The sequence below is a fragment of the Pinus tabuliformis genome, chromosome 3_1, assembly GCF_031772625.1.
Source record: "Pinus tabuliformis cultivar Carrire ecotype Pingquan chromosome 3_1, CPIR1, whole genome shotgun sequence".
In the NCBI taxonomy this organism is placed as follows: Eukaryota; Viridiplantae; Streptophyta; class Pinopsida; order Pinales; family Pinaceae; genus Pinus; species Pinus tabuliformis.
The window spans coordinates 584,664,538-584,808,716 of record NC_142301.1 but is presented as its reverse complement, the minus strand read 5'-3'; positions in this window follow the sequence as shown (position 1 = coordinate 584,808,716).

Below are 144,179 nucleotides of genomic sequence, written 5' to 3'. Positions count from 1 at the left end.
GAAGAATAAGAGCTCAGTCAAAATTATAAATATGAATGGGGAGTTAAAGAAGTGTCTGTGGGTGAACTAATAGTAATAAAGAATTTTCACCAATTCCAAAGAACAATGGTGTATCCTCATGTGTGATGATAGGACATGTGTGAGGTAATGTATGTATATACTATGTGTAAGCTAAGGAGAACTATTGCAGGTATGAGCAAAAAAAAGTTGGAAAAAAATGCATAGAGAGTGTGTATAGCTATGATTTGGGAGCACATGCAATATCTATAAGAGAACTTTAGTGAATGGAATGTGTGTAGAGAAGATGAGTGTAATATTTGGGCTAGAAAATACTGGTGCAAAATAGAGAGCTATGTTGTGAAACATGATAGAACAATACCATTGAACTAGAAAGAGACAATTGTTGCTAAGAAAGAAAATAAAGGAAGGACATCTTAATTCATGGTTGTCGTATGCGTAATAATTGAAGAAATTAATTCTAGTTCCAGTCTAAAAATGTGATGAAATAGAGATATTTGAGGTAAAATACATTGGGTCAATATATTTGAAGGGCATTGGTGTCTCGTACAAGGACGTGCTTGCAAATTTGGGGGGATTTTTGTCTCCTTTAAGTTGTTTCTTACAAAAATGAGGGGATTAGTGTCTAAAGTTTGTGCTTGCAAAGCCAAGGGGATTGGTATCTCCTATAGGTTGGTTCCTACAAATATTTTAACATTATGTTGGTTCCTACTTCCGTTAAATAATTAAATGTAGCTCTATTGTTTTCTCTCGAATGGTTTCCGCACATATCCTATGTTCAATGCTCTTACGTGAATGTTATTATTATTTTGTGATTGAATTTTTTAAATAGTGTAAAAGTGTAACATATTGGTAGACCCCCATCCTATGTAGAATTGTTAATCCAACAATTAGTATGAGAGTGCATTCCTTTAGGAAAAGTTTAACTTTTGCAAGGTAGATCTTGAGGGAATTAATGACAAGTTAATGGATCATTTGAAAATAGATCTCATACATTTGATGGGACCAATTAGAAATTTTTGAAGGTAATAATGAGCTCCTATTTAATGTATCTTGGTCTTGACATTTGGGTGTTTTTTGAATACGGATACAAAACTCCAACAACTCTTCTAGTAGTTCCAGATGGAAGAAGGGCCTTTACAAAAAAATCAAAGGAAAAAAATGCAATTCTATGTGGCCTTGTTTCATATAAATTCATTAGGCTAATATATTATAAATATACCAAGGATATGTGGGATAAGATCTAGAGAAACTACGAAGTAGATGATAAGGTAAAGAAATCTAAACTTCAAATAGACAACATGAAGTTTGAAAGCCTAAAGATGAACGAAGATGAAATTATTGTAGGATTCTTTCTTAGAGTTGATGAAGTTGTAAACACCATTAAAGTGTTGGAAATAATACTGAGAGGGGGGGTGAATAAGTATTATATAATCAATAAAACTTTTCATTTCCATACTTAGATACATATACGCTACTTCAATTAAGTGAACCCGCTTGTATACGTTACTGTGTCTAAAGCAACTAGCGTATATCCAGAATATTTATGATTCAGTTAATCCATTAAATGTGAGTTTTTAGTTAGGCATCAGATCTTCATTAACCATATGAACAGTAAGCAAGTGCAGTAAATAGAATAGATCATCACACACAAGAAGCACACATGAACACCATGATATAAGGTGGAAACCCAATGTGGGTGAAAACCACCTGCTGCAAGTCGTCTCTATCTTTCCTTAATAAGAAACTTCAGTTTACAATCTTTTGTACTGGTGCAGCCTTATACCAGTATGTAGGCTACAACCTGCAGAAGGCTACAACCTTCTCTCATTTTCCAGACTCTCCTGGAAGGGAGCTCCAACCCCCTTTTCTCTTGTACTAGCTAAGATACTAGTACGTAGGCGCCGGCCTGTAATCTTTTCTCCTCCAGGTACCGCGTTTCATACATTTTCAGACTGGATACTCCTGAAGCACAACACTACAATCTGAAGACCACAATTCGTCCAATTTTCATACTGGACCCATAAAGATCATTGAAGCACAAAAACAATCATCAATCTTTGAATCACTGAAACACTGAAACCCAGTCAACAACTCAGTCACCAGAACACAGAGCAGACAACAGAACTCTGCAATAACAATCAGACCCAACTGCAACTTCAAAAATCAAACTTCAAAAGGTATACGCTACTACAATGAATCAAACCCGCGTACATACACACTTTTTCAAAGGCCAACCTGCGTACAGATCTAAAAATATTTTCTTATAACTTTGCAGCTGTATCAGACATCATTCATACTCAGAACATAACATGCGTCAGTATGCAGATCTAGAATAAGCATAATCAACCATATAAAGATAGTTCATTTCAAACCATTTGATCCCGATCTATCCTTAGATCTTGTCTTCCATCAACCGGTGAGATCCCTTCTTAGCTCAGATCAAGCAATGCATCATCAACCCAGAACCTGCATACTAGATCTCTTTCTTTATCAGATATTCAGGATTTTTTCAATACACTTGCCTAATGATCTTCTTCTCCTTTTATAGCCTTAGGCCCTTCACAATACCACAGTCCAAAACCATAGTAACACAATACCACCAACTCAATACTAGGGATCAACACGTCTGTCGAGATACCATGGTCCAAAACCATAGGTTCAAATTCCAAGGACTAATTGCCATGGACCAAAGGTAAGTTTTCCAACATATACGCGCTTTTCTTTGCATGAAAGTGCATGTATACGCATACGCACTTTTATAAAGTCCAACATGCTTTTATATGCGACTTGATCTTAATGAACCTGCGTATATGAATTTTCTCTTCATTCTTGTAGTCTGAACTGAGATTTGTCATCAAAAAGAGTTGCCATCAAGGACAACACCTGTACCATGGCGTCACACTTGTGCCATAATTCCAATAATCTCCCCCTTTGGACTTGATGGCAACCCCAAGATCCTCAAAGTCATTCTCCCCCTTTGTCATCAAGGGCAAAGGGCTGTGCTCCCCCTGAGTACATGGTGATATCTCTACTCTGCTGAGCTGAACATGCTCCCCCTGATTGTAGGCAAGATCTGCAAAAAGATGTTCTTCAAAAGAACCATGGCTTATACATTATAAAAGACTTTCCTATCACCAAAAGACTCAATACATACATCCATTGCCCACTCAAGTGGGGATCATCCACCCAACTAAGTGGGGATACATCAGAAATTTACATATGACAACCAATTACATTACATCAATCATCCCAGGCATAGTGGGGAAACCAAAATAGGCCGTTACATGACCTTGACACAATAAAAGGGACACCACAAAAGAGATACATGACATAGAGACGAAATATCTAGACCAAGACTTATGAAAGTCATTAGCAGCATCTGTTAATCACCATTTAGATCAGCAACCAAGATTTCCTTCTGTGCTCCTTCTGCCTCTGCTCTACCTGAAACCAACAACAGTTGTGAACTAGAACCAAAAGCTTCTAAGGTAATGCCAACAATGCATTATTAGAAGTTCATCTGCTCCCCCTGAAGCTGTGCCTGATGGTCTCTGACAGACCCATCTCAGATTCTCTCCAACCAGAGTCTGCCCTTGCTCCATATACGCTACTGCACCTGCATAAATTGGTGTATGTACGCAGATATCCCTTATCCAACTTGCATACACCAACTTTTCTTTAGAACAGACAAGCTTCAACAACAGGATGAAGCATCAATGACTCCCAGCTTTTGTCTGAGATATTCAAAAGTCTCCCTGGGCAGTGGTTTGGTGAGAATATCAGCAACTTGTTCCTTAGAAGGAACATACTCCAACTTGGCCTTTTGTTCAAGCACTTGTTCCCGGAGAAAGTGATACTTGATTGGTCTTTGAATGCATGACTGGATTCTTTGAAATGCTAATTGCACGTGTATTATCACATAAGATAGAGATAGGTGGAGTGAAAGTGATTTGAAAATCCTGCAAGGTTTTCATCATCCAAAGAAGTTGTGTGCAACAAGATGCCGCAGCCACATATTCTGCTTCAGCTGTAGATAAAGAAATCAAACTCTTCTTCTTGCTGAACCAAGATACTAATCTGGAACCCATGAAGAATGCACCGCCACTTGTGCTCTTCCTGTCATCCACGCTTTCAGCCCAATCTGCATCTGTGTAAGCATGAAGAGTGAGATCTGTATCTCTCCATAAGCCATAGTTTTGAGTCGCTTGAAGATACTTGAAGATTCTTTTGACTGCCTGAAGATGAGTTTCCTTTGGTTTGGCTTGAAACCTTCCAACTATTCCCACTGCATGCATAATACCTGGTCGGGTACCTGTCAAATAAAGCAAACTCCCAATCATGGATCTATAGGTTGGTTGATGCACTGCTGCTGATTCATCATTTGCACTGAGGCTGCATCCTGTAACCATGGGGGTACATACTGGTTTCGAATCTTCCATGCCATACTTCTTCAAGATCTGCTTGAGGTACTTGGTTTGAGACAAGAAAATACCTCCTTCATTTTGTTGGATTTGCAATCCAAGAAAGTATGTCAATTCTCCAAGTAATGACATTTCGAATTATTTCTGCATCACCAAGGCAAAGCTTTGACTCATAGCCTCTTCATTGCTGCCAAAGATAATATCATCTACATACACAACAAGTATTAGCAATTTGTTATTTTCAATTTTTATATAGAGATTGCTATCTGCTGATCCTTTTGAAAAACCTTGTTGATGAAGGTATTTATCCAACCGATAGTACCAAGCCCTTGGAGCTTGTTTAAGCCCATAGAGAGCCTTTTTAAGTCTACAGACAAGATTTGGATCATTTCCAAGGATAAAGCCATCTGGTTGTTCAATGTACACTTCTTCTAAGTCTCCATTCAAAAAGGCTGACTTCACGTCCATTTGAAATACTTTGAATTTTTGAAAGCTAGAGAGGGCAAGGAACATTCGGATGGCCTCAAGTCTAGCAATCGGAGCGAAAGTTTCTTCAAAGTCTATTCCTTCTTGTTGAGCATATCCCTTACAAACCAGTCTTGCCTTGTTTCTAACTACTTCTCCATTTTCATTTAATTTATTTTTGAAGATCCATTTTGTCCCTATGACATTCTTATCTTTTGGTCTAGGAACCAACTCCCAAGTGTTGTTCTTTTCGATCTGCTCAAGTTCTTCATCCATAGCCTTGACCCAACATTCATCTTTGCATGCTTCTTTTACATTTTGTGGTTCAGTGGAGGAGAGCAATGCCAAATAGCTTGAGGCTTATGCTATTGTTCTTCTTGTTTGTACACCTGCCTCTTTCTGTCCCAAAATCTGAGATTCTGGATGATTCTTTTGAACATACCTGGATGGAGACTTCTCTTCTATCCTTATCTATTCCTCTAGTGCCTCTTGAGGTTCTTCTTCTTCATCATCAGTCTAATTTGGAGGGTAGTCTTCATCTTCTTCGATATCTTCATGATTTACTTGCCTAGGAATGTATCCTTTTTCATCAATCACTACATCAATGCTGTCAACTATTCTTCCAAGTCTTTTATTGTAACACTTATATGCTTTGCTGTAAGGAGAGTAACCAAGGAGAATGCCTTCATCTGCTCTGGGTTCAAGTTTGCCAAGTTGTTCATCAGTATTCTTAATATAGCATTTGCTCCCAAAAATTTTGAAATGCTTTACCGAAGGAGTCCCACCATACCAGAGCTCATGAGGAGTTTGAGTGCTATTCACTCGGACATTTGTTTCATTGAGAATAACAACCACAACATATGCAGCTTCACCCCAGAAAGTTGCGGGAGTTTCAGACTCATCAAGCATAGCACGAGCCATTTGTTGGACTGTTCTGTTCATCCTTTCCACCACTCCATTTTGCTGAGGAGTTCTAGCTGTAGAGAATTCTCTTCTTATCCCATGTTCTTCACAGAAATCGAAAAATTCATTTGAGGTAAACTCCCCACCTCTGTCGGACCTGAGGCACTTAATTTTGTAACCTGACTCATTTTCAACCAAGGCTTTGAAGGATTTGAATTTTTCGAATGCTTCGTCTTTGTGCTTCATAAGTCCCAACCAAACAAACCTGGACAAATCGTCAATGAATAATATCAAGTATTCTTCTCCTCGAGGTGTCCTTTTCCTAAATGGACCACATACATCTGTATGGACTAGCTCAAGAGGCATGCTAGCCAATCCTTCCTTCTCCGGAAAGTTAGTTCTGGTTTGCTTTACAAACTGACATGATTTGCATATGGTGTTGTATGGAATTTTGATATCTGGAAGACCACGAACTGCCTAGTATTTGCAAGCTTTCCTTATTTATGAAAAACTTAGATGTCCCAACCTCCGGTGCCATAACCAGTGTTCCTCATTCTTGCTCAAATAGCATTGTTGTTGTCCTTCTTCAAATATGTATAGATTATTTGGAGTCCTTCTACCTTTGATCACTGTTTCACCTGTATCAAGATCACGAACGCGAAATTCATTTGATCTAAATATTACCTCGGTTCCTTGATCGCACATCTGACTGACACTCAGAAGATTATGCTTCAAACCATCAACATACAAAACATTTCCAGCTTTGACCTTTTCTTTCAACTGAGCAACGCCTTTTCCTTTTATAGCTGCAGAGATATCGTTTCCAAAAGAAACCTTCTTTCCCTTTTCTAATGCAGTATATGATTCAAGTTTTTCTTTGTCCCTTGTCATATGCTTCGAACATCCGCTGTCGATGTACCATAGACTTTCCTGTCCTTCTGCATAAAAAGCTATCCCACATCTTTCTGGTTGCGGTTCCTTCATTCTCCATGTTCTGGCACTTGAGGTTTGTTCCTTCTGTGTTGTCTTCCAAAACCTGCTCCTGCATTCAGAGTCTTCATGACCAAAGTTATTACAAATAGAACATTCAACTTCATTTTCAAGGACCGAAAAGTTGTTATAAGTCCTTTTCGTGGTCCCAGTCATATTCCTTTGTTTTTGAGCTTCTCTAGTCATGATTGTCTTATAGGCAACACATTGAGCTGCTTTGTGACCAAATTTATGGCAAGAGAAACATTTGCCATTGAAGAAACTCCTGTGATTATCAAATCTATCATCCAACCGATTGTAGTTTCTATTGACATCCATTCTTGAGGTAAATTGGGAAGATTTTACCTGTGGCTGATTGTAGCTTTTGTTTGTCCTTAAGGTAGCTTGTCCTCGATTTTCTTGATAGTATTTATTCATTCTTGAGGTAAACTGTCCCTGATTCACCTGATGACTTCTATTAGGCCTTTGCTCGCTCCTCCTTGCTGCATCAAGATAACTTTTGGAGGTAGAAGCTTGAGATGTTTCTCCATTATATCCCAGACCTGTCTTGATCAGTGGAGAACGTTGCACATTGATAATCTCATCCAAGGTTTCAGATCCTTTAACAAATTTAAGATTAATAGCTTTTGTTTTCTCAATCTCCTTTCTAAGACAAACAATTTCACATTCCAATTTTTCATGTTTTTCCCTTTCAGCCAGTTGGCATTGTAGAGAATCAATAATTGCACTTTTCTCTTCTAAGCACACTTTGAGATTAGTCATCTCTTCACAAAAACCTTCTACATCTATAACATTCATGTAGTCATCATCTTCAAAAGCCATTAAAAGTTTATATTCATTACCTCGTTCACCTTCGTCACTATTTGAAAGACCATCACTATCTTCATGAGTGTAATAGCTTTTCTTGTTTGCATTCTATTTCTTGTTCCATCTAACAGGTTCCTTTCCCTTGTCAATCTTATCCTTATGAGGAAATTTGGCAGCATAGTGACCTACTCTTCCACAAGCAAAACATTTGAAAGTTAACTTACCTCTGAATCTTCCAGTACCTCGTTGAAGATTTTTGACAAAATTTGATTCTTCTTCTTCTTCGTGCCCTGATTCATAGTATTCTCCTTTGAAGGCAGCTTCTCTCCTGTCTGATGGACCTCCTTTTCTCATTTCATAAGCAGTTAAAATTCCATGTAGTTGAGACATGGTGAGAGTTCGTAGATTCTCCTTGTCTTCTATAGCGGACACTTTAGATTCAAACATGGGGGACAAGGATCTTAGGACTTTTTCAACCACAATAGTCTCTTTTATTTCTTCACCCAAGTTTTTCATGCAATTAACAATCTCATCTACCCTAAGGAAATATTTAGCCACACTTTCATCATTATACATTCTGAGATTCTCATACCGAATCTTGAGAGTTTGAAGTTTAGCACGCTTTACCTGTTCATCTCCTTCATAGCTTAAGACAATCTTGTCCCATATTTCTTTTACGGATTTATATTGCATAACCTTCACGAATTCTGATTGGGATAAGCATCCCAACAGAGTATTGACTGCTTTAGCATTTGTTTCATATTTCTTCTTCTCGGCTAAATCTATAGGAGTAGCTGAAGGAAAAGTGTAGCCTGTCTCTATGATATCCCAAACTTCTGTACCAAGTGATTGAAGATAGGCAGTAACTCTTACCTTCCAATAATTGAAGTTTGTCCCATCAAAAATCGGTGGCCGGATTGATGCTTCCCTCTCATAGTTGCTCATGATGAACGATCTTCCTTCAAGCGATCAAGCTTCTCTGAAGGACCTGCTCTGATACGAATTGTTGGAAATAATACTAAGAGGGGGGGTGAATCAGTATTATCTAATCAATAAAACTTTTCATTTCCATACTTAGATACATATACGCTACTTCAATTAAGTGAACCCGTGTGTATACGCTACTGTGTCTAAAGCAACTAGCGTATATCCAGAATATTTATGATTCAGTTAATCCATTAAATGTGAGTTTTTAGTTAGGCATCAGATCTTCATTAACCATATGAACAGTAAGCAAGTGCAGTAAATAGAATAGATCATCACACACAAGAAGCACACATGAACACCATGATATAAGGTGGAAACCCAATGTGGGTGAAAACCACCTGCTGCAAGTCGTCTCTATCTTTCCTTAATAAGAAACTTCAGTTTACAATCTTTTGTACTGGTACAACCTTATACCAGTACGCAAGCTACAACCTGCAGAAGGCTACAACCTTCTCTCGTTTTCCAGACTCTCCTGGAAGGGAGCTCCAACCCCCTTTGCTCTTGTACTAGCTAAGATACTAGTACGTAGGCGTTGGCCTGCAATCTTTTCTCCTCCAGGTACCGCGTTTCATACATTTTCAGACTGGATACTCCTGAAGCACAACACTACAATTTGAAGACCACGATTCATCCAATTTTCATACTGGACCCATAAAGATCATTGAAGCACAAAAACAATCATCAATCTTTGAATCACTGAAACACTGAAACCCAGTCAACAACTCAGTCACCAGAACACAGAGCAGACAACAGAACTCTGCAATAACAATCAGACCCAACTGCAACTTCAAAAATCAAACTTCAAAAGGTATACGCTACTACAATGAATCAAACCCGCGTACATACGCACTTTTTCAAAGGCCAACCTGCGTACAGATCTAAAAATATTTTCTTATAACTTTGCAGCTGTATCGGACATCATTCATACTCAGAACATAACATGCGTCAGTATGCAGATCTAGAATAAGCATAATCAACCATATAAAGATAGTTCATTTCAAACCATTTGATCCCGATCTATCCTTAGATCTTGTCTTCCATCAACCGGTGAGATCCCTTCTTAGCTCAGATCAAGCAATGCATCATCAACCCAGAACCTGCATACTAGATCTCTTTCTTCATCAGATATTCAAGACTTTTTCAATACACTTGCCTAATGATCTTCTTCTCCTTTTATAGCCTTAGGCCCTTCACAATACCACGGTCCAAAACCATAGTAACACAATACCATCAACTCAATACTAGGGATCAACACGTCTGTCGAGATACCATGGTCCAAAACCATAGGTTCAAATTCCAAGGACTAACTGCCATGGACCAAAGGTAAGTTTTCCAACATATACGCGCTTTTCTTTGCATGAAAGTGCGTGTATACGCATACGCACTTTTATAAAGTCCAACATGCGTGTATACGCGACTTGATCTTAATGAACCTGCGTATATGAATTTTCTCTTCATTCTTGTAGTCTGAACTGAGATCTGTCATCAAAGAGAGTTGCCATCAAGGACAACACCTATACCATAGCGTCACACCTGTGCCATAATGCCAACATAAAGGTCTTAATTAAAAGTTTATGAAGTAGTTTTTGTTGATAAAGTGTTAAGATCTCTTTTCATGAGATTCAATGACAAGTTCTTAGCCATTGAGGAGATGAAGGAACTAGACACCTTAAATATGGAAGAACTCCATGGATTTCTCACAACATATGAAATGAGGATTGGAAAAAGAGAGGTCAGGACCAAAGGAGCTTCCTTCAAAGTCTCAAATAAAATAATAAAATATTTCTGCAACCATTAGTCAGATCCAAAGGTAGCTCAATTCGTGAGGAAGCTAAAAAGCAGATCTAGAAAGTATAAAGGTATGTTACCTCCTAAATTTTTTGATAGTGGTATAATTGGCCATTTTTCTTCTTAGTGTCCCATCCTAAAGTAAAAGCTCATGAACATGAAAGAGAGTATAAGAATAGAATTATAATTAATAAATATAATAAGGGAAAGTCTCATAATGATAAATTCTTCTACTCCAAAGAAGATGAGTCCTCATTAGAAGAGAGCAATGGATAGACATATGATGAAGAGCTAGAAAAATGCCTAATAATGTCCATAGAAACTAAATATAACTCAAATCTCATTGAAGAAGTTTAAGGCTAAGATGATCTTGAAGGAAAGTTGACTTGTGCTCTAGGCGAACTGAGGAAGGATAGAAGAAATAACAGAAGGTCAAAGGAAAAAATCTCAAAAGCAGAAAAAGAGAATAATTGTTCTAATGAAGAATCAATTAATATCCAAAAGGTTTAATTAGAAGAAGAAAAAAAACTAAATAAAACCCAATAAATCGGCTAAGGGACATGCAAAATACTTGTGAAATATTAGAAGATGATAATGCATATTTGAGAAAGGACTTATCTAAGTGTTGTTGTTACGGTAGCACCCTGAAAATTTGAGGATGATAATGCATATTTGAGAAAGGACTTATCTAAGTGTTGTTGTTATGAAAACACCCCGAAAATTTTTCCTACACTTGAATTTTGGAGCCTACCTTGGATCTTGCAATTGGTCGTTCCATAGTCACTTATTTCTTGGTTGATGCTTTGTTCAGTCTTTGAGCTCTCTTCTTGAATTGTAAGTGTCGAAGTCACCTGCTCACACATGCTCAGTGCTTAACAAGTTCATGAGCATAATATTTTATGCAAGTTTGAAAAATCATGACACAATCCATCAAGACAGTTTATGTTTGATGATCAACCTATGTAAATAGTCAGTGCATGCTTTCATTAACAATTTCTCACTTTTTACTACGATTGTAATTCTATTTCGGTAAGTTTTTCAAACTATCGCGTTTGTGCACCTTTTCTATCGCGAGTATCACTTCCATGTTTTCGACTGTCTCTTTAACTTACTTTCACCATAATTAGTGTCATTTTCATCTTATCTTTTCTTTGGAATGTGTCTCTTTCACCATCATTTGAATATCACAAGTGTTGCTCACACTTTTATTTTCATATAGTAAGTGTCGTCTTTTGGCATCGAAAGTGTTTCTTATCATGTAATGACGAGTTTTGGCTTTCTTGAAAGGGTAATTTAGTGTTGATGAGTCCTTCTAGTCATGTAGATATGTTTTACACTCATTCCCAAAGATTTATGCACTGTCGCATAAGTGTCGTCACTTTCGTCGCAAAGTGTACCTTTTGTGTTGCACTTGGAGGGGTATATTGTATCACTGTCACATTCAGGTGTTCATGTTGTTCTTGTTTTATGAGTGATAAATGTAATGTCTTCAACTGTTTAAGTGTGTGATCATGATCTAGTTTTTTCTTTGTTTTCCTGAGCTTCACTGATCCCACACTTAGCCTTATACGAAAAAATTCACTCCTGAGCAACTTGACTTCACTCAACCTTCCCAAAATGTGCACTGCATAGTCTCAACCCTCAAGCCCTAACCTTGCCTCTTGGAACTACAGACTGTACAACCAGAAAGCCCAACCTTGATCCTTGAGCTCCATAATTGTCCAATTTCTCCCTCCTAATCAGCCACAACTGCACACTTTGTAGTGTTGAGCGTTAAGCTTCTAGCCTAACACCTTGAGTTGCACAACTGTGCAATTCATGATACTGTTCTACCTCTAGAAATGTACAATAGGAAAATTCAAGCCTTAAGCTTGAAGCTTGAGCCTCTGAACCCCTACACTGCACAATCTCCTAGCTTGTCCTCCTGCCAAAACTGTGCATTGGGAAACTCTAAGCTTGAAGCCTCAACGTTGAGCTCTTGATCCCCTCATCTGTGCAATAACCTAACTTAGCCTCTCAGAACTACAAATTGGGAAACTTCAAGGCTCAAGCCTCAACATTGACCTCCTAAGTCCCTCAATTGTGCAATCCCTTAAGTTTTTACTTTCAGAATTGTACATTAGAAAACTTCAAGGCTCAAGCCTCAAGATTTTCCTTCTAAGTCCATCAATTGCATAGTCCCTTAAGTTTTTCCTTCCAGAACTACACATTAGGCAACCTCAAGTCTCAAGCCCCAGTCTTGAGTTTTTTAACCCCTCAATTGTGCAATCCTTTAACCTTGGCCTTCTTGAACTACACATTATGTAGTCTCAAGCCTTAGTCCTAGACCTTGACCTCTGGAACTATGAAATCCCTAAGTCAAGCACTCAATCAACCACCCTATTCTAGACCAAACAAATGATTTCATGAAACATGTTATATTAGGAGTTTTCCGACTGATCTTGGCTTGTCATGAGTGGTTTTTAGCTATAGGTACTCTATCTTATCATGACATGATTATTATGGAATAAAAGGAGAAGGATACCATGCTAGAAGACACTTATGGAGCTGAAGAGATAACATGATCATCATGCGAGAAGATGAAGGGACACTAGAGTACAATAGAAGGCCAAAGTTTAGGACTACATGAAGACTCCATACTGATTCACAACCCTTTGGAGGGTGGATATGAAGAACAAAGCATATCTCTCATGTAGATGAAGTAATGGATACATCTCTTATTGAAGACAAATCAATAAGAGGAACAATTTGGCACTACTACCTTATCATGAAGTCCATATTATCATTGTCAAGTTGTGACTTATGCAAGTGTCACCACAATGTCATGTGTGTTCATGTGTCTTTCCACATCTCTTGTGGATTTAATGATGGGAATATCAAAAGAAAAGGACAAAATGTAATGCAAAGTGGAAGTCCAATATTCATCCATAAAATGTGAAAAGTTATGAAGGAGTCAAAGAGTCATAGAAAAGTCAAACGGTCATGAGGGTAGTCAAAGAGTCAAAAGGGAGGTGAATGGCACCCAATTTGTTATATATACACCCTCATAGCTCATGCAAAGGAATTTTCACTTTGGCTCCTCCTACCAGGCATTAGAGAGGAAAATATTTCTTTTGGAGGAGCAAGTGGTTTCTCTAACACTCCATTATTGGGGCCAGTGGTGTTCACGCTCTTGATGTAACCTGGAAATTTTCCTTACTCCAAAAGCTCGTTGAGCCAACACACTTTCATGCCTATGCCAGAAATATTGTAAGACTATTATTTGAATGTTTGTGATGTATGTTGTTTTCATCTATACTAAGGAAATTGAACTATTTCAAAGGCTTTGGCACTTATCATGTTGAATGTGTGTTGTATTTGTTTTAACAATCGTTGCTTCCAAGTGAACTATTTCACTAGTTGTCCATTGATTCATTTATATGTCATTATCTTGTGTCTTTTCTATATCAGTACTATGACTCGTCTTTAAAAGGATCACTTTCTCTTCCTCTTGAATATAAGAACCTTAATACATTCCGCATTTCAACAACGAAAAGGCATATTCAATTGCTAATCTAAAAGCACCTGCACATTGCTCTCTTGTGCTGAAATTTGTAGGCAAGGAAAATCTATAATAATATATGGCAGTCAGGCCTTAGTTTACGAAGGGCTCCCAAACCAAATGGTGGGAAGTCTAATTGGGAATTTTCATTGGGGAGACCCCCTTGGTTGAAGGATTTCCAACACCATCAAAAAATGGTGCTAGAAGGATAGCGAGATGACAAGTTTTGCATGCTGAGTTTGTTTTGAATCTCTTATCTTAAATGGCTCATCACCAAATCATAATCATAAAATATTTCGCTAACCTATCCTTTGGTAAAATTTTCATCTCTATAGAACAAATTTATGACATGTTGCAATTTAAGTTTGATAGTGAGGGTGGTATATCCATTAATGAGCATGCATTTATTTTTCTTGAGTTTTGTGAATACTATGAAATTAATTGTGAAGATGTGGGTTGTGTTCTTTTCTACCTCACACTTGAAGGTCAAGTTAGCCAATGGTGTCATACCCTACCACCTGCTTCCATTCATTATTTTTAACACCTCATCAAGGAGCTTCATTTAACATTTGATAGCTATGATTATTGAGATGTTCTTAAAAGAATTAATAAACTAAGAATGAAGCCTAATGAATCAATTGAGGATTTCTCTGATTGATTCCTTCACCTTTGTTATGAATTTCCTGAGTAATATACATATCACGATTTCTTGAAATAAAAGTTTGAGTGTTTGGTTCATATCTCTTTACATCATGAATATAAAACCCATGATATTTATGCTTCCCCAACGTTTGTAAATCATGAGACACCTCTAATTTTATAGCAGGAACCTACTATTCCTTTTGTTCCTTGTCCTCCTCCTTTTTTAGTTCCGATGTGGGTGCCTTCTTGAGATGATGCCAATGTTTCAGAATTTGAAAATAAAATGCTTGATATCTCTCTTCAACCTTCATCCACTTTTGATGATCCAGATCTGATGGAGGAAACCTAAGAATGGTTTAGGGAGCCTAGGGTTAAGACTAATTCTTTCATTCCTCAAGTTGATATTAGCACTCCTAACCTCAATCATGAATATTGTTCCATTGAAATTGTTACTTCTTCAAAGAACATCTATTATCCTCTAGCATCTAGATGCCATGAATCTTTGTACCACGACATGCTTGATCAATCTTCTCCACCAACTAGTTCTTCACACTCTTGATTTTTAGGTTGTCGGTTCAAATTGTGATTAGGCATAAGGTAGTCACATTACACAGGTAGAGGAGCAAGAAAATGAAGAGACTCTTGATATTTATTCTCTATTTCAAATTCCCCCATGTCAAGATGATACTCTTCCATTCTTGGCTAATTTTTAATCTACTAATATCGGTACTGAATCAAATGAAATCTGTTTGCTTAATCAATTTGAAATCTTGAAAAATAATGATCCTAACAATGATGATTCTATTGATGTATGTGATTATGAATGCCCAAGAACACTAATTGATATTTTAGTGTCTCACCCATAATCTAATCCATCCAAATAAGATGTTGTTATCGAAACTTCTACTTCATCTCACTATCCCTTGTGTTCTACCATATGCGAGACATCTACCTGCGATGAAGATACCCCATGCTTTTCAAGTTCTTCATTGGATGAGTTATCTTCTCAATTGACACAAGGTAGTAAGGTTATCCATGATGAAAAAGAAAAAAATCAAATCATTTAGTATTCTTTCCATCCCTCATCATCTCTTTTTTTGCATGAAGACAACTCTTCAAATCAAATTGCTCATGAAATTTTTCCGATTTATATATCTCTAGATGTGCAATTAGAAGAAAATTTTGACTTGAGTAATATAACTATTGAAGTTGTAAAATTTGATCAAATCATCAAAAAGATGGTTTCCCATCTGGTTAGTAGTGGTCTTATTGAAGTCATCGGAATTAGATATCCTCACAACATGCATGATCCGATTCAATCTCCAAAATACGATTCTACAACCCTTGGAAGTTTCGAGACTTGTCAGGAATTTGAGGCACTTCAAGTTCTACTGATGGTTATGTATGGATCTCACGACTCTGGTAAGATCCCTAAACTGAGTTAGATCTCATTTACTTCACAATTTTTTTCTCTTTGCATGTTTTCTCTCTATATAAATTCCTTCTTGAAAGATATTTGGTACTGTGGATATAGTCTTTTGAACTTTTAGTATTTTCTTTATGATCAAATTCGAGATTATATTTTAGTTGGTTCATCCCCGTGGAAGGCTATTGTACTGAACTCGGCTTCAGAGTGTGTATCTAGCATGGAAACATGGAACTGCAAAGTTGATCATTGCAAAGACTATCTTTGGATGAAGGAATCATGTCTATGAGATTCAATTCAGAATAGTTAGCTCTTGGTTTTTCTTGTGAATGTTATACTATTAATCTTTTTCTTCATCGCACTTAAAATTCTCTTGAGTGCTAATGAATGCATGATTTATCTAGTGACTCAAATTCTTATTCACTAATCGTATCTTGACTTGTTTCATGTGTTTTCTATACTTCCATTTGTTTTCACTTATTTCAATGATTATGATTCTAGTGCAGTGTGTAACCAGTTTTAGGAAAATGGTTTATTTTTTTTTTCTCAGCAATACTAACTAATTTATATTAATATGTACAGGTAAACTTTACATCCAAAAAGTCTATCTGCCCAGGGCCAACAGTGGCTCCATGGGTGACTCCATCCTTTTCAAACATTTGCCTCGCAGGGCGACATATCCAGGCTAGATCAGCTTTCAAAACTCCATGATGATTCAGAGATGCAACAAAATTGCCCATGCAGGGGCAAACCTTAAAAGACAAACTACCCAGAAAGACTTTAGACTCCAAGAGCATTACACAGAATAGACAAAAAACATGCATAATCTTCAGGCAGATACCAGCCATATAACGCCATCCCAAGAAGACTGTAGTGACCAATACCACTACCCAGAACAAGTAGGAACCAAACCAAAATGTGAGACAAGAACCAAAAATCCATCAAGGCCTCGTACCCGGTTTGTGCGAAGGAGTCCCAAGCGGAGGAGAAACACTGTGCACTAGTCCTCTGGTTCTTCTTCCGGAATGTTGCACCATCCTTGTCCCTCTGAGACTCCCTCCCACATCGCCATGGGGTTCTGTGAGGGGGCTAGCTTCTCATCTTCACACGCGCGGGAGGGGCCTGGCTGAGGCGCCCTTTCTGGGACGTTCTCTGAATTCGAAGGTTCCCCCATTGGGCGCTTCCCCTTGTTGATCTCGGAGCGAATCTCAGCAGGTGCCTGTGGCGGTTCGTCCTCATTCTCCTCAGGAATTTTGGTGAAGAGCACTGAAATATGTGCATTGATTCCTGCATTGTCCCTGGAGCTACCCAATGTGAAAATAACTGAACCAAACGCTGGGAGCATGGGTGCTCCCTCATTAGAGCCACCAGCTTCCATAAACTGACTTGAAGGAATTGGGGTGGCTCCTGCCCTCCTGTAACAGTAGCATCAGCAGCAGTGATGGTGGGCATCCGCTGCAGGGGGACGAGAGGATTCCCTACGCCCCGAACCTCTTCTACAGGGCATTCTCTCTCGCAGCCGCGCCATGGGATCCTCAAATTCCTCTCTCTGTTCCAAAGCAAAGGTGGGCGAGCTGTTGTTGCGCTCCCTCCCTGGAGCTTGCCGACCCCCAATTGAATCGAACCTGAGCTCAATTGGGCCAAGACCAAAACCAGAAAAAACATGCAAGGTGCAGACCTCGTCCGAGCTCTTATCCACCAAGTCACAGCACCTACACTCTGCGTTCTGAGATTCTTCCTCGACATACTGAACTTCGCTCCCCAACATTCCCACATACTTAACCTCACTGTCATTCCCTCGTAACTTGCCCGCATTGAATGCGCTCGACTGTATTACCATCGCCATCAGCTTCCCCATTAAGGCATCCCTTATGCCTCCCCCGTCTTGCAGTCTCGGCGGCGAGGGTCATTGAAGGCGCCAGCTCTTCACGTGGCAGCCCGTGCTGGGCATGTGGCTTGCCATCAGCCTTTTTAATGACACCCGCATCCGGGACTACTGCCTCTTCTTGGATTAGGCTTAGACATTCCTGGAGCTGTTGTCTGTTAGGAATGATGTCTGTGCCTCCAAATTGAAGGGGGGGATCAGTCTCAGCTCCAATGTTGGCTAGGAGGTCCGCGATTTTGTTGCCTTCCCTTTTTGTGTGCGCGAAGGAGATGGCTCTAAAATTGCTGAGCTTTTGTGCTATGTCACTTAACCTTGCTTCTAGCCTCCAACTGGGAGATACTTTCCTTGCCTGTGATCCATTCTGAATGCGAATGGCCATGTTGATGAGAATCTGGGAGTCACCCTCTACGATTAGGAAAATGGTTTATTACATTCAACATGCAGGGAAGATGATTCTATCATTAAAATAATTTGTGAAGATGCTCAAACTAATCTATATTTTTTTTTTCTATTAACCGAGAATCTCATGCCAGGAACGGTCCATCTAACCATAATATTAATTGTCATTTGATTTACCATTATCCCACATGTATATCCTATTATAGTTGCTTCACATTGATTAATCTGTATCATTTATCTTCGTATTCGGATACTTTTCAAGTAGTTGAGAAACTTTAGCCTTTGTTGATGGTGATGTCAAGCCCTCACTATCTTAAAAAACATTCTAAATATGGTCAAACTCATTTTACCTTGCAATATTATCATCTTGATCCTGGGCTTTTAAATAAAAATTCATCTCTTCAAGGATCTCAGAATTCTCAAGAGGATTGTCTTAAATTTCACGATCCAATCACTAAATGGTTGGAGTAATATTACTTGAAAAGCTCCTTCACTAATAACAAGTTTCGATCTTTTGTCATTCTTGCTAAGGTGAGAAGTATAGATGAAGATGCATTCAAAAAAGGCTTACGAGGTTTGTTTAATTATGGTTTTCATCGAAAATGTAAGAATGAGAGATGGTTAAAAGTAGTGGCTATGACGTATATTTTTTCTGACAAGAAAGACCTTTAATTTGTTGTGCAAGATATTCAAGTGCTCGTATTTCCTATTGCACATTGTCCAATATATATTTTAATCACTTTTATCTTTATGTATGTAGGTCACGAGAAGTTACAGTGACTACATTGGAAATTTAATTACACTTGGCCTTGACCTTCTAGCTTGTTAGGTTATGAGTATGTCTAGATTCATAATAGTCTCTCTTTGAAAACTCATCCTACACTCACTCTTTGTTTTTCCTTAATTTTCTCTTGCATCCCATTTTCGATTCAACCTCCATTTTCTTTGTTCTTTTGATTTTGTTTTCCTTTTGTGTCTTATCTCTTCTTTCATTTTGTTTAATAAGAATTCACAAGAAGGATGTTCCCTTCGACTCGAAAGACAATGTGGAAAAATAGAAGAGGGTCTTGTGACACTGCGAAATTTGGCTAACCTTTAGTCCTTATTCTTCATATTGGTACATACGTTTTGGTTGATGATGTTTTGATGGAATTTATGATCTTTGCATAAGGAGAGCTTTGTGTGAAACCATGATAACCACATCTATTTTAAGATCCTTGTTTCTATGCTTAGTTATTTATTTTTTGGTGTTTTCCATGCTGATCCAATCAAGTAGAGAAGAAAACGGGGAGAATTTAAACGAGCAAACCAATATCAAAGGTTTTATATATGCTTCTCTGAAGGAACAAAATCTTCTTCTCTCAATAAGTTGGGATCCCTCTTCCGTCCCATGAAATGAATAAGCATCGGTGTACAATCCTATATAAATAGATAAATAAAAGGTCAAAGAAGAGAAAGAATTCTTGCACAGGGAGATGAAGCAAGCGACTCCGCCGGGGTACTTTCTAGGATCACTAGCAGCAGGGCAATGTTTATGTTCTTGAAGTAACTTTTCCAGGGTATTGTTCAGACCTGTTGGAAACATAGCAACACCAGAGATGAAAAACTATACTCTAAAAATATAAATCTCACTAATAAAATTACCCTCCTCCCGATTCAAAACATTGCGATATAGATATCTTTATGATTGTGTTCAACCAAGAAACGATGAAGGGGACTATCTTTATACACGGGGTTAGTGGGGAAACCAAAATAATTTGAATAATGAATCAATACTTCCAAAGAAACTAGACCCTGCACAAAATAATTAACCAAGGCAGTGAAGCTGGAGTTCTACTAGTGTGTCGCAAAGTGTTATTAATGTGACAACACCATCCAAAATGTTTCCTACACTTGAATTTTGGATCCTACTGTGGATCTTGCAATCAAATTTTCCATACTCACTTCTAGGCTGGTTAATGCTTTCTTAATTCTTTGAGCTCTCTTCTTGAATTGTAAGTGTCAAAGTCACTTGCTCACACATGCTCAGTTCGCAACAAGTTCATGAGAGAATTAATTTACGTAAAATTTAAAAACAATAGCACAGTCCATGAAGACAGATCCTATGTGATGATCAACCTATGTCAATATTCAATGTGCACTTTCATTAACAATCTCTCACTTTTGATTGCAATTGTACTTCTATTTCATTGATTTTTTCAAACTATTTATTTTGTGCACCTTCACTCTCACGAGTGTTACTTTCATGTTTTTTACTATGTCTATCGATTTCTTTCACCTTAATTAGCATCTATTTCATGTTATGCTTTTGCTGGCATGTGTTTCTTTCACTGTCGTTCACATATCGGCAGTTTCGTTCACACTTTTCTTTTCATATAGAAAATGTCATCTTTTGGCATGGGAAGTGTTTCTTAGCATGTAAAGTGGAGTTCTCGCTTGTTTCAAAGGGAAAATTTTGTGTTTATGAATCCTTCTAGTCATGTAGAGATGTTTTACACTCATTCCTAATGATTTATGCACTTTCGCACAAGTGTCATCACTTTCATTGCAAAGTGTACCTTTTGTGTCACACTTGGAGGGGTATGTTGGATCACCATCACCTTGAGGGAATCATGTTTTTCTTGTTTTATGAGTGATAAATGTTGTTTCATCGAATGTTTAAGTGTGTGATCATGATTTAGTTTTCTCTTTGTTCACCTGAGCTTCACTGATCCCACACTTAGCCTTACCCAGAAAATCTCACTTTGGGGAAACTTGACTTCATTTAGTGTTCTTGAACTATGCACTTGGAACTAAAAACTACACAGTCATAGTGCCCAACCTTGACCCTTGAGCTATAGAGTTGTGCAATTTATGCCCCCTAATCTACCACAACTTCACACTGTGTAGTGTCGATCCTCAAGCTTCCAACCTGACACCCTGATTTGCACAACTATGTAATCCATGAGATTTTTCTCCCTTTAGAACTATGCATTGGGAAAATTCAAGCCTCAAGTCTCAAGCTTGAGCTGTTGAACCCATCAACTGTAAAATCACCCAGCTTTTTCTCCTCTTAGAACTGCGCATGGGAAACTCCAAGCCTTAATCCTCAACCTTAAGCTCTTGAGCCCCTCAACTGCACAGTCACCTAGCCTAGTCACTTAGAACTACACAATGGAAAATTTCAAGGACCAATCCTCAAGATTAACCTCCCGAGTCCCTCAACTATTCAGTCCCTTAATTATATCCTTCTAGAACTACGCATTGGGAATCCTCGAGCCTCAACCCCAACCTTGAGTTCTTGAACCTCACAATTATGCAATATTTTCACCCTCGCCATCCTGAACGGCACATTGCGTAGCCTTAAGATTCGGTACCAAACCTTGAACTCTGGAATAATGCAATCCCTGAGTCAATCACTCAATCAGTCACCCTATTCTAGCCCTAACAAATGATTTCATGAAACATGTTAGGTTAGGAGTTTTCAGAATGATGTCAACTTATCATGAGTGGTTTTCAGTTATAGGTAATCTATCTTATCATGACATGATGCTGATGGAAGAAACAAAGAAGGAGACCATGCTGGAAGACACCTATGGAGTTGAAGGGATAAGATGATAACTAGGTATGAAGATGAAGGAACACTAGAGTATAACAGAAGATCAAAGGTCAGGACCACATGAAGACTCCATACAGATTCACAACCCTTTGGAGGGTGTATATGAAGAACATCGCATATATCTCATGAATACGAAGTATTGGATACATCTCTTATTGAATATAAAGCAACAAGAGGAGAAACTTGGCACTACTTCATTATGACGAAGTCCATATTATCATTGTCAAGTTGTGACTTATGCAAGTATCACCATAATGTCATGTGTGTCCATGTGTCTTGCAACATATCTTGTGGATGTAATGATGTAAATATCAAAAGAAAAGGATAAAATGTAATCTAAAGTGGAAGTCCAAGATTCATTCATGTAATGTGAAAAGTCATGAAGGAGTCAAAGAGTCAAAGAGAAGTCAAATGTTCATGAGGGTAGTCCAAGAGTCACAAGGGAGTTGAATGGTCACCCCATTTGTTCTATATTCACCCTTATAGCTTATCCATAGGATTTTCCACCTTGGCTCCCACTACTAGGAATTAGAGAGGAAAATGGTTCTTTTAGAGGATCAAGTGCTTATTCTAACGCTACACTATTAGGGCTAGTGCTCTTTACTATTTTGATGTATCTTGGAACTTTTTCTTAATTGAAAATCTCATTCAGCCAACATGCTTTCATGTGCATTTCATAGATATTTTAATACTATTGTTTGAATGTTTGTGATGTATGTTGTTTTCATCTATACTAAGGAAATTGAAATAATTCATTGGTTTAGGTACTTATCTTGTTGAAGGTGCCTTATATATGTTTTAACAATCATTGCTTCTAAGTGAAATATTTTTTGAGTTTTCCAATGACTCGTTTATATGTCATGTCTGTGTGTATTTTATAGATAAGTATTATTACTTGTCCTTAAATGGATCACTTTTCTGTCCCCCTTTGTTAGAAGAACATTGATAACTTTCGTAGCTGAAAAACGACAAGGCATATTCACTTGCTAATCAGAGAGTACCTATACATTTCTCTCTTGTGCTAAACTTTGTAGCCAAGGAATATCTATAAGAATATATGGCAGTCTGGCCTTAGCTTTGGAAGGGATCTCACACCAAGTACGAAGTGTAATTGGGACTTTTCATCTGGGAAAACCCCCTTAGTTGACAAAGTTCCATCACCATCAACACTAGGACACATGAAAAGAGAGATCCACATTCAAACAAAGAAGCAATAATTCTCTTGAAGGAACAACTTGAATAGGCAAAGAGAAGAGAAGATATCCTTTCAAATCAAATGAAATAGTGGGAAAGAGATTGTGAGAGGCTTGAAGAAAATGTATTTTCTCTAAGAATATCTAAATAAATCTAGAGCTTAGTTGGATGTAAACATACTGCTTCTAAAAGGATTGGAAACCCTTGATAATGTCCTTAGTAATTAGAGATCACTAACAGTCAACACGACTTGGTTATAAGGAGCACCATGAAATATTGAAAGGAGATCCCATTAGCTATGCAAATGTGCTAAAAGGAAGGTCAAGTGAGGTAAATTGAGGCACTGAAAAAAGCAAGAAATAGAAAATAAATGATCCCAATAGCTCCACAAATGATACTAAAGCTAAATCAAAGAATTAATAAGAAAGACATATAGGATTTAGCAGAACCTCTCCTCCATGAAGGTCATACACTTTTAGGCACCCAAATATCTTTTATGGCTATTGTTTCCCATGTCAGAGTTTTGGTCATACGGCAATAAATTGTAGAGCCTATATGTACCAGAAATGAAAATGTTAGATTTGGTAAATTATTAATGTCTAGATCTCAAAACTCCTATATTGGAAAGAGCAATGAATTATCTCCTCTCTTAAATGAAATTGAATGTTATAATTGCAATAATATTTGGCACAAGAAAAGTGATGTAGAAGAAGATTCATAAACCCCCCAACAAACAATTTCCCAAGATGTTTGAACAATAAGTGGTGCAAAAAGAAACAAAAAAAATATGAAGAATCTAAATTTGCATGATATTCTCACAATCAAGAAGGAAAATGGTATATTGACAATGGTGCTCAAAGCACATGATAGGGGATAGTAAATTCCTTTCATTAAGGAAGGAAAAAGAAAGAAGTTTCATGTTTTGCAATAATGCACCAACCAAGGTAAAAGATAAAGGGATTGCTAGCCTTAATGGAAAAAAAAGCCTCAAAATGTTTTGTATGATGATTGTCTGAAGCATAGTCTACTAAGTGTAAGTTGAATCTGTGACCAAGGATATGATGTCAAATTTCAGTTGAAGGGATGTGAAATAAGGAAAGAAGAATCTGGGAAAGTGATAGGCAGAGTAATGAGAACTCCTATCAATGTATATGTTTTTGATGGAGCCAAAGAAAAACACTATATGAGAAAAGTGGATGAAATATGGTTATGGCATAGAATAATGGGACATATCAATTTTGAAAACTTGGTAAAAATCAACAAGACAAAAGCAATGAGGGGCATGCCATGGATATCAAATCTAGATGATTCCATATGCAAACCATGTTAGTTTGGGATGTAAATAAGGGCCCACTTCCGGACAAAAGAATATTCATCATCTATACCACTAGAGCTAGTTCATATAACTCTATGCGGCCCTATAAGAACCTAAAACCTAATAGGAAAAAGGTACTTCATATTTCTTTTTGATGATTATACATGAGAAACACAAATTATGCCATTTAAGGAAAAGTTATAAGCCCTTAGTAAGCTTGAAGTATTAAAAGATCAACTTGAAAACCATATGGGTTTGAAGATCAAATTATTGAGATTTGATAGTGGGGGAAGTTTACCTCAAATGAATTTGATTAAATCTGTGAAGAGCATGGAATTAGAAGAAAATATTGAATAGTCAAAAACTCCTCAATGAAATGGAGTAGTAGAAAGGAAGAATAGATCAATACAAGACATGGCAAGAGCTATGTTGGTTGAAGAAACGATCCCAAACATATTTTTGGGAGAATCAACTCAAAAAATTGTTTACATATTAAATAGAGATAAACATATAGTAAATAGAGATAAGACCCCCTATGAGCTATGGAGAGGTAGATAGCTTCAATGAAGCATCTAAGAGTCTTTGGAAGAAAGGTCTAAATCAAGAGTAATGAATATAATCTGGTAAAATTTAACTCTCTATATTATGAAGAAGTGTTTCTTGGCTACTCATATAGAAGAAAAGGCTACAAGTGCTACAACAAAAGAATAAGAAATATAGTGGAATGTATCAATGTAAGGGTAGATGAAACATTTCCAAAAATCACAAATCCATGAAGAATTAGATTAAATAACAAGAATAGATCTAGAAAAGGATAAAAAGTAGGAGGAAGATGATGAATAAGAAGACATGGAATCTTAGCAACTGAAAACTTATCCAAGTATATGCAAAAATTTCATCTTGAAAATCAATTACTTGGTAACAAAGAATCAGGAGTTCAATCTAGAAGGAAATTAATTAGCACCTATAGACATTCAAATCTATCATTACTCTCCAAAATAGAACCCAAATATTTTGACTGAGTTAGAGAAGATAAGCATTGGGTCAAGGCTACTAATAATGAACAAGATTTGATAGAGGAAAATGACACATGGAAACTTGTTCCTAAACCAAAAGAAAAAAATGTAATTGGCACCAAGTGGGTCTTTAGAAACAAGTTGAATGAAGAGGGACAAATAGAGGGACAAATAGAGAGGAATAAATATGGACTAGTAAATAAAGGGTATGCACGAGTATAAGGAATTAATTTTGAAGAAACATTTTCTCTTGTAGCTAGAATGGAAGCAATAAGAATGTTTTTAGCATTTTCATGCTTTGTAAAATCAAAGTGTATGAAATGGATATCAAGTCTGCATTTGAGAATGGTGATATAGAAAAGATGTACATTGAATATCTAGAGGGTTTTCAACTATATTAATATTCAGATCAGGTATGTAAACTAAAGAAATAACTCTATGGATTAAAGCAAGCTCCAAGAGCCTAGTATTCAAGGCTTGATAAATATCTACATTATCAAGGATTCAAAAGGGGCACAAATACAATAATATTTGGTTTATAATTGATAATGATAATTTATTAATCATTGTTGTATATGTGGATCAAATCGGTCAACCATTTTAAATGGACATGCAAAAGGAGCTTGTGATGTCCATGCTGGGAGAATTTTCATTCTTAATTAGATTACAGGTTGCTAAATTGGACAACGTGTTTTTATCTCTAAAACCAAATACTTAAAGGAAGTATTGAAGAAATTTTCTCTGGAATATTATGCACCTGTTAGCACACCTATGGTCACAAAGCACAAGTTGAGAAGGTATGATAAATCCCCTGATGCAAATATGACTTTGTATAGGTTAATGATTGGAAATATCCTATACATCACAACCTCAATGCCTGATATAAAGAATATGTAGGATTGGTTGCCATATTTCAGTCTACCCTGAAGGAAAGCCATGTGAATGTAGTGAAAATAATCTTTATATATGTGAAGGGAAATACTGATTATGACCTATGGTATTCAAGTAGCAAGGAATTCCATCTAAAACATACACATGTAAATTCAGTAAGAAATTTTGATGAAAGGAAGAGAATAAGTGGTACAAGTTTATTTTCAGGTAACTACTTAGCATCATGGTTGTGTAAGAAGCATACCTCTATCTCATTGTTTATAGTTGAAGCTGAGTACATAAAAACAATGGCCTATTGTGCTAAAGTCCCATGGATGATTTTTCTTTTGAAAGATATCAAGGTAGAATGTACCGACCCTATTCCAATCATGTGTGATAATATAATTGCAATTAACATTTACAAGAATCCTATCATGCATTCAAAGACAAAGCATATTCCTGTTAAATATCATTTTCTTAGAGATTAAGTAGTTGATCAAATTGTTAGGTTAAAATATATTGCCATTAAAGAACAAATTGAAGATATATTGACCAAATCTCTTCCCAGGGAGCCATTTGAATATCTAAGACAAAGGTTGGGAGTAATCTCTCTCTCACCTCATTAGCCTATGAAGTATGGGGTATGGAAACTCTTCGACATGTATCAATATTTTAGAAAGTGAGGTGTAGTAGAATAATGATGAAAGCGAAAGTTTTGAGAATCTCCATAATTTTTATGATTATCATTGGTTCACTTGGCACACATAATTGGTGGCATCAAGCCTTGAAAAATTAGTATCAATACCCACATAAATACATTGTGTACGTACTTAGGCATTGGTATTAGACCATTCATTGGGGTTATAAAAATTTGGAGCTACAATTTTGTTATGATCATGATTAGGGAGAGTTGATGGTAAGGAGAAGCATTAGTTCAAGCAGAGTTCAAATGAACAATAATGCATGATCAATAGGTATCATAAATTCACATGTGGCATTGGTATCAATGATTAATTTATATTGAAAGTTGCAGACACAATCCTTTCACATTGATGTTAAAGGGGTACAACTAAGTTTCCCGACCATTGGATCTATGAGCGACGTACACAAGGGGATATAAATAATTGGAGTAGAGTTTAGACACTAGTATGGGTCTAATATTGATGTAGAGAATTTAGACATTGGTTGTGAAATTGGTTCAATCTAGGTGGAGATATAATTGATTAAGAGCCATAGGAGAGATAAACTATTGGTGTGGTGAAAATAATTGGTTTAGAGCCACAACAAATATTGGCTACCATAACAATGAAAATAATTGGTTTGGAGTCATGGGAGAGACAAGCTACTAGTATTCTATCTATCCATTGATGCAGAGTCTAGAAATTGTCTTTGAAATAAGTTGGTTTAGAGAAAACTTGGTTTAGAGTTTAAATCATTGGTATATTGAAAGGTGGTGCTCAAAGTGTACAAGGGTGCCAAGGGTTTCCAATGCTCCAATGGTATGGGTTTCCATTAATGAAAAAGTGGGATATTTTTGAGTGTGTGTTATCATTGATGTCAAAGGTAGCTAGAGAGTAGTCATTCCAAGAATACGAAACTAAATATCAAGAAAGAAGCTAAAGAGGAATCATGCAGGAATCATATCACAAACAAGAATTAAAGGTAGCATAGAGTAGGCTTACTAGGAATCACATGTACATCAAGCCAAGAAGGCTGAGAAGGAAAAGAAGGTAAGAAATCCAAGAAGGAGAGAAACCTAGAAAGGCTAAGAAGGTTGAGAAGGTGAGAAGGATGAGAAGGTGAGAAGGATAAGAAGGTGAGATGATTGAGAAAGGAGATATGGCCACCACCCAGAAATTTCTCCTAGTCATAGAGATCTAACAAGCTAGGTCCAAAGGGCCGAGAGACAATTGGCTTGTTTCATATCAACTTCATCACATACCAGAAGTATATCAATGATACAAATTTTAAGAGTCACCAAAACCCTCTAATATCTGATATCCCGAGGTGATGTGAAGGGCCATGTGGCAATGATGACATCGAGCACCAGGTCGCAAGAATTGTTGACATGGTAGAATCACTGAGTGACACATGGTAGGAAAGAATGAAATTTTTTACTAGCCAACTAAACAATGGGTAGATGACATGTGGTAGGCAGACATAAACATCTAAACGCATGGCAAGCTCAAACTAGATGTAGCAGATGAATTAAAAGATGCCATGGAATATGATGTTGACACTATGTGTCCCATATCAATCAATAGGCCATTAGGACATTGTAGTGTTAAATTGGAATGATCGTAGAGCAATTTTAGGTGTGAAGTCCCGAGTTAATGCTAAATTAATCAGTAATTATAGATGGCCAAGATATTTGTTAGTTAAAGTTATATCTATTACCCACATGAGTGCAATTTGATGTATTAAAGTTGAGGCTGGTATATGTTCTGATGTGAAAGGTATGAAATGGAAGAGATGGGTTGAAAAGAGGAACATGTGGTAGGTCATGAATTGGTCCATATTGTATTGACGTGGAAGTCGCTGAGGCCTCAGGATTTATTATACGGTACTATATTAGTGAAGGTTTCCTATTTATTTTGATTTGAAAAAAATAGCTATCAAACAAGGATTCGTTCCAAAAACAATGACTTTGAAGGAAAACAACCAATATGGCCCTTACCAAGTAGTCAATATATTAGGATCTTGAAATATATGTGTAAGAGTTGTCCTGTGTGAGTAGTCCCTATCTGATGGGGAAGTTTCTATCAAGTAGAGATCTAACATGGCTAATGTGATGATCCCATCAGTTGATGAGTACTGTTATTGAGATGGTTAGGAAAAAGAGTACTAGAGTAATAAGCAAGGTCACAATTCCAATAGTCAAGGTTTCACTATGGGTTCAATTACAAGGCATGGTCCCATAGTGCTGAAGGACAAAGCACCCAGGTAAGATAATGCGTTGAGACATACCCAAAGGAGAATAAAGCTCGTTCCATATTATAAATGTTAATCACGAGTTAAATAAGTGTGTGTGGGTGAACTAAGAGTAACAGAGCGTTTGCACCAATCCAAAAGAACAAAGGTATATGGTCATGTGTGATGAGAGGAAATGAGTGAGGTAATATGTGTGTAAACTTTGTGTGAGTTGAGGAAGACTATCATATATGTAAGCTATAAATATTAGAAACACAGAGTGCAAAGAGTGTACATAGGCGTGATTTCAGAGCATGTGTAATATTTGTGAGAGCTATTTAGTGAATAGAGTGTGTGTAAATAAGATAAGTGTGAGACCTAGGCCAATAGAGAATTTGTAAAACAAAGAGATTTGTTTTGCAACATGATAAAAGACTACCATTGAAACATCAAGAGAACATTGCTACTGAAAAAGGAAAGAAATGAAGGAGATATGAATTAAATATTTATTTCTATGCAAGAATTGAAGAAAGTGCCTCTAGATATAGTCTGAAAATATGATGAAAAAAATATATACGAGGTAAAAGACATTGGATGAAATTTTCCAAAGGGGATTGGTGTCTCTTGCAAGTTGTTACATATTAATCTGAGGGAATTTGTGTCTCTACAAGTTGGTGCTTGCAAATCTGAGGGGATTGGTCTCTCCAACGAGTTAGTGCTTACAAATATAAGGTGATTATTGTCTTGTATGATTTGATGGTTCCAAAGATGAGGGGATTGGTGCCTCCTATAGGTTGGTTCCTACATATATTGTAAAGGTAGGTTACTTTCTACTTCAATCAAATAATTAAAATAAGTTTTGTGGTTTTCACTCATGTGGGTTTCCATGTATATCATGTGTTCAATGCTATTATGTGACTGGTGTATTATTTTGTGATTGAATGTTTTAAATAATGTAAAATTGTATTATAATAATTCACCCCGTTCTTTGTATAATTAATACAAAAATTATTTCATCTAAATTAAGAGTGACTAGTTGGTGCTATAACACTTGCAAAGCGTGAGTGCCTAAATTTCCAGGGAGAAATTGTCCGTATAGGTGAAGATTTTTGGAAAATTTTCTTTGCTTATTATTAGATTTGATCCTAAATTAAATTTTGGTATTTTTTATGATTTATAATGAAAGATATAACCTGAATAGAGTCTTTGAATTCGATAATTTTGAGTCATTTTCATTTTTCTATGATTCCCCCACGTTCATAGTCTGTCCCACTTGAAAACCGAGAAGGTAACGAAATTTCATAGGGACAGAAAGTGACCAAACATGCACTCATAGGAAATTTATTCATGGGCTTACTTACATGGTCACTTCTACTGTCACTAGTCACTCGCCACGTCCCTTGTAGGGTGCACAAAAAATCCCTCTAGGGTATAAAACAAGTTTTTTTCACAAATGTTTCTATGGATAGTTTATTATGAACCCTAAGGATAATTTTCCATGGGAATATACCATATAAAAATCTATAATTTATGTAAATTTTAATTATTCTTTCCATTCCATAAAAAATAAAATGAAAATTTTCATTTTATGATCATCCTTTTTTTCGTGTTATAGGGTTCTTTTAAGAGTTGCATTGGAGTGCTAGTTGTGCATTTTGGACTTTGAATTTGTATTTTGAGTGATTGTTAGTTTATTTTAATTGAATTTATTATTTATTATTATAAATTGAGAAAAATAAACTTCTTGTTCTCTCCCTTAGATAATCTTCATCAAGGAGAAAAAAATGCATTTCCACATTTCCTTGTTTCAATATTTCTTTACATTTGAAAAGAGTCATAACATCACTTGGTCCATTCCATACCCTTGAGTAATAAACAAACGTTAAAATGAATTTTATTAATTTAAAATTAATTACACCCTTTTATTTATGGAAAACCAACATAGTTGAAGATACAGGGCCTTGGAATAGGATTGGAGAGTCAACTCTTGAATGCTAACAAATTGAAACTAGATGTACTAGTGAGTGTATATCCAATACCATGTTAGACACTTATATGAAAATTCATATAGCACATGAGTTAAGCATAAGGTCACATTAGAGAATCGTGGAGTGACATCCTCAGTCCATTTGTTTTCTAATGTTGAGTGGATTGTACATGTATGGGGATCTGTTAAGGGCATGGTTCTCTGTGATGTAGGTTTAAACCCCGTACATAAATTACCTCCATACGAATTCTAAAACACAAAAAAATAAACAATGCGAGAGCATAACACATAAAACACATATACATAGAGATTTTCCCACTGGATCCAAAAACTGGGACTACCAGCTTGATTTTTCATTATGTTCCTTTCAATGTTATAATACATATTTATACATGCTAAAGCATCCAATACCATGGACCGAAAAACCATCGCATCCAAAAAAACATGTACAAAAATCATGCATAAAACCATAGGTGGGTCTGCCCAACCTAACGTAGGGTCTAAAACCAAAATTTTCCATGGCGCTGCCTTGGACCCCATAAAGTGGGGTTACGGGTACACCTCAAACCCCTTGTGACCTGCCCCCGATACATAATCGGTGGAATGAAGGGGGGATCCGGCCCCCCCTCTAACCCCCTGGTTAACTGCGTGGGCTAGTCATGGAAAGAATATAACACAACCCAACATTCTCCAACTTGTTGTTTCCTTTCCACAGGGGGCCACAAGAGAGCTTAGTCATTTTTCCATCCCTGAAACACCCATTGTCTCTCTACACCAAGAGAACTTCTCAAAGCTCACAGATTTTGTCAATGCATCTGCATTATTCTTCAAAGTGTCCACCTTTACTAGCAACACCTTTTTGCCTTCTATCATATCCCTCACAAAGTGATACTGAACATCAATGTGATTTGTCTTTGAATGATATGCAGGGTTCTTTGCCAAGAAAATTTCACTTTGGCTGTCATAGTCTATCCTTATAGCTTCCTATACTAACCCCATACTTGAACACAATCTCTGCAACCAAACTCCTTCCTTGCTTGCATGAGTGGCTGCCATGTATTATGCCTCTATAGTTGACAGTGCCACTACAGATTGTTTCTTACTCATCCAACTGATTGCACCTCCAAATAGGTTAAATACATACCCACTTATAGATCTTCTTTGATCCAAATCTCTAGCCCAGTCTGCATCAACAAAGCCATGAATATCCAACACTCTATCCAATCCTGGTCTTCCTTGGTAGCACAAACCATAATCACTAGTGCCACGCAAATACTTGAAAACTTGCTTCATTACTATCCAGTGCTCCTTCCCTGGTTTTGACATAAACTTGCTCAATACTCCCACTGCATGTGCAATGTCTGGTCTAGTACAGACCATTACATGCATCAGGCTATCGACTGCACTTGCATATGGAACACGGGACATGTCCTCTTCCTCTTCTTGTGTTATGAAACTAGCTCACAGAAAGATAGAAAAGATAGATAAACGCCTTAGAATTCAACCTCTTCGAGGGGGAAACCTACTTTACATTACATAAATGAACAATTCTTCGATGATTCAAATGACAAAACCTCCTTTCTATATATAGGAGTCTAAGGAGTACAATATAACCTAGCCGACCTAACAATAATAATATAAAGCCACAAAAATAACAATATAGTTATTCTATGGGGCACAGTAATAACAATATGGGGACAATAGGGGCACAACAATATTAATAAGGGATATAACTACAATAGTAATGGGGTAATCTCTAGTATTATAGGGACCCAACATGCCCCTCTCCTTCAAAAAAGTGTTGTCCTCAACGCTTGAGTAGTTTTGGATGCTTCTGTATAAAATTCTCACCCTCCCATGTGGAATCTTCACCAGATAAGTTCCCACTTGATAAGATACTCCGAAATTGATCGATTCCATAGTTGTTGAGTTCTTGTTTCTATGATTGCTTCTGGTTCCAATATAATTTTTCCTTCCTCATCAAGTTCTGGCAATATTGTTTGAACTGGGAGCTTGTCACCTATAACCTTCTTTAAACATGAAACATGGAAAACTGAGTGCAATCGAGAAGCTGCAGGAAGCTCCAATTGTATGCCATAGTACCAATCTTTTGCAACACCTTGTATGGACCATAATACTTTGGTGATAATTTATTATCCTTTTTAGCTTGCTTGAGGGACATTTTTTTATATGGTTGTAGCCATAGGAATAACCAATCACCTACATCAAAACTTCTTTCACTGTGATGTTGATCTTATTTTTGTTTCATTCTATTCTGTGCCAACACGAGGTTATCCTTTAAGAGTTGGAGGACTTGTTGTTGATGTTCGATGTGATGTTCCATTTCTTGAACCTTAGAATTTTCTCTTAAATATGATGTGATGGATGGTGGCTGATATCCATAAAGTTCCATAAATGGGGTCATTTTTGTTGCTATATGGAAGGGTGTGTTATACCACCATTCAGCCAGAGGCAACCATTTGACCCATTGTGTCTGTTTATCAGATACAAAGCAACGAAGATATCCTTCCAAACATTTGTTTACTATCTCAGTTTGCCCATCAGATTGAGGATGATAAGCTGAGCTATGAGCTAACTAAGTACCAAGACAAGAAAATAATTCTATCCAAAAATTTCCAGTGAAAATGGGATCTCTGTCACTTACAATAATCTTTGGGTTTCCATGTAGCTTTTGAATTGTTTCCATAAATGCAGTAGAAACTGTACTGGCTTTAAATGGATGTGATAATGCACAAAAGTGTGCATACTGGGTAAGTCTGTCAACTACCACCATGATGACACTCTTTCCCTCAGACTTGGGTAAACCTTGGAATGGATAAAGGTTGTAATAGACCCAATGTCTTAATTGTTTCAACTTTATTTTTTTGGCAAACCAAACATTCTGCCACAAACTTTTGAATATCTGATTTAAGGCCATCCCAAAAAAATTCCTTCTTAACCCTGTGGTAAGTTTTTAAAAATCCTGAGTGCCCTCCTAAGGGAGAAGTGTGCATTTCCCTAAGAATCTTTTGTTTTAGTTCGTAATTCTTACAGAGGTATAAGCGATCTTTGTACCATAACGAATCATTTTTCCAGCTAAATGTATCAGACGTACTGGAATCTTGTGGTAACTTTTGAATAAGTGCCCACACTTCTTCGTCATTCTTCCATTCCTCCCTTGCTGCGTTTATCCAATCTGGTTGGATAATAGAAATGGCTCACAACAATGCTTCCACATCCTCATCCTTTCTTGAGAGTGCATCTGCCACCACATTTTGTTTCCCTTTTTTGGAGATGATTTCAAAGTCATAACCCAACATCTTTGTGACCCACTTTTGTTGCTGTACTGAGGATAATCTTTGTTCTAAGAAGTATTTAAGGCTATCATGATCCGTTTTTACCTTGAAGTGTCTTCCCATTAGGTAGGGTTGCCATTTCTTAAGTGCATGGAGTATTGCCAACATTTCCTTCTCATAAATAGCTTTGTGTAAAAACTTTCCCTTGATTGGACGATTTTCAAAAGAAATGGGTCTTTCATCTTGCATTAAAAAAACACCAATTCCATTTCCTGAAGCATCACATTCCACAATAAAGGTTTTTGTGAAGTCTTGTGTAGCTAAGACCGGTGCTTGGCACATTGCCTCTTTAAGATGTTCGAAGGCCTTTGTTGCTTCTGGAGTCCATGAAAATGCATCTTTCTTCAATAATGTTGTTAGAGGTGCTGCTATTCTCCCATAATTCTTAACAAACTTGTGATAATACCCTGTCAACCCAAGAAATCCTCGCAGATGCTTTATGGATGTGGGGGTTTTCCATTCCTTAATGGCTTTAATTTTGCTAGGGTCTACCTTAACTCCTTCATGAGATACAATATGACCCAGATATTCCACCTCTTGTACTCCAAAGAAACATTTGGATCTTTTTGCATATAATTGTTTCTCCTCCAATAGTTGTAGCACCCTGTCAACATGTTCAACATGATCCTTCCAAGACTTGCTGTAGATTAGTATATCATCAAAAAATACTAACACAAATTTTCTAAGGAATGGTTTGAAAACGGAATTCATCAAACCTTGAAATGTTGAAGGTGCATTAGTAAGGCCAAAAGGCAGGACCAAAAATTCATAATGACCCTCATGAGTTCTAAATGCTTTTTTTGGAATGTCTTCAGTCTTCATTCTGATTTGATGATATCCTGAACGAAGATCCAACTTGTTGAAGTAAATTGATCCATGCAATTCATCCAGTAATTCATCAATGACAGGAATGGGAAACTTATCTTTAATAGTGAGCTTGTTGAGCTCCCTATAATCTGGACACATGCGCCATGATCCATCCTTCTTGTGCACCAATACTACTGGAGTAGAGAAAGATCTTTGACTTGGTTGAATTATACCAACCTCTAGCATTTATGCAACCATACATTCAATTTCACTCTTTCGGGCATAAGGATATCTATACGGCCTGATGTTTGGAGGAACACTTCCAGGAATCAGATGAATAGCATGATCATGATCACGAATAGGTGGGAGACCTTTGGGAGTCTCAAATACCTTGGAATGATTGTCCAAGACTTTTTGGAGATCTGGAGAAATAGATGGTTCTAATGTGGAAACATCTAGCAAACATAATTGTGCAATTACACCTCTTTGTTCCTTTTTTAGAAGCTTTGTCATACCATTAGAGCTGATTATCTTTCTCGGTTTCCCTGCAATACCCCTTGATTCCACTTCCTTTCCTTCCATAGAAACTTTCATAAAAATTTCTTGAAAATTAAAAGCTATTGTACCCAAGGATTGTAGCCATTGGACTCCTAGTACAACATCAGCACCTCCCATTGGAATGGAAAGCATTGGGCTAGTCAATACATATTCTCCCATGGATAGCTTGATATTATGGAACTTTCAAGAGAAATTTATTGTTCCTCCATTTGAAACCCTCACTTGACACTCTGGTGCTGGATATAAGAAGCAATTCAATTCTTTTGCTACCTTACAATGAATAAAATTGTGGGTACTTCTTGTATCAATCAACACTATTACCTTTTTCTTATTGATTTGTCCTTCTATCTTGATGGTTTGAGGAGTGGTAGTTCCTACCAATGCATTACAAGATATGGTCGGATTCATTTCTTTTTATCTAGGCTTTGTTCTTGGAGTATATCCTCTTCTTTTGACCTTTCTTGCTCCTTTTCCTCTTCCTCTTCACAATCTATGTAGAATAATTTCTTCTCAGCACACTTATGACCTTTAGTGTATTTGCTATCACAACTGTAACAAAGCCATTTTGCTCTTTTTTCTTCCAATTGTTGTGGTGTCAACCTTATAGGTTGTGGAAGACTAGGGGAAACAAAAATTCCATCTTTATAGTTGTGAGTGGTATGCTTCTTGGTTGCCATAATTTTGCTTTCCATTGTTCTTGCTAACCTAAATGCATTCTCTAATGAATCAGGTTCCCAAAGGCGAACATCATGTTGGATATTATCCTTTAAAGTCCCTATGAACACATCAATCCTATGCTCCTTTGGAATATTTTTTACCCTTATGTTCAATTTTTGAAACTCCTCAATGTGCTGCATTATTGAACCCTTTTGTTTGAGACTTATCAATTGGCTAAAAAAAGTGTTGCTTTTTGTATCAGCATAATGTGTTGTCAATTATTCCATAAAAATTGCTCAAGTGATAATTTGTTTACGAGAGAAAAGCCATTGATACCATACAAACTGATTTGGTTCCAAATATAAAGTTGCAATACGTACCTTTTGTGTGTTTTGCACATTATTGAGATCGAAAAATTGCTCCATCTATAATATCCATGTTGCGGGATCCTTGCCATCAAACTTCCTCATATTGATTTTTGGAATATGGTGGGTCTTCGATCCCATATTAGAGTCTATGAAATCATGATTAACATTTCTTTTGTTTGCATCATAAGTTTCCTTTACTACCTTTTCACCATTAGTAAGTATTTCTTGTAGAAAATTTGTCAAATCTGTCTTCAAATTGCCATGTTTGTCTTCAAGTCTGCCATGTCTCTCTTCAAATCTATCTTCAAATATATCTTCAAATCATCCATCTTAGCTTCCATGCCCTTTATCTTAGATTCCACACCATTTATCTTAGCTTCTGCTAGCTTTTGTGAGAGTGACATTTGTTGCACTTGGTCTTGTAATTTTGATATATCATGTAGCATTTCTTCCTCTTCTTCATGAGTCATGCTAGAGCCTTTAGGTTTCTTACTAGGTGTTTGCATTTTCTTTCCTCGGGGCATCAGTTACCATTAATAATGCTCTACTATGCCCTTTGAATTCCTTCAAAATAAATTTTCAAACCAAGCTTAAGCAAAAATTTAAAAAAATCTACACACCTTTTTTCACTCTGTAGGAGCTTGATATTGCCTCTGATGTATCTCTGTACTTTTCAATCATCCAGTTCTAAAATTGTGACCTACAGTAGCCCTCTGTGTCCTATTTCCAATGCCACCAGTCTGATCCAAATTGGATTCTCCAAGGAAGAGTTATGTGAAATCTCCCACAGTGACTTGATTATAGACTAGTTCAGTAGAGTGAAATTGTACGACGTGCCACGATTCACTATTTCTACCTTTGGCTTTGAAAAATATCTTCAAGAAACTACAGTCTGTCTTCTTTCTGTACCTTCTTACAAAATTTAAATCCGATGCTCAGAGAGAAAGTTATGATGATTTTCCCCAGGTCACCTGCTTGGAATGTAATTCAGGAGTCTACAAAAGGACCAACTTCCTTAGATCATATCTTTGCAAATATAGCATGAAAAGCTCTTAAATTCGGACCCGAGGTTGATTGTGATGTCTTTTCAAATTCTTTTTTTTTATCTTCTGAAACGTCACAGAAAGAAAGTTATAGCGAAAATGACACGATGACCTATTTGGAGCAGAGAAACCCTAGAATCCAAAGCTCTGATACCAAATGTTATGAAACCAGCTAACAAAAAGATAGAAAAGATAGATCAACGCCTTAGAATTTAGCCTCTTCGAGGGGGAAATCTCCTTTAAATTACATAAATGAACAATTATTCAATGATTCAAATGACAGAACCTCCTTTCTATATATAGGAGTCTAAGGAGTACAATATAACCCAGCCAACCTAACAATAATAATATAAAGCCACAAAAATAACAAGATAGGGATTCTATGGGGCATAGTAATAACAATATGGAGACAATAGGGGCACAACAATATTAATAAGGGATACAAATACAATAGTAATGGGGTAATCACTAGTATTATAGGGACCCAACATCATGTGTCTTGGGACACTGTTCAACAGATAACCTCACACCTACAGGAATAGGAACCTTCACCGATTTACTATCTTGCATATTAAACCTCTACAATATTGTATCAACATACTTCCTCTGGTTTAACCAATCTCCCTCTATGCCGATCTCTTTTAATTTCCATGCCCAAAATATAGTTTAAAACATCATGATCTTTCATGTCGAATTTGGAGGACAATTGGGTCTTCAAATCCTGGATAACTTCTTTGTCATTTCTAGTCAACAACATATCATCCACATACAAGACTAGATAAATAACACGGTTAACAATTAATCTAAAATACACACAATGATCTACTTTTCTTCTGGTGAAGCCAAGTCCCTGTATAAATGTATCAAATTTCTGATACCACATCCTTGGTGACTGTTTTAACCCATACAGAGACTTCTTTAACTTACACACCAGTTCTTTCTTACCCTTCACCGCAAAGCCTTCAGGTTGCTTCATGTAGATCTCCTCTTCCAGATACCAGTGAAGAAATGTTGTCTTCACATCCATCTATTCTACCTCAAAATCAAAAGCAACAACAACAGATAAAAGTAATCTAATAGAAGTTACCTTGGCAACAGAAGAAAAATATCACCAAAATCAATTCCCGACACCTGGGAATAACTTTTTGCTACCAACCGAGCTTTTTATTTCTCCACTTTTCCTTCTGCATTTGTCTTCCTTTTGAACACCCATTTGCTGCCAATGGGTTTCCTTCCAGTCGGCAACTCCACCAGATCCCAAGCCTCATTTTTGTTCAAAGATGCCATTTCATCAACCATGGCCTCTTTCTAGAGTTTTCCATCCTCTGAATCCACTCCTTCCTTCACAGTTCTGGAATCATCATCATAACAGACAAAGAAAAATTTGAACAGAAAGCAGATGGATTATACCTTCCTGGCTACCTTCTTTCTCAAACTGATCTTCTCACACCCGGAGTTTGTGGCTCTTCATATTCTGATTCCTCCTCTGCTGTAGAGTCTGATTCTTCCTCATTAAGCTCAAACTCTATCTTCTCAGGTTCCTTTGGTTGGACTTCATTTTTAATAACATATTTTACCTCTCTGAACACCACATCTTGGTTGTACACAACCTTTCGTGTGACTGGGTTCCAAAGCTTATAACCCTTTAAACCATCCTTATACCCAATAAAGATGCACTTTTCAGATTTACTATCCAACTTGGTTCATTTCTCCTTTGGAACATGTACATATGCATCACATCCAAATACCCTCAGATGTGAAAGAGAGGGTTTCTTACTAGTCCATACCTCTTGTGGAGTCTTATCCTCCAATGCTGATGAAGGTGACCTGTTGACCAAGTAACATGTAGTATCCACTGCCTCTGCCCAGAATTCCTGTCCTAACCTGGCACCAGAGAGAATGCTTCTTCCCCTTTCCATCAACATCTTATTCATTCTTTCTGCAACTCCATTTTGCTGAGGTGTATATGGAGTAGTCTTTTGTCGTACTATACCAAACTTCTTATAGAATTCTTCAAATTCTTTGCTACAAAACTCTCCACCATTATCTGTCCTTAGCACCTTTATCTTCCTGTCTGTCTAATTTTCCACGAGAGCCTTAAATTCTTTAATCCTGTCAAAGGCTTCAAATTTCTTCTTAAGGAAATATATCCATGTTTTCCTTGAGAAGTCATCTATAAATGATACATAGTACACAAACTTACCCAGTGATGGAACCTTCATAGGTCCAAACACATCATTATGCACAAGTTCTAATATTTGTTTCGCCCTCTTACTACTAGAGGGGAAACTCACCCGATTCTGCTTCCCATATACACAATTTTCATAGAAATCAAAATCCAGAGAACTATTACTCATACCTTCTACCATACCTTTACCATGAAGTATTCGAAGGCCCTTCTCTCCAATATGTCTAAGCCTTTGATGCCACAACATGGTCTTCTCTCCAAAGACCACTAGATTTTCTGCTCCACTTTCAGGAACCACAGACTGTTTCAGCCATCAATAACAGTGCTACCTTGCAGCTTGTACAGAGTTCCAATTCGAACTCCCCGCATCAATACCAATGCTCTTCGAACCATTTGGAAGGTATCCTTCTTGAACATTGTTATTACACTTGCATCATCTAGCTTGCTTACAGAAATGAAATTTCTAGCCAATGCAGGAATATGCAGAACACCTAGAAGTGTTCTAACCCTTCCACCTTGCAACTTCAACTTTACTCTTCTGCAACCAATGATTCTAGCCTTCCTATCATTCCCTAAGAAGACATCACCACCATCATATTTCTCATACTCACAGAACCACTCTCTATGGGGAGTGAAGTGAAAGGATGCACTTGAGTCAATCAACCATGCCTCATGATCTACATGTGTACTTGAAGAACCCAAGTACACATTCCCACCTTCATCTGAGGTGGTTTTTACCTCTGCAGAAGGAGCATCATCAGATCCCTTTCCTTTATCAAGAGCTTTAGATTTACAGTCCCTTTTGTAGTGTGCTTCCTTTATGCATTTCCAACACACCACCTTTACAGGTTTTCCTGGAGATTTAGATCTCCCTCTAGATTTAGATCTCCCACTCGATGACTTATTTTTGTTTCTGTTCTGGGACCGTCCTCGTATAGAAAAGGCATCACCATTCTGGCTCTCCATATTTTTCCATCTCATCTCCTCTGTCAGCAAGGATGAGACTATTTCATCAAACTGCAAGGCAGTTGTGTTGCTACCTATTGCAATAACTAGACTATCCCACGAATCTGGTAGAGAACACAACAAATTGATGCACTTATCTTCATCTGAAATTTTAATATCAACAGATGCTAACTGACTTACCACAGTATTAAATGCGTTTAGATGCTCTGTCACCGAGTCTCCATCTTTCATCCTCAGGTTATACAACTTTTTCTACAGGAACAATTTATTCACTAGAGACTTAGATTGGTACAAAGTCCCTAACTTGTCCCACAAAGCCTTCGTCATAGCTTCCCCTGATACATTCAACAATACTGAATCTGAGACACACAATCATATTGTGCTCTTTTCCTTCCGATCCAACTTCTTCCATTCTTCATCGGACACTCCTGTTGGTTTAGTACCTGGATCTACCATGACCCATTGATCTATATCCACCAACAGATCCTCCATCTTGAGTTTCCACAAATCAAAACTTTGACCATTAAATTTCTCAATCTCTATCTTTCCATTGCTCACCATCTTCTTTCACCACCAGAATCGATCTCGGAGATCTCCCACTGAACAGGGTCTACCACAGGCCCAAGTGAAACCCCTGCATCAACAAAGGCATCCCCTTGAAGCCAAAACTACTCTGATACCAAATGTAGGTTTTAACCCCGTACAAAAATTACCTGCATACAAATTCTAAAACACAGAAAAATAAACAATGTGAGATCATAACACATAAAACACATATACACAGAGATTTTCCCACTGGATCCCAAAATCGGGACTACCTGCTTGATTTTTCATTATGTTCCTTTCAATGTTATAATACATATTTATACATGCTGAAGCATCCAATACCATGGACCGAAAAACCATCGCATCCAAAAAAACATGTGCGAAAATCATGCACAAAACCATAGGTGGGTCTGTCCAACCTAACATAGGGTCCAAAACCAAAATTTTTCAGGGCTACAGGTACACCTCAAACCCCTTGTCACCCCCCCCCCTGCTAGACAATCGGCACAATGAAGGGGGGATCCGTCCCCCCTCTAACCCCCCGGTTAACTACGTGGGCTAGTCGCGAAAAGAATATAACACAACCCAACATGTGAAACATTCTCCATTAAGTTTTTGGATTATTTTCTCTACCCATGCATGTTGTCCTGACTCATTATCATTCCCTAAATTGTTTGAAAGTTAAGAGGTAACCTTAGTGGCAATTCTATAGGTTATAAAACCTATGTGACAATGGGTAGGAAGCCCCCAAAATAGCTAAGGAAAACATTAAAAACCATATTAGTACTAGTGGGGGTCGGATCTGTATGGTACGTTTGGGGCCACTTGTGTTGGTCAAGGATAGTATTAGGAGGTTATGTAACTATTTCTCATACCTCCACTAATGAGTGACTTTGGGATTTAATCATCTCAAGGTTAGTTCTTAGGAGGTCCTCTTTATCTTTGGTTTGCTTGTTGATTAACAAAGATTTACTAGGGGTGTACTTTATGGTTGTCAACGTCTAGTTAGTGGAATGAAACAATTATTTTCATTGGTTAAAACATACATTTTACTATGTCTAAACAACCTCTTAACTAATCCTATAAACCCTTTATTCATTAGGCAGATATAATATTCAATGATTATTTTTCATACTTTTGAGATCCTCATAAGATGTCTAGAATTAGCGAGTCATCGAATAGGGGAGGAGCTACCTCCATAGATTCATTTGTGATATGAGGAGTCACAATGAACAACTCTTTGCCTCCATTTAGTGGGATAGGTACAACCCCATTCATTCCTAAAATCTATTCCATTCCATCTAGCAAATCCAACTAGATACACCTTTTACCATGAATACACCTAATGTTAAAATTCCCATTGCATCATCACAAGTTCCCACATCTAAATTGGTTTCACGTTGGGGGGGGGGGGGAATTCCTACTTTTATTGCGGGAAGTGGGTTTTCACATGCTTCCAAAATTACTATAGTTAGTTTGAGAATACCAAATGTTAGTTTCCCCTATGCCTTGAATTTAAACCCTAGGTATGGTACTTTGTCAAGTGCTTTTATTACCGATGGGGGTAATCATGTCCACAGCGACATTCATATGGCTTGATCAGTGATGGCATAACAAAACAACACTCCCTTTGCACGTAGTACTCATCATATGCCATGAATTTGTTTTGTTAATGCAAAGCTAGAGACTCCTTTGTGCGGGAAATATTGTACGTTTCCTTCCCATGGAAATTATGGTGTCCATGTAATGGGAATATTGATAATATTGAATTGGTTGTGGGATTACCATTTTGTTCAATTTCCATCCTAAATTTTCTAAATGCTCATGAAAATTATTTACGAGTAAAAAATTAATTGTTCCTGCTCTCTATTTTGGTGGAAGTCTAGATCCTAGTAATTAGAAGTCTTAAAGGAATAAAGAGAGGAAGAATAAAAGAGAAAATGATAAGCCATTGGTCACTGCAAATCATACTGAAGATGATTTTCTAGACACAACAATTCTTATGATGGTTGAAGATCCAACCACTGTCAGTCATGCTAGGGTTTCAAAATCATTGCGAAAAAATCCAATGCAAGTCATTCTAAGGGAATTAATATTACCAAGATCCCTATATGGGAAATATAAAAGCCTAAGTTCCTAAGTAAATCTTGCGAGGGACATTGCCTTACTCATACATATCCTAGAAAGAGCAGGGTCCATGTTTAAAGGATCTTCTACTCTTGACACCACTTTGGCTTCTCAATAGCTTAGTCTTCTATTGAGTGATGAAGTGATTGATTCAATGCAGTATTTGGGAGGTCCCATTCCTATTTTTGGTAGTTATGCATAAGCCAACCATGTTTTGCTCACTACCATTTTAGAATCTTCTAGAAAAGAGGGAACCCCACTTTCCTTGAGCATGCTCCCTCTAAGTTCTAGGCATGTTTCCCTTGATTAGAATAGTATTTTCAAGCTTGACCTATCTTATTCTATAAAATTCCAAATAAGGGTTGGAGTTAATTAAAAAAAAAACAATGTACAGTAGGTGAAGGAACGTACACAAACATTTTGTCTTCCTTGGATTTGAAAGTTCTAACACTCCCTCCCACCCTCTTAGATTATCTTGGCTATGGGAGGAATTACCTATTCGTTTTGAGCCATCTTCCAAGTTCTATTATGAAGGTGGAATCACACAAAATCATTTTTTCCAAGTCTAGGAGTTTAAATTCTGATACCACCATCAAGTTCAGATCATCAAGAACTTTTTGATGATATAAATTTGATCTCAATCTGATTCCAATATTGAAAGTTATTCATGTTAGAAATTTACCCATAGGAAGGGTCGACATCAATCTATGGATCTCCATGTGGAACCATATGGTCCTTACCTGGCCCATGTCGCACCACTTTGACTGCTCACCTATCCACTAGCCACCTACCCTATGCATGTCATGTTAGGTTATAAAACCACTGAGAAAAAATAACTAGTATCGATGAGACCCCTACAATGGCGAGTTTCAATTTGGGGATACAAGCTCTACAACTGATATCAATTGTCCATTGAAGTTGTCTAGTATGGCTCTATTCCCAACCACACACCCCCTTCTTTTTAAACATTAATGATGAGGTGGATCCCCTTAATCATTCTCGACCATTGATATCAATTGGTAAGGAATTTTCCCATTTAACATGCATGAGGTTTAACACCCACACTATGGAAAGAATGGTGATATCACTCTCCATGTGGACCTATATGGCCCTTACCTAGCCCATGTGGCACCTCTTTGACTGCTCACCTATCCACCAATCACCTACCCTATGCATGTCATGTTAGGTTATAAAACCACTCTAAAAAAATAACTAGTATTGATGAAACCCCCACAATGGTGAGTTTCAATTTGGGGAGAGAAGCCCTGTAATTGATATCAAATGTCCATTGAGATTTTCCAGTTTGGCTCTATTCCCAACCACATGCCCCTTTATTTTTAAACATTGATGATTAGGAGGATCCCCTTAATCATTCTCGACCATTGATATTGATTGGGAAGGGATTTTCCCATTTAACATGCATGAGGTTTAACACCCACATTATGGACAGAAAGGTGATATCACTATCCATGTGGACTCATATGATCCTTACTAGCCCATGTGGCACCACTTTGACTGCTCACATATCCACCATTCACCTACCCTATAAATGTCATGTTGGGTTATAAAACCACTCTGAAAAAATAACTAGTATCAATGAAACTCCCACAATGGTGAGTTTCAATTTGGGGACAGAAGCCTTGCAATTGATATCAAATGTCCATTGAAGTTGTCTAGTTTGGCTCTATTCCTAACCACACCCCCCTTATTTTTAAACATTGATTATGAGGTGGATCCCCTTAATCATTATCGACCGTTGATATCGATTGGGAAGGGATTTTCCCATTTAACATGCATGAGGCTTAACACCCACACTATTGTTATAGCTCCAAATCTCACTTTTATGGTTTGTGATGCTGTACTCATGGCCTAGGGCAACCCCTCCTTCCAAACCTGGTCCTAAAATTAAAAAATAGTTTTTTATCCCTTATACGCGACATTGCCTTGAGTTAAACACGTGTATACGTGGGTATGTGTATAGCCAACCCGTGTGTATGTATTAAAACACTTAAAAAAATATAACACTCCTTATTTTCGGGAAGAGAACGCGGGTTTTACCTGTTGATCACCTGTTAGTGCCCATGGCCCAACTGTTCCCAACCAACTCCTAACTAAAATACTACTTTGGAGATGGTATAAAAAGACCTCAAAGGGAAGGCCTAAGGGAGGAGAGAAGAGAGAGAAAGGTTATTATGCTGAGATTTTTCCTTGACCAGGTCTGAAGTCCCTTGTGCCTTCTACACTTCCCCCATTTTGTACAAGAAACCTTTGTTTCCTTGTGTGTTGATGTTCATCCACTATTTATGACATCATGGAGAGAGTCATGGAAGGAGTTTGTTAGAGGCTTGAGGCTGGAACGGATCCGGAAGGAAGCTTTGCTTGGAGCCTGCTGAAGGTGACTCAGGTGAAAATATTCCTTTTTATGTACTTTATTTGTCTATAATAAAAGAAACACATGTCTTGGTTCCCGAAATGAATCTTCTTTATGTTAATGATATTCATGTTTGAGTTCATATGTAAATGGTCGTTTGGATTTCATAACTAACTACCTTTCTTTATAACATGAAGATGGTTTCTTTATAAGTTTTGTCCATGTACTGTTGTGTTCTTTGAATTGGTTGTTTTGTAGGACAAAAGAGAAGAAGGGAACTCCAAGAAGGGTTGGATCCTAAGGGCCTACTCAAACGTAGGACCAAAGGTACGTACCCTTATCATAGAATTTTCTTACAATAGCATAATGGCTGTATGGATGCATGTTTCTTTGAATAGATAACTTTCAGTCTGCTAGGGTTTCAACCCAAAAAACCCTAGGGGAGAAATTCCCTCTATCAGAATTGGCGACTCCACTAGGGACAACACTCTTGTTGTTCGTAGTTTGGGTGTTTTTCAAGCCAATCAGGGCTCAGATGCCTTGTCTGCTTACTATCATTGTCTGGTCTGTTCTTGAACTTTAAGCTTTGCCAGTTTCCTCAATTTGTTTTTTTATTTTTCTTGAAGCTTTTCATATACGCTGTTTTTATTAGATACAGAGGCGTATATACGCTTGTTTCCTTGAGTGAACCCGCGTATATGCAGGTTTCCTCAGATACAGTCGCGTATACATGCAATCTGTACTTCAATACAGTCGCGTATATATTGCAATTTTCAAGGTTTATAAATCTTTTTAGTCTCTGAAGGTTTGTCTGGTGGTTTGAGTCAGTCTGAAACATTCATTTTCCAGTATCAGTTATTTGTTTTACAGCGAGCATCTCGTTCCGAATTCTCTCTGATTATAAGGAGTATTGGTCTTGTTTTTTGTTGATTGCAAGCGTCATCATTTTTTGCTGAAGCACGCAAGATTTCTTGCTAGGAATCTTGGCTGCTCTGTTTCATCAGGGTGGGAAGATTGAATTCAATCTTTGTGTTAATCTTGCTTTTGGTGACTTTTTGTTTGCTTGACAAAACTGCTTTTTGTGACCATCCACTTCTTTGTTTCATGAAAGTTGTTGATTAACACTTTCTTGGAATTTGTCTTTTTGATCTTTTGGTTTTCGGTGCCAAAGCTTTCATTGCTGCTTTTGATTGTTAAGAGCGATTTCAAACACATTTATTTTTGTTGAGTTTTCATCCATTGCGTGGTGTTGATTCGCAAAAGTGTTTAATTGCCTATTCTTCAATCACAAGTTTCAGTGTTGTTGAGAGCATTTTTTGAAAAGACTCTTTTGTTTGTTTCTTTGAAGAAAATCTTTTGAAAATCTTAGTTTTTCTTTCTTGAACTTGTTTTTCATTTGGTTTCCTTTTAATGAAGTGAAAGTGCTTTATGTTTGTCTTAGAACTTGTTTTTAGTGTTTAGACGAAATGAATGGTAGCATCTCATATTCCATCTAGACATTGTAAGTGGCAAGACAAAGATTGATAAGCAAGCAACTTTCATTTTTGTTTTTAGAGTAGTTTTAAATCTTGCATCCACATATAGTTGTTGCATTAGGATAGATTTGCATCCCCTTTTTAGGCATATATAGCTTTGTTAGCTTTTGTGAGTGTGAAGTGTGAATTAACGAAAAGAAAAGAAAAATTTGTTTTATTAGAAGTACCTCTGAACCCTATAGAAATTGCTCTTCATCGAAAAACGAAAAAGTGCATGTGCATGTAGTTAAGTTTTTATTAATTTCTTTTGTGTCAAAAAACACCACTAGTTTCACTTCCGTTACCTTGTGACTTAAAGAACAACCTAATAAAATCAAGCGTAACTAAAATTCACTAGAACTTTTTGTTTTAGTCAGTTACACCAACAAGATTAGGATTTTAGGGCCTCGGATTAGGCGAGTGGAGAGTCAACTCTCCAAGGCCATATAAACATCAAACGTAGGAGTCTGAATAACGAGAGAAAATCCAATAGCATTAGGAAGACCAGGAAAGCTCCGGATCTGGGAGTTAAGCACGAGGGTCTGTGAAGACAGGGAAGAGAGATACCCACTCTCCGACTTGTCCGAACTTACCTCACGACTGTTCCGCCTAGCTTCTGCGACAAGTTGGAATCCATAGTTGCTATTCCTAGGGAACTACACAGGTGGCTGTGGAGGGGAATCCCGTGGCACCTGAGGTTGACGTTGCATCACTCTCGATAGTACTACTAGAGGGCACCCTTGCGAAGCTTGGGGGCTTGCACCGGCGTAGGATGTTGTTAGGAGGTCAGCGTAACGTCCTCTGATACCTTCGCTGATAGGACTGGGCCCTCACCATCCCAGACTATCTTCGGAAGGCCCCTGAATTCACTTTCTTGTATTTTGGTGTCCGGTCTTAATCACCCGGAGCGGAAATACTTAGAAGTTGTTTGACTAGCTGTATCTTTAGGGACTTTATAGTGTGTGCTCTGTGCTCCTAGTTGGCCTAGCTTTCAATTTTTTGAGTCTTTAGTTAAATCATAACAAAAAATTTAAAGTGGCTGACCGATCTCCTAGACGGTCTCGAAGACTTCGTGGTCTTTCGCCACCAAGTTTAGAGCCTTCTCCTAGAAGGCGCAGAGGCAATACTACCGGTGGGTTCCATCCCACGCCGGTTGATGCATCGGGGATTGATCTCCTCTCGGGGGCATTAGCGGCCAAGTAAGGCCTGGCACTTCTGAACAAGAGAGGGACACTCCAGTCCTTTCTCAAGTTCTCTTTCAAGTGGAGAATAACATAGAGGTAGAAGAACTTTCAGAGTCGTTAGCGGCTCCAAATTCTCCACTACCATCTGTCATCCAGACGTACTGCAATACGTTGGGACTCCGACGCATAGACCGTCAAGTCCAGGTTACTCTACGCACTTACCATCGATGACCACTACTAAAAGCATGGCGTCTACAAGTGCTACGACTATGCAAACCCCAACATCGGTTCAAGGGGGAGGAACCATTTCCATCTCCTCTACTTCCTTGTTTGGATCTTTTGCTAGCACATCTTTAGTTGGGTCTACCTCCATTCCATCCACGAGTGGAAATGCCCAAACCAATGCTTTTGGTACTGGATTCTTCCCATTTAGCACCCACTCATAGGGTATTCCATCGGTTCCGTTTAGTGCCGCTACGTCCATGATGGGTGGATCAGCTTCATTCCAGGGTTTTCCTTTCAGAAGTGGTCATATACCACATTCCAACCTGATGATAGGATCCATGCCTTTTTCTTCTGTAGGACAAAGCAGCAATCCTTTCCAAGGTTGGAATAACCCTGGGGTTAGTAGCGCGGGAACTGGGAATCCGTTTATCGGCCAACAAGGGAATAGGCCGTACTCCATGGTTAGTTCGTTTCAAAGTATTCCTCCCCTTGCTTCGGCTTGGAATTCGTATCAGGGGTTATCAACTCCTTACCATCCTTTAGGAGGAAACTTTGCTGGTTATGGAGGCTATACGGCCGGAGTTGGTCAAACTCCAAATTTTGCTGGATCACAAGGCTTGCCTTTTGGTTCAGCCGGTTCTACTGGTTACTTCGAGTAGCCTAGTGCCTCCCAAATTCCAGGACAATCTTTTCAGAAATTTGGGAGTTCTGCCCAGTCTGGGTGGAATCCCCAAGGTCCTCCTAGCCTTTCGTCTCTAGCAACATTAAACTTGCTAGATCTCACTAAGTTAACAAATTACCCAATCAAGTACAATCTGGCTTGGCCTCCGGTCCCAACCAAACTCCCTTCGGACATTCCAAAATTCGAAGGGAAGAGTGGTGAGGACCTAGGCATCGGACATTCCAAAATTCGAAGGGAAGAGTGGTGAGGACCCAGGCAACCATGTAACCACATTCCATTTGTGGTGCTAATCTAACTCCCTTATCGATGAATCGATTAGGTTGAGACTCTTTCAGCACACCTTGACTGGTAATGCAACCAAATGGTATATAGAGTTGCCAGGGGGCAGCTTTACATCGTTCGCTGACTTAGCCAACACTTTCTTAAATCATTTCCAGTTGCCTGTCCGCTATGATGCCGGAACTAAACTTCTGGCCACCTTTCGTTAGGATAAGGCAACCCACATTTCTGACTATATTCAGGAATGGAGACGGAGAAAGAGGCTCATTAAAGCCGAAATCCCTCCGAAGTACCGTCTCGAGTGGTTTTTGAAGTCTTTACAACCCGAGAGCTCCAAGGATGTCTCCATGTCTGGGGTCTATTCTGAGGGGCAAGCCATTTTTAGGGCCCAACAATTAGAATTGATCTACTCTTAGTCTGGGATCCTACAAAAATACTTGCCAGATGCTCCTGGATCTAAGGTTGACGTAGCTAAGTCGAAGCCAGGTCCGCATGCAGATGGTATCGCTGGGTCAGTAGACACAACTACCGTGAACTTGTTGAATCAATTGCAGCAGTTGTCCTTGCAAACTGCTTCTAACAACCAAGTCACATCGTCTAATCCCCCCGCTTCCCAAACTTCTTCAATAAATGCCGTCCAATCTGATAACCCCAAAGGAAATCAAAATTCCAATGGGAAAAAGAAAGGACGAGGTAAGAAAGAACCAGGATGGGAAGCCTGATGCAAATAAATACGGCAACAACGCTGGTGGTGGTAGAAATGAGTCGAGAAAGAAAGTCAAGTTTCCATGAAAATTGTGCAGTGGAGACCATCTAACTCATCTCTGCCCTAAGATTGAAGACGCTCAGCGCTTGTTAGGATAGCAAGGGACTTCTAGTTCTCAAGCTGTGTTAACCAACCCGTTTCCCCAAGGGCAACAACTTTTTGCTGGCGCGAATTCAAACCTTGGAACCTCCACTGGGGGCAACCAGGAAGGGGAAAAATCGTCAAATTTTTTCATGATGGGTTCTAACTTCCATGTGGCTACTCAGTCACGTGATTATGGTGAAGCCGAAACTTCCAAGGACAAGACTGTTCCCGGAAGTACTGACCTTCATATTGAGCAACCCCCTGTCGAGACTATACCACGGATACCGAAAGGTTCCGCTAAACGCGCGACGATTAATCCTAATGCGAGGGCCACCCAGAATTACTCCATTGTGGAGGATCTGGCTCAGAGTCCGTGCGCCATGTCCGCTTTAGAGGTTCTCCAGCCATGTCCGGCTCAGAGAAGTGCTTTACTCTCCGTGATTGGAGCAATTGATCCAGCTAACTCTTTAGTGCTCACTTTTGACATGTTAAATGTCAAAAAGCGACTCCCTCATCATATTGCTTTCCAAATAAAGTCTACATACCGAAAAATCAATATTTTTCGCACCGTGATAGATGAAGGAGCTTCCACATGCGTCATGTCGATGTCATGCTGGAAGGCTATTGGATCACCTTTGGCTGTTCCTTCACCCACCATCTTCACTGCATTTGATGGTCATTCTCATAAGCCGCATGGGATTATCCCGACATTTCCTATATGTGTTGGGGGAAAGGTCGTTAATATTGAAGTAGAGGTCATAGACGCTAACCTAGACTATAATCTCCTATTAGGAAGGAACTGGGTATACGAGATGGATGTCGTTGTTTCGACTCTGTTTCGTGTCATTTGCTTTCCTCATGAGGGGAAAATCGTTAAGGTTGATCAATTGGACTATTGTCCAGTCGATCCTCAAGCAAGCTCTGACTCTACTGTCCCTTTAGTGGATAACCCTCACCCGCCGACTGAGAATTTAGGAGTAGGGATGTATTCCTCATTGATGGGTACATTTGATCTTCCCTCTCCTTTCGCTAAAATCAATGCTATTTCATCATCTAAGGAGTCTCCTCGAGAAGAGTTCTTTTGAACTCGTTATTTTTCAGACCCTTAGACCTTGCCTTCACCTACGACCACATTAGTTGAAGGAAAAGTAAATGGAATGGAATTCCCTATATCTGCAGCTAAGCTTAGATATCAGTCTATCGTAGACTCTGCAGACAACCATTCTACTCCTTTTTCCGAAGAGGAGTTAGATGGTCATGTGGCCCCGGCTTGGAGCCTTGATTCTACCTCTGCCTTGGACTGCTTAGATTCGGTTTTACCTTCTAAAGAAGCAATCCTCGAAGTAATGATGGGTATAGATCGACATTGGGAAGACTTACACCATCGTTCATACTTTCTTCCTCCATTGCAAGAAGTAGAATCTAGATTCTCTGAGCTCCTCACTAGTGATGTCTGTACAATATCCAACCCTTTGGCTCCAGCACACATTCATGCCAAAGGTAATATGTCGGTAATTTCAAAAACGGTATCTATAAACATCTCTAGGGACCCTAGCGTCATCAAGAATATCTTCATCGGAATTGAGTGTTCCCCTGAAGAAATTCAAATCTACACCGACCTTTTCAAGGAATATCGTGATGTATTTTCTTGGCCTTATGAAGAAATGCCTGGCATTGATCCTTCTATAGTTCAACATGAGATCAAGACGTATGAAAACGCGAAACCAGTTTGTCAAAGGCTTCGACCGGTTAACCCTAGGAAAGCAGCAGCTATCAAAGCTGAGGTTGAGAAGCTGCTAAGGGCGGGTTTTATATACCCTATTCCTCTTACTGATTGGGTTTCTAATCCAGTCCCTGTGGACAAAAAGCAAGGAACAATCCGCGTATGCATCGATTTTAGGGACCTAAACAAGGCTTGTTCGAAAGATAATTACCCCACGCCATTCATTGATCAGATTATTGACGAGTGTGCGGGTAATGAAATTTTTTCCTTCATGGATGATTTTTTAGGTTATAATCAAATTTCTATCCGTCCTGAAGATCAACATAAGACAGCTTTTATATGTCCCTGGGGTACCTTTGCATATAGAAAGATGCCTTTTGGTCTTAAAAATGCTGGAGCCACTTTTCAGCGGGCCATGTCATATGCTTTCCACGACATCAAACATGTCATCGAGGCATACTTGGATGATCTCGCTGCTCGTTCTCGAAAAAGAACTGATCATCCTAGTCATCCTCGATTGGTTTTTGTACGATGTCGTTTTTATAAAATCCGGTTGAATCCCAACAAGTGCATTTTTGCGGTTACGTCTAGTTGGTTGTTAGGGTTCATCGTGTCCAATGAAGGGATTCGGGTTGATCCCTTCAAGGTTGAGGAAATAGTTCAGTTGCCTCCCCCGTCCTCAATTCGACAACTTCAAAGTCTTCAAGGGAAGGCTAATTTCTTAAGACGGTTTATAGCAAACTATGCCGAGATCACTAAAGGGTTTATGCGTTTGCTACGGAAAGGAGTTCCATTTGTGTGGGATGAAATTGTGCAGCGGTCATTTGATGCTTTGAAAAAGGCATTAGTCTCTGCCCCGCTTTTGAGTCCACCGGATTATGGTAGAGACTTCCTTTTATGTCTAGCTGCAGCAGAATCAACCATTGGTATGGTTCTCGTTCAGGAAGACGATGCTCTCACCGAGCACGTGATTTATTATTTGAGCCGAGGCTTAATAGGTCTTGAACTTCACTATTCTCCGGTTGAGAAGTTGGCCTTGGCAACTATTCACGCTGTCCAGAGGCTCCGTCATTATATCTTGATACGCAAAACTTTTTTCTTAGGGGCGGTCAATCCATTTCAATTTGTCCTCAGTAGGCGAGTGATTGGGGGCAAATATAATAGATGGATAGTCATTTTGCAAGAATTTGATCTCGAGTTCTTGTCTGCCAAGTCTAAGAAATCCATGGTTTTCGCGGAGCTAATTTCTGAGCTTCCTTGTGGAGAGGATATAGTTTATGAGGAAAGTTTTCCCGACGAACATTTATTCCTCATCTCTTCACTCGACCCTTGGTATGGAGATATCATTGTCTATCTCCAGACTTCGAAGTTTCCCTCTACTTTCTCCAAGGATGAACATCGAAAATTACATCACCTGGCTAAAAACTATGTTATCATTGGTGACACATTATACCGTCGAGGGGTTGATTCCATCCTTCGGCGCTGTTTAACCTTAGAGGAAGCAGAGTCTGTGCTCAATGACTGCCACAGTGGAGCTTATGGTGGCCATCTATCAGGGCTTGCTACAACCCAACGCATCTTACGTGACGGCTATTTTTGGCCTTCACTCTTTAAGGACTATGTGGAAGCGGTCAAACGCTGTCACCCATGTCAAATTTTTACTCGGAAGATGCGCGCGCATCCAGCTCCTCTTTTTCCTGTTGTCACCGTCGGTCCCTTTACTAAGTGGGGTATTGATTTTACAACTTGTAATCCGCCTTCAGCGGCGAATCAAAAGTACATTATCGTGGCTGTAGACTACTTTATGAAGTGGGCTGAGACCATGCCTACTTATAAGAACGATAGTGACACGGCAGCTTTGTTTCTTTTCAATCAGGTTATCTCAAGATTCGGTATCCCAAGAGAGATTGTCACTAACCATGGCAGTCATTTCCAGAATCAACTGATGTTTGAATTGGCTCTTAAATTAGGTTTCCGCCAGGAGAATTCATCCCCTTATTATCCTCAGGCCAATGGACAGGTCGAGGCAGTCAATAAAACTCTTAAGAAGATACTCCAACGGACAATCGATAAAAATCGGTCCAATTGGCACATTATGTTGTATTCGGCTCTTTGGGCATACCGAACCTCCGTCAAAATGGCTACTAGTTTTACTCCTTTTCAGTTGGTTTATGGGATGGAATCTATCTTTTCGGTTGAATGTGAAATTCCATCTCTTAAGTTGGCTGTTGAGCTTCTTCCTGAGACTTCGAGTCTCGAAGAGCACCTAGTTCACTTGGAACATCTCGATGAGCAGTGTTGAGATGCCGCCACGATGAATGAGGCCCATAAGAAAAGGGTTAAACCCCAGTATGATAAGTCTGTCCGTCCTTGAGTCTTTTCTGAAGGTGACCTTGTCTTGGTCTATGACCAAGATAAAGATGCCTTGGGGGCAGGCAAATTTAAGCCTATGTGGTACGGTCCTTTCATTATTAAACGAGTGTTAGAAAAAGGGTCATATGAGTTAATCGACTTTGAGGGAAACAAGCCGGCGGAGCCCCGAAACGGGCTCTACCTAAAGAAGTACTTTGCTTAGTTTTGGCCAGGCAATGGCTTCTTTGTACTTTATGCATATTTGTACATATTTCGTCGAGAGTTTTCTGATATCAGCACTTTTTGGTCTGCTGTGGCAGGTGTTGATGGATGATTCGGTCTATTTTGGGTTCGCTAATGGTGCTAGTCAGCACACTCGGAATCTTGCTTCCGCAGCTTGGGTACTCTATTATCCAACTTGTCAATTGATGGCATCAAGAGGCATGTGCATTGGTCCTGCTTCAAACAATATGGCCGAGTATACTGCTGTTATTAATTTATTATCCGAGGCAATCTCTCATGGGATTGACTCGTTGGTAGTATATCTTGATTCTCAATTGATAGTGTCTCAATTAAGTAACATTTATCGGGTACGGGATCCATCTTTATATCGCTAGTATTTAAGGGTGAGGTTGTTGCAAAGATCATTTATTTATATTAATTATTTGCACATTCCAAGATCTCATAACTGGTTAGCTGATTCTATCGCTAATCAGGCATTAGACTAGCACATCAATCATTCATCATAATAAAATCAAGCATCAAAAAGTCAAACTGTATATATATATATATATATATATATATCGTAAAACGTCTCGAGTGTACATATGTGTGTCCAAAAAATATACAAAATTGGGACTCAAATGCCCATAATCATGTCCGGCATATCTAATGCCTCGGCTCAGGATGAGCATCTAAGTATGTCACTATAGCATTGGCCACACGCCGAAAAATGCTAACCCAGTCACGTGGCATGCCAACCACATGATGCTGCATATCCTCAGGAAGGTCCTCTATGACGGCCATCGATACTCGACAGCTCAATCTCGCCAAGTTTCGTTGGACGTTGTTTAGAGTTTGTTCTGTATCAGCAGCTGCCTCTTCGGCTCCTCGGCCACACCGTCCATGCGGCGGGAATCCATCTGGTCGTACAGGCCCAATGTCTGGAACATGATCATCATATCAGTCATTTGAATCTCATCAAAAAAAAATATTTTTCAAAATTCATTATTATATTTCAAAAATCCAAAAAAATCATAAAAATCAAAAAATCTTACCAATCTCGCCCCATGCTGCATTTGGTGGTAACACTAGATCAGGATCTCCTCGGAAATCCAGCCTAGCATAGGGGTAGTCATCCACGGCGATGATCTGCTGATCCCACCAGGTGAAGAAGTCATCGTCAAAGGCAGTCCTTGGGACCTCCCCACCCCCAGACGTTTCATCAGATCAGCCCACCGGCCCATTCGTGGATCACGTGGGGTGCTGATGGAAACTGCTAGCCTGGGGTGGAGTGCGGGAACCTTCTTGAAAAAGAAAGTACACAAGATGCTCCCATATCCAAAGTTTTTAGTCTGTCCCCTCCTGATAGAAGTGAGCTGGCTCTTCATGTTGGTCAGGGAAAATTTTAAGAACCCCCCCTAAATTTATAAGTATAATAAATGGGCGAATCTCCATGGTATATAGGAAAAATGGAAGGCGATTTTATCAATAATATAATATGTATATATAATTTTTTGGCGAATCTCTCACCAGACATGGCGAATATTTTACTCAATCATAAAATCTTGTAAGATCTTGGTATTACCATGGGTTATCATAAACCTGGAGCTTAAAAATTACTATTAGTAATTTATAAAAATTAATAAAATTAATAGTTGATTTTTATTTTATTTTTTATTTTAACCAAGCTAAAATGTTTAACATACATTAAATTACGACATCCATTTTTACTCTGGATCCCCCGAGAGGGATCAAATATTTTTTCACTCTATGCTAGTATGCATATCACAATATTTGATACCTCTCGGGGGTTAGTAGATCGAGAGTAAAGATGGATCTATGCTGGTTTAATTCCCCCATTTAAATAGGCTACATTCCAGGTGAATACCATGGGTCAATACCATGTGCCATTTTGGTGAATACCATGGGTCAATACCATGTGCCATTTTTATTTTTATTAATACTAATATTAGGGTTAATAATGTTTTTTTGCATGGTATTAATAACAATCTAGTCCATGGTATTTGTCCCATAGTATTTTGCCCATAGGTTTCACCTAAATATAACGCATTTTTTGAGTGTTCGTAAATATAAGGTGACTTATGGAGTAAATATAAAAAAATGTTTTATTTGTTTACCATACCTCTCGTTTATTTATATTTTTTATTAATTTACCATACCTCTTTTACAAATATGGTATTTGGCCCATAGGATTCACTTAAATAAAACCTCTTTCTTGAGCCTTCATAAATAGAACGAGGGTTATGGACTAAATATAAGAATAGGTTTTATTTATTTACCATACGTCTAGTTTATTTATATTTTTATTTATTTACCATACCTTTTGAGTAAGTATGAAAAGAGGTTTTATTTATTTACCATACCTCCACTTTACTTATATTTTTATTTCTTTACACCCTTGCATGTACATAAGGTGACTTATGGAGTAAATATAAAAAATGTTTTATTTATTTACCATACTTCTCATTTATTTATATTTTTATTAATTTACCATACCTCTTTTATAAATATGGTATTTGGCCCATAGGATTCACTTAAATAAAACCTATTCTTGAAAATGGGTGAATGGATTCACTTAAATAAAACCTATTCTTGAAAATGGGCGAATGGAAGGTTGTAGCTCCTAATTTCAAGGGCTAAATTTACCTTTTTTACCCTCTCCCTTAAAATAAGGTGGGCTATTTGAGGTGATTTGTAAAAATTTACTATGATACAAAATATTCGCCCACTAAAAATTTAAAACTCCTTAATTTCGCCAAAGGGCGAACATTCGCCCCTAAAATTTTCTCTGCCAGAAGAGGAGTACACCAGTTGAACACAGTAGTGAGACAGTCAATTGCCACGCTCATGTTTTGTCGTGACGCCTGATGCAGAGAGGATGATCCGTTCACCCGAGCCATGGTAAACAGGATTATCCTAAGTGATAAACTCGCCACATGTGTGATGGAAATCTAGCTCCGTGTCCTGCCCCGGGACTGTACTACCTCTCCCCTTCGGGAAAGGCCCGTGATAAAATAGATATCCTCCACTTCTACCCTGAGCGGCATCTGATCGATCATAAAAGCTTCCTCATCGACATCCCAATAATCAATGAGCATCTCAAGCAGACGCGTGTTCGCTTTCATATTTGGCAATTTGAAAAATTTAAGCAAACCGCATCCCCGTAGGGAATCTAATGCTTCTAGACTATTCATAACTTCATTATCTACCGCTGCGTGCTCTCTTTCATGCCACGTGACAGGCATCCTGAGAAAAAATCGATTTAAGACCGTTAGTTTTTGTTTAAAAATGGTTCGCGGCGTATACGCGGGTCCCTATGCACACAATTGCGTATAGGGCCCGCGTGTACGCGGGTTCAATATTACCAACCCACGTATACGCCGTGAAGAAATTCTGGACAAAAGTTCAACAGTGAAACATCAATAAAAAATCTTAAAACCAGTCATAATCAATTGCAAGCTAAGTATAAGAGTTACCTGGAGGTTTTTGATGAATTTGAACGGTTGAATCTGGCTATGGGAAGTTTTCTCCTTTTGCTCCAAATCCTTTGCTCTCAAACTCAAATGGTAAAAATGGTAAGTCCAAAATGCTTTTTATAAGTTTTGAAAATGCAAAATTTTTTCAAAATTTTATTTTGTTTGGCCTCATGTGACTTTTAACTTGGGAGCTTGGAATGTCGAGATTGGTCTATTTTTCAGGACATTTTGGATGATTTTCAGTTCCGAGACGGTTCCATGACTGCTGACCCATCATGGTAGGTATCTTATTCTCACTGGCATATAGGTTAGGGGCACCATTTTTCCGTTGCATTATGCATACTAGCCTCCATTTGACCAATACATCTGCCATAGGGTCGATCCCATCGGGTTATGGTTCGTAAGCCATCTTCACTCGCCATTTCTTTAAATCATGACACGATGGTAGAGCCATCCTTTACATGGGCATCCTAGTTAGCACCTCACTGACATTTGTTGCTCATGCTGCTCCGATTTGAGTAGGCTCGGGAGTCCTCTGTAGTCCCGCCATGACTTATGCGTTGAAGACTCATTCCTCTTAGCTTCTCCGCTTTGTTCTAGCCTTATACCCTAGAGGCTCCTTTGTGTTGAGTTGTACTACTGCATTGCATCTTGACCACTTGCACCTTTTGGCCTAGAGCCGGCTTCACTTGGACTCGTGTTTAAGCCAACTTTTGACCATGACGTCTGCAAAATCAACCTTGCATACCTTTGACTTCTGCAGCTTGACACACCTTGACCCATGGAAGGAACATACCTTTGAGTGTCACTGACCAGTTTTCACCTCCCTGCATTGAGCATAGGAACGTTCCTTTCCCAGGAACTAGATCATCTATTTCATCGACACTCATTCTTTCCACTGTACCATAGCATTCTTTTATTCTTTTTCCGGCTTAACAGAAAAAGACAAAAAAAAAATATTCCAAAAAGAGCGGGAACGGCACATTATTTCCATTTATTGTTGGCAGCAAGAGTCAGTCGTGTCGCACTTGAACAAAGCACTCAAAACAAAGTCTCCTCTGTATGGGTGGGATTTAGTTTGACTTAGGTACGCCATAACCTTGTTATTGAGTCAGTTCTCCCCCGATTGGTTATCTCTTCCAATCATATGGAGGGTTCGTTCGTGCCTCCTGCATGGCGAACTTATATAGAGTCATCATATGCTGCCACATAGTCACATTGAGTTGTGCTTTTGTTCAAGGGAAGTTAGCCTGAGTTGGCCTCTCTGCGTCTCTTGACTCATTTTTCAGTCGGCCATCCCTGGTTATCAGTTTCATGTCTAACGTCACATCAGTAATATTGGTCCCTTACTCGTGCCGGTTTGAGAAGATCCCCATTGACTTCTTGCTGGCGGGTCTTGTCCTTATCGAGGGCGACACCTTGCTCTGAGGACAGGCCTAGAGCTACACCCTGGCCCTATTTTCATTATTGATAGGTTACCTTGTGCTCAGCATCGATCAGTATCATGGGTCTTTTACTGAGTGGTTTCCCTTGTGTTCGACATCAGCTTACATTATCACACATTGGGATTCATGCAGTACCTTGGTTTCCATTTGACCCTATTGGTGGATACCTCACCTCTGTGTCAACTTTCATTATTGGTTGGTTCAGAGGGTTTCTGTCGTGCGCTAGCCACATCTTGTGTACGCCGGAAACGTACTTTGGTTGGGTTACTACATCTTTTTAGTCCGATTCCTTCCACATTATTGGCCTATGGGTTACACTCGCGCTAGATTGATGAAGGATGCCTTAATGCCTTCCTTCTAGCAGATCTTTCCCTATTGACTCCAACTCATTGCTCTGGGGCAAAGATCTAGAGTTCATTTGGCAGTACCTTGGGGTTTGCATTCATTAGGGGTAGATCCTTTGCTATCGACAGTGGGAAACCATCATTGTCTCCTGATCGATAGATTCTTACAGGTGTTCGACTCCAGCTCATCTATTCACACTTGTTAGATTGTACTGGGTACCTTGACACTCATTATCATTATCGGTGAGTAGTCTCGCATTTGTTAACGGTATACACCAATGACCGGTAATCAATTGATTTCTCACATGGTCGACTTCAGATCATTTATTCCCATGTTGTAGAAATGTACCATGGCGGTCGGTGAAGACCTCAAGTTGTATCAGCATTCATTGGTTCACTTGACAGTTGCTCCTGTTGCTACTAGTTGATACCACTCCACTTTATATGTCGCAGTCAGTCATGGTGACATTCTATATGCTGGCGCCTGAGTTTGCAGTATAGTACCATCATATTCCATCATGTTCAGTTGGTACCTTTTGGGGATCAGTCTATGATATCAGTGGTCCGTTGCATCTTTCAGCATCATTGACAGTCTTATATGTGATATTCAGACATGTACTTGTTCATTATGATCAGATGATCCATTATGTATCTTTCAGTCATTTATACTAGTATACTTAGTGGATCTGCTTGTACTTGATATGCGGACATGCTTTACTTTTTCTGAGCATGGGTATGCCTGCCTCAGACAATGTTTCTTTCTGATCTCCTTTGGTGGCTTGGCAGGCTGAATTCTGGTGAAGTCCTCCTTGGTTTTTGACAGACTTCCTTTCCATGTACTCACATAATATATTTCGGCCACCATGTACCCCTTCTGACCTCATATATTAGGGGGCATCTGTTATAGCTCCAAATCTCACTTTTATGGTTTGTGATGCTATACTCATGGCCTAGGGCAACCCCTCCTTCCAGACCTGGTCCTAAAATTTAAAAACAGTGTTTTATCCCTTATACGCGACATTGCCCTGAGTTAAACACGTGTATACGCAGGTATGTGTATAGCCAACCCGCGTGTATGTATTAAAACACTTAAAAAAATATAACACTCCTTATTTTCGGGTGGAGATCGCGGGTTTTACTTGCTGATCACCTGTTAGTGCCCGTGGCCCAACTATTCCCAACCAACTCCTAACTAAAAACTACTTTGGAGATGGTATAAAAATACCTCAAAGGGAAGGCCTAAGGGAGGAGAGAAGAGAGAGAAAGGTTATTATGCTGATATTTTTCCTTGACCAGGTCTGAAGTCCCCTGTGCCTTCTGCACTTCCCCCATTTTGTACAGGAAACCTTTGTTTCCTTGTGTGTTGATGTTCATCCACTATTTATGACATCATGGAGAGAGTCATGGAAGGAGTTTGTTAGAGGCTTGAGGCTGGAACGGATCCAGAAGGAAGCTTTGCTTGGAGCCTGCTGAAGGTGACTCAGGTGAAAATATTCCTTTTTATGTACTTTATTTGTCTATAATAAAAGAAACACATGTCTTGGTTCCCGGAATGAATTTTCTTTATGTTAATGATATTCATGTTTGAGTTCATATGTAAATGGTCGTTTGGATTTCATAACTAACTACCTTTGTTTATAACATGAAGATGGTTTCTTTATAAGTTTTGTCCATGTACTGTTGTGTTCTTTGAATTGGTTGTTTTATAGGACAAAAGAGAAGAAGGGAACTCCAAGAAGGGTTTGGATCCTAAGGGCCTTCTCAAACGTAGGACCAAAGGTACGTACCCTTATCATAGAATTTTCTTGCAATAGCATATTGGTTGTATGGATGCATGTTTCTTTGAATAGATAACTTTCAGTCCGCTAGGGTTTCAACCCAAAAAGCCCTAGGGGAGCAATTCCCTCTATCAACTATGGATAGAAAGGTGATATAACTCTCTATAATTATTGCCCAACTAGAATTATTTCTCCCCTGTTGAAAATATTTGTATCCTAATTTGTGTTAGGGTTTAAACCACTGGGACAATACAACTTACCATTTCATCACCACATCATTGTTACGTCACTAGCCATGTTAGAACAAGGGTTCCATGTGGCACCTATGTGTCCTCCACCTAGCCTTGGTGCGTAGCCACATCATTACACGGGGACAACAACCCCTTTTCATGCCTCCCACTTTAGGTTAATAAGTTACAAAAACTAGCAAAACAGGCAGTGAGTAGTGAGTGGTGGTAAGCTCCCACAGTGAATCCATGACTGGATCGGTTGGTGTATGATTGGTGCACCTAAAATTTTTGACTTGGATTGGATCATTATATTATTTATCATCCATCATGATGCATTTGGAGTGAAAAATGTTGAGGAATCAACTCACGGGACCATTTTTATCGGTGGGACACAGTTTGGAGAAACAGGCTATGAAACCTTCTGGGAGCGTTTTGAGGCATCAAATGACGTTTTTTGGGGGTAAAAATATGTCACATTAGCGTTGCACAATTTTATGCTATTCTACACATAGATATATTTCCAACAACATAAGAAGCACATCAATCAAAGTCCGTATGAAAAGGTTATGCCACTCAGAAGTTGACGTTCCTGTTTTCATGCCTATAATTCGGGAGGATTTTGCGTCAGCCCCCATTATTCATGGAAAAGGGGTTATCCACATGTTTTTGATGTAAAAGACTCTAGAAGAGTCTATTTTGTAACTCTAGTTAAGATTTTATGTAGTCAAACTTAACCACTAGTAGGCTATTATGTTGTGTTATAACCGAGCCACTAGGAGGAAGGGGCATTCCATTATTTTGAGAGCATTTTGTTCCATAGCTGAGCAAGGATAGGAAAAAGAGATAGGAGGTAGAGCATACACAAGGTATCTATGCACTGTAGCAACCATGGGCCACAAGCATTAGTTATTTGTACCTGCAAACATATTTCCAAATAGAGGAAGAGAGCAAAGCGACCTCACCTTCGAGCTAGGTTTTATCCCTAAAGGGTTTCCCACATATCATATATTGTGTCTTGTGTTTGTGTGTGAGCTTATTTTTTCATTCTCTACTTTTCTGCATAATTTTGATTTGCATGCATGCACTAATTATAGTAAAATATAAAAATATAGAAATTAAATAAAACTATAATAGTGTAGAATTTAGTATCTTAATATATTATTCTTAGATCTATTGTGACGAACTATACGGTGAAATATCAATGGAAGTTTACAGATCATTTTGTATCAGAGCATTTTTCTTTGGGTGTTTTATGGAGATATCAGGGATCTAGATTGGTGGAGCCAAAAGTTGTAAAACCCTAATCATGGTCGACAAATCTATAAACTAACCTATGATCCTACCGAGGTGAGGTTTATGCAGCTAGAAGAACAAGTCACAGATATCAACCACAATGTAAACTTCCTCATGGTAGCTTTGAAAAACAAGATGGGGATATTAAGAGAAGATGGGTGTTAACACCAAAAAATTGTACACATATTTGTACAATCCATAAGACACCTAAAGTCATCAAACATAATGCACAGGTGAATATTTTCCAACCGATGACATTATGAAGTTAAAAAAAATTATTTTTTCCTAAGGTCCAAAGTATATGCAACTAAAAAATTGAAGTCTACGTGGATTTTTCTTCAATAGTTGCATGATGCATGGTATTTCCTTAGAAAGTTGCGTGGTCGAGAAAATGGTCGACTCAATAGTTCGGGACCACTTCCCACACTTGGAAGATGATTCCATGATATCATATCAGTCAAGGAAAACCGAATTCAAGTCACCCTAAAGATATGCAGCCCTCAATGGAATCATCTTGTCCTACTCATAAGTCATTATCATTCATGAACCAAGAGAGGAAAGATGGATTCAAATATTCAATATAAACAGGTCATGGGAAAACCAAAACATGAGATAATTTTATGATGTCCAAATTGCTATCGGAGCAACCCTACATTTCATTGTTGAAGAAAAATAAGCAAGAGCGTTAATATGTTGTCCATATTTCTTGTAAGAAATCCACCATTGAGAGAGTCTTCATACTCTTTTGAGAGAGAGGAGAAGCTTGCAAAGGGATAAGGAAAGGATCCTCTTTGCTAAGGATTTTTGAGCACCATATCTCAAATAATTCTCTTCAAGTATTTATTATTCATCTATTTTATTCATCTTCTACCACCAACAGTCAATAAAGGGAGCCCTCTTTCCATTATTTTTTTGACTTGTTTGCTTCATTAAGCATTATTTGTGTACTTATCTATTTGGTTTAGTTTATGTCTAGATATTCATTGTTTTCACTATTTGGAGTGTTTTTTTTTTCTTTTTTATCTCATTCTATTCACTAGCAGCACCAACTCTATCTATATCCCTTTGCAGGGAACAACCAACTGCTAAGGAGGTTTCTTTTGGTACACCATTGCTATAGACACACTGTAGTAGAAATGTTGACCATATTGTTGTCTTTTATTTAATCTAATCAGTTGTGTTTGCAGGACCTTCTCTCTACATAATCAACTTAAAAGGCATTCCATTAGGGGAATTTTGAGGTCTAAGATGGGTCTCCTAAGGAAATTATAAAATAGTAGTGGAAATAATAAAATAAAATTAAAAACTATTTTTTCAACTCTTATTTTCAGCTTATCGCCTTATGGGTTTACTCACATTTCTAGCGGAAACACTCGTTGGAAGAAACATTTGATTCCTCATCCAAGGCGTACCCATGTTTCATACTTTTTATGGACGCTACTACATGAAGAACGTGATTGCAATCACACTTTTTCATGTATTTATCATTTTTTATGTGGAAGGGTCCATTGAAAGTATGCAACATGGGTACTCTTTGGATGAAGAATTAAATTTTTCATCCAACAAGTAATCTTGCTTGAAATTTTAGTAAAGCCTTATGGAGATAAGTTAAAAGTACAAGTTGAAAAAACTAGTTTTCTTATTTTTTAATATTTTTACCTTTTTACTCTAAAAATGATGAGTCATCCCCCATGGTTGACATCATCATCTTGAATCTTATTGGTTCTTATAAAGTTTATTTTTGTTGTATATTTTTCTTTGGAGGCCCATTTTAGACCTCAAAAGTCCCCTAATGAATACCTATGTGGAATTTTTGTAGGACCTTTTGTACCTGTTTTTGGCCAAGAAAACTTGTTTGTTTACAGTTTGTGGTCGACCATGCATCTTCTTCTCAGACAGACATGTGCACCACAATTTTTTTTCTAACATACACATTATCTCTTATGTGCACAGTGAAAAAACCCATGCAGTTTCCAAAAAGCGGAAACCACAATTTTTTTCTAACATACACGTTATCTCTTATGTGCACAGTGAAAAAACCCATGCAGTTTCCAAAAAGCGGAAAATGGCTTGCAATTTCACTTTTTTCAAGTGATTAACAGCCTTTAGGGAATTTCCTTCACCTCTGCAATTTTTTTACAATCATTTTATATTGCTTAGTTTCTTTAATAATCACAATTATTAGAGTAATTATATTATCTGTACTTTTTTGTTCACAATTCACCTAGCTTAACTAGTAAAAGAGTAAGTGTGCCATCATCCACATATATTGTTACTAACCAAAGAATTCATTTCTTTCATTTTGTGGGACTAGGAGGAAGTTTTATTACAAAAAGTAAGTAATATATTCTTTCCTTGCATCTATTAGACGACCCTAGGTTTGCATATGGAAACTTTCTTAAAGGACTTGAATTTCCATCTCCTTGTTTTGAAATTCACATAGTGTAATAGGAAAAAGAGTAAGCATCCCATTATCCGCATATGCTTTCTTTTTCATGCAAGGAACAACTAAAATCTAGTGTCGTTAGGATTATATTGAAACGGATCACCGAATATCCACATCTTCTCACACTTTACATGCTCACTTGATCACTTTCACATAATTACAGTTCACACACTAAGATTCTAAAAGCTTCATATATATAAGGCATCGACATTCCAGAGCTTTTGATTCTTAGTTTATTTTATCTTACATCTCACACACTAAAGAAAAATAGATTCTTAAAAGAAACCATAACTTGAACCAACTAAATTCCCCACAAGGGCCACCAAAGAATTTATAGTTCAGGTTAGGACCATTGGGGGAAGGCACCCATAAGTCGTCGTGGTCATGTTACATCTTTGAGACATAGAAATTTACTTTTTAGGGAGCTTGAAACCACTCAATGATCCCATGGAAAATAATACCAAACCATGGAAGAGACCCGATTTATAGGGACTTCAGATTAGGTCTAGTCCGTGCGGTACTCTTTGGGGCTACCTGACCCATCTAGTGCTCAGTACTGGTAACTAACTACAAATCAGCTAAAGAATCGAATGCTCACGTGGGATGAAGGTACTTTAGTGGCCAAAATCTAGGGCATCCATCCTTATAGGTGGAGGTGTGAGAAGCACTAAAACCTCATCCATTACGTTGGTCAATTCTTCAGATGCTGGAAAGAATTGCCTTTTCTTTCGGGTGGTTTCCCCAGTACCCCTCATAAGATATCTTCAAAAGGTCCAATTACTTAGAGAGTATGAAGGATTATTAGGTCTGCATAGAAATTTTTATCATACACAATGAATGAAAACCATTCTTTGTTTGGTTGATTTTTGTTGGTTGCTAATTTTCCTACCTTTTACCCACCTTTTTATCCCTTTCCTCGCTTCATGTCCTTGTTGGTCGATTTTTATTCTAAACAACAAAGGTATACTTATTGTCACATCTTTATGAATTATTCATTGATGAAGCATAGTTCAACTTATCGACCAACACAATTGTTATATTGATATTCTATTGTATCTTGAGAATCACTATGTATTTCTAGGTAGACAACTACCATAATATTAGGAATTTTCAGTTGTTAAATGAAATGTATAAGTAGTGTTACAGGGTTGGGAAAGCCATCGCTAAGATATACATGAGAATTCTGAGTTGCAACAACAAACCTTTGTAATGTTATTTTGATTAATGAAATTTTTTATCTTTTGAGCATTCATAGTTCTTGATCTTTTTGTAGCCCTAATCAGGGAGTTGGGCCTGCTCTCCTAGCCAAGCTCTATTGGATTAGCTGTGTGCATAGGTTTATTTCTGTTGTGTAATTTTCTTGTTGTGTAATGATTTATCTGTGTGTTGTTGTGAGACTTAACTTGTTGTTACCTTGATTTATGTTACCGTTATTACTTGCTATTACACATTGTTATGTTTATGATTGAATGTTCAATGCTAGGTAGGGAAATTGTGGCCCGTACATACCTTGCATGATAGCCTTGAAATAACTAGTCAAGCCCTGGGTTGACAACTAATGTGGAATTGGGTGAATTGTATGCTTCATAGTTGAACAACAACATTTTGGCGTCGTTTCCGGGGAGGCTATCGAAGGCGTGAAAGTATGACCAGTATTAACCATACGACCACTCTCTCATCCCAGGGAGGGAATTTTTTTCACCCTGCTCCAGGTCCTAAGCATTAGATTTTTTTGTTTATTTCATAGGAACCTCTTTCTCCCCCTTGGAAGGGAATTTTCTTCACCCTATTTTAGGTCTTGAGCTTAGATTTTGTGGTTGTTTTATTTTCCTTCTTTTTCTTTCTTTTTAGCGACCACTCTCTCATCCCGGGGAGGAAAGTTTTCACCCTACTTCAGCTCCTGAGATTTCGATTTACTTGAATTTTTTCCTTTTATTTTATGATTGCATGAACATATATACAAATAAAAGGGGTAGATGAAGACCCCCAAAAAGAGTAAGAAGAAATCTAGGCAGAATTACGTACATCAAAGAAATCGTTTCAAAAGCTAAGTTAGGAGCATCGTTGTGACTTGCTATTAGGGTGAAATCTCATACGAGATCTGGAGGGTAGTTAGTTTCACAACCAGAACCTCCCCAATAACAGAATCACATTCTGGGGAAGAAGAAGTAGCAAACAGAGGATCAGAGGAACTGAACATTGTAAATTTAGAAGAAGAAGACTTGAGGAATTTTCTGCACCATTTGATCGGGGAAGTTCTGTCAAACAACCTCAACCACACATTATAGAACAACCAGAACTTATTGAGATTCCAAGTGAATATTGGAAGATATTCATGGCTCGTACAATTTCTTCGCTCAAGTTCCCAGTTTAATATATTAGGGGTCATGCGCCTATGAAGTGTATTCCTTTGACAACATTACCTAACTTCCATGGTCTTTCTTTTGAAGATCTAGACACATTCCTGTTTGAATTCGATGTTGTCTATTGGGGGTATGACTATATTTATAATGCCCAAAAATTGAATATATTCCCCGCCACTTTGAAGGGAATAGGTTTGAGATGGTTCATGAGTTTAGGGGGAAGATATATTACTACATGAGATGATATGAAGACAATTTTCCTTGAAAAATATGAAGACTATTGCAAATCCCAAGATGTTAAGGAAGAAATAATTAAGATTATCTAGAAAGAGGATGAGAACATGGAGGAATTTTTGGAACATTTTTTTGGGAGAATTTGGTATCTACGGATAAATACTAATTCCCTAGATTAGTAGCCATATCTGGAACAATAGTTTAAAGCACTTTAACCTTTTTATATAAACAATAGATAAGACAAAGAGAATGAGAGGACCTACTTGTAATATCGCTTTCCTCTTTTCTCCTTTGTATCGGTCCTCTCACTCCTTCCCATACTCAACATGCTTGAGAAGTACCTATAAACATCAACAAAAGACAAAGAAACAATCAAACAAAAAGATCTATTGATTACAAGTAAATGGAATCATATACATTCACACATATAAGCATCATATATCATCATAAGCATATGGAAAAATGTTGAAATACTTTATTGAATAGAAGAAGGAATTATAACCATTGTGTCTAATTCAAAGTCTTTCCTCCAGCTTGGATCGCATCCACATCACATCAAAAGCATGAAAAACTTGTAGCATTACAATACTTGCTTCAAAGCCAATTCTTATAACAACATTATCTCCTTACAATTCAACATAATCCAGCCCCTTAAACACTTATATGAGTGCTCAATTTATAGGAATATGGAGGAGGTTTTTTCATCAACGAGGGTATTGAATGGCCTTCCAAACTTAGAGTTAGTTTCCATGGAGGAAGGGATGAGAGGATAGGATGTTAATGGATCCTCAGCCTATGTAATTTCGATCTCATAGGAGGGTATAAGAGGTGGGAACCTTCTAGAACGATCTAGAACCAAGGAATAGTCCAAGAACCCTATGAAAATTTCACTCAATCTCCCCCAGCATAGGTCAAAGAGGGCCTAAGTGCTCTGCAGAGCACCCTTGCATGGGCCTAAGTGATTTGCAGAGCACCCTTCCATGGACCTACCTGCACTGGTCCTTCAAGGAGTCATTTCAAGATGTCTTCAGGCCATGAAACTATCTGGGAAGGAGGTATTCAATAGGTTGACTTGTTTAAGGCATGTAGAAATTGAAATTAGGGTCGGATGAGCCCTAAGACACTGATCTCAATGATGGGAGTGATGTGCCCAAATGGATATGTAATAATTGCCCCCGAAAGCATGAAGTGGAAAATAATAATGTTGAGTGATATGCTTTATGATGTGATGAGGAGGTTCCAAAGTGGATGGTGACCTACATCAATTACAATACATAATATCATGATATTTTTATTTTTTCTCGTGAATTACTAAGGGTAGGCATACCCGTGCTCAACATATAAAATTTCATTACAAGTACATAGACAGTCATCTACAGATATAGACCCATGATCGGAGTGACCATCAATGTAAAGCCATTGTACGGATGATTTGGTACATTTCCTAAAATCGCAGTCGAGATTGATGAAAATAGATCCAGGATCTTCTATCTCGTTCAATCGTTCTCTCAAATACAAGTCTAACCATGTGAATATGCGATTTGAAGTCGAACATGGGAAGACCTTGTCTGATTACCAGCCAATGATGTAAGCCCTTAATAGACGCGAGAGATATCATCGATAATGATAATGATCCTCAAAATACTATAGTACATTCTACATGGTGTGAATAGATGTTTTGATTTCGAACACCATACAAAGTCTTTCGGTCGAAGGCCATTAATGTCAACCTATTTCCAGAAGTGAGAAACCTTCGATTGATGTATACAAGCCTCAAGGTACTGGAAGGGTGTTTCTAAGCCAACTTCTAGGATAATGTGCTGATGTCAACAAGAAGAGACTCATCGCAAGAGGGCCTTGAGGTATCCCACATCAATGACACAAAATGAGTGTAATGATTTTGGAGATAGAATGTGACTGACGACGCAAGATTCAGGAATGGGGGTCATGAAAATGAAGGTTTATGAGTATTGGAAAGGATGAATTTTAACTGAATGACTTCTATTGAATATATCAACGACACTGAATGAATTGGCAGAATTGACCAAAAACCAAGGTAATCGATGGTGTGATAGACCATAGGTATGATAACCATCAAGCAGATAACCCAACCCAAATATTTTGAATGAATTGGTAGCATTGACCTAAAACAAAAGTGATGTATGGTGTGATAGACCATAGGTATGATAACCATCATGCAGATAACCCAACCCAAATAGTCACGAAGATGAAGTGAAAGTGTCATGTTCAAGAGCGAGCTGCTACCATAAAGTGATTTACCCCTTTTTCCCATTTTCCCTAGTCATTGCTGACCAGTACCTCTTTATTTTTTATCAGCTTGACAAGGATAACATATGCTTGTTGTATACTTCCACCCTTCGAGTGAATCCATCACTATGTGATGTTTTAACGAGTCTAGCGAAGTTGAAACTCGGTCTTGTCTAGATGGACAAGTTTGTCGCTATTTCATGTTTTAACGAGTTTAACGACAAAGACAACTCGATCCTTTTCATGTTTAGAGAGTTTGAAAAGGGAAAAAAAGAAAGCTCCACAAGTTCTTTTTTGTAGATTTGTCTCTCATAAATAATCTATCTCAGCCCAAAAAAGGGTTAAACTTATACTGAGTAGATGTCATTTCCAAACAGTTAATGAGCTAAAAAGGACAAGCGCTCGATAATCTTTTCATATTTAGAGAGTCTGAAAAGAGCTTAAAGAGGACTCCATTTTGAGGAATGAGTGGCGTCTAGGATAGCAACTGGTTCCGATGATGTTGGAACTTCTCAAAACATGTTGATTTATGTGAAGAGGCTGGCTAATAAGACCACTCATTGCAAATGCTCCTCAAAAAGGGTAAAAAAAACCAAGTGAAGGTGTATGATCAGCCAAGAAGATAGTGACGATGGAAGGAGAAAAACCAAGGCTCATCTGGCCGAAGAGGCTGATAGAATGGCAATCACAAGGATTAAAATGGAAATGGGTTCATTTTTAGAAAAGCTTGAACCATAGGGAACTATGCTTGGATTTAGTTTCATGTTTACACAAGCTTGAAATGAAAAACTATGTTTGGATTCAATTTCATTTTTAAACAAGCTTAAAATGAAGAACTATGCTTGAATTAAGTTTCATTTTTACATAAGCTTGAAACAAAGAACTATGATTGAGATTGGTTTACATGCCCCCAACATGTTGAAAGTGAGAGTCTTTTGTAACCAGATGGAAGTCCTGCGGTGAAGCAAGACGGTTATCCAACACCTTTTTGGCTTCATCCAGATAGGAGAAAGGTGAATGGGGTGATTCCCTTCACATAACCTCTAGGGAAACTTAACTTTACCACTAGGTGCATGGCCCACAAGCTTCATTGCATTCACCTAAGTAGACTACTCGTGGCTATCAGGTGGATGGAATGAAGGTTCATTTACGAAATCAAGTGAAAGACTCGACTAGGATTTTATGAGATCTAATCAAAGACTTGAATTGGAACTTTGCTCCAAGGGACTTCGTTTCCTTTTTTAATGAGCTTGACACAAGACAAGAAACTCTACTTAGATTCTTTGTTTCATTTTTTAACGAGCTTGACACAAGACAAGGAACTATGCTCATACTCCTTGTTTCATTTTTTAACGAGATCGACACATGACAAGGAACTATGCTCATACCCTTTGTTTCATTTTTTAACGAGGTTGACACAAGACAAGGAACCATTCTCATATCCTTGGTTTCATTTTTAACGAGATTGACACAAGACAAGGAACTATCCTCATGGGAGCTGTTTCAATTTTTAATAAGGTTGACACTGTAAAAGAACTATCCTCATATCCCTTGTTTCATTTTTTAATGAGGTTAACACAAGACAAGGAACTATCCTCATATCCTTAGTTTCATTTTTTAACAAGGTTGACACAAGACAAGAAACTATCCTCATATCATTGGTTTCATTTTTTTAATGAGGTTGACACAAGACAAGGAAGTATCATCATGGGTGTTGTTTCATTTTTTAATGAGGTTGACACAGTTGTTATAGACATTTTTGTGCCTTACAACTCTAAGCATGAAATGTCCATAAACCAAGGGCTCCTAAGTCCCTAAAAGTGTTGTTCTAACTCCTAAAGGAACAAGGTCAACAAATTACAGCTTCTCCCAGAAGTTCTCCACCAGAAACTGCTCAGAATAAGTCAAATCAGGATCATTTCAGCTGCTCCACTAGCCAAGTGCCTTGCATAGCACCTAAGTCCACTAGCTAGGTGCATTGCAACGCACCTAAATGCACTACTAGGGTGCGTTGAGTGGGAAATGACAAGTGGTAGAGTCATTCCACGAGGTGGAGAGACAATGGAAGCTTCCAAAATCTTCTCCAATGACACTTGCCTCACTGAATTCGACCAAAGATGAGTAAGAGGCTTTCAGTCTCCAAGTGGAAGCAAGAACTGACAGAGAGAAGCCACTAATCAATTCATGAGCTGACTCATCCTCCTTGCATACATCTATATATGGATCCCTCATCCCAGAGATCCAGAGGCTGGAATTTTGCACATTGTAAGGAATTGCTGTTGGTTTTGAGATACATATCAGAGAATTGGGTGATCTATGCTTTGTTGGGGTTGAAGAAGGGAGTTATTTGCTGGGAGGTTGATGTTGGGTCAGGGATCATGGGTTGTAACTCCTCTTGGATCTTCTTGTATATCAATAAAACTATTTGAGTTTCTTCTCCATGCTTGTGTTTCATTGATGCTTGTTACATTTGTATGGTTAACTTAAATCTGATCCTAAGTTATTTATGAATATAAACCCATGTCTTTGTATAGTTTCCTTTTTCTGTGATCTTACAGGTACTTGGTGAAGCTGGGCAAGTGAGAGAGCAGATAGCTGGAAGCTGTCAAAGAGGAGAGAGATTGGATCAAAGGACTAGCGCAAGACACAGGTTGGTTCATCCTATTCCTCTTTGTTTATAGTTCATAAAGAAGAATACAAAAGTAGTTTTCTCTGTTTGTTTCTAAGGTAGCTGTCACACCTTAGTGGGATAGAGTAGATCTAAATGGAAACTTTTCCCGATAACAAAATGGCGACTCCGCTGGGGATCGTGTCTAGTTAGTTTGTTTGTGTTTCTCTTGTTGTTTGTTTCATAAACTTAGAAGTAGCAATCGAACTGCATTTGCCATTAACAAATGCAAAGTAGACATCTGCTGCTTCAATCCATTCACTGGATTTGTTTATGATTTGAACAGATGATTCATAAACTAACTGATTGCCCTTGTGATAGCTCTTAGAACCCCCCTTCGATCTACCTCTGATTGTGTATTACTGATTTCTTTTACTCGGCCAAAAACCATAGATTAAACTGCAAACCGTGACCCAGAACCCAGATAGAAGTCTCGTTTCTTCCCCAGCGCAGGCTCTGTGAAGAGGTTCTGCATTTCAATGCACTTCCCGAGAGGGCTACCTGCGCTGCAATGCAGTTTCTCTGTGTAACAGGTGCGCTGATCAGCCTAGCCTTGTGCAGCTGAGGTTCTTTGCTTCATTTTTTCAGTTTTGTCTCTGATTTTTGCAGCCTGTGATCAGTATTTCACTGTTTCAAACCCCTTTTCCTTACTGATATTCCACCTCAGTTGTACAAAAGAAACTGTTGATGTTTTTATGTGTTTGTTGCGTCGTTTACAGTTTTCCATTGCGAAAGTAGAATAGTCGTACTATCGTCCTTTGATTTAGATCTGTCGCAAGTGTCGATTTTGATCATAGGAGAAAGTTTATTTGCTGTTGATAGTCGATTATGCTTTTAATTTTGCCTTTGGCTTGAATTTATGACTTTCTAATGTCGAAACGAGTATTTATTTCAAAATCATAAAGTGTCGTAATCATCTCTACCTTTTGATTTCGAAAAGAAGCTTGTTTGTGTTTGTCACTTGAAAGAAAATTCAGATTTTTACAACAACTTTCCTTTTAGGCATCAATATTAAGAAAGTGAAAAACAAAACACATGCATGTGCATTTGCATATTGGCAATCTGTTTGGCTTGATTTAGGAAAGTGCATTTACAGTGTGCTCTTTGCTCTTTGCGAAAAGATTGTGTCTTTCTTTTCCCTTACTAGCTAGGATTTTCATTGCTGAAAAGAGATAAAAGTTTGTTTATCATCTTTAGATTGCATTTTAGGAATTACATCTACATCTTGTGGTGATCCCAAAAGGCAAACTTCATAAGAAAGATCAACTTAAAATAAACTCAATGAACTTAACAATGCTTTGGAACTTAACGCACAACATTTAGAGGTCTAGGCTAGAGACGTATTCCGGCGTCGTAAAGCCTGGTAACTGTTGTCCTCACTGATGGTTGGGTGATTCCTCCACTTTGAGACGGTAAGTGCCAGTACGGACTTGTGCTCCCACGTACCGTCGAGTATATATTGGGAGACCCCTATAGGCTTAAAACCTTTATCCATAGGAAGCCGTGTCGGCCGCCCTACTGATTGCAATGCACCGAACACAGCATTCGGGAAGATTGACTGCCGTACCGTAAAAAGTATTCTACAGTTTTGCGATTGGTTTGGTACTCCCTCTACTTAGACCTCCAGAGCAGTCCCTTTCATTCCTTTTCAGACTCCTTAACGGAAAAGGTCCATCTGAGCACTTGTCACTTTAGGCTCATTAAAAATCGAAGGAGACTAGAGTCATCTTTTGTTTTTTCTCGACTCTTAAAAACTGAAAAAACAAGTTGTGTCAAAGCGTGTTAAAATTTATTTTAAACGGAATATTCATACCCTTTTCCTACGTTGATCTTGGGTTGAGAAAATGGAGCCTACCAACCAAGGAATTCCCCTTGGTGGAAATCCTAGTCCCTTCTTCTCTTGGGGAGATGTTGGTGCGCCCCATATGGCCACATTGTCGCTTCTAGGACTGACAATTGGCTTGCCAGTATGGCTCTTCTCAACCAATGTCGTTAAGAACACCACCATTCCTGAACAATCGAATCAGCAATTAGACAAGTCCAGAGTTGCCCACCAGCCTTCTACTTCCTCTAATTCTTCCTCTCCTCCTTCCTCTTCGCTTGATGGAACTGGTAAAGCTAAAAGCCAAGTTCCTAAGGAGAAGAAGGAAAAGAAGAAGAAAGAGAAAAAGAAGAAGGAGCCAAAGGCGAATGGGGGAAAATGAGTGTCGTCTAACGAAAATCCACACACTGCATCGACCAGGCCTAAATCGCCATGTGTCATTTGCAAAGGAGACCACTTTCACAGAGATTGTCCTTGCATCCCCCGGATACTAAGGGACTGGTCTCCACGTTTGCACAACCCGGTGTCATCAACCTCTGGTGATCATGTTGAAAGCACACCATCAACTAGTGAAAGTGAAGCCCCAGGACAAAAAGGGAAAGCTAGATTTCCTTGTAAACTGTGCGAAGGCAACCATGCCCTCCACCGTTGTCCCTTCTTAGATGAAGCTAAAAGAGTTTTGGATGATCGTTCGGTTTCACCATTACGACTTCCTCCTGGATATGAAAAACTCTTGTCGAGTTCGTCACTAGTTGAGAATCCAGCTGGCCCGCTCAGGTGGTCGGCTCAAGCGCCTATCATTGAAGATAAACCAACTGAATCCATACCAGACGAAAGTCAAAAGGTCGAGGTGGCAGTTGACCCAGTCTTGCCTTCAGAGGTTTTATCTTCAGATGATACTATCACTGAAGAGAACAAGGATGACACCGTCCAAATTCTCTTCATAAACATAGACTCCGACGAACATGGGGGCAATCTACCCGTTCCTTTACCGCAGGAAGCAAGTTCGTCAGAGCCATACCTGGCCGTCTATTCGGTCCCACCTCCAAGCAACCTAGTTGTCTCCTTCGACTGGAATTAACTAGGCAGACCCCGTTTACCAGCAAGCATACCATTCCGAATTATCGTTCAAATATATAGAATGGTCATGGCTGGTACCATCATAGATGAGGGGGCTTCTGTGAGTATCCTTTCCTCTACTGCTTGGAAAGCGCTTGGTTCGCCATCGCTTTTGCCTGAGATGAGAAATCTGACAGGCTTTGATAAAGGAATGATCCGGATTTAAACAGGAGCGCAACAAACTACAGAGATAACCATATACACAAAGATGCAGCAGAAATAATACTTCATTTCATTAATGGAAAATACTGAAATATGCTTACAAACAGAAATGGAAATAAACTAGCTAGGGCGATGGTAGCTTATCTCTGAGAAGAGATGTGATGGCTACATGCCTCTGAACTGTGTTAAAATGAGGCTCGAAGGCCTATTTATTGTTGAGAAACAATGGAAAAACCCTTAACATTCCAAAACCTAACCCTAGGAGATGAAACGCCAAACTGTGGGCCCCGTTTGGGGGTAAGTTGGTACATCAACTTCCCGGGGTCGTAACTTTGGCATATGATCTCCGTTTGACGCGTACAATAGCTCATTAGAAAGATCTATCCGAGCACTATCATTGTTGGAACGGGCAACACCAGTCCATTCCATGGACTCGTGTTGCCCCCGGATTCCCCAAAAAACGTCGTTTAGGGCCTCAAAACGGCTCCGGAAGTTCAGGACCCGAAAAACTGCTAAAAATAGTATGTTGTGCTACAATTAAGGAAACTGAAAATGCTGAGAAAGACAATGGTGGGGGTCCAGGTGGACTTGGCAGGTGGCCACCAATATCCACCTGGATCATTCCTCCCCCCTTAGGAAGCAATGGTCCCCATTGCGTTGAGCTCCTCCATGAGATGAGGAAACTTCTGCTGAACTTGTTCCCTGGTGAGCCACTTGCCCTGCTGAAGGAGTTGGCCCGCTTTGACAACTCGATACAGTTGGATATTCTGTTGGCGAGTGTTCTTGATTTGTGTGTCCATGATCCGATCAGTTGCAGCTTGTTCCATGCAATCTGGATTTAATTCTGTGGGTTTGAGCTGTTCTGCAATGTCGGATGTGTCTAGCAATGGTGGAAAGTATGGCCGAAGGCGGTCCACATTGAATACTGGGTGCAGGCCAAGGAATGGGGGAATGCTGAGCTCAAATGCATTGTCTCCCATAGCCTTAGTAATGGTGTAAGGACCATATCGGAGTGGTCTCAATTTCCGATAGGCTCCAGTAAGGCGTTCCTTTTGCAAATGCAACCAGACTTTGTCGCCCACCTGAAACTTGTGTGGCACCCGATGTTGATCATGTCGCTGCTTGTACTTGGCATTTGATTTCTCAAGAATGTCATGGACCTGCTGGCGAATATGTTGGATGCGCTCAATGAAGCTGGTGGCCTTATCTGTTTCGGACTGGACATGAGCTGAATTCATGTGAGTAGCTGCAAGTGGCATGGCCACATCAATGGGGCATAGTGGCTGGAATCCCAAACCCACCTGAAAAGGGCTATGGCCAGTGGAGCTGTGAAGAGCTCGGTTGTAGCTGTGCTGAACGTAGGGGAGGCTCTCGTCCCATGTGCGTGGATGCTTTGAGTTATACATGCGCAGAATGTGCACAATCATCCTATTGACAACCTCTGTCTGGCCATCAGTTTGAGGATGGAAGGCTGTGGACTTCGTGAGTTTGGTGTCCAGCATTGACCAGAGACTGGACCAAAAGGTGCTGAGAAACCGACTGTCCCGATCTGAGATGATAGACTGTGGGATCCCAAAGTGCACCCACACTCGTTCAAAGAAGAGTTTAGCAGTGGCTTCTGCTGTGATATTCTTCTTGCAGGCCATCATAATGGCCATCTTTGAGAACCTGTCGACGACCACAAAAACACAGTCATTTCCATGCTTAGTGGAAGGAAGGCCTGACATGTAATCCATGGAGATGGATTCCCAAGGTCGACTAGGGGTAGGCAACGGGGTATAGAGGCCTTGCTTCTTAATGGTCGGTTTGGCAATGGCACAGGCAGTACATGATCGGATGTACTTCCCAACATCCTGTCGAAGATTCGGCCAATAGAAATAGTTTTGCAGTACTGCCACTGTTTTCTCGACCCCGAAATGCCCAGCAGCCCGACTGTAGTGTGCTTCCCAAATCATCTTGGCACGCTCGCTTGAAGGAACACAAAGGTGACCGAGGTGGCATAATAGGGCATCCTGGAGGTGAAAATCTGCAACCTGCCGACCCTCCAAGAGTGTCTGGTATGTGTGGCCGAATTCTGGGTCGCTTTTGTAGAGAAGTGGCCAATCAGAAGTCTCGTGCCCGCAAGAGTTGAGCACGGTGGTTAGCGCCATGATCGGTGGTCGACTGAGGCAATCTGCAACATTATTGGTGCTGCCCTTTTTATACTTGATATTCAAGTGAAACTGTTGCAGGTATGTAGACCACTTCTGATGGCGATCATTCTGCAATTTCCCTTGGGTCTGTATGAACTGCAGAGGTCGGTGGTCTGTGTGGATGACCGTTTCCTTCCCCAAAATGTAATGCTTCCATTGTCGGCAGGCCTGTACAATGGAATACATCTCTTTATCATAAGTGGGGTACTTTCGGACTGTGTCTGAAAGTGTTTCACTGTGATATGCCACTGGATGTCCATGTTGAGTAAGGACTGCCCCAATAGCATAGTCAGAGGCATCTGTCTCGACCTCAAATGGTTGTTGTAAATCTGGTAACGCGAGCACTGGTGCCGTGCAGAGGCGATCCTTCAACTCCCTGAATGCCTTCTGTTGAGATTCAGACCAAAAGAATTTTGCTTTCGCCCCGCCCTTGGTGACTTGACTCAAGGGCCAAGAAATATGAGAAAATCCCAACACAAACCTGCGGTAGAAGTTGGCAAGACCTAGAAAGCTGCGGAGCTCTGTTAGAGTGGTTGGAGAGGGCCAATCCCGAATGACTTGGACCTTGGCTGGATCGACATGCACCCCCTGTTCATCAATGATGTATCCCAGATACTGAACCTCGGTCATGCCAAAAGTGCATTTCTCCAAATTGGCACATAGCTTGTGTTGCCGCAGTGTTTGGAGAACCTGTCGGATGTGTTGGAGGTGCTCTTCCCAACTCTGGCTGAAGATCAGAATGTCATCCAAGTATACTACTACAAAGGAGTTGGTGAATGGCCGCAAGATGTCATCCATTAGCCTCATAAAGGTTGCAGGAGCATTCGTCAATCCGAAAGGCATGACCAACCATTCGAAGAGGCCCTCCTTGGATTTGAAGGCAGTCTTCCACACATCTGAGGGTTCAATTGGTACCTGGTGATATCCTGACTTCAGATCGATCTTGCTGAAATATTTCGCCCCCTTTAGTTGGTCTAGGAGGTCATCAATCCGCGGGATCGGGTACCTATTACGGACAGTGATCTTGTTCAGCGCCCGATAGTCAATACAGAGTCTCCACGTCCCATCCTTCTTCTGTACCAACACTATCGGGCTCCCACAGGGCGAAGAACTCGGACGGATGTGACCTTTCTGCAGGAGCTCCTGAATCTGCCTCTTGATTTCATTGTTCTCCAGAACGGAGCGCCGATAAATTGGTCCATTGGGTAGCGGCGCACCTGGGGTCAGATCGATGGAGTGCTTGACTTGACAGTGCAGAGGAACCCCTGCCGGGGAGGTGAAGATGTCTTCGTACTCCTCCACAATCTTGTCCATATGTAGCTGCCGTGCAGAGGGACCCCGTTTGGAGGCCACGACCACTGTCTTCTTCTTCCCTTGAGGGCGTATCATCAGGAAAACAAATTTCCTGGTTTTGGAAATGATCTTACTGCATTGTTTTGCAGTAATCAAAGAGATGGCGGCAGGTGGTGCTACCTCTGGTATCCTGAACAACTTATTTCCCAATGTAATAATAACAGCACGGGGCCTTGATTCATACACAGCATGTCGCTTCCACAAGTATGGTTGTCCTAGTAATACATCACAAACTTCAAGGGGAGCAATGTCACACAATACCTCATCCGTGAAGGGCTTGATGTTGTATGGAAGGCGACACTGCTGGCTCACGCGAAGATCTCGCCCTTGGTGAAGCCACCCAATGGTGTATGGTTGTGGATGTGCTGTGGTCGGTAAGCCCAACCGCTTCACGACCTCTGCCGAAATGAGGTTCTTTTGACTCCCGCTATCAACAATGAACTGTATCGGGGAGCCCTTTACCCACATCTGGGAGTGGAAGAGACGCTCCTCCTCCTCTGGATCTTCGGGTTCATTTTTCTGGATCTTTGCGGTAGCAACAGTGGCGCTGGGATCCGCATCAATGATCTGCTTCCCTTTTTCATACCCCTTATCGGGTTCTGACTCAGAGTCGGAACATGCATCTGATTCTGAAACCTTTAGCTCAGCCACCAGTGACTGCTTGGCCCGACACTCACTTGTGTTGTGAGTGGAGCTCTTATGGAACTCGCACCATTTTCCAGTGTCCTTTCTCGGCTTCGCGGCGTTGCTCTTTGCTTGCAGCTTCGGCTGGTTGTCTTGGGCTGTCCCGCCTTGGCTTTGTCCTTTGTTCTGTGGTTTAGGGGCACCTTTCCCCTGCTTTGGATTCGCAGATCCAAAGTCTCGCTTCTTTTGTTTAAACTTCTGCTCGACCTTGACGGCATACCGGTATGCTGCGCCGAGCGAGGGTATGTTTAGGAACTGTATTTCTTCCTGGATGTACTTGTGCAGGCAGCCACGGTATTTGAGTATCAAATGTTGCTCCGAATCCTTGATACCCAACTTTGTGCGAAGGGTATGGAAAAGATTGGTGAACTTCGGCACATCTTGGTCCCTTCCCTGCCGCAGCGTGGTCCACTTTATGTATTCATCCTCATAGCTTCTGACAGGGTAGTACTGCTCCTTGATGGCATCCCGGAACGAATCCCAGGTGGGTGCGGCTGAAAATAGTGAGCCAGTACTTTCATCCTTCTGCTCGCAGTAGGTTTCCCACCAGTCCTTGACGTGGGGGGCTGCTTTGAGAAGAGCAAAAACAATCTTTTCCCGACTCGAAAATTCATGAACAGAAAAATAACCCTCTAGCAGATTTAACCATTTATCTACGGCATCGGCGTCTATCTGACCCTCGAATATGGGGATTTCAAAATTAACTTGTACCTTAAAGGGTGTGGCGTTTCCAGAGGAGCTGTTGGAAGCCGATGCGCCGCTTCTGGGTAGCCGCTGAAGGATCTGCGCAAAGCTGTCCATCATCGCGTTCCGTTGTCGCTCGAGCACTTCTTCGAGCAAGATTTTGATGGGATCTCCTGCCCCCTCGTCTTTCTTCTCGTCCGCCATGGGAGGCCGTCGGGATTTGCGAGGCTGGTCTTGCAAAGGTTCAACCAGTTCAAGCCCTAACTCCTTATATCCCGACCTTGTTGGGGACATGCAAAGAAAAACAGAGAAAAAGCAGACTGCTCTGATACCACTGATCCGGATTTAAACAGGAACGCAACAAATTACAGAGATAACCATATACACAAAGATGCAGCGGAAATAATACTTCATTTCATTAATGGAAAATACTGAAATATGCTTACAAACAGAAATGGAAATAAACTAGCTAGGGCGATGGTAGCTTATCTCTGAGAAGAGATGTGATGGCTACATGCCTCTAAACTGTGTTACAATGAGGCTCGAAGGCCTATTTATTGTTGAGAAACAATGGAAAAACCCTTAACATTCCAAAACCTAACCCTAGGAGATGAAACGCCAAACTGTGGGCCCCGTTTGGGGGTAAGTTGGTACATCAACTTCCCGGGGTCGTAACTTTGGCATATGATCTCCGTTTGACGTGTACAATAGCTCATTAGAAAGATCTATCCGAGCACTATCATTGTTGGAACGGGCAACACCAGTGCATTCCATGGACTCGTGTTGCCCCTGGATTCCCCAAAAAACGTCGTTTAGGGCCTCAAAACGGCTCCGGAAGTTCAGGACCCGAAAAACTGCTAAAAATAGTATGTTGTGCTACAATTAAGGAAACTGAAAATGCTGAGAAAGACAATGGTGGGGGTCCAGGTGGACTTGGCAGGTGGCCACCAATATCCACCTGGATCAAGGAACCAGTCAACCTTTAGGGATCCTTCTCGATGTGCCCATAACATTGAGAAGGAAGACAGTTCACATGAACGTCATGGTAGTTCAAGGACCCTTGGATTATAACCTACTCCTTGGACGAGAATATATTTATTGCATGGGAGCCATTGTCTCCTCACTCTTTAGAGTAATGTGTTTTCCGCACGAAGGAAGAATGGTCAAGCTCGTGGACCAGCTTTCATTTCCCGGATCACGCATAGCAAATAGTCATATACCGTCCCTAAATGGTCTCTTCACGCAAGAAATGTCTCCATCCCCAGTCCGTCCTCCCGATAAGCGCAAGTAATTCGGAGGGATATGACTGAAACCCAGGGGGCATGCATCCTGGTCTGCTTCGGCAGGAAAACTTCGGGTATAGGGTAGGTTTCCGCGGGAGAACATGACTAGTCTGTACCCCGTCCGTCAGTGGAAGAGGGGTTATTCTAGAATAAGATTCTCTTGTCAAAGTTATGTGAGTTGGCGGGCATCGTCGCTTACCTTTGTTTATCTCGGTAGACATCATCGAGGAAGTGTTTTGTTTGCGCCGCGAACAGAACAATCTTTGGGTAACCTGTAAGAGGTAGGCCTCTCTCGGTAAAACAAATTTTTTGGTGGAAGAAGTAGAGGTAACCTTGAAAATCTGTTTTATACCTGGGGGCATGCAAACCTTTTGGAGTGCAAGCGAAGGGGCGGCTATTTATTTTTTAAATTTTTAGGACCTCTAACCCTTTAAACTCATAGGATTAGTCATCACCTAACTTGCATAAAGAAAGGATGTGGGGCAAAAATCTAAAAGTTTCCGTTTTTATATGAGACATTCTTATCATATGACTAGATTAATCGAGCAGTTTTAGTGCATAGTTCAAGCTCGTTAAAAAATAAACATAAGACATGAGCAAATGTTTCCACCCGCGTTTAAGCTCGTTAAAAAATGAACTATCCCCTGGTAAATAATCACCGTGAATGTAACATTTCAGCCATTAAATCCTTGGTCGTGTTTGCACCGTCACCTCCACTTTTCCATTGGCCAATCATTCACCTCCATTTGATTGTTTACCCATTTTGAGGAACAGCTGCGAAGAGTGATTTCACTAGCCATCCTTGTGACACTGCCATGATTGGAAAATTCCAAACCTTACCTGGAATCAGCTGCTACCCATTTTATCACTCGTTCCTCAAAAGACGAGTCTTCTTTAAGCTCTTTTCAACTAACTCGTAAAATATGAAAAGATTGCTGAGTTCTGGCCTTCCAGCTCGTTAAAACGACGGGAAGTGCTATCCCTCCTCTAGATTTTAAACTTTTTGGACCTGAGGGATTATTGCACAAAAAGATCGAGCACTTGTTTTGTTCGGTTCGTTAAAGCTAATCGAAAATTCATCCCTTCTGTATTGTTTTATACTTTTTCGGAATTAAGGGATTAGATGACGAAAAAGGAATTTTGGAGTTACCTTTACGTACCTTTTCAGACTCTCTAAAAATGAAAAGGACCGAGTTATCTTTGTCGTTAGACTCGTTAAAAACATTAATAGCGACAAACTTATCTTTAGACGAGAACGAGTTTCACTATCGCTAGGCTCGTTAAAACATAGCGATGGGTTTGCCCGAAGGGCAAATTATAGAACAAGCATATGTTACCCTCCTCAAGCTTGACAAAAATAAAGAGGTACTGGTCAGCAATGACTGGGGAAAAATTGGGAAGAAAAATCAAAGAATCTTTATTGGTAGCAAGTCGCTCTTGAACATGACACTTCCACTCCGTGCCCGAGTCGGGTTGGGTTGTTTCATTCACCGGTCACATCACCATGGTCTCACCATACCATCCACATTTGGGGTTAATGCTACCAATCCATCAAATAAGTGTTGCCGACATGTTCAAGAGAAGTCATCCAGAAAGGCCACATGTGTCCCGCCCACTACCATACATTATACTCCATTCTTTCATGACCGCCACCCTGAACCATATATCATTAGATCGTTTTCACCTCCATCAAAATCATTTGCTCCGTCCCGTGTCATTGATGTGGGATTCATTAAGGCCCTCCTATGATGGATCACTTCTTGTCGACATTAGCTCATTGTCCAAGAAGTTGATCTAGGAACACCCCATTCAGTACTTTGAAGCTTGCATGCCTCAATGGCAAGTTTCTCACTTTCGACGACAGGTATATATCAATGACCTTGTTGCAACACACCTAAATGCACTACCAGGGTGCGTTGAGTGGGAAATGACAAGTGGCAGAGTCATTCCACGAGGTGGAGAGACAATGGAAGCTTCCAGAATCTTCTCCAATGACACTTGCCTCACTAAATTCGACCAAAGATGAGTAAGAGGCTTTCAGTCTCCAAGTGGAAGTAAGAACTGACAGAGAGAAGCCACTAATCAATTCATGAGCTGACTCATCCTCCTTGCATACATCTATATATGGATCCCTCATCCCAGAGATCCAGAGGCTGGAATTTTGCACATTGTAAGGAATTGCTGTTGGTTTTGAGATACATATCAGAGAATTGGGTGATCTATGCTTTGTTGGGGTTGAAGAAGGGACTTCTTTGCTGGGAGGTTGATGCTGGGTCAGGAATCATCGGTTGTAACTCCTCCTGGATCTTCTTGTATATCAATAAAACTATTTGAGTTTCTTCTCCATGCTTGTGTTTCATTGATGCTTGTTACATTTGTATGGTTAACTTAAATCTGATCCTAAGTTATTTATGAATATAAACCCATGTTTTTGTATAGTTTCCTTTTTCTGTGATCTTACAGGTACTTGGTGAAGCTGGGCAAGTGAGAGAGCAGGTAGCTGGAAGCTGTCAAAGAGGAGAGATATTGGATCAAAGGACTAGCGCAAGACACAAGTTGGTTCATCCTATTCCTCTTTGTTTATAGTTCATAAAGAAGAATACAAAAGTAGTTTTCTTTGTTTGTTTCTAAGGTAGCTGTCACACCTTAGTGGGATAGAGTAGATCTAAATGGACACTTTTCCCGATAACAACAGTGAAAGAACTATCTTCATGTGACATGTTTCATTTTTTAATGAGGTTGACACAGTAAAAGAACTATTCTCATATTCCTTGTTCATGACTCATAAATTGTCATGACTTCCAAGAGGTTCTCATCAGATGGGAGAACAATGCTCTGGAAGGGATTCATAGCAAGGAATCCATTAGAGAGATCTGGTTCCAATGACCCAAATACATAATGTACAACATCATTGAATTGATCATCAGTTGATGTAGCCATGGAACCAGTTGCCACAAAATTAACCCATGGCAGGGATGATACCATTGGTACAAAAAGACCATTTAGGGAAGATGGTTGACAAGAAGCGATATTTCGACCGACAAATGAAAGTTGGTCAATGGTGAAAATTCTGCCTTCATGTGGGAAACAAATTACTTGAAAGAGTGTTGAAACAATAGCTCCCATGTTATAAACATAGTCGTGCCCTAGAAGTAAATTGTAATCTAAAGGGCCTGTGACTACCATCACATTGAGATAAACAATTTTTCCTGCCAAAGTAATAGGTAACTGAGGGAGGATCCCTAATGGTTGATTGGTTCCTTCGTTAAAAGCCAACAAATTCTAGGTAACAGGCACAAGTGGCCGTAAACTGAGCGCTTGCCAAGCAGTTGAGGAAAGGATGCTTTGAGATGCACCTTCATCTATAATAGTGCCAGCTACAATCATTTTACAAACCTGTACTATGATGTAGAAAGGAACATAAGAAGGAAGAAAGAATCGTGTCAGTCAATTCCAGTCAAAGGAAGTGACTGGACTACTTGGAGGGGTTACCATAAGAATGGGAGAATTATCCCCTTGAGTTACGAAAACGTGAGGATTTTCCTCCTGTCTTGATGGAACAAGTGTTTTTCCTCCAAGCTCATTGGAATCTGAAGAAACGAAAAGGACCTGAGTGGTATCACACTCACTCTCTTCGGGAAAGGTACGATTAACTGAAGGTGAAATTGGGTCAACTATTTCCTCGATCTATGATGGGTGAGATGTAGACTCATTGGATTCACATCCAGAGAGAGTGGGTTTGACCAACGGTTGGTTTGGGTTAGTCAATTCATCAACTAATGAAGGATTAAGAGAGAGTCTCCAGTAACCAGATGGAAGTCACTGTGGTGAAGTAAGAGTATTATCCGACACTTTTTTGGCTTCATCCAGATAGGGACAAATGTGAATGGCATGATTCCCTTCACATAACCTACATGGAAACTTAACTTTTCCTTTCTTTCCATGAACTTTACTACCACTAGTTGATGGTGTGTCACCAGCATGATTTACAGAAGTTGATGGCACATAATGATGTGAATGAGAAGACCATTGTTCTAGGATCTGAGGAATATCAGGATAATTTCGAAGAAGATGGTCTCCGACACAAATTTTGCATGGATATTGAACTTTGTGAGGCTTGATGGATGGTTCCTCATCAGATGTTGCATTCAAAGCAATGGTTGCTTGGTTGCCCCTCTGCTGGATTTGCTTCTTCTTCTTCTTCTTCCCTTTCTTCTTCTTCTTAGCCACCTCGTTACTAGTGCCAATACTTTCACCAGGTGAAGAGGAAGAAGGGGAGGAAGAAACAACTGAGGAAGAAGGAAAAGGGTCAACTGGAGGTTGATTTTTTCCAGTTGGAGGTGTACTCAATTGCAGAGAAATCACGACATTTTCAACCAAGGAGGTTGAAAACAACCATACTAGCAAGGCAATGGTAAATCTCGGAAGGGAAAATGTAGCCATATATGGAGCACCAATATTTCGAAAAGGAAGAAAAGGACTAGGATTCCCATCAAAAGGAATTCCTTGATCGATGAACTCCAGATTTGTCGCCATATGTTTCAACCTAAGATCAACTAAAGAGTGAGCATGGAGGGTGTTATCCATGGTGAATTAATTTTATTTTAATCAAAGTAACATAACAAAACAAAATAGGGATAATATAGGCAAAAGTTTTACCAAGCAACTGTGAACCACACAATACCTCCTGGCGAACCAAGAATTACTTGCAGGAAATCTCCTCGAATGCTATGTTCGATGTATCATAGTGTACAAGGTGGCTGACTGGATTACCTAAAACCTAGTGTTGTCCTCCCATATATACCAAAAAGTACGTGGAGGCCCAATCCGTATTAACACTTTCTAATGCAAAACTGCACAGTGAGAGCATTCCCATATACTTTATCTACTGTAACACCACCCTATATACATGAAGGTATTTGGATGAGCTACAATATACTCACATACGTGGAATGAGGTATCACACTCGGGATGTATTGCAGAGAAGCTAGTGATAGCTTCTATGTTTTACAATGCTGGAACACATCTCTAGCCTAGACCTCTAAATATTTTTCATTAAGAGACCATGCTCCATTAGGTAAATTCAGATAAATTTTAAGTTGATCTTCTTTAGAATTTTCCTTTCAAGGTTCACCACATGATTTACGTTTGCAACTACTAAAATGCAACTTATATGATAAGCATTCTTTCCACTCAATTGAACAATGAAAACCTTAGCTAGTAGGGATAGAGCAATCAGATCTTTGACAAAAAGAAAAGAGCACATCTAATGCAATTTCCCTAGCTATTCTTTTCAAGAATTCACAAACTACAATATGAACGATGAAAGTTTTTCTTTTCAATTACATTAATATTATGATGAACAAAAAAGGAAACTAATGCACATACAATCAATCAACCTTTAACAAGAACAAAGACTTTACGACAATTCTATTTCAAAGGAAAAGAAGACTTTTACAACACTTTCTTTCGAACAAACATTAATCAACTATAATCTAACTTTGATGATGAAATGATAATGATAAAGAAATCATTTAAGAAAGATTAATTAATCAAGCCAAAGTAGGGTTGGAAAGAGGTAATACAAGCTGATTTTAGAGATACCACATTCATTGATCATTCATCAAGCATAAACAGAAGGAAATTTGGAGAAAAAAACCAATCCAAAGGTGAAAATTTTCCCTAAGGTGGATCATCGTAGGTCAAAGAGGGCCTAACTATGCTGCAGAAAACTATCTCTCACTCAAGGGTGCTATGTAGAGCACTGTCCCCTGGCCAAGCCTGCGCTGATTCCTGAGAGGCCACTCAAGACTCATCTAACCTCAATGTTTCACCAAATAACACTTCAACAAGGCTGAAATACAATCAATAAAAGGAAGTAAGGTGTGCTAGAGTGTCCTAGGATGTCGATAAGCTACTTGGAATGATGATCATTCCCTAGAGGAGTCACCAATTTGTTTTGGAGAATATGGTATCTGCGGATAAATACTAATTCCCTAGATAAGTAGCCATATCTAGAACAACAGTTTAAAGAACTTTAACCTTTTTCTGTAAACAATAGATAAGACAAAGAGAATGAGATTACCTACTTGTACTTTTCCTTTCCTCTTGTCTCCTTTGTATCGGTCCTGTCACTCCTTCCCGTACTTAACACGCTTGAGAAGTACCTAAAAACATCAACAGAAGACAAAGAACCAATCAAAGAAAAAGATCTATTGATTACAAGTAAATGGAATCAAATACATTCACACATACAAGCATCATATATCAAGATAATCATGTGAAAAAGGTTCAAATACTTTATTGAATAGAAGGAATTACAACCATTGTGTCTGATTCAAAGTCATTCCTCCAGCTTGGAACCCATCCACATCACATCAAAAGCATGACAAAATTGTAGCATTACAATACTTGCTTCAAAGCCAATTCTCATAGCAACATTATCTCCTCACAATTCACCATAGTCCAGCCCCTTGAACACTTAGATGAGTGCTCAATTTATAGGAATATGGAGGAGGTTTTGTCATCAATGAGGGTATTGAATGGCCTTCCAACTTATCTTAGTTTCCATGGAGGAAGGGATGAGAGGATATGATGTTAATGGATGCTTAGGCTATCCAATTTCGAGCTCGTAGGAGGGGATAAGAGGTGGGATCCTTCTAGAATGATCTAGAACCAAGGAATATTCCCAAAACTATGCAAATTTCACTCAATCTCACTCAGTGTAGGTCAAAGTGGGCCTAAGTGCTTTGTAGAGCACCCTTGCATGGGCCTAAGTGCTATATAGAGCACCCTTACATGGGCCTACCTATGCTGGTCCTTCAAGGAGTCATTTCAAGATCTCTTCAGGCCATGAAATTGTCTGGGAAGGAGGCATTCAATAGGTTGACTTGTTTAGGGCACGTAGCAACAGAAATTTGGGTTTGATGAACCCTAAAAAACTTATATGGATGATGGGAATGATGTTCCCAAATGGATCTATAACACATTTCAAATACAATTTGTAGAGATCAGGGCATAGTGATCTAGATAAGGACACCTTGAAGATAATTTTTCTCCAGGAACTAAGGGAGGAATCTTTGGAACTTTTAAACGTAGTAGGAAAGGGAAATATATCAAAGGAGGAATTCGACACCATCTGTGAATAATGCTGTACGTGTTTACGTGGAGCTATGCTAAATAGGAAGGGGATATGAACCCTTTAGACACCTAGCAGTGGAGTTATGAAAGTAGAAATTGGAAACTTGTTGGACTAATTGAGAACCGATATCTTGAGCACACTATCCTCACAACTGGACCTTGTACATGAGAAATAGAAGCAGATGAAAGAAGAGAAGGCTATGTCAATTTTCTACCCTCAATGTAGGAAGAATCACCCAATGAAAGAATGTCCACTAAATACTATCGAGACCTATGCAATATGTGAGAAGAGTCATTCCGCTAGCACTTGTCCATTTCTTCTTGGGTGAAGGAAGTTTTTCAGGGAGAAATGAAGAGAGATATTAGTTGTACTTCATGGGATCAAGGAAACCATGGCAACCACGGCCATAGAAAATGAATCAAGGTATGCCTCAAGATACCTCTCAGTGTTTTAATAATTTTAATTTAGGGCCTCAGTCTGTACCTTTTTCACCTTCATGGTCACAATCCTATCAATATCCAATGCCCTAGAACTATGGTTCCCTCAATCTGGTGCAACCCCTTCATGGTCCCAGAATTGGTATGGACCTCCTCCTCCTTTAGGAAAACCCCCCCAGCTTATGCCACAATAATATCTACAACTTCCTTCTAATGCCTCCACAAATAATCCTCCTCTTCATCCACAACTGTGTGTTCAATCTAACCCAAATCTAAACAATAAGGGGGCTCAACAGGTTGAGACACTCAACCTTCCTGCATATAGTATTGCCACCATAGAATGTAATGAATTAGATCTAGAGTTCAGTCCTATGGTAAATACACAGACTTCACCAATAATTGTTGAACATATTGGCTATGAAGTCTCAGAACTAGAACCTAGGAATTCTGTTGGAACAACTGGGGATGAATCAACGAAAAATCCTATTGAACAACAACGCCCTTCTCAAAAAATTGTTACTAGAGGATGATAGACTGATCCACCTTATCCTGGGAGACTATCCTTGAGAAAAAAAATTCCTCGTCTTGAATTTGACTTCTTAGGGGAATTGCAAAATTTATTTGTCAAAATCCCGTTACTTCAAGCTATGAGGGACATACCGATTTATGCCAAAACGATCAAAGAATATTGATCTAAGAAACATGGAACTCATTATTTATGTTATGGGAAAAATATTAGACATAATTTTGGGGAAGTCTACACCTGTTAAATATGGTGATCCTGGGAACCCAATTCTTACAGTACAGATTAATGGGATTGATATCCAAAATGTGCTAGTAGACTTGGGGGTAGAAATTAATGTCATAACTTCTGAAATTGTGATTACCTTGGGCCTGCAAAGCCTTAACAACCTCTCACTGTCCCAGAGTTAGCAGATTGGTCTACTATAAGACCGATAGGGAAGTTGGAAGATATAACCTTTTAAGTAGACTCATGGCGATACCCCGTCGATCTTTTGGTATTACATACACAATCCCGAGCCAGTGGGAAGCCTTTGATTTTAGAAAGACCATGGCTTACGACCACAAATGCTTACTTTAGGTGTCAGTCAGGAAATATGGCAATATCCAATGGGGATGTTACAAAGAATCTTATCCTTTATCCTCTTGCAGAACCAAGTTCACCAGATAAATTATGATTTACCTTAGTACAAAAATATCTATCTATGAAAGGGCCTGAACTAGAAAATGAAGAAATCAGACAAATTCTTACCATTGGTGAGGCCCTCTGTTTTAACGATGAAATGGAGGATGATGCCATTAGTACCTTTATCAGCAGCTCCAACTCTGTTTCTAATTCAACCTGACAGCTATTAGAATTTTTTACGAGTTGCAATGTTTAGGAAGCCATTGACCCAGAGACTGAAGTTGAAAACATTCCTATAATTGTACCTCATAACAATGTTCCTCTAGAAATCAAACTAGGGAGAACACTAAACGTGAATCTTGAACTTCCACCTTCCCAGTTTGAATGATTACTAAAAGTCCTTTGGGAACAGAAAGAATCCTTCGCTTGGGAATATATAGGTATGAAATGAATCCCTGTTGACTTATGTACTATTGAAATATACATTAAAGAATAATGTCGACCTATTAGAAACCATAGAGAAGAATGAATCATGCTTTAAAGAACATTGTCAAAGATGAACTACAAAAGCTATTAGATTTGGGATTTATTTACTGAAGTCTCGGACAGTCAATGCGTATCCCCACTAGTCATTTTTTTGAAGAAGAATGGAAAGTGGCTGATTTGTGTTAATTATAGGGAATTAATAAAAAAATAAAAAAAATATCATTTTCCCTTACCCTTTATTGATTAGGTCCTTGATACATTAGCTGAAAAGAGGTTCTTCTCCTTTTTGGATGGATTTAGTGGGTACAATGAGATCCAAATAGATCATGAGGATCAAGATAAAAATAAATTCACATGCCCTTGGGGAAAATTTTCATACCGAGTCCTCCCATTCCGTGTCTGTAATGCACCCGCTACTCAACGACCAATATTAGGGATTTTTTCTAATCTAGTCAATGATAGTGTTGAAATTTGCATGGTGACTTCAGCCAATATGGGGATTATTTTGAAAATCTCTAGAAAAATTAGAGAAAGTACTTAAAATATGTAAGAAAACACATGTTTCTATTAATACAATGAAATTCCATATGATGATGAAAGAAGGAATAGTGTTGGGACACCTTCTTTCAGCTGCAGGAATTTGAGTTGATATTGCCAAGGTAGAGGTAATATTAAATTTTCCTACACCTAAGACACCAAAAGAGGTGCATAGTTTAACTGACTATGCTAGCTATTATAGATGTTTTATAGAAAAAAATCTAAGATAGCATTCCCACTTTTTCAATTGTTACCTAAGGATGCATAGTTTGTGTGGAGAGATGAATGTGAAACAACCTTAATGGAAATAAAAGAAATAGTTTGAAAAGCTATGATATTACGTGGTCATGACTGGAAGATCCCATTTCATATCTCTACAGATGCTTCTCACACTACAGTAGGGGCAATCTTGGGACAACAAGAGGACAAGAAACCATACGTGATCTATTATGTCAGCAAGAATCAGACTCTTGTTGAACTAAACTATAGGGTAACTGAAAAAGAGTTTTTAGTTGTTATTTATGCTATTAATAAGTTTCGACATTACATTATAGGGTATACCACTTTCATGCACATTGATCATACAACCATTAGGTATCTAATTAATAAACTGATAACTCTTGGTCGTATTACGATATGGATATTATTAATTCAAGAATATGATATTACCATTGCAGGTAAGCCAAGGAAAGATAATTTAGTTGCATATTTCTTGTCTATGCTAGATACTAGTGATGAAGGTGCATCTGTAGAGTATATTTTTCCAGATGAACATCTCTTTAAAATTTATACTCAAACTTTGTGGTATGCAGATATTGCTAACTATCTTGCTATAGGAAAAGTACCTCAAAACTTGTCATACATAGAGCAGCGAAAGGTTATCCATCATAATGCCCTCTATTAGTGGATAGAGGGATACCTCTTTTATACATGACCTGATCAAAAAATCGGCACTGCATAGGTGAAGATGCCATCTGTGATGTCCTGAAAGCTACTCAAGATGGCCCTTGTGGAGGGAATTTTGCAGATAAGCAGACATGTCATAAGGTGTTACAAATGGGGTACTATTGGCCCTCTATTTTTCATGATGCAAGGAAATATGTTCGGGGGTGTGATAGCTTCTAGTGGATGGGACAACCTCGTCGGTCACATGGGATGTTGTTACAACCTCAACTAGTTCTTGAGCCCTTTGAGAAATGGCCTATCGATTTCGTTGGGCCATTAAATCCGCCTTGACATCAGAAAGCCCACATTCTCGTCTGCATGGATTATGTGACAAAGTGGGTAGAGGCCAAGGTTGTTGCAAAAGCAGCAAAACAAGTTGTCTCGGACTTCTTATTCGAAGATTTTACAAAAGCATTCTTAAAAAAAATTGCCTTGTTATCTTTCATATTTTCTTCATATTGCTTCACATATCTCTTACTATTTTAGGTTCTCAAAGAGGTAAAACATTCCCTTCTATAACTTTCTTCTTTCCAATACAATGATGAATTTCTGGATCGAATAAAATTGACTCCTGATCCAAAATATCCTCAAGCACAACACCTGCCTCTTTCGTCTGTTGCAACAAACACTTTGTTTGACATAGTTATTTCCAAAGAATTGTGATGATTTCGTTTGCAATTAGGAGAGGTGTTCCTTCAACTTCATCATGTTTTACAGATTCATTATGAGTACAACCCTCTTTTGCCTTACAAAAATCTTCAACATTATTAAAATTGTGATGGAGCTACTATACAAAACTTTCAGATCCTCTAATTAAGTTGGCCCAACATACTGTAAAATCATCTTTCTCTAAATCCTTTTGAGATATTTCTGAATTGGTGGAGGATGCATCATTGATCTCAAATTCTTTCCAAGACATTCAAGATAACTTTGCAGTGAGGTCATTTTCTTTTTCTTTTCCTGCAAGTTGGGTATAGTATAGTGGAAATGCCATCCACTAAATCATCCTTTATTATCCAATATTTTATTCAATATATTTTCCTCAGTATAAATGTATTTCACACCAACAAATTCAAAGCTTTGTTATCAATAATGGAGCTCTCTCCCCCACAGGTGCTACTAGTCTAACACTGACAATTTTTTCTTTTTTCTCTTCAGTAACTCCCCCTAAGACCAACCTAGGTCACTCGTTTCTCTTTATTCTTTCTCTTCCACACATTAGTAGGTTGTATTCTTGTGTCTACATGTTATTTTGTCTCACTGGTTGGATTTCTTTCAACGCCCATCTTTGGTCTAGAGTTCTTTAAGGTATAGCGCAACTTACAGTATTTGGCTTTGTGTCTAGAATTTGTAAAAAAATAACACCTTATATGGCCAAGCAAAGGAACAAATGACGTGTGCTTTCTTGATTAGTTTATGTTTTTATTTACATACTTTTTGCATTCAACCACTTTATGTCCAAATTAATGACATATAACAATAACCATAGAAAGAGTTTATGTACCTGGTTGCTAGTGTTCTCCTTTGTTTTCTTGTTGGATAATACCTTCTTTTTTGTTGCATGCTTTGTTGTGTAGTATTGATCTCCTTATTCCTACAATCCGCTGCCACATGTCCATGTTCATGGCAAGAAAAACATGTGATGTTTTTCCCAAGAGCAAAGAATCTCCTTTGATATCTTCCGAACTTGTTCAACTCATTCATTGGCTTTTGATATTGCTTCTTGTTTTTGTTTTCTTTACAAAGCATGTTGTTGTTAGACTCTTTTCCTATAGGTTCTTTTAGAGTTGCTTCATTATCATCTTTAATGGTTTCCTTTGTTGAGTTCTTCATGGAGGCAAGATCCTCTTCTAGTTTCTTACACAACCTATTCTTTTCTTATAACTTACTTCTAGCTTAATCAACCTCACCTTCTAGTCCTTTACAATGTAGGTCTCTCTCCTTGAATTTGCTGCTCATCACTTATTCTAGTCTCCTTGCTTCTTCAATTTGTGTCTTCAGACTGAAAATTTCCTACTTGTACTCATTGTCTTTCTCATCACATATCTACACCATTTTCTTCAAATCTTTGTTTTCATTCTTCAATATTTCTATACTAGCCAATGATAAGTCAAGACTAGCTTGATTTTCATTTGTTTTTTCTTCGCAAGAGTTAGACATATTCACACAGGTATTGGTATCATTTATCTGAACACTTTCCTTTTGACAGAGACTTTTCTTCTTTCTCTTTCCCTTTTCATTTTTATTACCGTTGCTGCTAATCTCTCCTTCATGCATGAACTCCAATCTTTCCCAAATTTCTTTTGCATATTTTAGGTCTATTATTGTATTAAGATCCTTATTATGAATATTGTTATATATAACACATTTTTCCTTAGCATTCCATTTTTTTTCTTGAACAAAGGGAGATTCTTTACAGTAACCTTCACATACAAGCTTCCATACACTAGGTCCATAAGCTAGTTCAATTTTAACCTTATCTCTCCATTTATGAAAGTTTGATGTACTAGGAATAGGTACAATTTGACAGTCCATGACTCAACCAGATCTACCTTCAAGTTGTTAGGTTTATATACAAGGAACCAACACTGATAACAATTGATGAAAACTTGACTAAAATAAGAGGGGGGTGAATCATTTTACTATATTCATGGACACTAAAATGATTTTCTTTAATATCATTAACTAAAGCATTGCATGAGCATCTTAACAAATTATGGCTAGCATATTGAATATGTGAACATCAAGTAATAAGCTAATCAAAACATCACATCAACACATGATAACAATACATATTGGCACCAGATATATGTGGAAACCCATAAAGGGAGAAAACCACAATTTTTTTGTTGTTGTGATGGAAAGGAAAGCTCCTACTCCTTATTACATCTGATTTTATGTAGGCTCCAACCTATAGGAGGCTGCTATTTCAATTTTATGAAAGTTGCAACTGCAAGTATGCTCCAACTCCCATACTTTTTCTATAAGCTATAACCCACAGGAGGCTCCTACCTCAACATGCTCCAACTTGATGTTTATCAAGCCACTACGTGAAAGGAGACTACAATATCCTGATGCAAACAAGAAATAACAATGTTTTGGTTTACCTAGTCCTAATTTATGCATATCTCCATCTTCATTTGTGCATCTTCTTCCCTTCAAATCTGCTTCACATCAGCTGCATAAGTGCCAAGTAACTAATGAATAATAGCTCAATTAGCTCCCTCACATTCTCCCATTCTCTAACATTTCTAATTCCTTCCAAAATGACATATTTTATAAAGATAGTTTGTTGGATGTTTGTATCGCACACATGAATATGATGTGAATTGGCTAGACTCTTTGCCTTCCACTCATTTGTTTCCAAACTATTCATATCTTGAATAGTAGAACACAAAAATAAATAATCCATCGAATATTAATTTCAGGCACATGTAATCATTAAATGCATCAACCTAATACCAACATCAAATATAAATATTTATCATTAACGCATCACAAAAAACTTTGCAACATATTTTCCTTTTTCTTGGAGTCTTACCTTTGCATCACAACAAATTCTTCAGTATAAAAATCTCTTCAACATGATCAAATCATTTCAATGTGTCACAACTCCTCTTCCGTCTTTTCCTTCTTTTACTGCTTACAACTCCTTGCCCTGATGCTTGTTGCTCCTCCTTGCATTGCTATTGCTCCTTTCCTAGCTTCTTCATGCTTCTCCTTGCATTGCCACTCCTTGAATTCCTTGAATTCCCCTTTTCCATCAATGAAAATATTTCCAACAATCTTCCCCTTTGGCATTGATGGCAACAAATTTGTCCTCCCCCTTTCATTCTGCAAAGTTTCTTCCTTCCTCTCATTACCTCCCCCTTTGATGTCAATGGTTGGGGGTTACATATGCCTTTTAGCCTGTAAAAGATTCCTTAGTACATTTGTCATCATTGCATTAATTCTTTATAACCTGCAATGCCGTGTTTTGCATAAACAATGTTGACACTGTCATTGAATGAAAGCCACTCCATATGACATATAAATATTGCTCCAAATATGCTTGCGAAATTTTTTACATTGTAAGAGCACTGCAAAATATTGTTGTGTGAACACTCTGTAAAATGTCGCAAGAATACTTTTGAGAGAACACTTTGTAAGGAAAGAATGGCTAGCATGAGAAATACATTATATTGAGAAGTGTATTGTTGCAAAAAGTGAAAAAAATATAAGAATAGGGAAATAATTGGAAATTTCATTACATGCCCTCATGGAAAAACCATTGTTATCAACTTGCATTCTTCTAAGACATGTCTTAATTCTTTTGAACTCCTATTAAGTACCATAATAACTAAGGATCATGTTTATGGTTACTATATTAACTAGGTAGCCACAATTCTCCAAATAAGAAGTGCATCACATATTGTTGTGAGAGAATATAAACACACAGACTATTAGGTATAAATGCCTCTGAAGGTAGGCTTGATTATAACTAATACAAACTACATATGTTTTGACTGTTGATAACATTTGTTCTTATTGTAGACATAATAAATGAAAATTTGTGACTTGAGAATGTGAAATATCACATAGAAATACTCCTTTATATTAGCCTTCTTTAGACCTATCAATGGAAGTTGAGACAAATGTTCTAGCATGGACTTCAAATGCACAATCTACAAATTAGGATATGATCAAATGAGCTGGAATTTCGCTTTGTGCTTGTACATGCTTGCATGCATTATCAATTCATTTGTCCAATAGCCTGACAACATATAGGGGACAATTGGTGCCCACAAATTTATCATGTAAATGATTCTTCTATTCATAGTTGTGAAAAATGATCTATTTTTTTTCGTGTGGAACTCTTCTTACAAATATCTTTTTCATGGAGCTCCCTCACTCTTTGTGCTAGCTTACAAATATCTTCTCTTGTAGTACTAATCATTCATTGTCAACATATAAAGAAAATGTTTTAATGGATGGAAGGCGCATCATGAATATAGTGTTCAATGCCTAGATAGACCTTTTCCCATGGATGTATTTTGTTGTAGCTACCAAAAAAAGTATGGCCAACAACAAAAGTACCCCAATGAGCATTGTATTAAAGCCAACAAACATAAGTACACCAACCAAGTATTGTAACATTCTCATTGAAAGTACCATTCACTATATTCAAGTTTCTTGAAATAACATTCCATAGCATTTCTAATAGCACAGTAACATTCCATATACCAATTCTTGAAAAATTTCCATATTAAAGTAGCATATCAAAGCACTATAAACAATGCACTACAAATAATGCTTCATAATACCATAAAATACACTCTCCATATCTCCTTAATATGCTCTCCATAACTTGAAATATAACTCGTTATCCATATTCTTTATTAATAACACTTTCCAATTCTCTCCATGATATGAGTTTCCACTTTGCATATTATACCACCACTGATTCTATTATGTGCTCAATTTATTATAATGCTGCATACTATAATAATAATAGTGCATTTTTATAATTAATATCATTCCATGTTTTCAATGTAAGTTTGGATATAAGAACACATTATAATAATAATATACCTACATATTAACTCAATGTTGGCAATTAAAAATTTTGTTAGCAATGAAATGTTAAAGCTGCTCTAGGAATGAATTAAGGCTACTCCATAGTTTGTTTTAGGCCTGCTTCAAGAATGGATTAACATTTCTCCAAGTTTGTATTAGTTCCGCTCCAATGCTCCATGTATTGTAATACATCAATTAACGATCCAACAAATAGGCAACAAATACCAATGCAATATGTCCCATCATCTATTCTAAGCCATATAGCAACACAGAGCACCAACATATTCATCTAGATAATATTCACCAAAGCTATTTACTATGGTAATATTCAATTGCAATTGGTTGATCGTGCTTGAGTAATTCCAATAATGATTTATATGTGAAATAAAATTTCATGCACCATGGTAAAAAAAATAATTCCAATGATGATTTATATGTAAAATAAAATCTCATGCACCATGGTAAAAAAAACACGAAATGTACCTATATGTAAATTCCACTCATCATTAAATCAGCCCATGTTTTATACAGACAACTCATAGTTTTTCTTGATAACCATTTATATTATACCCATATGTAAATTCCAATCATGGTTAAATTAGCCCATGATTTATAGAGACAACTCATGGTTTTTCTTAATAGCCATCTATACTTCCAACCAAACCAATCAATACGAGGTCAAAAAACTATGTACTCCTCCAAACCATTCATGATTTGCCTAACTCCAATCAATTACATATCCATTCAATATGTGATAAATAGTTTGATAAATATCCTTTCCAATATATATACGCTCTCCTTCCACTATATATACAGATCTTCATAAAGCCATATTCCAGTATTAACACTCTCCAATAATAATTTTTAACGCTCTCTCCAACATGATAATATTAAACACTAATGGATGAAAATGTTGTTCTCATATTCGATTTCAGATAGGATTTAGTTATACCTTGAAATGATAATCATTAAATCATATAGGTTGAAACGATAATTTCCCAAGCAATGTAAGTTGAAGATTATAGGTTGACTCACAACACTGGTCGAATTCAAATAGGATTCAGTTATACCTTGAAACGATAATCATTGAATCATATAGGTTGAAACGATAATTGCCCGAGCAATGTAAGTTGAAGATTATAGGTTGAATCAAAACACTAGAGTAATATAGATTGGAGCAGTAAACATTGAGGTTGAGCAAATCTGCAAATAACAGGTTTTTTTGGCTGCAAAATTTTCATGTCTTTTGCTACAAAAATAAAGTTGGAGCAAATAATACCATTTGTCTCTGGGTGGAGCTGCTTTCAAATAAGAAGGATCTTTGAATCTTTCCACATTAATATTTCTTTCAAATGTATTCACCATGCCTTATTTCACGAAGTATTATTCGACGTGTTATAGACATTTTTGGGCACTACAACCCCAATCATACATTTCCATAAAGCAAGGGCTCCTAAGTCCCTAAAAGTTTTGCTTAACACTCTAAATAAACAAGGTCAGCTGATTACATCATCTCCCAAAAGTTCTCCATGAAAAACTACTCAGAAATGGTCAAAACTAGACCATACCGATTGCCCAGTGCTGAGGGTGCGATGCATCCCACCTAAATGCACACAGGAGGTGCGATGCATACTAAAAAGTTGTTCTATAGGGTGCGATGGATGAGAATAGACAAGTGGCGGAGATAGTTTGCGAGGTGGATGATCATGGAATCTTCCAGAAACTTCTCCTGTGACACTTGCCTCTCATAATCGCCTAAGGATGAGTAAGAGATCAATGAGATCTCCAAGTGGAATCAAGAACTATCAGAGAGAAGACACTAATCAAAAACCCAGAGCTGACTTACAACTCTGCAAATATCTATATATAGATCTCTCATCCCAGAGATCTGGAGGTTAGAGGCTGGAATTTGTATCTTGTAAGGAAGTGCTGCTAGTTTCTTGGGGTAACATCATAGTGTTGGGTGATCTAAGCTTTTCATAAGGTGAATAAGGGCTTTCTTGTTGAGAGGATGACGTTGGGTCAGAACAATTGGTTGTAATCCTCTTTGCTATTCTTGATTATTAATAAAGCTATTCAAGTTTTCCTCCACATTCGTGTATGATTGATGATATATGCATTTCTGTGGTCAATATATATCTAGTCCTATATTGTTTATGATAGTAGATCTTTGTTCTTGGATAGTGTTATGCTACTTTGATTCCATAGGTGCTCTTTGAAGCTGGGTAGACGAGGAAGCGAGTGGCAAAGATCTATCAGAAGGGAGAGGAATCAAGCAAGGAACCAAGCGCAAGACAAAGGTTGGTCTCCTTTATTCCCCTCTTATCTACTTCTCATAAAGGAAAACGAAAGTGGTTTTAGTTTGTTTGTTTCTAAGGTAGCTACTAGCCTTAGTGGGACTAGCAATTCTGCATAGACACTATATTTCCCGATAACAAAATGGCGACTCCACTGGGGAGAAGAAGAAGGAAAAGAAGAAGAAATAGAAGAGGAAGAAGGAGAAGAAGAAGAAAGAGAAGAAGAAGAAGGAGCCAAAGGTGAAAAGGGGCAACCAGGCATCATCTAGCGAAAATCCACACACTGCACCGTCCAGGCCTAAATCGCCATGTGTAATTTGCAAAGGAGACCACTATCCTCGAGATTGTCCTTGCAGCCCTCGGATCTTAAGGGACTGGTCTCCTCGTTTGCACAATCCGGTGTCATCAACCTCTGATGATCATGTTGAAAATACACCGTCAACTAGTGAAAGTGAAGCCCCTGGACAAAAAGGAAAATGTAAATTTCCTTGTAAACTGTGTGAAGGCGATCATGCCATCCACCATTGTCCCTTCTTAGACGAGGCTAAAAGAGTTTTGGACGACCGTCCAGTTTCACTGTTACGACTTCCTCCTAAATCAAACAAATACTCTCATGCCGTTGATGGCGTGATAGGTACGACAAGCACGAAATCGACAAAGGTTACATCTAAGAAAGCCTGTAAGATTTCTGATCAAAATGCAAATGAAGAACTTCTTGCCTCGGAGGTAAATTCCGTGTCGACCGAAAAGGGCAAACAACTGAAGCAACCAGGGGGCAAGAAGAAAAAGAAAGGGAAGAAGAAGAAACAGGAGGAGTCGTCTCCTGAAAAATCTTTTGTAAACCCTTATGGAAATAGGAAACCAAATCATCCATGCTTTATATGCGATGAGGATCATTGGACATTAGATTGTCTATATAAAGCTGAGCTTAGAAAATTCTTCAAGAATACAAAAACCTCAGCAGTATTAACTGATCCGTTTCCGAATCCAGGAACAAATATGGTTGCTAGTGACAATGCTTCCCAATCCCAAGTACTTATCTGTCCATTTCGAAGCACCAAAATGATGCTTTGATATTGACAAGGAATAAAGATTACGGGAATCCATAGCTGTCAAACAACAAGGCTAATGATCAACCTAGTAGTTCGACAACAACTTCGACCGAAGTTATGCCACCCATCATTCCTGAGCTAACGATAAAGCCACCGAAGGGAGTAGTACACAAATCGACATTTAATCCTCATGCCAGAGGAGCACAACATTATAATATAGTAGGGGACTTGGCCCAATCACCGTCCGCTATGTCGACACTTGAGGTACTGCAAAATTGCCCCTCCCAAAAGCAAGCTTTATTATCACCAATAGGTGGGATTGACCCAATGGATTCCAATCTTGTGGCCTTCGATCATAAAGGATATGACCCTCAATTACCAGCTCAATTAGCTTTCCTTATTCAAGTGAAAGCCCTGAACAAAACTGTTCATCGAACAATTATTGATGAGGGGGCATCTACATGTATTATGTCGATGAGTTGCTGTTGGGTTGTGTTATATTCTTTCCACGTAGTTAATAGGGGGTTTGAAGGGCACCCGTAACCCCACTTTATGGGGTCCGGGGCAGCACCCCGGAAAATTTTGGTTTTGGACCATATGTTAGGTTGGGCGGATCCACCTATGGTTTTGTGCATGATTTTCGCACATGTTTTTTGGACGCGATGGTTTTTGGTCCATGGTATTGGACTCGATGGTTTTCGGTCCATGGTATTGGATGCTTCGGCATGTATAAATATGTATTGTAACATTGAAAGGAACATAATGAAAAATCAAGCTGGTAGTCCCGGTTTTGGGATCCAGGGAAAAATCTCTGTGAATATGTGTTTTATGGGTTATGCTCTCGCATTGTTTATTTTCTTTGTTTAAGAATTCGTATGCAGGTAATTTCTGTACAGGGTTAAAACCTACATTTGGTATCAGAGCTGTTTTGGCTTCAAGGGGACGCCTTTGTTGCTGAGGGGTTTCGCTCAGGCCTGTGGTAGACCCTGTTCAGTGGGAGATCTGCGAGATCGATTCTGGTGGTGAAAGAAGATGGCGAGCGGTGGAAAGATAGAGATTGAGAAGTTCAATGGTCAGAATTTTGAGTTGTGGAAACTCAAGATGGAGGATCTGTTGGTGGATAAAGATCAGTGGATCGCGGTAGATCCGGGTACTAAACCATCGGGAGTGACCGATGAAGAATGGAAGAAGTTGGATCAGAAGGCAAAGAGCACAATACGATTGTGTGTCTCAGATTCAATGTATTAGGGGAAGCTACGGCAAAGGCTTTGTGGGTCAAGTTAGGGACTTTGTACCAATCTATGTCTCTGGTGAATAAACTGTTCCTGCGGAAAAAGCTGTATAACCTGAGGATGAAAGATGGAGACTCGGTGACAGAGCATCTGAATGCGTTTAATACTGTGGTAAGTCAGTTATTATCTGTTGATATTAAAATTTCAGATGAAGATAAGTGCATCAGTCTGTTGTGTTCTCTACCAGATTTGTGGGATAGTCTGGTTATTGCAATAGGTAGCAATGCAACTGCTTTGCAGTTTGATGAAATAGTCTCAGCCTTGCTGACGGAGGAGATGAGACGGAAAAATATGGACAACCAGAATGGTGATGCCTTGTCTGTACGAGGATGGTCCCAGAACAGAAAAAAAATAAGTCATCGAGTGGGAGATCTAAATCTAGAAGGAGATCTAAATCTCCAGGAAAACCTACAAAGGTGGTGTGCTGGAAATGCGGAAAGGAAGGGCACTTCAGAAGAGATTGTAAATCTAAATCTCCTGATAAAGGAAAGGGATCTGATGATGCTCCTTCTGCAGAAGCGAAAACCACCCCAGACGAAGGTGGGGATGTGTACTTGGCTTCTTCAAGTACACATGTAGATCATGAGGCATGGTTGATTGACTCAGGTGCATCCTTTCACTTCACTACCCATAGAGAGTGGTTCTGCGAGTATGAGAAATACGATGGTGGTGATGTCTTCTTAGGAGATGATAGGAAGGCTAGAATCATTGGTCGGGGAAAAGTAAAGTTGAAGTTGCAAGGTGGAAGGGTTAGAACACTTCTGGGTGTTCTACATATTCCTGCATTAGCCAGAAATCTGATTTCTGTAAGCGAGTTGGATGATGCAGGTGTAAAGACGGTGTTCGAGAAAGATACCTGCAAGATGGTTCGAGGAGCACTGATATTAATGCGGGGAGATCGGATTGGAACTATGTACAAGCTTCAAGGTAGCACTGTTGTTGATGGGTGCAATAGTTCTATGGTTCCTGAAAATGGAATAGAGAATCTAGTGATCTCTGGAGAGAAGACCATGTCGTGGCATCAATGGCTTGGACATATTGGAGAGAAGGGCCTTCGAATACTTCATGGTAAAGGTATGGTAGAAGGTATGAATAATAGCTCTCTAGATTTTGATTTCTATGAAAATTGTGTATATGGGAAGCAGAATCGGGTGAGTTTCCCCTCTGTGGTAAGAGGACGAAACAGATATTAGAGCTTGTGCACAGTGATGTGTTTGGACCTGTGAAGGTTCCATCACTGGGTAAGTCTGTGTACTATGTATCATTCATAGATGACTTCTCAAGGAATACATGGATATATTTTCTTAAGAAGAAATCTGAAGTCTTTGACAGGTTTAAAGAATTTAAGGCTCTGGTGGAAAATCAGACAGAGAAGAAGATAAAGGTGCTGAGGACATATAATGGTGGAGAATTTTGCAGCAAGGAATTTGAAGAATTTTGTAAGAAGTGTGGTATAGCACGGCAGAAGACTACTCCATATACACCTCAGCAAAATGGAGTTGCAGAAAGAATGAACAAGACATTGATGGAAAGGGCAAGAAGCATGCTCAGTGGTGCTGGGTTAGGACAGGAATTCTGGGCAGAGGCGGTGGATATTGCATGTTACCTGATCAACAGATCACCTTCATCAGCGTTGGAGGATAAGACTCCACAAGAAGTATGGACTGGTAATAAACCCTCTCTTTCACATCTAAGGGTATTTGGATGTGATGCATATGTACATGTTCCAAAGGAGAAACGAACCAAGTTGGATAGTAAATCTGAAAAGTGCATCTTTATTGGGTATAAGGATGGTTTAAAGGGTTATAAGCTTTGGAACCCAGTCACACGGAAGGTTGTGTATAGTCGAGATGTGTTGTTCAGAGAGGTAAAAGATGTTATTCAACATGAATTCCAACCAAAGGAACTTGAGAAGATGGTTTGAGCCAAAGGAGGAAGAATCAGACTCTGCAGCAGAGGAGGAATCAGAAGATGAAGAGCCACAAACTCCGGCTGTGAGAAGATCAGTTCGAGAAAGAAGGCAGCCAGAAAGGTATAGTCCATCTGCTTTCAGTTCAAATTTTGCTTTGTTTGTTACTGATAATGATCCCAGAACTGTGAAGGAAGTAGTGGATTCAGAGGATGGAAAACTCTGGAAAGAGGCCATGGTCGATGAAATGGCATCTTTGCACAAAAATGAGGCTTGGGATCTGGTGGAGTTGCTGGCTGGAAGGAAACCCATTGGCAGCAAATGGGTGTTCAAGAAGAAGACAAATGCAGAAGGAAAGGTGGAGAAATACAAAGCTCGGTTGGTAGCAAAAGGTTATTCCCAGGTGCCGGGAATTGATTTTGGTGATATTTTTTCTCCTGTTGCCAAGGTAACTTCTATTAGATTACTTTTATCTGTTGCTGCTGCTTTTGATTTTGAGGTAGAACAGATGGATGTGAAGACAACATTTCTTCACGGGATTTGGAAGAGGAAATCTACATGAAGCAACCTGAAGGCTTTGCGGTGAAGGGTAAGAAAGAACTGGTATGCAAGTTAAAGAAGTCTCTGTACGGGTTAAAACAGTCACCAAGGATGTGGTATCAGAAATTTGATACATTTATACGGGGACTTGGCTTCACTAGAAGCAAAGAAGATCATTGTGTGTATTTTAAATTAATTGGTGACCGTATTATTTATCTGGTCTTGTATGTGGATGATATGTTGCTGGTTGGAAATGACAAAGAAATTATCCAGGATTTGAAGACCCAATTGTCCTCCAAATTCGACATGAAAGATCTTGGTGCTGCAAACTATATTTTGGGCATGGAAATTAAAAGAAATCAGTCAAAGAGGAAGCTCTGGTTAAACCAGAGGAAGTATGTCGAAACAATACTCCAGAGGTTTAATATGCAGGATAGTAAATCGGTGAAGGTTCCTATTCCTGTAGGTGTGAGGTTATCTGCTGAAAAGTGTCCCAAGACACAAGAAGAGGAAGAGGACATGTCCCGTGTTCCATATGCAAGTGCAGTGGGTAGCCTGATGTATGCAATGGTCTTTACTAGACCAGACATTGCACATGCAGTGGGAGTATTGAGCAGGTTTATGTCAAAACCTGGGAAGGAGCACTGGACAACAGTGAAGCGGGTTTTCAGGTATTTGCGTGCCACTAGTGATTATGGTTTGTGCTACCAAGGAAGACCAGGATTGGACAGAGTGTTGGATATTCATGGCTTTGTTGATGTAGATTGGGTTGGAGATCTGGATCAGAGAAGATCTACAAGTGGGTATGTGTTTAACCTATTTGGAGGTGTAGTCAGTTGGATGAGTAAGAAACAATCTGTAGTGGCACTATCAACTACAGAGGCAGAATACATGGCAGCCACTCATGCAAGCAAGGAAGCAGTTTGGTTGTAGAGATTGTGTTCAAGTATGGGGTTAGTACAGGGAGCTATAAGAATAGACTGTGACAGCCAAAGTGAAATTTTCTTGGCAAAGAACCCTGCTTATCATTCAAAGACAAAACACATTGATGTTCAGTATCACTTTGTGAGGGATATGATAGAAGACAGAAAGGTGTTGCTGGTAAAGGTGGACACTTTGAAGAATACTGCAGATGCATTGACAAAATCTGTGAGCTCTGAGAAGTTCTCTTGGTGTAGAGAAGCAATGGGAATCTCAGGGCTGAAAAATGACTAAGCTCTCCTGTGGCCCCCTGTGGAAAGAAAACAACAAGTGGGAGATTGTTGGGTTGTGTTATATTCTTTCCACGTAGTTAATAGGGGGTTTGAAGGGCACCCGTAACCCCACTTTATGGGGTCCGGGGCAGCGCCCCAGAAAATTTTGGTTTTGGACCATACGTTAGGTTGGGCGGACCCACCTATGGTTTTGTGCATGATTTTCGCACATGTTTCTTGGACGCGATGGTTTTCGGTCCATGGTATTGGACTCGATGGTTTTCGGTCCATGGTATTGGATGCTTCGGCATGTATAAATATGTATTGTAACATTGAAAGGAACATAATGAAAAATCAAGCTGGTAGTCCCGGTTTTGGGATCTAGGGAAAAATCTCTGTGCATATGTGTTTTATGAGTTATGCTCTCGCATTGTTTATTTTCTTTGTTTAAGAATTCGTATGCAGGTAATTTCTGTACAAGGTTAAAACCTACAGTTGCTGGAAAAATTTAGGCTCACCACCCTTGTCGAGATGTCAATGACGTTAAAAGCATTTGATGGACAATCATACACTCCATACGGGATTTTAAGTAACTTGCGAGTTGAACTGGGGGGAAAAACAATAGAAATTGATGTTGAGGTTATCGATGGAAACCTCGATTACAACATCCTACTGGGAAGGCCCTGGATTTATGCTATGGCTACAGTTGTGTCGACATACTACAGAAAGATTGCATTTCCCTTTCAAGGAGGAATTACAATCGTCGACCAACAAACATTTCTCCCCAATAGTTCACAAGTGACGGGAAGCATTCCAATGATCCATGGAAGCAATCATTTTCTTCAAAATATCGGAGTAGGCCTCCTAAAAGACCCTTCCTTAATGGGTACTTTTTCCCTACCGTCTCCGAGTAATCTGGCGGAAGTGGCCACAGTGGAAACCTGCAATATGAAATCTTCTATATCTAATGGATTTGGAAGATTCCTGAACATTTTGTCAGCATGGATCGTTTCCATTTTAGAAATATTGTAGCAATCAATTTTCTTGGCCTGGGGGGCAGACCCAAATCAATGCTCATCGAGTGTTTGGATAGATAGGTCTAAGGAATATGGTACCTCTTCGGATCCTTGGTCGCATGTACATTCCACTGACGAAGGAATTGTTCAGTCAATGATAATTGACAGGGCGCCATGGGAAGATTACCACCATTGCTCCCATCTTTCGGATTACCACGAAGATTATTCCAGCAACCTTAATCATCCTTCAGTTTTTTATTTTCTATCAAATACTGTAAATATGGTGGATTCCGAGGATGGTTCTTATCTCGTGTCGACCTCGTTAAAAAATGAAACAAGGAGTCATGAGGATAGTTCTTTTACAGTGTCAACCTCATTAAAAATCGAAACAAATCCATTTCCAAATCAAATATTTGATTACGATCTCGAAAAATCCAAATCGAGTCTTTCAAAGATAACGAAAGTAAACCTTTATTCCAACCTCTGTGTTGAATGCAATGAAGCTTGGGGGGCATGCACCTCGATTTGCATTATTATGCTGGGAGCATGCAAACTTATCACGAGTGGTGTTATTGCAGGGTTCAAGCTCGTTAAAAAATAAACCTGCATCGAGCATTATCGTCAGGCTTTTAAGCCTTGGTCGTGTTCTCATCATCACCTCCACTCTGTATTGGCCGATCATTCACCTCCATTTCATTATTTACCCTTTTGAGGAACAGTTGCGAAGAGTGATCTTGTTAGCCATCCTTGTGACACTGCCGTGATTGTAAAATTCCAAACCTTACCTGGAATTAGTTGCTACTCGAATTTATCACTCGTTCCTCGAAAAACGAGTCTCCTTTAAGATCTTTTCATCTGACTTGTAAAATATGAAAAGATTGCCGAGCAATTGGCCTCTCCAGCTCGTTAAAGTGACCGGAAGTGCCATCCCTCCTTTAGATTTTAATCTTTTTGGACCTAAGGGATTATTACACAAAAATATCGAGCTCTTGTTTTGTTTGGCTCGTTAAAATTACCGAAAATTCATCCCTTTTGTATTATTTTACACTTTTTTGGACTTAAGGGATTATATGACGAAAAGGATTCTTGGAGTTTTCTTTACGTCCCTTTCAAACTCTCTAAAATTGAAAAGGACCGAGTTATCTTTGTCATTAAACTCGTTTAAACCAAATAGCGACAAACTTGTCCATACAGACAAGAACGAGTTTCACTATCACTAGGCTCGTTAAAACATAGTGATGGGTCTCCTCGAAGGGAAAATTATAGAACAAGGATATGTTATCCTCCTCAAGCTTGACAAAAATAAAGAGGCACTGGTCAGCAATGACTGGGGAAAAATTGGGAAGAAAACTTGAAGAAACTTTATTGGTAGCAAGTCGCTCTTGAACATGACACTTTCACTCCGCATCCGAGTTGGGTTGGGTTATTCCGTTCACTGGTCATATCACCATTGGTCCATCACACCATCCACATGTGGGGTTAACGCCACCAATCCATCATGTCAGTGTCGCCGATATGTTCAAGAGAATTCGCTCAGAGAATTCACCTGTGTCTCATCCACTGCAATACATTTACGCTCCATTCTTTCATGACCGCCACCCTGAACCTTACATCATCAGATTGTTTTCACCTCCATTAAAATCATTTGCTTCGTTCCGTGATGTAGATGTGGGATTCATTAAGGCCCTCCTATGATGGATCACTTCTTGTCGACTTCAGCTCATTATCCAGGAAGTCGATCTAGGAACAACCCTTTCAATACTTTGAAGCTTGTGTGCCTCAATGGCAAGCTTCTCACTTCTGGCGACAGGTTTACATCAATGGCCTTCGACCGAGAGATTTTGCGTGGTGTTCGACACCAAGTACATTTTTCACACCACGTGAATTGTACTATCGTACCTTGAGGGTCATCATCATTATCGGTGATTCCTCTCGCGCTTGTTAACAGCTTACATCACTGGCTAGTAATTAGGCGATGTCTTTCCATGTTCGACTCCAGAACATCTCCCACATGGATCGACTTGTACTTTGAGTGAAGATCGAACGAGATTGAAGACCCTGGATCTAGTTTCATCCATCCGGGCTATGATATATATTCAGGAAAATAAATACATCAAATGTACATCATTGCTGCACAGATAATCATCCAATCTAAGGGATGATGGCTCTACCAGAATCATCAGTTTGCACTCAGAAGATTGTCTATCTTATGTACATGAAAATGAATTTATAAAGTTTAGCATGGGAATGCCCGCCTCAGCTAGATCATGAAAATATTATGAAGATAATGTATTGTATTGTATCTTATTACAGGTCGCCTTCTAGATCGAAGAAACTTCGGATCCTCATGATAAAGCATTTCGCCCGACATCAAAAGATTAACGACCTCATGCTTTAGGGGGAAACTGTTATAGACATTTTTGGGCATTGTAACCCCAATCATACATGTCCATAAACCAAGGGCTCCTAAGTCCCTAAAAGTGTTGCTTAACACTCTAAAGAAACAAGGTCAGCTGATTACATCATCTCCCAAAAGTTCTCCATGAAAAACTACTCAGAAATGGTCAAAACTGGACCATACTGATTGCTCAGTGCTGAGGGTGCGATGCATCCCACCTAAATGCACACGGGAGGTGTGATGCATACTGAAAATCCCTTCTATAGGGTGCGATGGGCGAGAATAGACAAGTGGCAGAGACAGTTTGCGAGGTGGATGATCATGGAATCTTCCAGAAACTTCTCATGTGACACTTGCCTCTCAGAATCGCCCAAGGATGAGTAAGAGATCAATGAGATCTCCAAGTGGAATCAAGAACTATCAGAGAGAAGACACTAATCAAAAACCCAGAGCTGGCTCACACCTCTGCAAATATCTATATATAGATCTCTCATCCCAGAGATCCGGAGGTTAGAGGCTGGAATTTTGTATCTTGTAAGGAAGTGTTGCTGGTTTCTTGGGGTAACATCATAGTGTTGGGTGATGTAAGCTTTTCATGAGGTGAATAAGGGCTTTCTTGCTGAGAGGATGATGCTGGGTCAAAACAATTGGTTGTAATCCTCTTTGCTATTCGATTATTAATAAAGCTATTCAAGTTTTCCTCCACATTCTTGTATGATTGATGATATATGCATTTGTGTGGTCAATATATATCTAGTCCTATATTGTTTACGATAGTAGATTTCTGTTCTTGGATAGTGTTATGCTGCTTTGATTCCACAGGTGCTCTTTGAAGCTGGGTAGATGAGGAAACGAGTGGCAAAGATCTATCAGAAGGGAGAGGAATCAAGCAAGGAACCAAGCGCAAGACAGAGGTTGGTCTCCTTTATTCCCCTCTTATCTACTTCTCATAAAGGAAAATGAAAGTGGTTTTAGTTTCTTTGTTTCTAAGGTAGCTATCAGCCTTAGTGGGACTAGCAATTCTGCATAGACGCTAGATTTCCCGATAACACCACGCATGATTTCAAGGCTCATATTCACCACACATTAATTGACCTGCATTATTTCACCACACATTAATCAACCTGAATTGTTTATTCCACACATTAATCAACTTGTATTATTATTCCATGCATTAATATTCCAGGTTCTCCATGCCAACACGTTGATGTTTCCTTCAAATGTATCAACGTTGTCACCATTAACTGTGGAACAAACCATTAATGTTGTTCCACAACATTAATGTTGTCATTATTAACTAAGGCCATGGAGGAGTAAGTTAGTCAGGAAATGGTCATGGACGCTCCTAAATGTTAAAAAAAAAATAACGCTGGATTCAATAAGTTGAGCTACAGAGGAATACATTGAGCCAATCATTAAGTTGGAGGCATTGACCTTTATGGTTCATATCCAAAACTGCAAGGTAAGTTTTTAAACAACATATTTGAAATGTAGGCCCCTGTACAATTTGATTATTACCCATCTATAATAAAGTTGAGTGGTATCTAGGGCTAGAAACCCTAATTCGACTCCTTGATATAGATCCTTCTTATAATTGACATAGGTGGCAAGGATTTGGCACTCTAGCAATCTAAGAGTTGATTTTAGAAGTGTTTCTCATTGTATAATTATGGTAAAAAAACCTAAAAGGAATTTTGATTGATTGGCCTAATCCAATAATATTATTGTTCAATAATAATAATGATTTAAGCAACAATATATTCTCTAGGGTTGAATACCTATTGTTCAGTGTTAATAATAATACCAATGAATGCTTATCAATGCCATTAGAACATTTGAAAATAATAATAATGCCATAATAATAACTAATGTTGCTGCAAGGCAATTAATGTTTAGGGAATCAAATAAAACCTCTCCAATAGAAAGGTTTCCATGGAATATACGAAAGCTTCATATAATTATTCCTCTGATCCAATCATTATTTAATGCTGCTCCAATCCACTAGTTGTCAATACTATGTATGGTGTTGTCGTTATGTCCCTTTATAACTTATGCTGAGTAATTGATTTGAATATAATGATTACTAGAATTTTTCTTAAAAAATAATAGCACCATAGCAATCATTTTGACCCACAAGTCTATCATAACACATATAGTATTATAGGGTTGCCATATTTGTTCGCTCATAATACCTTCTATGTCTGTGTCGTAATTCTACAAGAATATTTATTGTTTTCTTATCCACTTAGTATGTTACTATTATGTTGAAGCTTCAGTTACACTCGCATATAATTTCATTATCCATTTCCCACTGCTTGGCGCTAGTATCCATAGAAAAAAAAAATTGGACCTTTCTGAGTTAGACCATATTACCACTACCACAAGTTCACACAACTCCAGCTTGTAACTCCACAAATTTTGTAAATGTGAATGCCTCTTCATTCATTTAGATTGCATAGATCCCTTTTGTTTCTAGCAACTTCCTTTTTATATTATTGTCTTGAGATTATAACAATTGTTAAAGCTTAGTGGTTCTCCACTATATACATATTATTTTGTTTCTAGTAGCTAATTCATTTGGTAGCCATCATTGATGTAGGGATGAGTTCTAAAATTATGCTTCAAAGGTCCCTTTCGTTTGAAATCGAGTGCATCCAAATATGACACATATCCTTATTGATCATATGCAAATAAGTTCCATCACTCATCACAGAGGTAACACTGTTTCATATGCGTGGAGTGGGCTGCTATGAAATCATCTCTTATTATTCTCATTGAAATTAAAGTTTGTACTTCATTTCTTTTTTTTGAATAACACTATCCAATCTTAATTCAACGTCTTCCCATTATTAAAAAATTGTCTTGTATAGGGCTCTACTGCTTTATACATCCATTTTTCTTGATCATTGGTTATGTTTCTATTGTTATCAGATCCATGAGAATGTCATGTTCTCAGAGATTTGTATCCACAATCGCAATCAATGAAATTCAGAGTCTATTGGTCTATCACTACTACACTAAGGGAACTTTTAAGACATTTTTTTAAGGCAAAAGAAATCTTTTGTCTTAAAAAGTCACTTTTTATTTTAGTTATTTTACATTAAAATTTAATATCAATTGAATTTCCTTAAATATTAAATTTATGACAAAAACAATTTGAGAAAAAATATTTTAAGACAAAATTTTATATTTAATACAAAATTAGTTTAAGACAAAAATATTTTAAGACAAAACTTTATATTTAAGAAAAAGACAATTTAAGACAAAACTTTATATTTAAGACAAAAACAGTTTGAGACAAAAATATTTTAGGACAAAACTTTATATTTAAGACAAAAATAGTTTAAGACAAAATTATTTTAGGACAACTTTGTATTTAAGACAAAAACAATTAAAGACAAAAATATTTTAAGGCAAAACTTTATATTTTAGACACACCACTTAAGACGAAACCCATTTAAGAAAATTAACAATTAAGACAAAAAACTATCAATTTAAGAATTGACTATGAGGATACCTTTGCTCTTGTAGAAAGGTACTCATCTATTATATCAATTCTTTCTCTAGCTATGCAGATGGGGTGGAAGATCCACCATATGGATGTAAAAACAACATTTCTCAATGGGGTTATTGAGGAGGAGGCGTGCATCGAGCAACTAGAAGGTTTTTAGATATTTGAATATGAGTCCCATGTGTGTAGACTCAAGCAAGCATTGTATGGTCACAAAAAAAAACACCCTTTTTTTGGTACACCATGATCGATAGTTATCTCACTGGTTTGGGCTTCACCAAAAGTGAAGTGGATGCAAAGCTCAATCACATCTTGGTAGAAGATAAATTTCTTATTATTGTCTTATATGTTGATGATTTGATTTTAACTAATGATAAGCATTTGATCAGATCTTGCAAGGAGGACCTTTCAAAGGAATTTGAAATGAAGGACATGGGTCTCATGCACTACTTCCTCGGCTTGGAAATATGGAAAGATAATGGGGAACTATTTATCTCTCAAGGAAAGTATGAAAATGAGATATTGCAGAGATTCTGCATGGATATTTGTAAACCCATAAAGAAACCTCTAGCAAACAACTCGAGGAAGGAGGATGCCACTTCAAGTGAATAACTGGATGCTACCATTTATCAGTAGCTAGTGGGTTCACTCATGTATCTTTTGAACACATGACCATATATGTGTTATGTAGTCAACCAACGAACCCAAGCTATAGTTAGGCAAAGAAAATTATTTTGGAAGGAAATTAAGCATGTTTTACAGTACTTCAGAGGCACTACCCAGTTTAGACTATGGTACAAATAGACAGAGGGAGTGAAGTTGTGTGGCTTCACAAATTCAGATTGGACATGAAGTCCATCAGACCGAAAGAGTACATTAGGTGGAATTTTCAGTGATGGGTTTGCAACTGTTTCTTGGTACAACAGGAAGAAAATATATGTGGTTCTCAGCTCGACATAAGTAGAATACATGGTTGCAAATCAAATAGCATGTGAGGTAATATGGATGAGAAAGATACTTGTTGGACTATTTGGTTAGATGATGGATCCAACTATGATCTACTTTTATAATCAAAGTTGCATCAAACTCTTTAAGAATCTTGTATTTCACGATTGATCCTGCCATATAGATATCTAGTATCACCATTTACAGGATTGTGTGCAGAGTCGGATAATGTTTCTACACTACACTCTGATAAAGGAACAAGATGTTGACATTTTGAAAAAAAAATCAAGAGGGAAGATCGAGTTTCATAGGTGGAGGATAGGGGTGGTTGATAATCCATTTATTGATGAGAGAGAGTGTTGAAAAATGGAGCAAGAAATTCTCAATTTGATTTTGCCTTGATTAAATTGATGAAATTTGAATTTCCACATCAAGAGACAACTTGGATGCAGTTAACTAGTGTGACATGACTTGTGTCACCTGGTTTAATCAGTTAATTTGAGTTGAAGGAGTTAGAGTTTATTAAGCATGTGTGATTATTAATTTGTAGCAATCAAAGTCATTTATATCAAGTTGTTTTAGTTAAAGTAGTTCCAACTATTGGAGGAACTAGTGGAAGGTCAATTGTGCAGTGGGACTTCAACGGTGAGACACATGTGGATGGTGACTGCAAATTGAGTTGTGAATTGATGACTCCAAAAATAGACCTTGTTGATGATAGTGAAATGAAGCTTCTAATAAAGAATTGAATAACATGTGTGATCTAGTTGGTATGATTATAGTTGGTGATGACCTCTTTGCATCAGAGTTTGAGGCATTTAAGTTTGATAATAGATTCAAAATATGATATTATTGATATTGACTGCACCTTATCTGGAGATATCATTTGCATTGTAGGGGTTGGTACGTCTCCATTAGATTTGTTTGGTGATTTGAAGACTACTCAAATTCTAGTAAAGATTCATACTAACTCTAGCAAGCCTATGGATGTTGGTTTACAAAGGGAGACCCCCCTCGACTCAACTCATTGGATTCTTTGTTTCTTCATGCTATTTTTTTTCTCAACTTTCTTTCTCCAAGGGGTTGAGACTATTTGCTTCATTTATTTTACATGGTATGATGAAAGAATAAGAATGGAGCTTGTCTCCACAACTTTTCCATTTCGCTAAGTTAAAAATAAAAAGAGTCGAATTCTATAGCCAATATACTAATAGCATTTTGATACACCTTTAGTGAGATATGAATAACTCTCACCTATCGTTGTAGCTCAATGAAATGGCGTCTAATAGCTCTAGCAAGAAAGAATCCAATTTTATGCCCAAGACATTAGTAGAAATGGAGTATTTGTGAAGGAAACAATCTCCATTTAGGATTTCCATTTTTGCCGCAATAGACAAGAAGAATCTTAGTGTTGGAGGAAGAGATAAAAGATCTTGGTCAAAAACACAATATCATCGCTCTCTTAGTGCCATTAATTTTTGTTAACTCATTTGAGTGCAGGTAATGCATAAGGATTCGTTAGTATCTATGAAATTTTCTCTCTTTCCAATAGAAAAATAAGTTCATCCTAATATTAATATATAAAATAAGTTTCATTAATAGGTATGGTTCAATTTTGTTTGATGATCCTATTTCTCCAAAGGATATTTTTTCTTTAATTTTGTTTGGTATTAGATATGGTGATACCTTTAAATATGAGGTAATTTTGGGTAAAATTATAAGTGGAACAACAAGTTAGGGTTTGAATTTACTTTGTAGTATTAGGCTACATGAAATTTCGATCAAAATGTTTTATTGTGGCCCAACATAAAATAATATTTGGATGGAATAGTTCGTTATGGGTGGTATGTTATTTAGTCCTTCAACTCATTAGATTCTTTTTTTGTTGGTATTTGTTGTTCTCAACTTTCCTTTTCCAAGGGGTTGGTACTATTTTCTTTATTCATTTGACATGACTGAGTGAAAGAAGAAGAATGTGACTTGTCTCCACAACTTTCCATTTCACTAAGTTACAAATAAAAACAATGTAATTCTATAGCCAAGAGACTAATATCCTTTTGATACACCTTTAGTGAGCTATGCATGAAGACCTTGGATGAGGTTATAACTACAATCTAGGTTTTTGAACTCAAGATTTGGTTGTTACACACATTTAAAATCTATGCCTTTTTCCCATTTGATCATTGTTTTCATACTGATGTTTTATATTCTAGATCATTTTGTTTAATTGTTTTCATCATTAAGTATTATTTTTGTATTTATTTCTTTGTTTTAGTTTATGTTCGTATATGCGTTGTTTTCGCCATTTCTAGTGATTGTTTATCTCAGTCTATTCACTAACAACACCAAATCTATATGTATTCCTTTGCAAGGAACAACCAACTACCAAGGAGGTGTCTTTTGGTACACTATTGCTACAAAAACACTACTATAGAAATGGTGACCATACTGTTGTCTTTTCTTTAATATAATTGGTTGTGTTTGTAGGACCTTCCTCTCCATAATCAACTTGCAAGGAGTTTAGTACCTCTCTAGAATTTTTGCAGTACATTTTGGACCTGTTGTTAGCTGAGAAAACTTGTGTGTTTATAATTTCTTGTTGACCATGCAACTTCTTCTCAAACAGACACATGCACCATGACTTTTCCTTTGATAGACGTGTCACCGCGACTATTCATAGTGAATCCTGCACAGTTTCCAGAAAGCAAAAAATGTCTCGTAATCTCACTTTTTTCAGGTGATTGGTAGCCTCTATAGAATTTCCTTCACCTCTGCAAATTGGTTACATTCAATTTAGATTGCTTAATTTCTTTACTAATCACAATTATTAGAGTAATTATATTATATTTAATTTTTTGTTCACAATCCAACTAGCTTAACTTGTAAAAGAGTAAGTGGTCCATAATCCAGAAATCTTGCTACTAACCAAAGCATTCATTTCTTTCATTTTTTACGACTAGGAGAAATTTTTATTACAGAAAGTAAGTAATCTTTGCTTCCCCTATGTCTCGTAGACGAATCTGGGTTTGAATATGAAAATTTTCTTAAAGAACTTGAATTTCCATCTCCTTGTTTTGAAATTCACATATTGTAATAGGAATAAGAGTAAGCGGCTCATTATCGACATAATATTTCTTTTTCATGCAATGAATAATTTAAATATAGTGTAATTAGGAGGATATTGAAACGGATCACCAAATATCCACATCCTCTCACACTTTACATGCTCACATGATCACTTGCATAAAATTACACATCACACAGTAAGATTCTATAAACTTTGTACTAGAAGGCATCCCGTTTCTAGAGCTTTTGATAATTATTTCATTTTAGATTACATATCAGACTCTGAAGAAACATAAGACCGTTAAAAGAAATCATAACCTGAACCACCTAAATTCCCCACCATAACCTGAATCATAAGTTCAAGTTAGGACCATTGGGGGTAGGCATCCCATAAGCCACCATGGTCATGTTACATCTTTGATACATAGAATTTGACTTTTTATGTAGCTTAAAATCCTTCAATCATCCCATAGAAAATAATACATGAGCATGGCCAAGACTTGATTTAGAGGGGGTTCGGCTTAATTCTAGTGGGTGTGGTACTCTTTGGGGCTACCTAACCATCTAGTGATTGGTACTAGTAATTGAATACCAAGAAGCTAAATACTTGAATGCTCACATGGGAAGAAGGTACATTAGTGGCCAAAACCTAGGGCATCCATCCCTATAAGTGGAGGTGTGGGAAACACTAAAATCTCATCCATTACCTTGGTCGATTCTTCGGCTGATGGAAAGCGTCGGCATTTATTTCGGTCATTTCCCCAGTACCCATCATAATATATCTTCGTAAGGACCATTTACTTTGAGAGTAGTAAGGATGATTAGGTCTACATAGGAATTTTTATCATACGCAATAAATGAAAACCATTCTTTGTCTCATTGATCACATAGCTTAATTGTAAAAGGAAAATAACCATCGTATTTTCTCTTTGTTTTATGTATGTGATTTTATTGCATTGATATTTATCCCCTTCCCTCAAACTCACAAAGTAGCACACACGATACTCGACACCATAGGGTATCCCACGACTACCCGTCGATCTAGATGCTTTTTAAACCTCCCCCTATTACCAAGAGGTGTGTCAGGCCTCCCACCATTTAGGCATCGAGGATGTCACACAACCACTATTATAGGATCTTCCTTTATCAGTGCAACTTTTCTTAGGGCCCTCCCCATCAAATCACACCTTCATGACCCCACAACATTACACATATGCTACACCTTTTGGGATCCCACATACCACTCCTCTGGAAAGTCCATGAAACAACCATCAAGGTAGTTCTCGTCACCTTTCCCCACAGAGGACCCCTTTGCATATAGTTGTTCAAAATCATTTTGTGATGACAAACAACTTCTAAGTCCCATTTTTAGCTTCCTTAAATCTACTTGATTTAAGCTAGTTAACTAATGACCCTATAACACATGGCCCCAATTGGACACCATGCTTACCAAATTACCTTCAGATGTTCCAAAATTCAAAGGTAAATAGGGAGAAGATCTTGGAAATCATGTCATGACCTTTCACCTATGATATTCCTCTAAAGTAATAAAATACGACATTATTCGTCTACTCTTGTTTCAATGCACCCTTACGGGCATTGTGGCCAAGTGGTACATAGGTCAACCATCAAGGACACATGGAAACTTTGGTTCAATATCCACTACTTTCATCACATTCTTTCAACTCGCAGTCTGACAGGACTCGAGCTTCAAACTCTTTACTCACTTCAAACAAACACTTCCTATATACATATCAGACCCTATCCACGAATGGCAGAAATGTCGAAGCTTGTGTAAAGGTAATTTAGAGGAAAAATGCCTCCTCAATCTCCTTCCGAGATCTCTTGTTTTAGAAATATCTAAAGACCTTGCTAATTCAAACCCCCAGAATGAGGAAGAATCTATTAGTAAATCTCAACAATTAGAGCTTATCTACACTCATTTTGGATATCTCTATCAGGTCCTTCATGACGCCCTCTGCCTGTAAACCTTTAAACATGAGAAACCAGGTGCATCCAATGTTGTTGATGGATTGATACAGTCCATATCCAAAAACCAACTGAGAAACACCTACTATTATCTTGGATACTCATTTAATAACCTAACATTTGACGCTATGCAAACTAGACCACAAGATATTATTTTGGTCAACCCATAGCTATGCATAATATGGTTAATATGGTTAACCAATATCATCCCCCGCATGGAGGACCACATATTCCCCCATGGGGAAACCAATACTTCTTTAGGAATGTGGACATAATGTCCTCTTCCCATAATCCATATGCCAATACGGGACAAGGAAATCAATATTCTCGTTTCCTTGCACAACTATAGAGTAACCCACCAATGCAAAATAATGCAAGGGTTAATCTAGTGCAACCCTTCCATGCTTAACAACAGTCCTCATTTGACCAGGTGAATACAACAAATCCACCTAATGTTGCTAATAGAAAACAAAAGAGAAAACCAAAGGGAGAACCTAGCCAGGGACAAGCAATCAACAACACCCCCCATGGATACTGGCTGGGGACAACCCCAACCTGAATCAAAACTAGGAACAGACAAACCATAAATCACAAAGGAAAAATAAGAACAAAAATATAAGGACAAATGATCCTTGTTCTATATGTGGGGAATATGTTCATTATACACATCATTGTCCTCAACTCTCTAAGCTGAAAAGGATATAGGACAATAGGAGGCAGGGAAGATAATGGACTGTCGTAATGCAAGATCCTTTCCCTCACGAGGGAGTGGTTAACACTCAACAACAACCATCCAAGACAAATCCATTTGGAGGGAACCCCCATAATAATTCTAATCGCGACATCTACGTGGTAGGAGAAGACATTCTCCTACAAAAGAGAAATAGAAATTATGAAGCTCCCCGATAAAATAACCCATCCACCTTGACCATGGCAACACCTATAACATTGTTGACCATCTGTTTAATTCCTATATAACCCATGATGAATATGGTCAAGGGACCTTTATGGTGATTAGGACATAACTCAAAATCTTCTCACAGTTACAACATGGTCGATGACTTAGCACAATCTCCCTCAACTATGTTAGCATTAGAAGTCCTACAAAGATGCCTAACCCAACAGAAAGCCCTACTTTCCACCTTAAACAAAATTGACCCAACTAATTCTTGGTTAATGGTCTTCAATTTGGATAAATTTATCCTGTGTCTTCCATCAATAGTCACTTTCCAAATCCCAGTCTCAATCGAAAGCATCACCATCCATCGTTGCACCGTTGATGAAGGAGCATCTACATGTTTTATCTCTAAAACTATTTGGCAAAAACTAGGATCTTCAGAACTCGAGCCATCTGACATCATGCTCAAATCATATGATGGACTTTCGTTAACCCCTCTAGGCATATACCAAGATGTGCTAGTACATCTCGTTGGAAAAAACGTGCTCATTGACATTGAAGTCATAAATGTGCGGTTGGATTACAACATCCTTCTTGGCCGGAGTTACATGTATACAATGACTGTAGTGGCATCTTTTGTATTCATATTAATGATGTTCCCCCATGAAGGGAAAGTCATTATAGTTGACCAAATCACGTATGATGAGAAGAATACCTTGACCGCCCCTGACGGTTTCCTACCTTTTGTAGGATCTTCTCCTGAGTTGATTACAACATACATTGAATTTGCATCATGCCAATTTAAACCATTAATCCTCCTTGGTGCATACCCGAGATACCCCTCATTGCTAGAAGACACCCCAACAACCACAGGAGCTTTGATTTTCATGACGAGTTCATGAAACACCCCATCGAGTCAAGAACTAGTGCTAGACACCAGGAGTGTGGCAAATGCTAACTCTACACTACTACCATATTCCATCACCCAAGCACCCTTCTTATACCCTCCACCTGGTTTTGTCTCACACCAAGTCATGGAAACACTTACATTGCCAAATATGGATCTTATGATACTAGTTTGCTATCTATCCCCATAGGCCATGTCAGCGAATTCATGTATCACATTGACAAGTATCATTCCAATAGCACCCCTGATGAAACCACCCCAACTCAAGCAACTGATACATCAACACCAGTCGATTCTAGTAGGAGGGATAACCAAAAAGGAAAAAAGGTAGACATCCCAAAGTCCTTCAGGGAACTTCCACCCTGTGATTTTTGTGTAGTTGTTGGACACCCTACCAATGTGTGCCCTGAGTTAGACGAGTTAAAATCCATTCTACATGCCCCAAAAGTGCCAATGAACCCTCATCCACCCACTGTAGAAAATTCCACTCCAGTATGCAATAAGGCATTCTACACCAATCATTCATGTATTATATGTGCAAAATACGGGAATTACAAGCATCATTTCCTTGAAATCCCTTGATACCGAGATGCATTAAGTGCACCTGCACAAACCAATACTAAGGTTCTATCAATACTAACCTCACTGCTGGTTGATGATGGATCCAAAACAATATTTTACGTGTGAGAGGAACCAAATTCATGCTCTTATCCATTACACCCAACACCCCAAAATACACGAAGGAAATCTGAGTCTTCATATCCTACCTCGTTATGCGCCTTATGTGACGAACCAAACCATTTGATTTCCTAGTGTCCCGAGTTACGATGATTCAACCGATTGTATCTGGTTACTAGCGTTGCTAAAGAAACATACCTAGGCACAAACATTACAGTTTCTAAATTTTTGCAGGAAACCATAATGTGAGACATTGTCCACATCCTCCCTGATTCCACTCTATGTTAGATTTCATGCACTGATTCATCATTGAAAACTCTGATTTAGTCGAATCAAACACCGAACCTTTGAACAACATAGTGCCATAAGGGGATGAAGCACATAGGGCCATATTATGTGCATTTGAGGATAAACCATCAGTATTCCAACATCTCTCCTCTTACCATCACCAATCTTGATTAGGAAAAAATACTAAATACCCTCAACCCGCCTGGTCAAAATCACCCCTAACATGCGCCCTATGCGACAGACCCAACCACTTGGTCAATTAGTGTCATGAATTAGATAAGTTTAAAGACATATTTTGCTTAGTGGTCCAAATTCCATTAATCCATCTCTCCAATCAAGAGAAACTCATGCATTATTATTGTGGCATCTTCTCTCAATCACATCATACGAGGAATTGTTAATACCTTCCATGCTTTCACGCAATGAGAGTAGCACTGAGGTTAACCCACACTAGGATGTCACATCACACCAATACTAAGCTTTCGTAGGTGGCTAGAACCCTAATATGCCACATCTTATGATGTTAACCGTGCATCATCATCTCATACTATGAGCAATGTCGCCACCCACACTATCTATTCAATTAGTACCAGTCCTGCGTGCAATATTTGCACCAATCACTCTTATAATGTTAAGACATGTCATATGTTACAAACCTTTCCAAATCTTAGGATTCAGTGTCAACCTCCTATTGAGAAATATACTTTTACTCCTTCTACACCAACAAGGCTGCAAGAACTTCCTCACACTCGTTATCAACCAACCACTACAAAAATGCTACCACCACCTAATGCTGACGACATGCAACACCACATATGATTCATTTCCCCATTTGTAGGAACCATGATTAATTTTGTCTGCCCATCATTTTTTATTGTAAATACTACTAAAATGACTACACCAGTGGTAACACCACCAATTATGTAGACCCATCCCATTTGCACATTGTCAACTTCACTTCGTACTACGACATCAACCACCGAATCATATTCTTTCTTGTCGACCAACACTACTAGGCCCAATCTCCAAACTCACGACCTCACACAAACCAATACAACATTAGATAATATTTTTCACTCAAATGAAGATATTCTAGAGGCCATTATGGAACCCAAATTTCCATGGGATGCCATGCACCATCATTCTTTTTTTCTACCCAAAAAATATTTTTTGCCTACTAACGCACCAACCCACAATATCTGCACCATAGAGTCAAAATATTTCCTACCTCCAGGAAAGGTAGATTGGTTCAAAAATCCCATCCTAACACTTGACATGTTTGAGGAAGGGAACATGTCAAATAATCACCTACCATTAAGGTCAATATTTTGAACAAACCTGGAAAATTCAAAGAGATCTCCTTGGGGCAGCATGCTCTCCAGAAGAGGTAACCTCATACACAACCTTGTTCCAAGAGTAAAAGGATATTTTTTCATGGGATTACTCGAAGATGAAAGGCATCAGTTCCACAATTGTGGCACACCATATTGACACATGGAATAATTCCTACCCATTTAGGGAAAAGCAATGTCAACTTCACTTATTTAGATCACCCATCAGGTTCACCTTCTTATGATTTTGGTAAATCCTTCTTTCTAGTGTGCATATTTTTATAAATGGATGTTTTCACTTGGGGTAATGACTTTCGAAGTTGTAGGATATCAACACCTTCATAGCAAGCTCATTCCCTCAATGGAAATTGAGAGTCAAGGTATCATTCTCAACTCAGCATGACAAGCTTCCTCCAAAGCTTTGCATATCCTGACGTCAATTCTCTAAATTAAACCGTAGGGTTCACCATCTCAATCACACTTACCATCACCTTCCACCTACACATTGTAAGTGTCCACGTAGGTCGATAGAGATCAAATTGCATGGATCACCCCATTTCATAGACCCCTTCACACTATAGGTATCCATGTACATTCCCCTAGGCCTTGGAGCCATTTTACACACATGTATCAAATATCAACCTCATAATTCTCTTCTTTGCATCTTACTTACCTCCCGTACTCCCAGAACACCATATTTTATCACAGAAGGATTGAACTGCATGCACCACTGCAAGCTACATTGGGGCTACCATCCACCCATATTATAGTAGACCATCTATGTCATTCCATCCACCTCATACATGTCAACACTGATACTAACCAATGGGCCCCCCTCCATTCGTACACAACACCTTACATTCATCATCATGCAGGCACAATTTTCAAGGGGCACCCGTCTCCCTGTATGGAGATACAAAACCACCTTTACATTGTTTTGGAGAGTGTACAATGATTTTCTAGGAAAATGGTTCCCACCCATATTCTCACACCTTGTACCCGGTAGCAGTCCATAGTCGCACTTGGTATAAGCTCACACATAATCCAAATTCATTCACCCTATTCACGCCAATAAGAACATACTCACACTTACCTTGGATTTCCTACCGACTCCAAGGCCACTCACCTCAGAAGAACTATTTTGACAACCACCATTTGCATTACTCGGGCCAGTTATCCATGTTCGTTCATATCATCAACTTTCATTATCATGCCTTTTTTGACCCACATTATTACAGTATGTTTTGACCTTATATTGATTCCCCGAATCATCATTTCGCACAGTTAACACTTCTTTCCTATCGAATTCAACAACCATATTCTAGGATCAAAGTGATACCTTGCAAACTCCCCCCTTTAAGGGACATCCTCGAGTGTAACAATGGATGTCACTATTTCCTAGTGATGTCATCAGCCCCTCTGACATTCGACACCAACACAAGGTTTGATGTCAAGGTGTAATTAATAACTATTGCATTTCTTACGTTTAGTCAAGGATCCACGTATTACTAAGCACCCCATTTAGCAGTGCTTACATCATGATGTGGGGGAGGTACCTAAAGTAGAAGAACCATGCATATCTCAAACCTCACTCCAGCAGTGCTTCACATTTCTTATGCAAGGGGGCACCAAATTTAGTCGATTTCTCAAGAAATGCCCTTAAGGGTGTCAGCAGTTATCATCATTAGTTGTCAGCATGTCAACCACCACAGTGTTGGCTGGACATAACTATTTCCTGTCTGATTGTAATAATTTGTCACTAGTCATGATAACGAGCATGGGACATGCCTACCTCATATAGACTTGGAAGACGATTCCCTGACAGGATCTCAGTCAAGGAAAACTCAATTCAAGTCACCCTAAATATATTCATCCCTCAATGAAATCATCTTTTCCTACTCATAAGTCATTATCATTCATGAACCAACAGAGAGAAGATGGATTAAAAAATTCTATATAAACAGGCCATGGGAGAGAAAAAACATGAGACAATGTTATGTTGGCCAAATTTCTATCAGAGCAACCCTACTTTTCATTATTGAAGTAGAAGATGTAAGAGAATTAGTATGTTGGCCATATTTCTTATATGAAATCCATCATCCTAGTGAAGGAAGAGTCCACCATTTAGTGAGTCTTCATACTTCTTTGAGAGAGAGGAGAATCTTGCAAAGAGATTGAGGAAAGGAACCTACTTGCTAAATATTTTTAAGCACCATAGCTCAAATAATTCTCTTCAAGTGTTTAGTATTCATCTATTTTTTTCATTTTCTACCACCAACAGTTAATAAAGGGAGTCCTTTTGCCATTATTTTTTTTACTTGTTTACTTCATTAAGAATTATTTGTGTATTTATCTCTTTTTTTAGTTTATGTTTGTATATGCATTGTTTTCACCATTTGTAGTGCTATTTATCTGAGTTTGTTCATTAAAAAAACCAACTCTATATGTATTCCTTTGCAAGGAACAACCAACTACTAAGGAGACGTCTTTTGGTAAACCATTGCTACAAAAAATTTGATACAATTGGCTTTCAAATGTAGAGAACAAACCAGAATTTCTATCAGAATATCATGGAGAAGCAGAGAACCAATTGAATAAAGAACTCGAAAACGATCAACCCAGCTCGAGTATCGTGAATCAATCCCTATTTAAAATGGAAGAAAAAGTTGATATCAAGTTGTACCATGACGATATTGATGCTCTGAAGTTGAACCAAAGGTTGCAACAACTGGAATTTTATTTCAGCATCCATGAGATTGAGGAAGGGAAAAGGATCTCATTCATCTGACTTAAATTAGAGGGCGATGCATTGACTTGGGGGGAGAGCCACACAGAAACCTTGAGGTTGGAGGGAGAAACTCCAAGTGATAAGTTGGGGGATTTCAAAACCTTCAATAATTCATAATTTTATCCTATTGGGTATGTCAGGGACCAATTGTCTTGGTGGCATTACTTCAGGTAAAAGTAAGGCTAAAGCATGTAAGAGTATACCAAGAAATTCAGAAAGATGGCTATAATGATGGGTATATCTCCAAAGAAACTAGATGTACTCCTCAAGTATCTGGGGTGTTTGCACCGCCATCTATGTGTGCAAGTAATGTTATTCAAGTCCAAATTGGTGGACGAGGCTTGTGTATAGGAACAATACCTAGAGCACATAGGCTTCAAGAGAGAAAAATTATGTGGATCAAAGGAAAATGACCAACGAGATGCTTCAAATGAGGGGAAGAAGAAGAAAAAAGTAGGAAATGATAAAAATATGATAACCACAACATACCAGTGCAAACCTACTCGCCAGCACTACAATATCAATGACTATACAAAGGAAAAATGTTGAAAGTTGCATCTAGAGCCAAACCTAAAGAACAAGAAGAAGAACCTCATGGCCACTGATTTGAGCAAGCAAGCTAAAGGAAACTTAGATGTAGAAGAGAAGATCATTTGTACGTCAGTACAAAAGGAGGTGAATTTTAGTAGCCTTTAGCAACATGAAGAGAAAGAAATGACAAAACTCTTACATATAAAGATACAAGTAAAAAAAATGAATATTGATGCTCTGTTTGACTCATGATCACAGGTGAATCTCATTGTAGCAGATGTGGTTAAGAAGTTGGGGCTTTAATTTGGTGATCATCCAAATCCATATCCACTGTGATGGGTAAATAAGGATACAGAGTTGACAGTAAAAAAAATGGTGGAAAATTAGATTTACTGTCAGTGTTGATTTTATTGATGAAGTTGATCTCAATGTGGTTCCCCTTAATGTATGTGGATTCATGTTTGGTAGTCCTTAGTGCCAACCAAGCCATAGCAATTTATCTGTTGCAGCAAGAAGTATGTTTTACTAGATTTTTAAAAGAAATTTAGTCTGTAGAGGAGTTAAAAAGAGGTAAGGCATTCCTAGAAGGGTGTACTAATAAACAAAAACAAAAAATGGATTTTTTACATGCATATAGGTATGTGTTCAGGGAGCCTAAAGCGTTACCACCTAGAGAGAAGTGGAGCATGAGATCTAGCTATTTCCAGATTCCCCATTGCCAAAAGTTGGGTTGTATAGGAAGTCTGTTATAGAAAAAAGTGAGGTGAAGAACTAGTTGTAGCAGCTACTGGAACATGGCGTCATTCAACCAAGTAGATCACCATGTGGGTCACCCATCATCATTGTGCCAAAGAAGGATTGGAATTGGCATGTGTATATAGATTACAGGGCATTGAAAAAATCACGCTCAAGAACAGATAACCCCTACCTAAGATAGATGATTTCTTGGATCAGTTGCAGTAAGAAAAATGCTTCACCAAGCTGGACTTGAAGTTTGGATATCACTAGGTTCGAGTCAAAGAAGAAGATACTTGGAAGACTGCCTTCAAAACCAGGCATGGTTTGTATGAGTGGTTAGTCATGCCATTTGGACTTTGTAATGCACCAACTACATTTAGGATATTAATAAATAATGCACTGCGCCATTTTATAGATTCATTTGTTATTGTCTATTTGGATGATATACTAGTATATAGTGCTACCTGGGAGGAGCATATTTCACATTTGATGCATTTGCTGGAAACATTGAAGAAGCACCAAACGCTAGAAAATCTCAAGAAGTGTGAGTTTGTGCAACAATCTTTGGCGTATCTGGGGTATGCCATCAGTGGAGGAGAGCTAAAGATAAATCCTTCTAAGATGGAAGCCATCATGAAAATGTTAGTCCCTACTAATGTTTCTGAGGTTAGGAGTTTCATTCAAGCAACACAGTAGTTGAGGAAAATCATAACCTCATTTTCAGGGGTAGAAACACCTCTCCATGCCATAATAGCAATTGGAAAGAGTTTCCAATGGGGACAAGGTCAATAGAAGGCTTTCGAGGAGCTAAAGAAGAAGATTAGTCAAGAACTAGTCTCGTATTGCCAAACTTAAAGCATCATTTGGAAGTGGAGACAAATCGTTAGGGGAATTTTGAGGTCTAAAATGGGCCTCCTAAGAAAAATGTACAATCAAAATAAACTTTATAAGAACCAATAAGATTCAAGATGATGATGTTAACCATGAGGGATGATTCACCATTTTTGGAGTAAAAAAGTAAAAAGATAAAAAATTAATAAAATAATAAAACTACTTTTTCAACTTATCTCCCTAAGGTTTAACTCAAATTTTGAGCAGGAGTACTCGTTGGATGAAAAATTAAATTCCTCATTCAAGGAGTACCCATGTCACATATTTTTCATGGACACTGGTACACAAAAAATGACGAATACATGAAAAAACGTGATTGCAATCATGTTTTTCATGTATTTCACATTTTTCATGTAGCAGGGTCCATCAAAAGTATGCAATGCAGGTACTCCTTAGATGAGGAATCAAACCCCATACAACAATTACCTGCATATGAATTCTTAAACACAGAAAATAAACAATGTGAGAGCATAACACATAGAACATATATACACAGAGATTTTCCCCTGGATCCCAAAACCAGGACTACCAGGTTGATTTTTCATTATGTTCCTTTCAATGTTATAATACATATTTATACATACCAAAGCATCCAATACCATGGATCGAAAACCATCGCATCCAATACCATGGACCGAAAACCATCGTGTTCAAAAACATGTGCTAAAATCATGCACAGAACCATAGGTGGGTCCGCCCAACCTAACATAGGGTCCAAAACCAAATTTTTCTGGGGCGCTGCCCTAGACCCCATAAAGTGGTGTTACAGGTACACCTCAAACCCCCCTGAACCCCCCCCCCGCTACACAATCGGCGCAACAAAGGGGGGCTCCGCCCCCCCTCTAACCCCCTGGTTAACTACGTGGGCTAGTCGTGGAAAGAAGTAACACAACCAAACATTCTTCCACTTGTTGTTTTCTTTCCACAGGGGGCCACAAGAGAGCTTAGTCATTTTTCCAGCCCTGAAACTCCCATTGTCTCTCTACACCAAGGGAACTTCTCAGAGCTCACAGATTTTGTCAATGCATCTATAGTATTCTTCAAAGTGTCCATCTTTACCAGCAACACCTTTTTGTCTTCTATCATTTCCCTCACAAAGTGATACTGAACATCAATGTGCTTTGTCTTTGAATGATATGCGGGTTTCTTTGCCAAGAAAATTGCACTTTGGCTGTTACAGTCTATCCTTATAGCTCCCTGTACTAACCCCATACTTGAACACAATCTCTGCAACCAAACTGCTTCCTTGCTTGCATGACTGGCCGCCATGTATTATGCCTCTGTAGTTGATAGTGCCACTACAGATTGTTTCTTACTCATCCAACTGACTGCACATCCAAATAGGTTAAACACATACCCACTTGTAGATCTTCTTTGATCCAGATCTCCAGCCTAGTTTGCATCAACAAAGCCACGAATATCCAACACTCTGTCCAATCCTAATCTTGCTTGGTAGCCCAAACAATAATCACTAGTGGCACGCAAATACCTGAAAACCCGCTTCACTGCTGTCCAGTGCTCCTTCCCTGGTTTTGACATAAACCTGCTCAATACCCCCACTGCATGTGCAATGTCTAGTCTAGTACAGACCATTGCATACAACAGGCTAGTGACTACACTTGCATATGGAACATGGGACATGTCCTCTTCCTCTTCTTGTGTCTTGGCACACTGTTCAGCAGATAACCTCACACCTACAGGAATAGGAACCTTCACCGGTTTACTATCCTGCATATTAAACCTCTGTAGTATTGTCTCAACATACTTCCTTTGGTTTAACCAGATCTTCCTCTTTTCCCGATCTCTTTTAATTTCCATGCCCAAAATATAGTTTGCAGCACCAAGATATTTCATGTCGAATTTGGAGGACAATTGGATCTTCAAATCCTAGATAATTTCTTTGTCATTTCCAACTAGCAACATATCATCCACATACAAGACCAGATAAATAACACAGTCACCAATTAATTTAAAATACACACATTGATCTGCTTTGCTTCTGGTGAAGCCAAGTCCCCGTATAAATGTATCAAATTTTTTATACCACATCCTTGGTGACTGTTTTAACCCATACAGAGAATTTTTTAACTTGCACACTAGTTCTTTCTTACCCTTCACTGCAAAGCCTTCAGGTTTCTTCATGTGGATCTCCTCTTCCAGATCCCCGTGAAGAAATGTTGTCTTCACATCCATCTGCTCTACCTCAAAATCAGAAGTAGCAGAAATAGATAAAAGTAATATAATAGAAGTTACCTTGGCAATAGGAGAAAAAATATCACCAAAATCAATTTCCAGCATCTGGGAATAACCTTTTCCTACCAACTGAGCTTTGTATTTCTCCACTTTTCCTTTTGCATTTGTCTTCTTCTTGAACACCCATTTTCTAACAATGGGTTTCCTTTCAGCTAGAAACTCCATCAGATCCCAAGCCTCACTTTTGTGCAAAGATGCTATTTCATCAGCCATGGCCTCTTTCCAGTGTTTTCCATCCTCTAAATCTACTACTTCCTTCACAGTTCTGGGATCATCATTTGTAATAGATAAAGCAAAATTTGAATAGAAAGCAGATAGACTATACCTTTCTGGCTGCCTTCTTTCTCGAACTGATCTTCTCATAGCTGGAGTTTGTGGCTCCTCATCTTCTGATTCCTCCTCTGCTGTAGAGTCTGATTCTTCTGCCTTTAGCTCAAACTCTATCTTCTTAGGTTCATTGGTTGGACTTCATGTTTAATAACATCTTTCACCTCTCTAAACACCACATCTTGGATGTACACAACCTTCCTTGTTACTGGGTTACAAAGCTTATAACCCTTTAAACCATCCTCATACCCAATAAGATGCACTTTTCAGATTTACTATCCAACTTGGTTCATTTCTCCTTTGGAACATGTACATATGCATCACATCTAAATACCCTTAGATGTGAAAGAGAGGGTTTCTTACTAGTCCATACCTCTTGTGGTGTCTTATCCTCCAATGCTGATGAAGGTGATCTATTGATCAGGTAACATGCAACATCCACCGCCTCTACCCAAAATTCCTGTCCTAACCCGGCATCACTGGGCATGCTTCTTGCCCTTTCCATCAACATTTTGTTCATTCTTTCTACAACTCCATTTTGCTGAGGTGTATATGGAGTAGTCTTCTGCCGTGCTATACCACACTTCTTACAGAATTCCTCAAATTCCTTGCTGCAAAACTCTCTATCTATCCTCAGCACCTTTATCTTCTTCTCTGTTTGATTTTCCACAAGAGCCTTAAATTATTTAAACCTGTTAAAGACTTTAGATTTCTTCTTAAGGAAAAATATCCATGTATTCCTTGAGCAGTCATCTATAAATGATACATAGTACACAGACTTACCGATTGATGGAACCTTCACAGGTCCAAACACATCACTGTGCACAAGCTCTAATATATGTTTCTCCCTCTTACCACCATAGGGGAAACTCACCCGATTCTACTTCCCATATACACAATTTTCACAAAAAATCAAAATCCAGAGAGCTATTACTCATACCTTCTACCATACCTTTACCATGAAATATTCGAAGGCCTTTCTCTCCAATATGTCCAAGCCTTTGTGTTATAGACATTTTTGTGCCCTACAACTCCAAGCATGAAATGTCCATAAACCAAGGGCTCCTAAGTCCCTAAAAGTGTTGTTCTAAGCCCTAAAGGAACAAGGTCAACAGATTACATCTTCTCCCAGAAGTTCTCCACCAGAAACTGCTCAGAATTGGTCAAAACAGGATCATTGCAGCTGCTCCACTGGCTAGGTGCATTGCATCTCACCCAAATGCACTATGAGGGTGCGTTGCATTTCAAAACTCCCTTCTGTAGGGTGCGATGGGCAAGAAATGACAAATGGTAGTGTCATTCTGCAAGGTGGAGAGGCAATGGAAGCTTCCAGAATCTTCTCCTGTGACACTTGCCTCACTGAATTCGACCAAGGATGCGTAAGAGGCCCTCAGTCTCCAAGTGGAAGCAAGAACTGACAGAGAGAAGACATTAATCAAATCACAAGCTAACTCATCCTCCTTACAGATATCTATCCCTGAATTTTGCTGCCTGTGATCAGTATATGTCTGTTTGAATCCTCTTTTCCTTGCTGTTATTCCGCTTCCTTTGTACAAAAGAACTGTAGATGTTTTTGTGTGTTTGTTGAGTCGTTTACAGTTTTCCTTTGCAAAAGTAGCATAGTCATACTGTCGTCCTTTGATTTGAATCTGTCGCAAGTGCTGATTTCGATCATAGGAGAAAGTTTGATTGCTGTTGATGGTCGATTATCCTATTAATATTGCCTTTGGTTTGAATTTGTAATTTTCTAGTGTCAAGAACGAGTGTTCATTTCAAAATCGTAAGGTGTCGTAATCATCTCTATTTTTGATTTCGAAAAAGAGCTTTTTTATATTTGTCGCTTGAAAAGAAATTCAGATTTGTACATCAACTTTCTTTTTAGCATCAATACTAAGAAATTCGAAAACAAATACATGCATGTGCATTTGCATATAGACAGTCTGTTTGGCTTGATTTAGGAAAGTGCATTTACAGTGTGCTCTTTGCTCTTTGTGAAAAGATTTTGTCTTTCTTTTCCCCTAGTAGCTAGGATTTTCATTGCACAAAAGAGATAAAAGTTTGTTTATCATCCTTAGATTGCATTTTTGGAATTACATCTACATCTCGTGGTGAATCCGAAAGGCAAACTTCATAAACAAGATCAACTTAAAATAAGTTCAATGAATCTAACAACGCTTTGCAACTTATCGCACAACATTTAGAGGTCTAGGCTAGAGACGTATTCCGGCATCGTAAAGCCTGGTAACTATTGTCCTCACTGATGGTTGGGTGATTCCTCCACTTTGAGACGATAACTGCCAGTATGGACTTGTGCTCCCACGTACTGTTGAGTATATTTTGGGAGATCCCTATAGGCTTAAATCCTTTATCCTTAGGAAGCCGTGTCTGCCGCCCTATCAATCGCAATGCACTGAACATAGCATTTGGGAAGATTGACTGTCGTACCGTAAAAAGTCTTCTGCAGTTTTGCGATTGGTTTGGTACTCCCTCTACCTAGATCTCCAAAGCAGTCCCTTTCGTTCCTTTTCAGACTCCTTAATGGAAAAGGTCCATCTGAGCACTTGTCACTTCAGGCTCATTAAAAATCAAAGGAGACTAGAGTCATCTTTTGTTTTTTCTCGACTCTTAAAAACTGAAAAAGCAAGTTGTGTCAAAGCGTCTAAAATTCATTTAATTCGGAAACATACTTCCTCTTTATTTTAGTTGATTGAGTAATCCGCAATCGTGGAAGAAAGTCAATTGAAACCCCGTCGTTCGTGGAGGCTTACAAGTCAACCGTCTTTGTCTCTGGAATCGAAGCCAGTACGGACAAAGCAAACTCGTTTAACCGGTTCCAAATCTCCTATTAAAGTTAGAACAAGTGTTCCAACGACATCAGAGACTCCGGTTACTCCAAACATTTCTGGAATCCTTGCCTCTACAGAAGAATTTCAACAGCCACAAAAGGACAATGATACTGATCCTAGTCTGAGAGTAAACACTTGTGTTACCGAACCAGTTCCATCTACAACCGGTTCGGAGAGTCTTGCTCTTCAAACATCTGTCGCTGCTGATTTCACCCCTCCTTCGACACCAGAAATATTTTACGGACCTAACGGTCTTCCCCTTCCACCTGGTCTGATTGCCATAGAAGAAATTGTAGAAGATCCTCAAACAAGTACTCCAATGCACTTTGGGGTCGGGATCACTCTATATCCTTCTTCGTCAGAAGTTAGTCTACCACCAGCGGAAGCTCCTATAGAATCGCTAGGTAATCTTTTGGATAGACTACAAATGTCTGAACAACCGTCAACATCTAGGACTGTGTCGTCTGACACAGCGACGGTAGAACTCCCTGCTATCACTCCGACAATGTTCGCCGGTATACCATCTGTCCCGACTAGCTCTCAACCGCTAGAAGGAGCCCACTCAGGGGCTATTTCGACAGTATGGTCCGTTCCTGTTTGTTCATCTGGAATAATATCCGGAAACTCTTATGTTGAGTCTCAACAAATTGATCCATTTGGAGGTCAATTTGGGCAGTCCGGCCCCCAAGGGAAAACAATTCCCTTGAGTTCTGGATTACCACCGTATGGGGGGCAGTATACCCTTTCATTATCCCCTCCGGGAGGATATCCATACGGCAGTTCACAACAACATTCAGATTATACTGGAATTACCTCAAGTGGTTGGGTACATGTACTACCTCAACAACCAAGAGTTGTATACTCAATGCAACAATGCATACCTATGTCGAATATACTGACTACGCCAGCTATTGTGACCTTGTCACAAGTTCAAGCGCTGCCTGTTGTAAGCCAACCTCAAGTTTCTCAGGTTGTAATGCAACAGCCCCTTAACCCTGCGACTCAACCACAATCGCCGACTAGTGGAATGACACAGGTTCAAACGGGTACAATTACCCCTCATCTTGGTCAAACTGTTAGTATTGGGCAACAACACGTGGCTTCACAACCATGGCTGGTGCAATACCAACAACCGCAATTCCAACAAGTATACCAAGGTTCAGAGCAACAAATCTTTGCTAACAGTGGGCAGCCGTACATTCAAAACGGCCAAAATCAACCATTTTACAATGGTCATGTCCACCAACCTTACCAAACATACCAGCATCAAATGCATTATGCTGGTATGCAAAGACCAACTGCTCAGGAAATCCCATCTTACCCTGGGTATGCTTCACCTAACCTGAATCAACAATTACCATTTGTGGCAACTTTGAAGTTACCTGATTTAAACCGCTTAACCAACGATCCAATTGCTTACGCCCCTTGGTGGCCAGCGATTCCGCATAAACTTCCATCAGATATTCCTAAATTCAATGGAAATCCGGGTGAAGATCCATCAAATCACGTGATGACCTTCCATCTATAGTGTTCGTCAAACACCCTAAATGATGATTCGATAAGACTTCGCCTCTTTCAGAGGACGTTAACGGGTCCGGCGGCAAAATGGTACATCGAATTGCCTAGAGATTCGTTCGACAACTTCAGTACCTTAGCCACAACCTTTTTAACCCATTTTCAATTACCAATAAGGTACGAAATGGGAACAAAACTTCTTACCAACTTCAAATAGACAACGGCCACTCACATATCTAATCATATACATGAGTGGCGACGTCGTCGTAGAATGGTAAAAATGTATGTCCCCGATCAGCTATTAGCTAAATGGTTTATCAAGTCATTACTGCCTTCCATCACGGAAGATGTGGCGAACGGGGGAGTCGTAACAGAAGAGCAAGTTATCGCTCGTGCGCAATATCTGGATTTGATTTATACTCAGTCCGGCACGCTCTACGATAAAATACCTGACGCCCCTAGACCGGAATTCTCAATTCCTCCTCCTCCTAAATGGAACAATGACTCTCATGCTGGCGACGGCGTGATTGGCACAACAGACACGAAATCAACAAAGGCTACATCCAAAAAGGCCCGTAAGATTTCAGGTCAAAATGCAAAAGACGAACTTCTTTCTTCGAAAGTAAATGCCATATCGACAGATAAAGGCAAAGAAACCAAACAACCAGGGAGCAAGAAAAAAGGCAAAGGGAAGAAGAAGAAACAGGAGGAATGATCACCTGATAAATCTTCTTCAAACCCTCCTGGAGATAGGAAACCAAAAAATCCATGCTTTATATGCGATGAGGATCATTGGACCGCGAATTGCCCACACAGGGCTGAGCTTAAGAAATTCTTCAAGAATTCGAAAACCTCCGCAGTATTAACTGATCCATTTCCAAATCCAGGAACAAATCTGGTTGAAAGTGGAAATTCTTCCCCGTCTCAAGTGCTAATGTTGTCGGTTTCAAAACAGCAAAATGATGCTTTGATATCGACAAGAAACAAGGATTATGGGAATCCACAGCTGTCGAACAACAAAGATAAAGATCAACCAAGTAGTTCGACAACAACTTCGACAGAAGTTGTGCCACCCACCATTCCTGAATTGACGATAAAACCGCCAAAGGGAGTAGTACACAAGTCGACATTTAATCCCCGCACTAGAGCGGCACAGCATTATAATATAGTGGAATATTTGGCCCAATCGCCATCCGCTATGTCGACTCTTGAAGTACTACAAAATTGCCCATCCCAAAGGTAGGCTTTATTATCAGCCATTGGTGGGATAGACCCAAAGGATTCCAATCTAGTATCCTTCGACCATAAAGGATATGATCCTCAATTGCCAGCTCAACTAGCTTTCCTTGTTCAAGTGAAAGCCCTCAACAAAACTATTCATAGAATGATTATTGATGAGGGAGTATCTACATGCATTATGTCGATGAGTTGCTGGAAAACTTTAGGATCTCCAACCTTGTCGCGATCTTCGACGACATTAAAAGCATTCGACGAGAGGACATATACCCCATATGGTATCCTAAGTAACTTGAAAGTTGAACTAGGAGGGAAAACGGTAGAAATAGATGTTGAAGTCATCGATGGGAATCTTGATTACAACATCCTACTAGGAAGACCATGGATATATGCCATGGCAGTTGTTGTGTCGACCTATTTTAGAAAGATTGCATTTCCCTTTCAAGGAGGGATTACAATCGTCGATCAACAAAACTTCCTCCCCAATGGTTCTCAAGTTACTGGAAGCATTCCCATGATCCATGGAAGCCCCCATTTGCTTCAGAATATTGGAGTAGGCCTACTAAAAGATCCTATACTAATGGGAACTTTCGCTCTTCCACCCCCAATCAATCTGGCGGAAGTAGCATCGATAGGAACCTGCAACATGATATCTTCTAAAAAGATCTCAGAAAACGATATCGACATGGATCATGCAGTGGTTTTGCCCCATGCCCAACGGAAATATTGTAACAATCAATGTTCCTAGCATGGGAGGAAAACCCAAATCAACGCTCATCAAGCGTTTGGATAGATAGGTCTAGAGAATATGGTACCCTTCAGATCCTTGGTCGCGAGTGCATGTCACCGACGAAGGAATTGTCCAATCTATGGTAATTGAAGGGACACCATGGAATGATTCCCACCATCGTTCCCTTCTTCCAGATTGTGGAGAAGATAATCAAGATGACCTGTATCATCCTTCAGTTTTTGAATTCCTATCAAATACTGTAAACACGGTGGATTCCGAGCGAAACTTGTCCAATATTGAAGAGACTATTGCCATAAATATCTCGACCAAAACAGATGTTGTAGAGAATATTTATGTCGGCAAATGTTGTTCTCCTTCAGAACTAGAGATATATAACGCTCTTTTTCGCGAATTCAGAGATGTCTTTGCTTGGTCATATGATGAAATGCCAAGCATTGACTCGAGTATCGTTGAACACGAAATTAAGATGTATCCAGATGTCAAACCAGTACGACAATGGTACGGCAGGTGTACCCCAAGAAAGCTGCTGCCATTAAGGCAGAATTTGAAAAACTTCTCCATGCTGGTTTCATCTACCCGGTTCCTCTAATCGATTGGGTATCGAACATTGTCCTTGTTATGAAAAAACAAGGAACAATTAGAGTGTGCGTCGATTATAGGGACGTAAATCAAGCTTGTCCAAAGGACAACTACCCTACACCCTTCATTGACTAGATAATTGATGAATGCGTCGGATGCGAAATCTTTTCATTCATGGATGGATTCTCCAGGTATAATCAAATAAATATCTGCCCACAAGACCAATCAAAGACTGCATTTATTTGTCTGTGGGGCACATTCGCATATCAAAAATTACCCTTCGGTTTAAAGAACACAGGGGTGACGTTTCAGAGGGTAATGAATTATGCCTTCCATGACATCAAAAAAATCGTTCAACCATACCTCGACGACCTTCCGGCTCATTCGCGAAAGCGGACTAATCACCCGTAGCATTTAAGAGCGATATTTCTACGTTTCCGACACTACAAGATACAACTCAATCCACACAAATGTGTATTTTGTGTCAGTTCTGGTTGTTTACTTGGCTTTGTAGTCACGAAGGACGAGATTAGTCTCGACCCCATGTAAGGTCTAGGCAATCATAAATTTGCCTCCACCTTCGAATTTGCTTCAGATTCAGAATCTCCAAGGGAAAGCGAACTTTCTGAGGAGGTTCATTCCAGATTACGCCGAAATTTCTAAAGGTTATACACGTCTTTTGAAAAAGGAAGTACCCTTTTTCTCGGATCAGGTTGTGCAAGCTTCCTTTGATGCTTTAAAAGATTCTCTAATGAAAGCATCATTAATGTACGCCCCTGATTATCAAAAAGATTTTAACCTGTATCGAGCTACAGCGGATACGACCATCGCAATGGTTTTAGTTCAAGAAGTCGATGGAATTGAACATCCTATATATTATTTGAGTAAAAACTTAAATGATACAGAAAGCAAATATTCTTACGTTGAAAAGCTAGCACTCGCAGCTGTTCAAGCGATACAGAGATTTCGACACTATGTCCTCTTTCGAAAAACCACCATTCTGTCAGATTGCAACCCCATGACTTATATATTGTCGCGACAGTTGCTGGCGGGAAAATATTCAAAATGGATAGCAATCCTACAAGAGTTTGATTTGGAATTTGTAAAATCCAAGTCAAAGAAAGCTCTAGTTTTCGTAGAATTATTGTGCGATCTCCCATCGTCATCCAACGATGACACATCCGAAGAAACAATCGTGGATGAATGTTTGTTTCTAATATCTGCAAGCAATGAATGTTATGGAGATATAATCATTTATCTCCAAACTCAAAAATACAGGCGAAACACCTCCCACTCTGAACAAAAACGTATTCGATACCAAGCAAAAGACTACATGATCGTCGGTGATACACTTTACCGTCGTGGTATCGATACAGTTCTGAGAAGGTGCCTCACCCATGAGGAGGCCGAAAAAGTCCTGAATGATTTTCATTCAGGCGCGTGTGGGGGGCATCAATTTGGATATGCTACGGCACAAAAAATCTTACGAGCAGGATACTTCTGGCCAACAATGTTCAAAGATTGCATAACCGCAGTCAGAAGTTGCCATGCTTGTCAAATTTTCGATAGCAAAACCAGAAGACCACCCGCACCTTTGCAACCAATAGTTACTATTGGGCCATTCGCCAAATGGGGCATCGATTTCATGACATGTAACCCCACCTCGACCGGGGGGCATGGGTACATCATAGTCGCAGTTGACTATTTTACCAAATGGGCTGAGGCGATGCCTACATTAGATAATACTGGTGAAACAACTGCCCTCTTATTTTTCAATCATGTAGTCGCCAGATTTGGCGTGCCGCAGGCTTAGTCATAGATCATGGATCGCATTTTCGCAATCACATGATGGTCGAATTAGCTACCAAACTAGGGTTGTCTCACGACAGCTCTACTCCATATTATCCATAAGCCAACGGACAAGTTGAAGCAATCAACAAGGTCCTCAAATGCATGCTACAAAGGATGATTGGAATTCACAAAAGAAGATGGCACCTAATCCTGTACTCAGCTTTGTGGGCTTACCGAACATCAGTAAGGAATGCAATCGGGTTCACACCTTTCAAACTGGTATATGGCCTGGAAGTAGTCTTACCAATCCAGTGTGAAATCACGTCTCTCAAACTCGCAATTGATCTCCTCCCGGAACTTCAGAAGAAGAAGCTCGTTTCTTGGAATTAATCCAATTGGATGAAACCTGTTGTGATGCCGCTTTGGCTAACGAAGCCCATAAGAAATGAGTCAAGGCGCAGTTCGACAAAAATGTCAAACCCTGTGTCTTCTCAGAAGGTGACTTAGTCTTGCTTTACGACCAAGAATCCGATAAATTGGGAGCAGGTAAATTTAAGTCTCTATGGATGGGCCCCTATATTGTTAAACGAGTGTTAGCAAAAGGAGCCTACGAGTTAATGGATTATGACGGAATTCCGCTGGCACAACCTCGTAATGGGTTGTACCTCAAGCGTTACTATGCGTAATGGTAACCTGTGTGCTTTTGTTATATTTTTGTTTTCGCTAAAGTGTTTATTTTGGTCAAGTAATCCACTTTTTACATTTGTTGCAGATAGCAAACCTATTGGAGTCATGTGTTGGATATGCCGACAGAGCGAGTCGTAGTTCGCGGAACCTATCCTTCGCAGCCTGGGCCATTTTTTATCCAAGCGGCGAGTTAGTAAGTTTCAGAGGTGTATGTATTGGTCGATCAACGAATAACATCGCTGAATATAGCGCGTTGATAGAACTTCTCTCTGATGCCATCACACATGGTATACACCGACTAATTGTCAGGCTAGACTCACAACTCATAATACTACAACTCAATGGTATATATTCCGTCTGAAACCCAGCTATTTATCGCATGTTCCTAAGGGTTAAGATTTTGGAAAGACAATTTGATCTTATTCAAAATCAACGTATTTCTAGAAACTTAAACACATTAACTGACTCATTAGCAAACTATGTGTTAGATAGATATTTGCAACATTTATAAAAAGAAACACACCATCAATGTTTTGCATGTGGATCATGTAGCTCAACCAAAATAAAACTCCGAAAATAAAAAATATATATAACTGTTTATGGTTTACACATAATGTTCTGTAACCAAGACAAAGTCGGTCAAATGACCCAAAAACTCAAAATGCTAGGGGGCACCCTAGTCTAATGATGCTCGTGATAGCAAGTCACAGCCTGTGCGATCATGCGTAAGAGACGAGTCCATCGTCTGGGCACACCAGTAGTATGCCGCTGTAACTGCAAAGGTAGCTCGTCGGTCCTCACATCTGGAATACCGAGAGTGAGGCCCTCAACCTGCTCCTGTAATGCTGTGAGAGTCTCGGCCACATCGAGGTCATGAAGAATAGCCCTTCCGATGGCCTCTCCTGCTGGGGCAGCAGCTGGTACTCTCAGGCGAACTACTGGACGAACGGGACCAACATCTGCATGTACACATGAGTTTGATTAAAGTCTTGATAGAATAAAGCACAAGGACATTATAAACAAAAAACGATAAACAAGAATATGGTCAAAGATTTTACCAATGGCGCCCCACTGCTCGCCATCCAACAGTACTAAATCTGGATCACCCTGGAAGTCCATGCCAGCGTATGGATACTCAGAATAAACCATCTCCTGACGACCAAACCACCTGAAGAAGGTATCAGAAAATGAAATCTGAGACTGGACAGCATGCCTAGACATATGGTCAACCCATCTTTGCATACGTGCTTCAGTAGGAGAAGGTAAATCGAGTGCAATGTACTGCGGCTGCATCAGTGGTATCTTCTCCAAGGCAAAGACGGTCAAAATAGAACCATACGCAAAGTTCTTCAACCTCCCGCTCTTTATCTTGGTCAACTGTTCTTTCATCACAAGATGTACTGCGTCGCACCAGTTGAACACCTTCGGTTGGAGGCATTCCAAGGCATGCTGCATGTAAGATCGGTTGGCTACATGAAGAGCCGCACCACCGGCCATCCTACCAAAAGTAAACAGAATGATCTTGAGGGACCTATCAGTGACATCATGGATGATGATCTTGCCGTCTTTACTCGAATGTGATCCTTCTCTGCAGTACTGGAAGACATAATCTCTCACAGAATCGCCTCCTCGGGCCGAACCTGACAGACAGATGGGGGCACCCCGCCTCGACAAGCTGGTCAAGAAATAGATGTCTACTACAGTCAAGGGGATAGATTTGCCCTTGATCTGGAAAACCTGATTGGTAGGATCCCAAGCATCGAGCAAATACTGCAGTAAGTTGATCTGCTGTCTCATGCTAGAAATGCGGAAGAACTTCAGCAAGCCACAGTTCCGCAACGCGTTCACTGTAACTGGATCATGTAGGGCAAGCATGTCCTCTTCTTCATGCTCACGTTCTCACCATGTAATGGTCATCTTACTCCAAATATCTCTGAAAAACAAGCAAGAGAGGCGTTAGATCCTGATTTTGGTGAGAAACAGGCAAAATTTCCATCAAAAATTGTGCATCAAATTCCCTTTTTGCACCCAACGCACCTGCAACAGTGTTCTAGGTGCGTTGAAGGTCAGATAGCCTTTAGACAGGCCAACATTCAATGCAGTTTTCGATACACTGAGGGTGCGCTGATTGCAGAACGAGTTCTTTAAACCCCAGGGACTCAGAAAAGCTAGGAATCAAGCTCAAAATGCAAAATGGAAACCATGAAATGAAAGAGCTCAGGTTTAGCTCCTACCTGGTCCAGACGGCGCCGAGAATCGTCCACAGAATCTCCCGAAATCAGCTGATGAAAATCGAGGGGGAAAAGCACCTCCAAAGCTCCAACAAACCAAGTTCAAATGAAATGGTAAAATGAGAGGTAAAAAACACTTTTTCATTACTTTTACGTAGTTCAAAGTAAAATATTAGTGTTCTAACTCATTTTCAAGCATATATTGTTCATTTCTGACTAGTTTGATGAAGCAGTTGAAAATACAGTACGATCTTTGAAAGGACAAAGCTATTTATGGTAAAATCAAAACAAGGCCATCTAATCGAGCAGTTTTAGCACATAGTTCAAGCTCGTTAAAAAATAAACATAAGACATGAGCAAATGTTTCCACCCGTGTTTAAGCTCATTAAAAAATGAACTATTCCCCGG